Raw genomic sequence first — 144179 nt, 5'->3', positions numbered from 1 at the left:
ACACACGATCCCATAGCATTCTTACAATGTCTAACTTCAACTGCATAAAATGAAGAAACATGGCATGAAGCACTTACCTCCTTCCAACTATGGCTTTGAAATGGTAAACCAGAGCTCTTCCTATTTTCCTTGGCTTCTCAACTCCTCCATTACCATATGTGTCTCTTCAAATAGAGAGTGGGTAAGCCCCTACTAAGGTTAGCACAAGCTCCCTATAAAGGCCTTCACTTTACTCCTCACCTACCCCTCTTATCTTCTTGTATTTTCCACCAATCAGAACTGATCCAAGTGGTATAATGAGGTAAGTCATGTTACAATATGATTTTCGAATTGGCTTAGAAATGACTATTTTTGAGGGTCTCCAAGGTCCCCTAGACCAACTTATGTTTATATTTAAACTCCCAACCCATACTATTACCATGTGAGTAACTTATTTTCACAACATTAACACTTGGGGATCATTTTAGGCTCTCTAAAGTTCCTATATCAACTTATAACTTGAATTTTCATCACAAAGGTGACTCTTCCTAACACTCTCCAATGTGGGTTAATTGATTTCATAATGAGTGATAAGTGACTTCATGCCAAAGAATCCCATTGGACATGTCATTTACACATAAACATTACAAGTGTCAAATGACACACACACACACACACATTAAAACACTTTACACATCACGATTACATGTCTTTAATTAATCATACTTCCCAACTATAACACTCATGCGCAATCACATTACGAAAGAAACACAATACAACGAGGTTTTGAATCTTCCAAAGATTCACCTTGGCTTCACTGTGTTCACATAAGATTGAACCTTGTTTCCCCCATTTATCTCCATGGTTCAACTTTCCTGCACACTCAACTTAAACATTAGTAGCCCAATAGAATACTTTACAAATACATATAGATAAGTGCAGAATAAATTCAATGTCTCATAATTCACGTTAACATGTACAGTTAACTTCATCTAATCATTTCTGTTCTAAATAATATAAAAAGAAGCATTGAAATGTCATATTCATTTAACTTGCATCTAAGTCCATATATAATTGACTTTCATTTGATTCATATTCAAAACATTACAATATCAACATTTATCCTTCTTATCCTTACAAAATTAACGTTCTAAGTACTACCACCATTCTTATAATCATTAAACAATCAAACATATGAGTTGGGTTCGTTTGCATATCCAAATCTATCCTTTGGTGCTAATTTTCATTTGAACATTACAATTTGACATTCAAGTATTTATTTAAGCCACTAAATGAATTTAGAACATGAAAGAAACCGTTAAATATATCAAATAGATTCTAATAATCGCAAATCGCTAAAATGCTGATATTAAAATGACATAACCCTATAGTCTCGAAACTATATCAAAACATCAAATTAAAAGTACCACAATGCAATTGTCATCTATACTACAGTGGGTTGGGTGAGGCCTCACAGAAGACTTCTTCTAAGAATAGGTTCCTCATAACTTCCCTTGTTACATAAGGTTCTTCTCACCATCAGATTTTCTCCAGCCTCAGGTCCATGTGGTGAACTCTTAATGTCCTCTTGAATCACAACATTTCTATTACCTTGCCCACTTTTAGAAGATCTACATTCAAAAGATCTATGCCCTTCTTTACCACATCTGAAACAATTACCATGGAAACCATCTCTAGAATAAGAATTACCTCTTCCTCGGTATGAACCAATACCTCCTTGGTATGAACTACCACCTTTCCACTCGGTCTTGTCTTTGTCATCCATTTTCCATTTAGATTTTGCTTTATCCTGCACAAAACTGTCAAATATGCCACCTTCACCATAAGATCTACCTCTCCCTCTCTGGAATCTACCACCTCTACCTCTTTGTCTTTGTTCATGCTTCTTTGTTAAGATCTCCTCAGTTTTCAAGGCATATTGATATGCTTCTTCTACACTTTCCAATATCACAAAACTTATTTCATCTTGAATTCTAGATCTCAATCCGTTTATGTATCTTGCAATTTTCTCAACATCATCATCCACATGTCCAAATCTGATGTCCAATCTATAGAATTCCTTAGTATACTCTTTCACAGTCATGTCTTTTTGTCTCAAATTTTGCATCTTTCTCAACAAGCTAACTTGGTAATCAATAGGAAGGAATTTGTTCTTTACCTTGTTCACCATTTTGAGCCAAGTCTTGATCTTCTCTTTTCCTCTCCTTTGTCTATTAGTTTGCAAATGCTCCTAATATAGTGAAGCATGTCCTTCCAACCTAGTACTTGCAATCTTCACCTTCCTATTATCAAGAGTGTTTTCATACTCAAAGAACTCTATATCAGAGATCCAATCCAACACAACATTGGTGCCCAACTTTCTATCATAAGGAACAACTTCTATAACAGGCTTCGAATGTGCCCTAGACAATACTCTAAGTAATCTTTCCTCATCTTGATCTTCTTCTGATTTTGGATTTGGGTTTGGTGCTACCACTTCATCATCACTCACATCCTCAAGATGTGCTCCTCTCCTCTAGGCTATCTCCACAACATCTAATCTTCTTGTAATGTGTCTCAATGCATCTAACATGGTATTATCAACATTTCCTCTGCCACAAACCATCTTTACAAATTAGGTTCGTACAAGATCGTAACCCTCTACAAGTTATAGGTCAAATTCGTAGATCTACAACACTAGAACCAAATCCAAATCAGGGTTCTACACGATCCAATCTTCATGAAGACGAACCTCAAGCTCTGATACCACTTGACAAAAGGAGAGAAAGAATAACTAGGGCCGAAGGCACACCCATCAAACCAAACCAACCTTGCAAAGTTATCACAATGGAAGCAAACACACAAGGTGAACATCACCACAGAGAGAGAGAGAGAGAGAGAGAGAGAGAGAGAGAGAGAGAGAGAGAGAGAGATAACAATATACTTTTAGTAATTCAACAAATGACCAACATACATCCCCAGTTGTAAGGCTTTATGGGTTACGACCAAATACAAAATACATTCAAGATCTAAGATCCAACTTCAAATTCACACTTCCAGACACATATGCCACTAACTTTCCAAAATCTCTCATTGCTGCTTAACTCTAAGCCTAAACACACTATTTATACTTGCCAAAATGGTTTACAGAACATTCTAGATCATTACATAAGAGAAAGGATGACCCACCAATGGTCTAGACACATTCCAAGATAAAATCTTATCATAAATATCGTGACCAAAATTAATCCTGCAAGTCAGATCGCAACGAAAACTTAGAAAACATGTCCAAAATACTGACACTCGGCATCAATAGGATAACTCAGCACATGAAGGATAGCTCAACACACACTACAAAGTGAGATGGGATAACACGCAAACTTAAGTGTTAACATGACATGGGATAACCTCAACTCAACTTAAACTACAAAATTACTAGCACTCGACAATGACTAAAACTTGGCAACAACTGGCAGAATGAACACAAGTGAGAAGGATAACATGTCAACCTAGGATGCTCTCACATCAAACTTTCCTCTCAAGCTTTCTAATTTTGCTCTTAAAGCAGTTGTGTCGCCTCCATAGTATACAATGTATCCCACATTTACTTGATAGTAGTGCTCTCCTTTATGTCATCAAACTCAGTATAGCTTAGGGTTGATGAAATCTCTAATATTGCATGATTGTGTTCTTTCTTCACTTTCATCTTTTGAGTTATCAAAGGTCTTGGTATCTCTATGTATGCATGTTCCATAGACTGTATTGCTCCTCCAATTTTTTTAGTTGCAACTTCATTAGACTTTGTCATGTAGGGAAGTTCTCCTTATTTAGCCTCGACACTTCCTTTTTGTACATGTTGATCTTTGGCTTCAAGTACCTCCAAAAATTTATTTACAAGCAAAAAATCTCTAATACGAATATTTAGAAAGATTTAGAATAATTGAGAGGGGGGTGAATTAGCCATCCTCAAGTCCAGATATACCAATTCAACTTTTAATGACTTTAAGTATTTCAGATCTAATCGTTAAGTAGCTCAATCTCTTTAGCAAATAACCATTAACATAAAACTTGCAGTCCACTATCCTAATAGTAACAAATTTGTAGAATATAAAACATTGATAGTAAAACATCTCAAATAACATCCACACAAGTATGGCACTGAGATTTAACATGGGAACCCAATTTGGGAAAAACCACCAATAACATGCTACCAATTTTTACTCTTCTAAAGTGAGCTCTACAAGGAGCCAACCCTGTTAAATATTAAAATACACACTGTTAAATATGACCCTATTAAGGGATTTAATCACACTATTAAAAGTGTCCTAGTTAGAGGACTTTGGAATATTCCATTAGAATGTCACCTTGATTAAAGGATTTCAAATTGATACAATAGTTAGAAAGTAAAAGTAGGTTGATTTGAATAAATACAACCCACTTTACAAATATAGATCACAATTTAGCTCATGTGCTAATCTGTTGGCTAACCTCAATTGTCATCTTTGTCTCTGATATGCTTAGCAATCCTTCAAGCAATCACACTTCACCTCTTCAAAACTCTTCTCAACCTCCTGCTTAAGTTTTCCATTTAGTAGCATCAAAAACTAGCTATGCATTTCAGGTTACCCTTATGCCTCCTTAAATAGGTAGTTCTAATATTTTTCTGCTTAAACATCACCATAGATCTTAGGGTTAGGTCAGATTCATTGAATCCTTCCACCATTTTGTTTTTCTTCTCCCCTTCTAGATACTTCTCCAAACTTATCTTTGAATCCATGACTAGGAGCATACAAATACATTTTTTTATGCATGAAATTCTCCAAGTCATCCATCCTTATCTTCAAAATGCTTTCCATATTCCAAGAATTCAATTGTGTTAGCTAGAAATAAGAATTTCCTCATAAACTGTCAAACATTGACACTTGTTTATCGTTGTATTCTAACACTCAATCATCACTAAAGTACTCAATCAATACTAATTGTTCTTATCAACACACTTTCTAATACTTGATCAATACTAACGATCGGTCGACACTATATTCTGCTCGACTTATACTGTCACTTGGTCAATATTGTATTCTACTCAACTTATACTATCGCTCGGTCAACACTAGCATCACTCAACATATACTTCTAGTTCCTTAATATTCTTCTATTTTGTTCAGTCAAGCCTATTCATTTGGTCTTCTATTGATCATTCCTTGTAGGCTTCAATACAAATATTTTCTCTATTTAGATTATTATTAAATAATCACATAATCTTGTCAAGTTCTAACTAATCAAGTGGGCATTGTAGTTTCACATAACTCAACCTTTCCTCTAGGTCCTTTTGTTATATCTTCTTCTTGAATCCTCTTCATCAATCATCTTGATATGACACTCTACTAAGATAGAAACTATCTTACTACTAAAGTTTGACATCAATGAAAAATATAATAATTGTTCCAATTGAAGTTCCAATAAGTACATCAAAATACAAGATACTTGATAACATATCTACATCTATTGAATACAAATCTCTAAGATAGGAATAAGAATGATAATGATGTAATTGTGTCAATGAGAACCCAACATCTATTAATCTAAGGGGGTCCCAACTGGTAACAAGTTCACTATCTATCGACCATGTGATCACCTAGTTAGGCTCTCGCTCCCACAATGCAGGAAAGATAATGAATGATTTGCATACGAATAATCACCATAAAACAATCCTAGGCAAGGTATCTTGATGGCCAATTCTACCTCAAGGGTACAAAAACTACCGAAGAAGAAAGATAATCAAACTCAAAAGACACTCATTCCAAAACCAACACCATATACCAAAGTCAACATACAGATATAATGTATAAATCGAGTATCGAAATTAAGAGATAAAGATAATGAAATATGTCCACTTTAAGTCAAAATCCACATGAAAAAAGTACAACAACCAACAAAACACCAACCATCGTAAATGAAAGTAAATCACCAACAATAAGTATAAGCAACAATAAAACACCACCAAAGGAAAATATAAAATCTATGGAGGAGACTTAGGCTACATACTAGGGAGTGTCATCACATGGTCAAACTAGTTGAGTTACCCTAGACCGATCTCTCATTAGACCTGAGACCCTCAAGCATTGGGTTACCCTAGACTAGTCACCCTAGACCCAAGACCCTCAATGTGACACATGTAGAACCAGAATACCCTCTTATGAAGATGAGGAAAACTAGTCATACCTCTCACTAAGTACCATCCCATTCCCATCCTTAGCCTATACAAGCACTAAAGTCATGGGTGAAGCAATATCTCTAACTTCTCTTTTTAGTGCTTCTCAACGAAAGGGCTAGGCAAGATATTTTAATTACTATTTTATCATTTGTTACACAACTTACAATAGGTTACCTTGGTACTGACCACTTTGGGTTCCAAACCCCTACTGCAAGCCACTCCCAAAGACATGCACCTGGACAACCTCTCCTAAGTTCACATTAACACAGTTGTGTCCCATACCACAAAGCGATAAAGATCAAATTCAATTCTATAATAGGCAACCCATAAATATATTGGTTCTCAAAACCCAAGTCATCATAAGCGCTCAATATCATAAATATGAACTCAAACTTGAATGACAAGTACATCACTACATCTAATAAAATAAATAATCATAAAATTACATTGTACAAGCCTCTGGTGCCCATCCTAATTGGCCAACTAAGAATCCCCTAAAAAAATCATGAAATAAATATCACAAAACTCCAAGTGAACAATATAGAAAAATATAAAGTTCAATTAGATGATTAAATTTATTTGTTTTCCAGAAAGTTTAGCCCAACCAAAAGGACGTGATCATTCAATATAGTATTCTCATTTTTAAAGAAAAAAATATGGTTTTTATGATTAAATAAAATAAAAATATAATTGATTTAGTAATGTATTTGACATTTATTTAACATCAAACAAAACTATAATTTTTTATTCAAATATTAGTATATAATTATCCAATTAAATTAACTTTAAAATAAAATTCAAAAATAAATATATTTTTTAAATTTAATAAATTTAATACATAAATCACATCTCATAATTTCTAAATTATTAAAAATTCAAATTAATAAAATATTTATTATTATTTATTTTTGGATAGGTAATCGGTCGAAGCCTAGATTGTTTAATATTCTTAAGATTAATTGTTACTAGCACTTTCACCATAGAAGGTGCAAGGGAATAGCTTATAGGCAAATTTGTACATGTTTTACCTTAACTATCTATATGCTTACCTATGTAAAATTGAACAGATTATCCAGGTTATTCCTATTGTATGTGTAAGGTCCCATCCAAGTAAGGACTAGAACGATTGTTAATTTGTCTACAATATAATTTGATTAGTAGTAAATATTAATTTTCTCATTAGAAGAACATTATAAGACTTATGCAATAACATGATTAGGGAGAATCCTTATGTGACTTGCTATGATTAGTATTGTTTTAAAAAGATTGACTTATCATTCGTAACCATCTAAATATTAGGTGCAAATGTGTATGTGATACTTTGTATAGAAGAATTATACTTATTTAATTAATGTGCAAAGTTAGACTCAACTTATGATCAATTGTGGATTTTGTTCATACAATTGACAATAATTATAAATAGAAATGGTCGGACCTCTTTACATATGATACGATAGTTTAGATAGATTATGAGACTGGTAGCATTAGAACTAATTCACACTATGATGAATTGTGTAATTTATGTTAACATCTTGATTAGCTAATGTGAGTTACCTTATGGATAAATAATTTATAATATTCATCTTATCTCATCATGATAATTAGATAGTTTTAGTAATTGAAATTATGGCCAATTGAATTGAATAGATATTGTGTTGTGGTGAATACATTCTACATAAGGTGACTATGAAAATGGAAATCAAGTTTGTGTTATGTGATTATTGTTTTGAAGTAAATTATGTATCATTTTAATTCAAAATAAAGAAGTACAGAAATGAATAGAATATAGATAACACAATGAATACTAGTGATATTTGTTATGTTATTCTAAGAGATATTATGATTTGAATCCTATAATTAGTGAGAGTAAGTACTTATGCTTGATAAATTTGATTAATGTATGTGTAAGATGTAAGGTGTTTTGATACATATGCTATGAATTATTAATGTGGTTATTATTCTTGAAGAGTTTGTAATTAGAGCAATTAAAGTAAAAAGAATGATACTTATTTGTACATGAATTTCATATGCAAATGATTCTGAAGAAATGATGTTGGAATATGATATTGATCTAATGGGTTGATCTATGGTTAATTCAAGGATATGTATTAATGTTTACAGTCTTATATTTATATGTTTGAGTTACTGATGTTAAATTTGAATTTGTATAGCGGATGATTATGAAGGCCTAATTGAATGATTATGAAGACCTTTGAGAAAACTATGCCAACACTTATACAACAATCAAAGTCGACCTCAATGCAAACTTTTTGTAAAATCGGATATGAACTAAAGTTGGACTTTAGAGGGGTTAAACTGGATCCTAGAGTGCATTCTGGGTTAAAATAACGTAACCCACTTATACTACCTAAGGTTGGGGGTTAGTTGAGGGTCAAATCATGGTTAAAATTTACATTATGACACCTCAAAAGGGCCCCACTTCAAATGTGACGAAAATGAATAGTGGGAAACAGTGGGTTATGACACATTGATAAGAGAGCCATGTGCCTTCATTAAAGAGGGAGGAAGACTTTGGAGGAGGGACTTTTCACCATTGTTGGAGATGAAAAGGGGAAGATATATGCAGAAGAGGAGGGGAGAATGACAGAAATATGGAGAGGAAGAAGAAGATAGAGGAAGAGGAGGAATGGTTCTTGGTTGAAGATGAAGATCCATCTAAAGGGAGAGCTCTTGAAAAGATAAGTAACTTATATACATTTAGAGTAGTTCTTACTTATTGAGATGAAATATTGTTAGAAAATTTATTACATAGTGTTTAGAGAGAACTCTTAGGGTTGCATCCATGATCTCTTGGTTGAAATGAGTTCTCTTGCCCGGGGGTATGGCTAGGGCACAAGTAGCCTCATGATGCCATTATGGTAGGGTGGAAAAGGGCACTTGTGTGAATGGTTTTGATAATTATTGTTGTATCTTGCAAAGAAATGAAAATGAAACTTATAAAAGCTAAGCCTTGCTACTTGATTTAAGATTGTGTATATGATTCAATGCAAAAGAGAAGTTTGTGATCTTACATTTGTGATGTATGAAAGGTTTCCTATTTGAATACAAGAAAACAAAGAAAATAAAAGAAATAGTTCTATGTCTTATTAAGATGCATATTTGAAAGACTGTTAAATGGAAATCTAATGCTCTTTTGAGTTCAAATCAATTAGTTAATCAAAGTTTCATTTCCTTATAGTGTGGATCTGAAATTTGTAGTTGAAAATAGTTATCTTAATCATGTCTTCCTTTAAAGAAATTTATTTCTTATTTTGGGTAGGAAAATATGGGCATGACAGTATGCATCATTTGCCCTAATCAAAGAGCTCTCTTGGCTCCTGTAGTCAGGGCATGAAAAATAGAGTTTCTCAATAGATAGGTTTACCACAAATTCTTATCATGGTAGATGGATCCAATAACTCAAGAAACAAGAAAAGGAAATGTATGTCAACTTGCTTGACTGGCAAAAATGCTAGGGAAAACCACCATGCACTATCTTGCTTCTCAAATTTATAGGGACCATCAGTCCATTCTCCTTCATTATGACATTGAAGAATGTCTCTAAGACAAAGCCTTCTTATCTCCCTTGCCATTTGTCATGGTTGTTGAAGCAAGAGTGATTTTCCTTTTAAAGCTTCAACACTCTTTACTTTGTTTATAGGAAACCTGATGATTGGAAGTGACACACTATTGGGTTAAAAAAAATTGGTTTAGAGTTTAACCTCAATCATCCTTTCATGTTTTGTAGTTCCCTGCTTGATGGTTTAATATTTTGAGAATTGTCGAGTGAACCCTTCCCACATGTTGTAATCCAATCTTAGACATAGAATTCCCCTTCATCCCAAAGGAGGTATGAATTTTTTTTTTATGACCAATTGCCAGAATCTCTCTACATAATTGCAAACATGTATATGTAATAATAAGAGAAAATTAAAGTAACATTGCTTAAAGACTCTCATTTGCAAGAAAATAATTCTTATCGAAGTTAGCTCAAATAAACCAAGTGTCTGTCACAATCTACTTTTGATATCAATCATAGAGATGTTAATGAAACATTATGCATATAAAGCCATTAAATCTTGATCAAAAGGTCTGAAAATCAAGGAAAGTAAATGTTAGTACACCCAAAGAAACCAACCATCCATGCAATAATACTTACTAAAATTGAATTCATAACAATTGCAAGATTCTTTAGAGGACTAATTTGAACCTAAAATCATACCACACAATAAACCAAAAAAATATTATAGTCTAAAACACAAGTATATATTACAAGTGACAAGTTGTTTTGGACAAAATATCTTGGGTCTATTCAAAGGGCCTTGAAATACATACTCACAAATCCTGAATATTGGTGCATGTAGCATTTATTCCATTTGAGTAGTAACCAATATATTGAAAGGAAAATTGATACTTAACACTATACAAAATAGAGAACTACAAAAATATTGACAATTAAAAATCTATTTTGAACTTTATTCATACGAATATGTCAATTACCTTCTAGTATGCGAGTCTTCTCAAATTTGTGCTTATTTGAAATACTCTGACCCTATATTTATAGGCAAAAGTTTAGCATATGACAAGATTTATGCATAAGATTGATTATTATTATGTGTTAATGTTTAGTAGACTTGAACCCAAGACCTCCCCGGTGAGAGGCTCGCAATTTACCAATGCATTTTAGGCTCTTACTAATATAATATTAAAATATTACAATTTATATTAATCTCTAATTAAAAAATCAATTCAATTTTTTAAGACTTTAATAAATTAAATTATAAATAAGATAGTCTAACAATAAAATAAATTTTAACTTAAATAAATTATTTTAAAATAACCCAATTCATAAATTAAATAACTCCCTACAATTTTTTTTAACTATAATTATTATGAAAGAGCTTTTAAAACAAGAGCTCTGGTTGAGCTCGAGTCCCTGCCTTATGTGATGGTTAGAAAGTAGATAAAATAGATGGAGGTTCTTTGGTGCTTATGACCATTTTGTCAAATGTATAATGGGTGTAGTTGAATAGTTGTAGTGGCTTAGTATCAAGATGTTCAAATCTTTGGCAGGCATGGATTGCCTAAAAATTGTAAATCTTTACTTGTACTTAATAAAATATAAAAATTACTTAGAAAAAAATAGAAAAAAAAAGATGGAGGTTTTTTCTGTAAAATACATTATAAATTACAAACTAATCAACTAATCATTTTTAAATATTTGATCTTCTTTATGTTGTCTTATTGTATTAAAAAATATTATTAAAATATCCAATACTTTTAAAATATCATTACAAATCATATTTACATTATATATAATAAAATCATGTATTTATATATTACATGTGATATGATATAATAATCATTTTATATATAAAAATAAGTTATTAGCCATTAATATGTTATATTGCATATCTTAAGTTTTGTATTAATTAATTTATTATAAACTTCCAAAATATTAAAAAGAAAAAAATAAATTGAAAAATATAAATTGGTGACAAGTGCAATTGATTTGGAATTAATGTTGAAAATTAATATTGATTAGACATTTATTTGTCAAGTGGAAGGTAAAATGATTATCTTTTTAAAAGTTAATCCACTTGTCACAAATGTTTAAAAGATAAAGTTGTAATTAATGCATTCATTAATTAATGTTAGAAAAATATTTAAATTTTTGTTGGGGAAAATTGAATATTACCCCTACAAAAATAGAGATCAGCCAATCACAAATAAGGAATTAATGTTTAAAAATTTATTTAAAAATAAATCATTGTAAACTTTAGCAATATGTAGACTTTGCTCATAAAATTGAATTGGTGACCAAAACCAAAAACATTAGTACCCTACCTATAGATAGGCAGGGACTAACAAAAAGTTTAAAAGAGGGGGTTGTGTGGCCCTACTCTCTACCATCTTAGGTAAACTCAAACTTATATTATGGAGAGGGAGTTGGGGTCAACTCCCACTCCTCCCATTCCACTATGCATTTAAGGAGATAGGGGACGTACAACATGTGAACCACTTTTAAATTATTATTATTTTTTCTAAAATGTTTTTTTTTAATAAATAAAGTATGAAACTAATATCATTTTATTTTATTTTTTGGTAATATAAATTTGAAATATATAAATTATATTTATTTGCAAATATTTCATATATAATATTTGTATAATAAAATAAATAAAATCAAATTTGTATACAGCTATATATATAATTTTGCATATAACTATCTGGTAGCAAAAATTTTCCCAACCAGATTTAAGATTTGCTTGTAATAATTTCACACTTCTTTCTATCGTGATCTTGAGCAAATATTTTTATATAAATTGGATGTGTACGAATAATTTTCATTTGATAATATCAAACGAGGGTTTATGTTGGAGTTTTTTTCTCCAATTGATATTCATTTAAACCCTAGCTAGATTTAGAGCAATTTCTCCATCTACATTCTATGTTTATTTAATATCAAAATTTCTAAGATCCAAATAACTATTTAATTGAAACAAAAATTCAACTTCACAAACACCCAAGAAGACACGAAGAATATGTTGATCCCTATAGTTTGTTGTCTATTAGTGTCAAACACTTAGTCATTCATTTGGAAAAGTTGGGCAGTCATCATTGTGACCGAGCCATGCGTTGGAGGTTGATCAATGTATTTAGACTTGTTCATATTTCAGTTAAGGTCAAGAAATTGTTATTGTTAATCAATTCTATGGTCATCGAGTGCTCCTATACATACAGAGTAAGACAAAAGTTAGTTTTTGCCAAGCAACATAGAGTCAGTTCATGTCGAGTTATACAATGAGTGTCGAGCATTCAAAAGCTAAGAGACAACATGAATATTAGTCATGACTGAGCGTCAAATTGTTCATGTGTTGAGCAAGCCAGTAATGACATATTTGTTGCAGATTGTACAAACTCTAAGGTAAACCATTTTTGGCCGACTTAATGCATGTTTTAATGATCGAGGAGTAATTCAAGAAGATGATTAGACATTATCTCATGGATCATTAATCCCTATGTAAGGAGTTTAACCAAATAGCAAAATGGAAAGTTTAAGCAGCAAAAGGGAGAAGTATGGATCGTTGATCTTGATCTAAAGCCTTCTCCAGATGGTTATATAAGGAGGATCTAAATCCTATTTTCAATATGGTGAGTGTGTATGCACATGTGCAAGGTTTGGATGCCAAAGAAAAGTTTGAAGGTGAAACAAGGGAGAGTGACCGAGAAGGGCAGTGAAGTAAAGAATTTTTTTATATCAAATCAAAGAAGGATAAAATAGTAGAAAGAGGAGATCTGTAATTAAGCATTACAGTGGTAATTAGACGATTAGGTACTAATACATCTATTAGTAGAGTGAATTAGGGTAAATCTCTTAATGGAGTGGTCCTAATAGGCCTATGTAAATCTCTTAATAGAGTGCTTAATTTTTTGTAAGTTTTGAATCCTTTAATTGAGGTAGACTAAATAAGTCTTGTATCTCTTAATAGGGAAGACCCCTCATAGGGTAGATAATCAGAAGTGATCGAAACTATAGCCCTAAAAAGAAAACTTTGTTACTGCACTAGTGAAGATTTGTGGGTGTCATCCCCACCCCATTTTTACCTTCACCTTGGAGGTTTTTTGGGTTACCAAATCTTTGTGTTATGTGTTGATTATTTACTTTCATGTTTATGGTTGTGATCAATAGTTTAGATGTAATACATCATTGCAGTATACGTTTATGTGATTTATGATATTGTTGAGATAAGGGTTAGTGGTGAAAGATATTAGTTTGATAATTGACAAAAGTTTTATAGATCATGATTCACCCCCCCCCCCCCCCCCATCTCAATATCTTGCTTTCCCAAAAGACTTCTAATAGAATACAAAATTTTTGAAATGTATTTACATCCACGAGTTTCAAACCCTACCTTAATCTGATACTAATAGTATAGACGATATGGTATATGTTTGTAAATTCAACCCTTCCTAAACTTTCAATAAATCTTCTTCCTTCGACTGTCAAAATTCCTCCTCCAAAACCCGTGTGTGAAATAATGAACCAAAAACCTCTAATATAGATCCCTAAATTTTCTTTAGGGTTTTTGTCTCTAAAAGTCCTAAAATGTAATTAGTTTATTCTTTTTTAATTGCTTCATTGTCTCATGTACACTTAAAAATAACTTATTTAAGATATTCTTTTATTTAATTTTATCCACTTTATTATTTTTTATGACTACATAAAAGTAATATTTATTATTTTAATCAATAAAGATAATTAAAGTACCTTATTTAAATGCAACTCTAAATTTATTGAATATTAATTAAATATTCATAATAAAACAATATTTCATATTTTAATATTCAAATATTTTTAATTTAATTTTCTAAATTGGAACTTTAAATTAAATCAAATAAATTAGTCATATATTCATATAATTCCAAAGAATTAGATATCATCTTATTTTAACATTTTCCCTTTTAAATCAAATAATATTTAATAATTCAAATATCATTAATTAATCTAAAAATCATAAATAAGCATTCTACCAAGCAATCACAAAGTCAAAGCCACATAAAACACATAAGCAAGACTGACCAATGCAAGAATCAAACAACATACACAAAGAAAGACTCGCGGGTTTAAAAAGAGTAGACAGTCAAATGCAAATCCTCCTTTCAGGACAAGTATTTAGGATATGGTTGGGATTGGATGTGACTATTATCTTCCCATTCTTACCATTGAGATATTGTGATAAGTCACACTCATCTTGGCAATTTAGGGAAGTCGATGCCTGATACCTGCAACTTGCATAACAGGCGAGCATGTACATATACATATATTTAAGTTAAATAGGCAATCGTAGGGAGTGGTACGTTATGTAGATCCTGATGAGTAGGTGACAACAACTCCTTCCCTTAACCACATCGGACATGTCAAAAAAAAAAAAGAGACACGCACGCCATACACATGCAAGTATGGGGTAAGTACCATAATAAATCATGAGTACAAATCATTGCATATTCAAACATAAAATTGATCATTGTGAATATAAAATAATCATCATTTAGAGACCTATCATATGAAGTCATCATTAGAGAAACCTCATTTACTAACTAAGAATAATTAGATCATCATTAATACACAAGTGATCTTGATCATCAAATATAATCAAGTAAGTGATCGTCATTGATATATATGTAATTTGAGTCATGAAATAATGCCATATAACTGTAAATAAAATATCTCTAAAACTAACACATACATGCAATACGCCTAAAAGATTTTGGTAATCAGAATAGAAAAGAAAAATATAGGTGGAGCTAAGGTTGAGATGGTAGACATAACTAGTCATAAGGACTCTTCCTTAACATCTCTAAAGAAACAAGAAGTAGAATTGGTTCCTAACTTCACACCCATTTGATAAACTTTGAAACCTTTATAAGCATCATATGCAAGCAAAGTTCTTACACGTTCCAATCTTGCAACTGGAGCAAATGTCTCTCCACAGTCAATTTCTTCTTCTTGTGCATATCCCTTAAAAACTAGTATTTTTTAATTCCTTGTGACTTCTCCTTTTTCATTAAGCTTGTTTATGAATACCCACTTAGTTCCAATCACATTCTTGTTCTTTGGTCTAGGTACTAGTGTCCATGTCTTGTTCATTTAAATCTAATCAATTTCCTCATTTATGGCTCTTATCTAATCTTCATTTTGAAATGCATCATTAATTGTTCTAGGTTCAAACTCACAAAACAAACATGTATCATTCTTCAATCTATTTCTTTTCATAGCTCTTAATCTTTATCTCCAATGATTTGATTTAGTGTATGGAATCTTCTTACATACTTTTCTAGCATAGGTTCAAATCTTCTTACTTCTTCATGTCTCTCTTGTTGTATCTTTGGTTGTATTATAAGTTCATCCATCTAATGATCGACAATGTCTACCTATTGCTCGACATCAATGGTCTAATGCTCGACAGGTTGCTATTGCTTGATAACACCCCTTTGCTGAGACTCAACAATGACCTCAATATGCATCACTTCAGTTGGTCTCTTAGGTTTAGGAATAGTACTAGGTTCTCCTTCATAGACATATACAAAATTTCTATAATCTTTAGGTTCCTTCCTGCATTATGCTTCATTCTTTTCTGCAAATTCATCAACTCTAACATTTGCACTTTCTACAATCTTATTAATGTTATAATTCAAACACTTATATGCCTTACTCTTTGTGGAATATCCTAAGAATATGCCTTCGTCACTTTTTACATCAAGTTTATCTTTCCTACTATCTTTCAGAATACAACATTTGCTTCCAAAAACTTTGAAGTAATTCACATTAGGTGCATAACCATACCAAAGTTGAAAATGTGTTTTATTAGTACCTTTCTTGACTTGTACTCAATTCAAGGTATAAACAACAATACTTATAGATTCTCTCCAAAAAATTTGTGAGACCTTCTTTTCCATCATCTATGTTCTTGCACAATCCATGATAGATCTATTCTTTCTTTTAGCTATAGCATTATGTGGTGGAGTTCTAGGTGCAAAAATCTGCCCTATGATACCTCTATCATTGCAGAATATGTTGAATTCTTATATATGGATTCTTCTCCTCTATCAGATCTTGGAAATTTTTAACTCTTACCTGTTTCATTTTGAACCCTAGCCAAATACCACTTAAAAATTTGAAGAACATCATATTTTTCTTTAAGAAACATCACAGTGATTATCCTAGGGTAGTAATCAACAAATGAGATAAAGTACTTATCACCATAGTAGCTTTACACTCCAATAGGACCACATTAATCAGTATGAACTAATTTCAAAAAATATAAGAAAAGTACACTTTTCTCTTCAAACTAGACTTTGTCATTTTTCTCAATTGACAATTTTTGTACATCGCCTTATTAGGTTTACTCTGTTTTGGTAATCCTCTTACTCTCTTCTTCGTACTAATCTCAACAAGAATACCAAAGTTCACATGAGACAACCTCCTATGTCATAGCCAAACATCTTCAAATTGTGCAAACATGTTCCATCAGATAGGTCTAGATAGAATAAGTTACCTTTGGTTCGCTCTCCACTTCCCATTAGTTCATTGGTAGCATCATAGATCTTTTCTTTCCTATTTTGAAACTCAACTCTATAACCTGAATTGATCAACTTTGTCACATTGAACAAGTTATTTTTCAAACCTTCAACCTAATATGCATTGTCACATCTGATCTTATCATTCAGTATAATTGATCCTTTACCTTTCACATAACATGGTGCATCATTTCCAAACTTGACATTACTTCTACTATAATATACCATCTTATCAAAGTTACTTGTATTACCAATCATGTGATGTGAACATCCACTATCAATGATCCATCTATCATTCTTTCTTATATGTGAGATTAAAGTAGTTTTCTCGTACATTTCATCATTAGATAATCTTTCATAGCAACATAGACAACTTCATCATTTTCATCAGTATCACTATTAGTAGTTTCTTAAGCAATGTAACAAGATTTCTTACATTTTCCCTTGTAATTTCTAATTCCTTGGTTCTCTCTCATTCCTTGTTATTTACTATCCTTCCTCTCATCCTTTTCTTCTCTGTCAAGACACCTTGCTGCAATATGACCAACCTTGTTACATGTAAAACAAATAATAGGGAGTTCACCTTTGTATCTTCCATTTCCTCTTGGTATCCTTTTAGCCAATAATGCCTTGAGCTCATCAAGTTCATCTTTTGATTCATTGATTCACATGCTTATTTTTCTTCTTTCCTATAGATTCATCAAGAGTTAGTTTTGCTTTGAAGGCACGTTCAACATTAGTAGGTGTTTAATTATCAAAATTATCCAACTCAAAAGCTACGAGTCTACCAACTAGACTATCTAATGTCAGATCATTACTAGGTGTACATCTAAGTTTTTGTATTGCAGAGACTCTAGTTGCATAGATAAGAAGTAAAGTCCTCAAGAACTTGTTGATCATTGTTTCCTCAGTTATGATACCACCAACACGCCTGATTTAATTTACCACTTCTTTGATTCTCCCAACACATTGTGCCACATTCTCACCTTCCTTCATCTTCATGTCATCAAACTTTCATCTTAAGATTTTTGCCTTGGCTCTCAACACATTTGTGTCTCCTCCATGGATCAATGTCAAGTTGCCCCATACCTGCTTTTCATTTTCACAGTCCTTCACTTCGTCAAATTTAGAATAGCTCAAGGAGGATGTGAGTTCAATCATCATTTGGTTATGCTCCTGCTTCTCTTTCATTTTTTGAATTTTCATAGGTCTAGGAATTACAATGTACTCATTCTCTGGATAGTAAAGTGCATAATCTCCAATACCAAACAGATGCAACTTCATCAGCCATTTCAATTCTAAGAAGTTATCCTTGCTCAACTTGAGTACCTCTCTCTTATACATCTTGATCTGTATCTTTAAGTCCTTCAAACTTCCACACAAGCATCGATGCTGTGATACCAATTGTCAGAATATTTAGAATAACTTGAAGGGGGGAGAGGAGGTGAATAAGTTATCCTTGGGTCCTAATTTATAGAATCCACTTTTAACAACTCCAACAAGCTTAATCAAACTCATGAACAACATATCAAATAAAATTGTTCATCACCATTCAACTTATTCATTCTATTTTAGCTCTCTATTCAGTATGTGTTGACTAGCAGAATAATATCATAGTTAACAATAAACTTAAAACAGTAACATAAACACATAACAAACATCCACACAAATGCTTGACACTATAATTTAAAATGGAAACCCAATTTGGTAAAAATCACCAAGTAACATGCTACAACTTTTCACTCTTCTCAAGTGAGCTCTGTTAGGAGCCAACCCTATTAAAGGTTACAAAATATATTGTTAAGTGTAACCTTGTTAAAGGATTTAATCGCCCTATTAGAAGTGGCCTTGTTAGAGAACTTTACAACATTTCCTTAGAATGGCACCTTGTTAAAGGATTTACTAATGATTTTTAGGTCAACCTTAATCAAAATGATTATACTACTGCCACAATGATTAGAAAGTAATAGCTAGGTTTGATCTGATAACATACAACTCACTTTGCAAATTTTGATCTCCATTGAGCTCAATCCTGGTTCATTGACTGGACTCCATCTCTCTCAACAACTCAGATTTGCTTAACAACTCTTCAAACAATCTCCCACATCACAAACATTGCACTTCTCCTTTGCAAGTTTTTTCTTTACTTGTTTCCACAAATTCTAGTCCAACAAGCACACAAAACATCTCATATGCCTCCTTAAATAGTTAGCTTATATCTTTTGTCGCCTAAACATAACCGTAGATCTTAGGGTTATGATTAAATTCAATAGATTCAATGAATCTAGCTATCTTTTATTCTTTTCTTCTTTCTTGAAACTTCTATAAATATTTCCTCAAATCTTAGCCTTTGATCGCTCAAATAATCCTTTTCATGCAATGAACAATCTAGCTCATCAATCCTTTTTGTCAACACGTTTTGATTATTTTGAGAATTCAATTGTGTTGGCCACAAATATTTATTCTTTCTCAAATTGTTAGTTTGTTGACACTTGATCATTACTATGTTTTGTTGTTCGGTCATCACTGGATCACTAGGACATCACTAAATTGTCTTGCTCGGTTTACACTGTGCAACTTATTCATTACTATCACTCGGCATTCTCTATCACTCGACCAATATTGATACTTGATCGATGTTGTTCTACTCAGAAATGCTTAAGTTCCTTAGTCTTCTGCTTCAAATACTCATTCAAGTGTATCAATTTGGTTGCTTCAATTAACTCCTTTTACTTCTCAACTGATCTTTCTTCCTTTCTTATGTATTGAATAATCAACACATTATCTTTTCAAGTACTAACTTATCAAGTGCCCATTGTAATTCCATTACACTTTCACATCTCAACTCAACCTTTCACTAGATCATCTCATAATCTTTTCTTTTCAAATCCTCTTCATCAATCAAATGATATGGCACTCTACAATGTTAGAAAATGTCTTACTAGTAAGGTTTGATATCAATAACAACATAACAATTGTTCCATAGTTGTAATTCCAAGACAGACACCCAAAACATTATGTGACAAGTTGCCTTTTCTATCGCGATATTTTTCTTAGTTGTCCACATCAACAGTAACTGGCATATGGGTTCCATCAATTGCACCAATTTAATCCTATAAAAAGAAATATTATTATCAAATACATATTAATATTATTAAGTCTCTAGCAAAGAAATACATGCCACTACAATATTTACCTTGAAGAAAGGAGTAAAACGATCCTTCCCAATAATTTCTAGAGGAGTGGTTAGAGTAGGGGGTAAAAGATAATCTTTATGAAGTGCTAAGATAGCCTTCAAGACCTTGTGGAAGTGTCAACTTATTGTCTCTCCCAAGTGACCAAAGTTATGGCTAATCTTATGATTCCTTAGATTGTGGCCAAGGGTATACAACAACATCACAAATTGTTCTTCTAATGTTATGTTTACTATATCTTGAATGCTCCCTTTTTTCCTTAGGATTTCATCCAAGCTCACAAAAGCTACTCTACTCATGCATATTTGGTCATGGAAATCTATGTTATTGGAATTGATAATACACTTATAAAAAAGACATGCATCTCTTCTTCACTTACGCCAATGTCTTCTACCTTCTTCGAAAGATGTTGTTATGTATACTACAAGGGTGACAAGCAAAAAAACAAGTATGTGCATGAACTTCAACTTCCTAACAATGGCTCCTTGAACTTCTATATCATCAATAGGATCCATCAAATTACCTACAACCACAATATGGAGTAAATATTTCAACAAACATTTCATACAAAAGTGAGCATACATGGGTACCCACTATTAGCATTACATAAAGGGAGTATAGTTGGATATGATCCACTGCTCTCAAAACTCATCTCACAGAGATATACAATAGAAAGAGAGGCTTCATCTTCCACTATCTACACTCAACAATGCCAAGCGAAGGCTACTTAAGCTATTTTTAGTCCAAGATAACATGTTTGTAGTCCTAGATTTAAAAAGAATCCTCTGCACTAGGAAATAAATTGTCTGGCCTAAATCATTGTGGCTTTCACTTGTATAAATATATGTAGATTAATTTACATTTCATAGAGGTAAAAATGTTTTGCAAACAAGAGTATGGAAAGTGAGAGTACTAACACACATCTTACATGGGCAAAAAAAGACAATATCTACTATGGAAAATGCTAATATTTATTATAGCTCTTTTTCTTGTTATGACATGGAAATCTTGTCACTTTTCAATGCACCCTCAAAACAATTCAATATGCATACAACACAAGGGTAATGAATGATTTCCTTATGATACTAGTGATGGTGCTAGAAACTGTGATCCAAAAGTTAACTTGGTCTTCATCATTTTGCATGCTCGTGTTCAATCCCGATGGATGTGTAATATACTGTAAGGACTCGAGTATTCCTTGGAATTTGATGAAATCAAATGTGTTGATAAATTGATACGAGTACACAGGAACTCACACAAACAACTAGTTGTTATCATTTGATAGTTTACAATTTTTAGATTAAAGAATTAGTTATTTGTTGGACTACATATAAAATTTATGGAAAGAAAAGGTCATTCTTGTAGGTGAAAACCACCTATAAATCTAGGTGTCATTCTATATACGCTACAATCTTTCGTATTGATTTCATTTTCACCGTAGAAGGCATTAGTTATCTGAAATTGACCGTGGAAGGAAATGAATTGTGTACAGTATTTCAATAGTTATCAATCCAACTTAAATTCGAATGAATCAAAAAATAATGTGATTGATACTATTATTTTTCCATAAAAAATATCTTGTGTATTGCAAAGTGATATTGTTGGTGTTAATGACAAAGGTATTGATATCCTGTATGGCACTAATTTTGATGAAGCTATCAAATTTAAGCTTGCAAAGAAAAAATTAGTCAATGGCAATATTTTGAGAATGGATGAGATTCTAAATAACTTAGATGACAAGTTATACCCAATAGTGACACTATAATTTTGATAGGCATGCTTGTATGTGCTTATGATTTTAGTAAACCTATAATAGTAAACAAATTGACTATCACTAACAATCTAAGATGCAAAGCATGTTGAAATCAATTACAGTTGTTTGTGGCAAAAATGAAGTCATTTGAAGTGGAAAACCAAACCTGATTGAAAAGACCTCTAAACAGACGTTTCTAGAATAGAGTTGAACACTCTCATCGTCAAATTGTAGAAAATTTCAAACAAAACCCTAGAATTAATTAAAACAGAATTTGCATTGAGGACCAATCACCATATACCAATTTCAAGCAAGCATGAATACATATATATTTACAACCATAATAATTTTGCATATAAAAGCTCAGACAACAGATTGCATAAAACATACACTAAAACAACACAATGTCTAGCAAAAGGATTTGTAAATCAAATGGGCAAAAATTATCTTTTAGGTTAATATGGCATATAGGAGGCTTTAATTCGTGAATTCAATTATTATGAGTGAAAATTTGCACTCAAATCATGATTCATTTTGACTTACATAAACCAAATAATCACACTCACATAGAAAATTACTAGTTATATTTAATAACTTCTATAAACTAGAAAACATTATGCACTCAACTGACTTCCATTTCACCTACATAAACCGAAAAATTCACAGTCACCTAGCAAATTTCTAGATAAGTTTAGCAAACCCTGCATTCACAGAATTGATCATTATCAAGTTTACAAAATGAAAAAAAAACCTTGAGCAATCCTTATGAGAGCATTGATAAAATTGATCATAAAGAAAACAAACAATAGTAAACCTATGAATTATTGGTACCAATTACTGACAAAAACCGAGAATTCTTACTCGCCTTGCAAATTACTTGTAAAATTTATGGTCAGAAAACAAAACCTGCACTGGGATAGCATATCAATATTGCTTAGATTTTCTCTAAAGAAGTTAAAACTCACAAACAAAGCACATTCCAAGCGGTAAAATGTCACTAACCTTGCAAATCACCACCACAATTTATTGAAATTTTTTTTTAAAAATTATCACATCAAACTTATCAGTTAGATCTATTGAAAATAAACAATTATCATTCAATTTGTGCCAATGTAATTGAAGTTCATTAGATACAATTAGGGCACATTTTTTACATTTTACTATGGAAAAATAATAATAAAACACCCACTAACCTTGCCCATTACTAATGATATTTATTTTACAAGAACAAAAAATTTCCATGCGCTCTAAAATTAAGAAAAATATCACTTACCTTGGGATACCCTATTGCTGAGTTATCGTCTAACACTTCCCAGTTTCCTCTTTGCAATCTAGTATGGCTCCTCTTTTCTGATAGCATCCAAAGATTACCCAATAAGAACTAAAATTCTCCATCTATAAAATTTCAAGCAAAGCTCTAGAATTCCAGTTGTCCTTGAATAATTTGGACAAAACTTTGTCCAAACGGAAGGGATTGACGACAGTTTGAAACCCTTGAATTGTCGGTTGTGTGTGCCCAGAATGTTGTGGTAGTAGACATAGGAGATGTGAAAAAACTACATATTCAACCTTAAAAATTGTAGACTTGACATTAAAAATTGCAAACTTGACCCTTGCAAAATGTTTACAAAGAAAATGATGTTGTTGTAAAATGAGTGAGCACCAAAATTGTATAGCTCTTATGCGAGCCTAACAACAAACTCTAAAAAACTATATAATTTGGAAAAGTATTATTGAGAATGAGAAGAGTCTTTTCTAAAAACATCTTCTTTTTTTGGAATGGACATATGCTCATTTTAGGGGCAAAATGGTAATATGCATTCTTATTCCCTATTCTAATTTGGCGCATCAAATGAAAAATACAAAACATATTCGTAATTTCCTATTCCTATTCCAACAACCAAACGGGCCCTAAAATAAAATAAAACTTGATTTTTCCATAACATTGTATAATTGTCACCAATAATAAAGGAAGGTATTACCTTAGTTACTTCGCTTATTTTGACTAGCTTCATGAATAAATGAAGACTTCTTAAAAAGTAGATAGAAGAAAATTGTAACTATTATAAAAACATGTAATTTCTATTATAGCAACTATTATAAGCCAGTTATGAAGACTAATTAGACAATATTTTTGTTTGGGGAAGCTCCTTTGCCACCTCTTTCCTTTTCTTGCATTCTTTTGATTTTTTCGGTATATATATATATATATATATATATATATATATATATATATATATATATAATTTTCTTTGTCAATTTTTCAATTCTCCTTGTATATTTTTTTTTACTTGGTAAAAGGTCAAAGCCCTGTAGATTATATTAATGAATAAATAAAAAGTTACAAAGTCTTCATTCAAATGGGCACTAGCAGGAAAGAACGAAGGAAGAAAACCTCTAATCTTGCCTAGGACTAAGGTCCTCTGTAGATTACAAAATTAAAAGGGGCATACCCCAGTTAATTTTCTGGATATATCTTTAAAGAGTGAGTTTCCAAGTGCCCCTTATATAGTTGGGGTCTTAGGAAGGCATTCCTTCCTATACAACTATGAAATTATGAAGGAAGAATGAAAAGAATAGTGAATTCATGAGGAACCAAGATATGGAATTGTCTCTTTCAACCCAGGGTGCCAACTTTTAACTTCCTTAAATGTGATCTTGTACTTCTTAGCTATTACCTGCAACTTCAAACTCATTCAAAAACAATAGCCTTATAAGATTTATGATTATTTTCATACTTGCAATTATGAACTATTAGATTTGTTTGTAACTTCTATTTATGTTAGGTCTGATTGAGTGTATATTTTTTACTCTTAGAAATGTTTGCAATAAGTCCTTGCTCATATTAGGAGTATAATCTTAGGTCTATTTGAACTATAATTATTTTTGAATCATATTAGCATTCCTATCTAGTGAAAGCATTAAAACCTTTATTGCTTGCTAGTCTTGTCATAGAAAGACCTAGATTACAATCATTGTTCAGATATGTAATAGCATAAAGTTAATGCTAATTTCAAAAAAGGTAAGGATCATTCATACAAATAATTGCTAAAGTGAATGACAAAGAACGAGGGTATATTTCATAATCCATATTTTCAGTATGATCTTTACTAAACAGGGGAACAAAACCAGGAGAGAACCAAAGCCCAAACTTTTCATTAGATTAATAGCAATCTACTATATTTGTTCATATTAAAATTAGAAAATGTATGCCATCTCTAGATCACTCTTGCTTAGCATTTCTACTTACTTTCGATTATGAGATTGTATATTGATAAGAATTCAAATTCATTCTCCAAATTACTGATTAGGTTTATGTATTTGATGCTCTTCTTAGGTTATTATACTTCTACATTTATTTAGTCAGCTTTGAATGTTATTATGCTCTTAAGAATCTTGATCCCTATTACGTCTACTATCACCTTTTATGTTTTGAATTAATTCCTTCATATCTATTGCATTCATATCTCCATCGATTGTTTAAAATGCTCATAATCATGCTAGACAAAACCAATACAAAGTCAAACCGAACCAAGAGAGATAAGATAAGAGCATATTTCTATTTCTATATGGTGATAATATAAAAAACTTGATAGAGTTAAATATACTTGAGACAGAAGAAAAACCACAAACAACTAAAATGAAGAGACGAAAGAAAGGACCCAAGAAACCAACCCACCATTAATCAAAACCTCAAAATGAAATCAAGGGACCACCAAGCACCTAGAATGTCGGCCACTAAACTAGTATCCCTTAAAACCCTAAAAATGAAGAGCTAAGATAACATGGAAGGGAAAAAAGACTAGAGGCCCTAATCCAACAAACAAAAATATACAAACCAACAAGACAAAAGAGCCAAAATTGAGGAACCTTGAGGCTAAGAGAAAGACTTAAAAAGAAGGTAGAGAATTACATAGTTTCCTCAGTCTTCCAATAAACCATGATCAAGTCATCAACTTCCTCCAAATTTCCTACCATTGCCCTTGGAGCTAGGACCCGTGTTGTCTTTTCCTTGTTGGATTTGAATAGATTCAGTAGAGAGAAATCAAGCTTGCTCAGGTCATTGAAAACTACTTCAGGCTCGATGTATGAATCAAATATGTAAAGATAGTGAAGCAACCAACCTTTTTCCTAAACCTCTACTATACCCCTCCAATGCAACAGAAAGTGAAGATTAGCCTCCATGTTTGGCCAGATTAGGTTGAAGTAATTAACATCTCTAAGATGCAGTATCAGACGCCTAATAATATCTAAATGTTCCAAACTCCCAAGCAGGTTAGCCATATAAATTTCACCAAAGGAAATTTCCAAGTGCCTATTGACCCCCATGACAACTTCTTCTAGCCCTACTAACCAGGTAGGGTCAAAGATATTATAACAGAGACACAAGATCTCCCATTGACCAACATGAGCCCTAAATAGACGAGATATAAAGGACCCTAAAATGTCACTATTAGTATGCCAAGAAAAGCAATAATCAAAAGACCTTTCCCCAAGGGCCCTACTAATAGAAACCCTAGTCATACCATCAACATGATTAAGAATCTTGTTCCAGTGCTCGGGTTTTACAAAACCCATGAATGCCATAGTCCTAGCCTCAATCGTGTGAAACAGAGAATTGATAGACTCCATATTGCCAACTGAGAAACCAACAAATGAAAATGATAGATGAGTGAACAAGGATCCTTAGATAGACCAGTGAAAAAACTCATCCAGTGAAAAGGGCAACGATGATTCTAGAAAGAGATCATGGATACACCTCGTTCCCACAAACCATACTATATCATGATGGCGCTATAGTAAGGACAAAAAGGTTAGAAAAAAATACTAAAACAGACTCATCTTTATACACTAAAATCTTAAGTCAAAATATAATATTAAAGGGGGCACAAAGATTAGCAAAGATAAAAGGGAAGGTAGCAAGAATGTGGATTACTAAGCTTAATGTGGAGTGAAGAAACTAAGTGTTAGAAGCCAAAATAGTTTTATCTTCACCATTCACACCATTGTTAGCTAAGTGGTCTACTATTTTGTTTCCCTCTCAATAAATATGAAGAAATCTTGTTTCTTCAAACTTATCTATAATATTTAAAGCTATCTTTAATTTAGAGTTATTGATCTAATTCAGTGTCATCCTTTTTCTAAGTGCATTAATTATAATTTGAGAGCCCCTTTTATGATTAGTTTCCTAATTCCGAATTTTAGACTTTGAAGGAATCCTTCTTGAAGTGTGTCTAATGTTGTTGTATTATTTGTTGCTTTCCATATTGGTTTATCTCTCTTGAGTATCCAATCACTCATCTCCGAGCTAATGATACACCCTATCCCTGCTACTCCTGGATTTCCTCTTCATGCTCCATTGAAGTTTAATTTTCTCCATCTAATTGGTGGTGAAACCCATCTACAGTCCTTTTGGCTTGTAGGTTTTTTTTGGGATAAATAAAAGGCGGTTTAATTAAATTTGTCCAATTCTTTTTCATTTTAGTGTCTCATTCTGAAAAGGATCCTTCTTCTTTTACAACTTTTCTTAGGTGGTTATTCATAACTTGTGTTATGCAAGTTTCTATTTTATTGAGAAGGGAGTGGATGTTGAGCTCGAAATTTACAAAAATACACATGTTTCTTTCTTTCCTGTAATGGGCACCCCTGAATGTCCCAAAAACTAAACCAAATTGCTGAAAGGAATTATGTCAAACAGTTTGCATTCAACTTCTTAAAACCCCTTATAACTTAATTACTTCAGCAATATTGTCATAATACTCCAGCCCATGCTTACGAACTTGCTGCTACAATACTTTGTCCTCCAATCAGTCCACTACCTTCATAATACCATTCCCTCCAAGCGGCATAAGCGTCGGACAAGTAGTGAAGAAGATATGAGCAAAATATCAAATCTGCCTGTAGCCGAAAATGCAACTAAACTGCCTGATAATGAAGCCAATAAGAAAGAATTCCAAAGGCCAAACCCCAAGGGAATGACGTCTAGAATGTTACAAGAGAGGATAGACATCCTCAAATGCCAAGAACAAAGCTGCAACTCACACACCAATTTCTTCTCATATTCAACCTGTCTAATGAAGCTACAAATGCTTCCTTTTATTCTATTCCCACGGGTCCGTTCAACTCATCTGGGCAATGTGGGATAAAGATGTGTAATATAAAACATATATTAAAATACCCCTTATGTCTCCCTTGGGTACACATCACCATAAAATAAATATTAAAGTAACACTTTAATATTTTACAATTAAATTAGATGTTACTTTAATAAAACTTTAGGCATTAAAATGTATTAGCAATCGGACTCCGAATAGTGCGAGTGATAGCTCATCGGAAAGCTCTCACCGAGGAGTATCGAATCCAATCACCAAAATTGACCTGCACTGTGTCCTGCCGACTTACTAAAAATAGTAAGTATGCCTGAAACTGAGTAAATCAACTTTGTTTTGGCCCATACTGGAAATGACTAGGCCAAAACACTCCAAGATCCCATTAAACCCTTCGTTAGCCCTCGGGACCATGTAGAACAAGGCTAACGCACACACACTTGGTCAACTGCTAAAATGGGGACATTATAGTCCGCCCCCCTTGAAATTGCTTGTCCTCAAGCAATCTCAGTCCAGCCTGCTGAATAACCTGCTCACTCTCCCATGTAGAATCTTCCTCCGGCAGATCTTTCCATCTGACCAAATACTCCTTCACTATCCTATTTCTAAGCTTCCTCTCTCTGGTATCCAGAATAGCCTCAGGTACTAACACAAGCTTCCCCTCCTCATCCAAAGGGGGTAAAACTGCAGAAGGCACTACACTCTGACCAATGGCTTTCTTAAGCCTAGACACATGAAACACGTTGTGCACTCGATTGCCCTCTGGAAGCTCAAGCTCATAGGCGACTTTGCCCACTTTGCGAATCACCCTGTAGGGACCATAAAATCTAGGTTTCAACTTTTCAGCTCCGCTCTTCTTGAGCGATGACTGTCTATATGGTTGTAGCCTCAAGTAAACCATATCCCCTACCTCGAAACTGCGCTCTATTCGGTGCTGATCAGCATACAATTTCTGTTGATTCTGGGCCTGTTGTATATTCTCTTTGAGCACTTTCAAGATGTCCTGACTATCCTGCAATAAGTTTTTGGCTTTGGGCACTCTACTGTCCCCCAAAACTAAATCCATGAAGCTAGGTGCTTCATAACCATAGAGTGCCATGAAAGGAGTCATCTTGATGGACATATGATAAGTGGTGTTATAACAATACTCTCCCATATGCAACCATCTGATCCAAGCCTTTTGTTGTGTAGTTACATAGTTTCTCAAATATCCTTCCACCCATTTATTCACAATCTCTATTTGCCCATCTGTTTGCGGATGATAACTAGTGTTAGGTGTAAGATCTGTACCACACAACCTAAACAACTCTTGCCAAAAAACACTCATAAACTTACTATCCCGATCGCTGACAATGAATCTGGGCAACCCATGTAACCTGAATATCTCTTTAAAGAAAAGATCTGCCACCTGTGCTGCTGTGTAAGTGGACGGAATAGCAATGAAGTGAGCAAACTTCGTCAAGCGGTCCACCACCACATAGATGCAATCCCTTCCCTGCACTCGTGGTAAACTAGTGATGAAGTCCATCGAAATACTTTCCCATTTCCTATCAGGAATGGGCAAGGGCTGTAATAAACCTGCAGGAAATGTGTGTTCTCCCTTATTCTGTTGACAAACCACACACTCCCTGACATACCTCTGAACATCATCCTTGAGCCCTTTCCATGAAAACTGCTCTCGGATCTGCCTGTAGCTCTTGAAGACCCCCGGATGTCCAGCTGTGGGTGCATCATGAAATGCCTTCAGTATCGCCTCTCTCAAATGTGATGACGGAATCAAATAAACCCTGTCCTGAACTCTGATCAATCCATCTATCACCTCATATCGATCATCCTGTATGGTACCTGAAATCAATCCAGAAGCCCAAGCATCTCCGACATACTCTTCAATAATCTGATCTCTCCAATCTCCTGAAATCTCTGCCAAAGCACATAAGTGAGGTCTCCGAGATAAGGCATCAGCCACCACATTTTTCTTACCTTTGACAAACTCTATGTCAAAGTCATAAGCCTGCAATTTAGTCACCCATTTTTGTTGTCGGTCATTAAGATCACGCTGGCTCATGAAGTATTTAATACTGTTGTGATCAGTCTTGATCACAAAACGTCCACCTACCAAATATTATCGAAATTTGGCCAATGCATGCATTATGGCCAACATCTCCCGGTCGTAGACAGAATAACTTTTCTCAACTCCTCGGAGCTTCCTACTCTCGAATGCAATGGGATGCTTCTCCTGCATCAATATTGCTCCAATCCCATCACCTGATGCATCACAATGAAGCTCAAAAGGCTTCGTGAAATCCGGTAGAGCTAGAACTGGACATGAAGACATTACCTGCTTGAAATGCTCAAAACACCTCTGTGCTGCCCCTGTCCACACGAAGGCTCCTTTCCTGGTAAGATCTGTCAAGGGTGTAGCAATCTGTGAGAATCCCTTAACAAACCTCCTATAAAAACCACACAAACCAAAGAATCCCTTAAGCTGTGTAAGGTTTGTGGGAGTAGGCCATTCTACAATAGCTCTAATCTTTTCGGGATCAACCCGAACGCCATCTGCACTAATGATATGCCCCAGGTAAAGGAGCTCAGTCATGCCAAACTCACATTTAGATTCCTTGGCATACAATGACTCTCTCTCCAGAATAGATAACACCTCCTCTAGATGATGTAAGTGCTCCTCCCAGGTCTTACTGAAGACCAAGATGTCATCAAAGAAGATCAAGACAAATCTCCTCAGCTGCTTCCTGAATACCTGGTTCATACAACTTTGAAATGTAGCAGGTGCATTGGTTAGACCAAATGGCATAACCATGAACTCAAAGTGGCCATAGTGACATCGGAAGGCTGTTTTCTCAATGTCCTTTGCTCTCATCCTGATCTGATGGTATCCGGATCGCAAATCAATTTTGGTGAAGAAGCATGCCCCATGCAACTCATCAATCAACTCATCAATCCTAGTAATGGGATACCTGTTTTTAATTGTTTTCTTATTCAGTGCCCTGTAATCGATGCACATGCGCATCGTCCCATCCTTCTTCTTTACCAATACTACTGCTGAAGCAAAAGGGCTCTTACTAGGCCTGATATGCCCCATCTCCAACAAATCCTTAATCGCCTTCTCTATCTCATCCTTGTGTTTCTTAGGATGACGATAGGGAGTAATCATAACTGGTTTGGCTCCCTCCTCGAGCTCAATAACATGTTCCATCCCTCTGTCAGGAGGAACCCCATGAGGAATATCGCTAAATACTTTAGTGTGTCTATCAAGTATCTTCTGGACATCTAGTGGATGACTCTTTTCTTGTGGCTCTGGTGAAGTTGGCATAATGTGGCACTCTGCCGCCCACTCTATGTCATCATGACGAAAAAGTCTCTGCATTCTCCTCAAGGACACTACTCTGCAACCTCCATCTGAAAGCCCTCTAAGTACCACAGTTCTGCCCTCATGCTGGAATCTCATCTCCAATTTCGCTAGATTGAGTGTGAACTCAACTAGTGAAGCCATCCATGTCATGCCGAGGATGACATCATAATCTCCCATGTCCACAACATAGAACTCATCCTCCAACTCGTAGCCATCTCCAAACCTGATGCGAAGATTAGATATCTTCCGAGTGCATAATAACTTATCACCGTTAGCCACCATGACTCTAAACCCATCATGCTCCTCTGTCTGTAACCCTCTCCTGGCTACCAACTATGCATCTATGAAGTTATGTGTAGCCCCAGTGTCAATAAGAGATATCACTTTCTGCCCCTGGATAGTACCCCTGACCTTAAATGTGATTGCCTTTTGGGCCCCTGTCAAGCGTGCCAACGATCTATCATCCTTATGAATGTTGCTCTCCTCTATAGTGTTACCCTCATCTGAATCGGAGTGCTGATCCTCCCCTTCTGACTCTGACTCTTCTGCTGAAAAATACTCCATTTGATTTGCCTTAGCCTTGAGAGAACATTTATGAGATAAGTCCCAAGGCTCTCTACAATGGAAGCACAACTTTTTCTTTCGAAGTTCATTCAAGGTTTCATTGTCTAGTCCTTTTCATCCTTCTTTGGGTTTTCTATACTCTTTCTGAAATGATTTTTTGTCTTTGTCCTTGCAGTAGGAAGAATCTGTTGAATGGTTTTTTCCTTTGTATATCGAAGGGGCTAAATCTCATGCCTTTTTAGTTGCTTTAGCTAACGTGAGTGGATCATGTCCCTTCACCCAACCTCGTAATGGATCAGCAAGACCATCACAAAATAACACCACCAATCTCCTAGGAGAAATATCAGTAACAAGTACAGACAAGCGCTGAAACTCGGCAATGTAAGCATCCACAGAACTTGACTGTTTTAACTGTGCTAGCTCCTTGAAATGTAACTCGGGATCCTTAGTGTCAAATCTCCCAGTCAATGTTTCAGTGAATTCCTCATAGGATGTAATCTGATTATGCCCCAAAGTCACCATGCCATGATGCCACCATTCATGTGCAACGCCATCCAAGTGCATAGCCGCATACTTGATAGCCTCCTCCTCAGGAATAGGATTTAGCTGCAAGTATGTATCTATCTTCTGCACCCAAGCTCGTGCAGTCATCTTCCCTGAAGCATCATAATAAGGTAAAGAAAGTTTTCCAACTTTCTTCCTCAGCTCAAAGTTTTGATTCCTCCCTCCTGCTATAGGCATGTGTCTCATCCTCAAGTCCATATAATCTCTAAGAGAAATATCCGCCTGAAACTCTGGTCCACTAGCCTCCCAGTCCCTCCTGAACTGATCCTGTAACTCGGTAATCTGCGGTTCGTTTACTGGATGAACCGGATCTCTGGGTGGAAAAGTGGGTAGAAGAGGTCTCGAGCTCGCAGTCCGTGCTGGGCGTGCAACGTGTCTAAAGTTATCAGCCTCATTCCCATTGTTGCCGTGTCCATTATTACCATTAATGTTATTCTCAGGACCATTGTTGTTGCCTTGGCCTTCATGGTTATTGTTTCCCCCGTTGTTATTGTTTCTCTCATTGTTATTGTTTCTGTTGTTGGCATCACCTGGATTAATATTGACACCCATCTGTCTAGCCATGAGCTGCAACATCATGTCCATTCGCCTATTCTGCTCCTGCTGCATACGCTGCCCCTGCTCTAATGTATCCAGTAACTGTCGGAACAGTACCTCCCCCTGATCTGGACTAGCATTTTTGCCTCCGCCTAATCCTGTATTCCTGTCATCTCGATCACCCATATTATTGTCCCGATCACAGAATATCTCCTCTGTGTCTGTATGGTTGAATTCAATGTCCCCCTGCACGGATGTACTAGACTGTTTGCTTTGCAAGTCTGAAATCCTATTTTGTCTTTCTCTGGTATCGCGGAAATTATAAGACCCCTGTCGCATGCTCAAACATAAATGCTTAGCCTGTGTTTTTTACTTACTTTTTCCCTCTATCCGGCTGTTCCAAATTCCCTATAAGACCTCCACAGGATGGAAGGACTTATAGCTCTGATACCACTGTAATGGGCACCCCTGAATGTCCCAAAAACTAAACCAAATTGCTGAAAGGAATTATGTCAAACAATTTGCATTCAACTTCTTAAAACCCCTTATAACTTAATTACTTCAGCAATATTGTCATAATACTCCAACCCATGCTTACGAACTTGCTGCTACAATACTTTGTCCTCCAATCAGTCCACTACCTTCATAATACCATTCCCTCCAAGCGGCATAAGCGTCGGACAAGTAGTGAAGAAGATATGAGCAAAATATCAAATCTGCCTGTAGCCGGAAATGCAACTAAACTGCCTGATAATGAAGCCAATAAGAAAGAATTCCAAAGGCCAAACCCCAAGGGAATGACGTCTAGAATGTTACAAGAGAGGATAGACGTCCTCAAATGCCAAGAACAAAGCTGCAACTCACACACCAATTTCTTCTCATATTCAACCTGTCTAATGAAGCTACAAATGCTTCCTTTTATTCTATTCCCACGGGTCCGTTCAACTCATCTGGGCAATGTGGGATAAAGAAGTGTAATATAAAACATATATTAAAATACCCCTTATGTCTCCCTTGGGTACACATCACCATAAAATAAATATTAAAGTAACACTTTAATATTTTACAATTAAATTAGACGTTACTTTAATAAAACTTCAGGCATTAAAATGTATTAGCAATCAGACTCCGAATAATGCGAGTGATAGCTCATCGGAAAGCTCTCACCGAGGAGTATCGAATCCAATCACCAAAATTGACCTGCACTGTGTCCTGCCGACTTACTAAAAATAGTAAGTAGGCCTGAAACTGAGTAAATCAACTTTGTTTTGGCCCAAACTGGAAATGACTAGGCCAAAACACTCCAAGATCCCATTAAACCCTTCGTTAGCCCTCGGGACCATGTAGAACAAGGCTAACGCACACACACTTGGTCAACTACTAAAATGGGGACATTACAGAGAAATATCCGCCTGAAACTCTGGTCCACTAGCCTCCCAGTCCCTCCTGAACTGATCCTGTAACTCGGTAATCTGCGGTTCGTTTACTGGATGAACCAGATCTCTGGGTGGAAAAGTGGGTAGAAGAGGTCTCGAGCTCGCAGTCCGTGCTGGGCGTGCAACGTGTCTAAAGTTATCAGCCTCATTCCCATTGTTGCCGTGTCCATTATTACCATTAATGTTATTCTCAGGACCATTGTTGTTGCCTTGGCCTTCATGGTTATTGTTTCCCCCGTTGTTATTGTTTCCCTCATTGTTATTGTTTCTGTTGTTAGCATCACCTGGATTAATATTGACACCCATCTGTCTAGCCATGAGCTGCAACATCATGTCCATTCGCCTATTCTGCTCCTGCTGCATACGCTGCCCCTACTCTAATGTATCCAGTAACTATCGGAACAGTACCTCCCCCTGATCTGGACCAGCATTTCTGCCTCCGCCTAATCCTGTATTCCTATCATCTCGATCACCCATATTATTGTCCCGATCACAGAATATCTCCTCTATGTCTGTATGGTTGAATTCAATGTCCCCCTGCATGGATGTACTAGACTGTTTGCTTTGCAAGTCTGAAATCCTATTTTGTCTTGCTCTGGTATCGCGGAAATTATAAGACCCCTGTCGCATGCTCAAACATAAATGCTTAGCCTGTGTTTTTTACTTACTTTTTCCCTCTATCCGACTGTTCCAAATTCCCTCTAAGACCTCCACAGGATGGCAGGACTTATAGCTCTGATACCACTGTAATGGGCACCCCTGAATGTCCCAAAAACTAAACCAAATTGCTGAAAGGAATTATGTCAAACAATTTGCATTCAACTTCTTAAAACCCCTTATAACTTAATTACTTCAGCAATATTGTCATAATACTCCAGCCCATGCTTACGAACTTGCTGCTACAATACTTTGTCCTCCAATCAGTCCACTACCTTCATAATACCATTCCCTCCAAGCGGCATAAGCGTCGGACAAGTAGTGAAGAAGATATGAGCAAAATATCAAATCTGCCTGTAGCCGAAAATGCAACTAAACTGCCTGATAATGAAGCCAATAAGAAAGAATTCCAAAGGCCAAACCCCAAGGGAATGACGTCTAGAATGTTACAAGAGAGGATAGACGTCCTCAAATGCCAAGAACAAAGCTGCAACTCACACACCAATTTCTTCTCATATTCAACCTGTCTAATGAAGCTACAAATGCTTCCTTTTATTCTATTCCCACGGGTCCGTTCAACTCATCTGGGCAATGTGGGATAAAGATGTGTAATATAAAACATATATTAAAATACCCCTTATGTCTCCCTTGGGTACACATCACCATAAAATAAATATTAAAGTAACACTTTAATATTTTACAATTAAATTAGACGTTACTTTAATAAAACTTTAGGCATTAAAATGTATTAGCAATCGGACTCCGAATAATGCGAGTGATAGCTCATCGAAAAGCTCTCACCGAGGAGTATCGAATCCAATCACCAAAATTGACCTGCACTGTGTCCTGCCGACTTACTAAAAATAGTAAGTATGCCTGAAATTGAGTAAATTAACTTTATTTTGGCCCAAACTGGAAATGAATAGGCCAAAACACTCCAAGATCCCATTAAACCCTTCATTAGCCCTGGGGACCATGTAGAACAAGGCTAACGCACACACACTTGGTCAACTGCTAAAATTGGGACATTACATTTCCAAATTTCCCACAAAAGGATAGAAGGAGATAAATTCCATAATTTACCATATACCTTACTTTTTCTTTTAGTAGAGCAGCTCATTAAATGCTTTTCTAAATTCTTTGATAGTGCAGAAGACCAATTTAACATCTTACTGAGCCATCTCCAACAAACTTGTGTGAAAGGACATTGATATAATATATGATCTGTTGTTTCTAAGTTTTCTTTACATAGTGGACATCTATATGGCCCCTCGAAGCCCATCTTCCTAAACTTGTCTGTTGTAAGTATCCTCTTCTAAGATGCTAACCAAAGGAATAATCCTACTTTTGGCAAGCATGATGAATCCCAACATAGCTTAAGGGGGATGCATGCCTTCTCCCATAATTGTGCTGAGGTTATAATTTCATATCCTCTCTTTACACTATACTTCCCATCTTTAGATGCACCTCATATTAACCTATCCTCTCTATTTATGTGATTAATTTGTCTTTGATTGAGGGTATGTTCAAAGATTTCTTTTTCTTCATTTGTTCCATCTATTTCTTCCAAAGATCTCCATTTCCATAGATCCTCCCCATTTACCCTTTCTTGAATATTCTAGTTGGCTAACTGCTTACCCCATAGGTTTATTAGAGAGTTTTTGATATTAATAGGGAGGTTGAGAGTCTAGGGGGAAGCCCATCCCAGGAATCTTCCCAAAATCAAGCTTCGTTACCATTTCATGTATCCCAGGTTAAGAATTTGTTAATAAGCTTTCGATATTTCATCATAAAGTTTCATAACTCAATTCCTTTGGGTGGATTACAAACTCTGAACGAAGATGTAGTATCATTATAGTTTAAATATATATGATACACAATCTTAGCCCATTTACTATTTCTTTCTTGGTACATTTGCCAAACTTATTTTGTACCTAATGCTTCATTCCGCCATTTTAGGTTCTTGACGCCTCCCCCTCCCCTACCCCATATCTTTGGGTTTGCATATATTATCCAACTTTATGAGCATCATTTTCTTTTTCTCTTCCAATCCTTCCAAAAGAAATTCCTAAGTTTTCCTTCAAGTTTTTTATTCACACTCTTCGATAAGGGTAGACATGACATTTGGTATGTAGGAATGGTGGAAAGATCCACTTTGGTTTTCAAAGTTCCTGTCTTGGTCAGCCAACTCCCTATCCCATTTTCCATTTTCTTGTCTATTTTTTCTAATATGCTATTCCATGTTTTGGCAATTTTTGTATATCTTTCTAAATATATCCTTAGATACTTACATGGGAATACACCTTTTTTGAATCTCATTTCTCTACATATGTCTTCCTCCATTTTTTGTTCTGTATTGATGAAAAAAATCTATTATTTTTTTGCATTTTCCTTTTTCCCTAATGCTTCCGTGTATTTTAGTATAATTTGTTTGAAGTTATGAGCTTCTATTAATGTACTTTCCCCTAGTAGAATAGTGTTGTCTATGAATTGTTGATATGAGACATTCGAGGTATTTTCTGCTACCATCATTCCTTGAATGATCCCTTATGTTTGTGCTTTAATTATTGCTCTACCAAATGCTTCTGCCATAATGATAAACATAAAAGGTGAAATAGGATCACCTTGCCTAATACCTCTTGAAATGTTAAAAAAGCCTTCTAGAGAACCATTAATTAGTAATGAGATCTTTGGAGTTGATATACATTTAAAAATGATATTTACCCATTGTCATAAGAGCCCGAAGGCTTCTAATGTTTTACAAAGGAACCGCCAATCTACCATGTCATAAGCTTTTTGTATGTCTAGTTTCATGAGCATACATGCTTCTTTGCTAAGTTTTGTTAAGTGTATAGTTTCCTGAATGATTGTAATTCCATCTAGAATAGATCTACCTGGTACAAATCTAATTACATAATGCTATCAATCTGAAATCTTTGGGTCCTTCAGGGTTCTTTTTCTTAGGAATAAGTGTTAAGAAGGTATTAATCTTTGCTTGTATTGACCCAAAATTTCGTGATTGCTTTCCAAAGATCTACTCCTATGATATCCCAACATTTTTGAAAGAAACATGCTTGAAATCCATCGGGTCCTAGAAATTTGTCTAGATTCATACTAAATAAAGCTCATTTGATTTCCTCTAAAGTAAAAGGTTTGTTCAAAAACTGGTTGTTTGAAGCATTAACCAGTTGGGGGATATTTTCCAGCTTATATGCTTCTTGAGATTTCAGATTAGAGAAATTGAAGTTGTTAAGAATAGTCTTATAGTATTCTACAAAAATTTCAACTATCTTAGTGGGCTCCTCTTCTTCAATTCCTTCGTTATTTTTTATTTTTTGGACTCTATTTACTAATCTATTATTAATGGTATTATTGTGATTTTTTTTGGTATTTCGGTCCCTTGCTTGTAGCCAATTTTCTCTTGATTTTTGTTTTCAATATATTTCCTCTTTTGCTAATATAGACTCTTGTTTTGTTAACAATTCTTTTTCTTTATAATATTTCTCATTATTTGTACCTCTTTTGATGATCTCCTCATTTAGTTTTTTAATCTCTTCATTTTCTAGTTTTTCTTTGAAAATTATATTAAAATGGGTATTGTTCCATTTTAGAATTTTTTCTTTTAATAATTTAAGTCTAGAAACAAAGCAAAACATTCTTGATCCTTTAAAGCTTCCTTCTTGCCAACATATTCTAATGTTATCCATAAATTTGTCATCCATAAACCACATTTTTCTGGTCTTTTGTTATTATTACCTGATTAGAGTCCTTATGTTCTAAATGTGTCATCTCCCATACTTCTATTTGATCATTTATATCAATTTTTGTTAATAATAGGTTGTGTATCAATTTTTTGAATTCTCTTAGACTTGTCTCTGTTTATGCTGATTGTGTTTGACATAATTCACAATCCTGTAAACTTTTCATTTTTTGATAACACTTAGAGATGTTTGTGGCTAAGATCTGTTATGTTTTGTTATCTGCATTGTTTCCTATGCTCCCTTTTTCTGCTTTGTCTATAAATTCTTCCTCTTCTCTTCCTCTTGTCATGGTCTCTCCTCTAATTAGTTCTTCTTTGGATTCCTTTTTTTAAATTTCAATCATTTTTTCCAGATTTGAAGTTCGTTTTAACTTCTCTTGTTGATTTGTTGAGTCCATATTTTTTACTTTCTTAATTTCACCTTCATATTTTGCAAATGTCAGATTATATATAGCTCTGTTTGTTGTAATCTTTTTGTTTCTTTCCTTAGATCCTACTTCTAGATTCAGTAAAACTTTGATGTCACTTGATAGAGGATCTCCTACTTCCAATCCTATGATATTTCCCAGATCTCTTCCTATTTGTTCTATAATTTGAGATTGGTTTAATTATGGAGGCATGGATTCGCAGCAGAGCCATGTTGGAACTATATTTTGTTTTAATTTTTGTTCACTTAGGTTTGGTTCCCATGGAAAAAATTTAATGCATGTCCTCTAAAGAACCATTGAGAATTAGAATCATCTTGTTTCTAACATTAATATTTCTACAATAAAAGTAAATCAAATTACTCAAAATGATAGAGATACTTACCAGGTCATTGCACACTCCTTGTATCCAACTTGTTAATTTGTAAATTTTTCTACTTAAGCCACTCCAATATGCATATATCCCAACTCGTTGACATTCATTCCATCTTTGTTACGAATGTTGGTTGCTGATAATCTAGATTTGAGAGCGGCCTATATTTGTGTAAGTAGTTTGAATCTTTTTATTTTCTACAAATTTATTGATTCTGTTATAAAGGGGTTTCCAAAAAAGTTCGGCAATGGTAGTTTTATCCTCCTAAGATTTCTACTCTAAAGGATCCAAATTTAAATTGAGTTGACTTCTGAGATCAGGTTTTCCTATGCGACAGAATATATGGACCCAAGTTTAAGAGAGGATTCAAAAGAGGTAAATGAGAGAGAGGTAATTTGGATCCTAAAGCTACCTTATTGGCCACTGATATCTTGGACGGCTTCAAAATAGTGATCATTTGTGTGTTGTTAAGCTTTGCCCTAGTTAAGCTCTGAGATCCTGTTGTAGTTGTTGTGATCTCCTTTGGTGCCCAGTCCGCATATTATGTTTTTGCAAAGAAAGCATTTTGTTTATCCATCCATGTTTTTGCGTATATGGCTCTGTTTGCTAGTGGCTCTCTTGCCCTAAGATTGGTTGCTCCCATATTTCTGACTTCTAAAAGTTTTCATTTTCTATTTTTTCTAGGGTTTCTGACCGTTTGCCACCCATTGTCCTTAACCACTCCATTCGGATATGTTTTGTCTATCAATAATGTTTATGTAATCCTTTGAGTGGAGGTCTTCGGGATCAGATATTGATTTTTTATTTTTACATTGTGTTCTTCATAGAGTTTGATTAGGGCTTTGAAACTGTTTTTGCATATCACTTTGTCGTCATGTGGTCATTTCGACTTCCTGGCTTTGAATGAGATGCTTTTGTTATTTATGCGACATTTTTTTGTATGTCTAGCTATTTTTTCACATGTGAAGTTATTTTTCATCATTTTTAAAAATTATTTAATGATGATTGTTCTCCCTGTATATTATTGCATTTGTTTTTTTTATAGTAATAATAAATAAATTCTTCTATTTTCTTTGTCAATTTTCACTTCTCCCTATATGTTATTGCATTTTCTTTTTTCAGTAATAATAAATAAACTAGCAATCGCACCAATGGGTACGCCAAATTGATATGTAAGATCAAATTTGAGTTTTTTTTTTTTTTGCATACATGTGTGCAACTAATAAGATGAGTAGGCAAACTATTTATCATTGGTACAAAATATGTCTAAATAGAAAAGTGAAATGTTTCTATAATCCTTTGATTCGAAGTCTTCGAGATCAAATATTGATTTTTGATTTTTGCATTATGTTCTTCAGGGGGTTTGATTAGGGCTTTGAAACTATTTATGCATATCACTCTGTCGTCATGTGGTAATTTTGAATTCCTTGCTCTAAATGGGATGCTTTTGTTATTTATGCGACATGTTTTCCTAGCTTTGAATGAGATGCTTTTGTTATTTATGCAATATGTTTTTTCGTATGTCCCGTGAAGCTATTTTTCATCATTTTAAAAAATAAATAAATAAATTCTTTAATTTTCTTTGTCAATTTTCACTTCTCCCTATATGTTATTGCATTTGCTTTTTCTAATAATAAAAATAATAATAATAATTCTTTTATTTATTTTCATCAATTTTCAGTTCTCCTTGTATGTCATTGCATTTATTTTTTTACTTTTTTCAGTAATAATAAATAAATTCTTTTATTTTCTTTGTCAACTTTCAGTTCTCCCTGTACGTTATTGCATTTGTTTTGTTTGATATAGAGATCAAACAAATGTAAATGGACAAAGTGCATTGCAGAGGGCAATTTCCATCAAATAATTACAATCCCCTGCTGTGCACTTCATTATCCAAGCTTTAGAGGAAAAGATTAAAGCTTAGCCAAGGAAATAGGAAAGAGGACATGAATGGGAAGGATGCTGAATGATATGATATGATATGATAGATTTTAATGACGTCCACGAGACTAAAGTAGTCTATGGGACCCATGCAATCGCCCGCCCTCCCGAGTCAGGAACCAAACTAGTCAGTTGCAAAGTTTTGGTTAACTTGTCTCTTCTTCTCTGAATTTTGATAATCAAATCCGCTGTTCTCTTCACTTGATCTTCCTCAAATAAATAGTTGAAGTCCTTGTTCTGCAGAATTTTTGTATAATCAGATCTGATGTCGTTACGATAAATCCTTACGCTGTTTGCTCCTACTGTCTGCTGTTGCTGCGATACTTACAACACACGTAATGACGGCGATAGATTAGTGTTAGCGACCGTTCGTTAGGGCTTTCAGGTCGAGTAAAACAACGAACACGGCGAATTTTACCCACTAAATGCCTGACTTAACCCTGTCTGATTTCACAGACGACACGGATCCGTACCCAGACATGGTACGACACGTTCTTGGAAGCGCTATTAATTGCAGCTAATATGGTAACCATGGCTTGTTTTTTATACTGATAAATGCCCGATTCTAAATAAAAATTAAGTTTTCCAACACCAAGCTCTTGAACTGCATATTAAATTGCTGAACAGCGACTACTTAGAAGCAAATGGTATAATATGGTAACTAAAAGTGGAAACTTGTATGTTCTGGGTATTCAACAATACAATTACATACCCCAAATTTTTGGGGACTCGTCACTGATCTGTCAGTGAAAATTCTCTTAGTAAAAGTTCACATAGGTGAATCAGAGAGAGTTTATTAACAAGAATTATTTTCCAATGACCCAACCGTGAAGAGACTCTAGATTTGGAACAAAGTACATATTGCTGCAAGGTTGAAAGCAATGGCTGATTATTCAACATAAGACAAGACTTGTAATTCCTTTATACTATCCAATGAAGACAAAAAATTATAGCATTGATGCAAGCTTCTGTTTTCTGTAATGAATCCCAAAGCATGGTTCTGGGGTAAGGATGTTGATGATCTGTCAAACTAATGTCAGTTGATCTGCTTCCTCTGCAGCTTTTACCTGGCTTTGAACATCATGATCTTTAAGTATGTTTCTAAGCTCAGCCAGCATGGTCCCCGCATCACAAATATACGCTGAAGTCTGCCTTCCCGATAAGGTTGCCCCTTCCATACTGTCGATATAGTCCTGTAGAATCATTTTTTACTTTTAGTTATAAGGAACGTATATATACATCTCCATGTTGCAAGTTGAACAAAGATCTCAAGAGGACTCGTTAATAGATAGTACAACGTATCTTGTTTGGTAAATATTGATTTATATTTAATAAAAAGTGGGAGCAAAACTTTCCCAATTAAAGAACATGAAGTTGATTGGGACATTACCTATAATTTTATGAAGGCCCGCAACTAGCAATTGAGAACGACATATGAAAACAGGCCAAAAGTACTTAGGTGAAGCAGAGACAATTCCTACACTCTTCTAACATAATACTAAGATATTAGATAGCCATCGTAAGTTAAGAGGTCAAAAGTACTGAAGTAGCTAGTTGATTGGACAATTCCTTGATTTAAGATGACATTTTTCATAGTAGCAAGCCAGCATAATAAAATATGGCATGAAAGATTAGAAGCTAAGTTGACAGGTTCTTTGCATGAGGGTCTCGGTTTTATACCCAACCAATCCAGGTACCAGTCTTGCAACGAAGCATGCTTTAGTAACTATATTCCCAATAAATAAATAAACTTCCTAATGTTTTACAGACTCATTTGATATATGTACTGACTGATTTGCATATTAAAAAATTAAGTAGTTCTTCAATTTGCCTAGTTTATATAATTTATGAAACCTCAAAAACTGCGGTTAGATGTCATTAAACAATGTAATAAAAGTTGATGCTAGGTTAATGTTGTACAGATAGTCATTCAAATTTGAGATCAATTCAATTATTAAATGTCTTCAAGTAAACAATGTGAAGTTTAAGTTTTCTTACACTGCTGATTTTCATTTGAGTCAGAAGTCTATCTGTTTATGTTGTTGCCATTCAAGTTGAACACCAAGTAATAAAGAAACTTCCATGTTTAAGTTTCTGTAGCTATGATTTTTTTAACTCTCGGAGTACCTTTGAATCCTCGACAGTAATCACTTGATTTCATCTCTTTTCAGTAACTGCTGTTATAGGTGTGTTTTCTTATTCAATAAAAAATTATTGTTAATATCTAATTGTTGATCTCTATTTTAATCATCAATTAACATCATTGTTCAATGCATGCTATAGTTTAGTTGTTAAAACTTAAATGTGAAAATTCATCCATGAGAATAGTAGTGTTTTTAATTTTTATTGTTTATATATTTCTTGTTCATATTTTTTGCCTCACAAGGACAGCCTAGACTTAGCTGTGACTTGTCAGGTACCCAAGTCTCCAGAGTCTGGGGCTTGATTCACCCTGCCCACCATAGAACTCGCCAAGTTTGACTGACTCTTGTTAAGTCCTATATCTATGGTTCAGAAGCCTATGATACCAACCAAGACAGCTGAAAATGCAGTCACCAGATTTATTGAATGCATGAAAAAAAATATACATATAGTTTGATAGTTTAATCCATAGACAATAGGAAGAACCAAAGGTTTATAAATAATGCGACAAAAGCTTTACATACTGCCACATGATAGAGGTGGCAAATAATAAAATTGATAATTTTGTGAAGATGATGGATAGCAATATACCTGCTTTGTATAAGAACCTGCCAGAAAGAAATTTTTCAGAGGAGTCTTTTGATCTGGTCTAAAAGGGTCAACTCCAGGAGCTTCGCGATAAAGGGATTGTCCAATTTTAACAACGTTAGACCAGGTTACCTCTAACCCTTCTGCTGATGGAAAGAGGGCCAATGTCTGTGTCAACAATGATAACTTGTTAAACTCCCATGCATATCAAGACAAGATTTCAAATTGAGAAATTCAGAAAAAATGCTGCACTAAACGGGGTACCATAAGTGCAGATGTTGAATTGAAGAAATCAGTAATGCATAAACAAAGCATTTTCTAATCAAAATACGATCAAGTGTGATAGCTGTGAACATAATCTTTTTCATTCCATAATTATACAAATAGTAGTCATTTAGTATCTTCTATTGGAAGTTGAATTTATTCACGCAAGTGAGAATTCAATTTTTTCTATAACTGAAGTTGAAAATCAGAAGCCTGTTTGTGTTTTGACACACAAAATCAGCAGAAACTGCAAGGATAATTCAATATACAAGCATGTGAATATGTGAAAAGTTATAAGAGGATAGAAATTGTTAATATAAATATGGTTATGAAAATAAAGAATTTAAGAAAAATACAAAATGCTGTATATTATAAACACTCAGCCAGAGGCATCAGGAAATGCCAGGTACATGGATAGCATTAAGTTGGAGAACAAAGACAACAATAGCTTTAATATACTATTTAAGATGATGCAAGAATAAATTTTAAATCATTATAGAACCACCAAACCTCATCATTATCAGCTATGTAAATGACATATGAGGTACAAGTTATGAGCTGTATATAAAGAATCATAAATACTTGTTCATTTATAGTGTTTAACTCTAATTCATTTAGGATTATCATCATCACAAGAAGCAACGTCGGATGCAATAAAGGTCAGAGCTCACATAAGTCTTGTGACCTAGTTAGCCAGTTTGAGTTTGAGTGTTCAGTCAAAAATTTGTTGGGGTTGAGTTTATCCATACAATATATATATATAGTAATTAATTAATAATTCATTATTTATTATTAATACATAATATAAATTATGAAACATATTAATATTAATATTAAACATATGATGTTAAGTAAAGATCCATAATCAATCAATACAATACACAAGCATCACCTTCTAGCCAATCAATGTTGAAGAATCCAGGCCTCAAGCTCAGTGAGGAAATGACAAGAATTAATGTGAGAAGTGTCATACTCATTCAGAGACATGCAAGATGTAGCTTGGAGTCCATGACAGAACACTTACGATTTGCATTGAAGAATATGCAGGCAGCCTTACATGGTCTGCCAAGACATTTCATAGATTTACAAAGACGGCGTTCTGATACAATCCAAGGATTTGAAGTCCAAACTTATGAATGGAAGCTCATCAACACAACAAATGAAGAAACAGTTATGGATCAGCGATCTTGGAGGAGGGCAACACGAAGAATCTTCATATGAGAATATGTGCAAGATGGAGGAAAGAGCCTTGTCTGTACCCATGCAGGACTGTACCCGAACCTAGAACTTGGATCAGAACAGGACTTGGGTCCTCTAGGGGGCGGACTGAATAACAAAGGTAGAATGTCCATGGACAGGCATCAAGTAGGAATGTTATGGAGAATGAACTCAAAGAGCTGTGCTCTCAAAAAGAAGATTCTTAAGATATTTTGTTACAATATACTTGGCACCTACTTGTGGCACTTGATGGATTAAGATGGCTTTCCAAAACTCAAAAGTACTTTTCTTTTTGTTTGATATCATCAAACTTCAAGGTGGCCACGCCTTTAGGATCCAAGTCTTAGCCAATATTAGTTGAACTGTACTGGATGATAAGGTCCCTCACTCCTAGTGGGATCTGGATGTTTCCCCAATATGTAATTTCTCCTCTTCTCATGTGAAATGGGATGCTTCTATACTTTGGCAGCAAAACAATTGGACCAAAGAGGACTTTACTCTTGCGAGGAATTCTGGAATCAAGGCTGCACCATTTCGTTGGATTCAAGGGTTGTAAACTGCACTTAGCATCTTCTTGCTAATTAGAAAGCAACCTGCTTTGAGCTTCATGACATGATCTATTACACCGGTTTGTCTATGTTGTAATTACATGCATAGGGCTCCGTTCAAAATTTACTGTAATGTCCCCTTAGTGACAAAGGAAGGAATTCAATTTATCAATTACTGAGGGTCCATTGAATTTAATAATAAATCATTATTTGGGGCCACTTTCACTTATTTCCCTCAAAGTGAGCCCGATTAGTACTGCAAATATTTTGGAGGGAAAGGTTGTGAAAGTACTATAAAAGGAGCTCTTGGAGAAACAATTGAGTATTGATTTTTGGGCTTCTTATTTACTTTCCAGATTTAGAGTTGAAGATCACTTGCAGTCTCAGTGGTGCAGTATCATCCTAGTTTGCTCATACTATTCCAATTTTGTTAAGTCTCCAAATGGAGATCAAATTGCAACGGTTGGTGCAAATCTCAGATCAGCAGAAGGATCACCATTGTGACAAAGATCCTAAAGGCCTCGTGGCTCAAAAAACCAGCAAATAAGGATTGTGGAGCTTAAAGCAAGATCCATCACTTCCAGTCAAGACTGCAATCCTCTTAAAGGAGAATTCATCATCAATATAAGAGTCAAGTTGCTCTACTATTACCTGTGAAACAAACATCTTCCATCTTGATATCTCCATTTGGTATCAATTAAGGCATGGATTGGAGATTAAACCGAACATGAATTCATAACATACTGCCTTGCTAAGTCCAAGCAATCTACAACACAAACATCATCAAAATGATTGCCAATTTGATGTGCAAAAGCACAACAAAAAGGAGATTGAGTGGCAAAGGCATCAGAATGCTAGATCAATAGGCTCAGTGACATCAGAGTATCACAGTTGACTGAGAATCGGATCAGACCTAAGACAAATGTGAAATTTAGTCTTGGCAGTGATGCATTTCTGTGGAACAACTGGTACAGTTGCAACCAACCTGTGAGGGTGTGCATGACATCCATGGTATCACTGTGATATATGTCTTGTGGTTGCAAGGCTCAAAGATCAAAGTGTTCCCCAATTGACTGAAGACAGATATCATTAGACAGCAATCCAAGGCCATTCGTAATCAAAGTGTTCCATGTAAGGGCAGTTTCATATGAGGTAGAATTGAGCGTTGTTGATTTAACTGAAGCCATCACCTTCACACTTGAAGGAAATATCATTAGCATTGAAACTGCAGATCGGAGTCAAGCTTCCTTCAATCCAAGCAAATCAAAATTGTCTTTTTCCACAACTTCAAGCACGAACATTGTTCGTAGAGAGACATGCATATATTTTCAGAATACAAACTGCTTGTGCTTAGTTTTGGTTTCAAATAAAATTCAACTGGTGCATACTGCTTGTCCAAAAACTTGTACAGTTGCTGTCTATTTGCCATGGTATTTCAGTGGTATTAGAACCTTGACCCTGCTAGCCTGTTAGGTTAAGGATTTATGAGTGGTGAAGAAGCAGCATAAATCAACTACCAAAAAAGCAGGCAACAAGTCCAACCAGCCAACCTCAATTCCGAAGGTACAATAGGAGACAAAAAACCAGATCCAAATCTTTTGGCAATACTGATAGGACAGCAACGACTAGTCAAAGCAATATATCCCCTTTATCAAAATCAAGGAACAATAACAATCGCGGCACCAATAATGGGGCTAAAAATGGGCATGGCGACAACTCAGTCAATGGAAGGACTCACAACTAGCATACACCTGCATCCAGTTCGAGACCCATGATGCCCTCCTTTACACCTCGAGTTGAGCATAAGAAAAGTCATGCTCCCACATTGATCAAATCACAGGAATAGTTCAAACAGGTTGGATGGTAGGTTAAAGCCAGATATGCCCCTCAAGGAATACATGGATCTTAGGACGAGGCATTTGCCCAACAAGGGTAATAGAGACTACAATAACAGTTTGAGGAGGAAAATCGAGAAGCTTAGTCTACCATTCTTTGATGGCTTTGGGAGGAAAACAGCTCGTGCTTGGCTATAGAAGGTGACCACCTACTTTAACTTAACCCCATGCCCAAGGACAAAGCTATCAAATTTGCATTGATGCATCTTGATGCAACTACTCATGAGAGGTGGCATCAAGAATGATCACTTTGGGACATAATCAAGTCATTTCCCATGCTGATTTCATGAAGAAACTTATTGAGAGGTTCAATGGGAAGGATCCTGAATTCCACTTCAAGGAGTAAGCCTAACTGAAGCAAGGGGGATCGATTGAGAACTACACTGCCGAATTTCTGACTCTTGGTGTTAGTGACAAACATATAAGAGAGGAGATTGATTGCACTATTCATGGGTGGATTGATGGACCCAGCGAGAGGTTGGGTAAATGATTTTAATCCAAGCTCATTCTAGGAGATGATTAAGAAAGCTAGAGACCACAACCTCTACTTTTCAAAGAGTCAACCCTATCTAAGGCACTCATTCCATAGAGAAAAAATGAAAAGAAACCTTCCAAGAAGGAATGGCCTCAAAAGAACCAATCAGATGACGTGACTAGACAAGACTTGTGAAGGAGGAACTTGTGGTTTAGCTGCAAAGAGTTGTGGGTCCTAGACATTTATGCCTTGGCAAACAAAAGATTCACTACATCAAGGTCATATCAGACAATGAGGAGGACCACACCAACAACGAATATGATGAGGAACCACCTCTTGTGAAGATGTTGATAACCCTTGACAAAAGATTGTAACTATTGCTACCCTTTTCAATACTTCACAATGTAGCAATTTTCGGGTACAAGATGTATTACAAGGATATTGACTTATCGTTATGCTAGACAGTGGGGCCACTCACAATTTCATTGGTGCTATCTTAGTTGCTAAGAGAGGATTGCAGACACTAGAACATGAAAGGTTTGATGTCAATTTAGCCAGTGGTCATCAGTTGCATTGCACACAAATGATTCCTCAGGTAAGCATCACACTAGGTAAGCTATTCAACCCAGGCAAGCGACCCAGGCTAGGTCGACCCATGCAGGTGACCTAGGCTGGCAACCCAGGCTGGTCAACCCAAGCTAAGCTGACCCAGGTGGGTGACCAAGCTAGTGACCCACTCGGGCGACGCAGGGTAGTTAACCCAAGCTGGGCCGACCCAATCAGATGATCTAGGCTAGGCCAACCTAGGCGAGCGACCCAAGCTGGGCCGACCTAAGTTAGTGACGCTATTGGGCGACCCTGTTTGGGGCAACGTAGGCTGGTCGACCCAGTCAGGCAACCCAAGCTGGGCCAACCTAGGTTGGTGACCCAGGTTGTGGCAACCCAGTCAGGTGACACAGGTTTATGTTGTTGATAATTGATAAGTACGACTTTCCACAACAAGTCAAATTACAATATTGCTCTCAAGATTCAACTGTATACTTTCCAGGTCAAACACATCAACTCATGTTCCATGAGTGGTGGTTCACAAGAACCTATTTCTCAGGAGAATAAATGGAACACTTAGTGATGATATTTTTTTGGTGGCATTAGATGAGACAAATGTAATTTTCAGCATTCAACGGAAGGAGACTCTTAAAAAATATTCCCAAACGTCAAGAGATTGGAGTTCATATTCAAGGTCAATGTGGTGAAGGTGGACCTAAAAGGGATGCCTAATGGAGTATCTAGAGACATTTCAGCTAGGCACATGGAGGAGATTTTTGATCATGATAAAGGGTCTAGCTAATATGTGGTGGATTCAAGCCAAAGATTCTGATTTTGTACATCATACCGGAGAGGAGATTCAGCAGACACATGACGTGTGATGGATAGATACAAAGAGGCTAGGAAAGCAAAACTGCAAGCAGCCATAGCAAAGAAATGTCTGCAAGAAATCAATGAGCATTGTGATCACATAAGTCAGACAAGACAACAAAGAGAAGCCAATCCCTGATCACTGTTCCTTCTAATAGAAGAAGACAGGGAGATGGAGCATACAGAGAATGCATCTATGGTGATAAAGGGTCAAGAAGATTGTGCTGAGTTATGGGATAAAGGGCATAATTCTGAGCATTCTAGCGTGGTCTAGTGTACATCATAAGGATCATGATTTCCTTCTTTTAAAAAGAACAATGAAGACTTAAAACATAGATGGAACAGTTGAGCACATACTTAGTGGGCCAGTCACTATTGCTATACTTACACATGTAAAGGCAGTTATAAGTGACTCAGATTAGGTTGAGCCTTACGTCATTCATGGAGGGTTTGAGGTGTAGTCTCGTCTAGGGGCACACATGGTAGTGCTTGCATCTTTTGGACCAGCCTATGAGGAGGTGCACATTGGTGGTGGTATTGCTGATTCATTTTTAATTAATCATACATCCCTTCCTCATAATGCATATGGACTTGTTTCACTTTTTAGGGTATGAGGTATGCGTGATTAATGTATTTCATGTTAAATGACACAAGTTTCAGGTGAATCTTGGTACATGTCATGATGAATTACACCTTAATGGAAACATGCAATCCAAATTCATCAGGATGTGACTCACACATTGTTGTTAGTCAGCTATGCAATAATTGCAGAGATTTCAGCTTGCCCTTTGGCAACAGCAGCCGATGGGAAGACTTGGAAATGTTTGTATCATCTTCCACCTGTTAGAGAGTGGCATATTAATGAGCTCCTATCATCCTTCGCCAGTGGAGGTTTGTTGCCTCACTGAGTGTGAAGATTCAGTAGGATAAATAATAAACTGATTGATAGCAGCAGCATATGGAGGACTGTTCTAATTGATTATGCGCTCAAGATGAGTTCCTTCAGATAGATGTTTGGCATGTTTGACACATTATTTCAGTGGAAAAATGTCATAGTTCTATGCATCGTGGTGCTTGCATTAGAGTGGAACAGTGGAAGTTTGATAGAGTATAGCATGAATACACACCTAGGTTCTAGATTAATTTGGGATCCAGGTATTGATGGGAGTGTAGTTGGTGTACTCTGCTGATTGTTATGTTTAACAATATTGGTCATCCGTCATTGTATTAATTGTTGTCAGTGTAGTAATTCACTGGTTGTTACTCTCGAGTAGTTGTGTTGGTTGGTTGATAGTCATGTCTGTCTTGGCAACCATTATGTCCTTTAAATATGTTGTGTACCGCCAAGAAAGGTAGTAGGGTATAGTCAGATGAACTGTAATCCTTGGCCGATCATCACAGGTTTGCTCTCTGTAGTGAATTCATGAGCTAATAATCACTGGTTGTTACTCTCGAGTAGTTGTGTCGGTTGGTTGATAGTCATGTCTGTCTTGGCAACCATTATGTCCTTTAAATATGTTGTGTACCGCCAAGAAAGGTAGTAGGGTATAGTCAGATGAACTGTAATCCTTGGCCGATCATCACAGGTTTGCTCTCTGTAGTGAATTCATGAGCTAATAAATATATATTTTACTCCTATTTTTGGTATGCACTGCCATCTGTATTATTATTTCATGTATGTGAATTACCAGGTATAGCAGCAAATTGGAGGATTCGACAGATGATCACTTGAGGGCAAGCAATCTTTAGGAAAGGAGAACTATAATGTCCCTTTTGGTGACAAATGAAATAAATTTATTAATTATTGAGGGCCCATTGAATTTAATATTTAAACGTTATTTTCGGCCACTTTTGCTTATTTTCTCTCTAAGAGGGCTCAATTTGTAATGCAAATATTTTGGAGGGAAATGTTGTGAAGGCACTATAAAAGGAGCTTTATAGGAGCAATTGAGTACTAATATTTTGGTGTCTTATTTCCAAGATTACACAGGTACGCATACCCACACCCTGGGTACATGTACCAGGATACTGGTATGTGTATCCCGTACCTGGAACTTGCCTAGGTACATACTCTCCAGCCAAAAACACCACATCAACTCACAATTTTTTCTCCCCTTGAAAAACATTAAAAAAACTGCCATGTAGATTAAGATGTCTGGTTTTTGTTTCAGTTTTTCATTTGCATATCAGCTTGTTGTTTATCAAGCTTAATTCGATATGTAATCAGTTTGAAACTTTGTTACAATATTGATTAACAGTAAACTACTAAACTAAACTGTTAAACTTTTTTCTGATTTTCATCGTTCAAGTTAGAAGTAGATGTTTTTTTTTCATTTGCAAAAAGTTAATATGATTTATGATTTTCTTGTTCATATTTAAAGTTTTCCTTCTTTCTTATGCATCTAAAGTTTAATCATTCAGCATATATATTATTCCTCGTGACTCATATTTTCAGAATTTCTATAAAATATCAAAATTATATTAAAAAAATTTAGGCAATACCCACGTACCCCCATCCCCTGTTTTGAAAAACAGCCATACCCAGACCCATACCCAAAGCACCCAAGTACCCCCGTACCCTTGCAACCTTGCTTATTCGATTTCCAAGTTTGGAGCTGAAGCTTGCTTTCAGTTTTAGGCTCAGTATCACCCCAGTCCACTCAATTTTCTCCAATTTTGTGAAATCTCCAAAAGGAGATGAAATTGAAATAGCCTTTGTCTGTGACCTCCAATTTAGAACTAGATGTTTATCATTTGCTATATGTCGTTATATGATTTACGATTTTCTTGTTCACATATAACATTTGCCTTCTTTGTTATGTATCTAATGTTTAAACATTCAGCATATATATTATGACTCGTGACCTATTTGATCATAAAATTCGGATGAAATTCGGAAAGGGTAAAAATTCTGAAAAAGTTTGACATTAAATTTAACTTATATAAATTTATTATTTTTAAATATAAGTAATATATCCACAAAATTGTCAAAAATAGTTTGACATTGCTAAATAATTAAACTAAATAACTCAATATTATATCAAAATAAAATAATATTACTGTTATTTATTGAATATCATAAAATTTGGATGAAGTTCGGAAAGGGTAAAAATTTGCTGAAATTTGAACTTCATGGAAGAAATTTGGCGAATCCTGTGACCTAGCTTGTGACTCATGTTTTCAGATTTTCCATAAAATATCAAAATTATATTAAAAAACAAACATAGGCAATACCCACATAACCCCGTCCACTATTTTGAAAAATAGCCGTACCCATACCTGTAACCCCCTGTACCCCCGTACCCTTGCAACCTTGCTTATTTCATTTCCAGGTTGAAACAATAAGCTATTGATCCCCTTGATGCTTATCAACTTCAGATTTTTAATATTAACTGGTTGTTGGAACTCAATAAGCTCCTTTGAGGCTACACGAAGAAAAGATTAAAGATTATTACAGAAAAAGGATATGGAAGGGATAGCACTGATCCAATGCCTATAAAATTTAACAGGAAATTGGAACATAGTAAGCTGTTATATAGTTCAAATGTATCTCGTTCAGCACTATTTTCAGTGGATTTCACATATTACATTGTTACAAATACTGTAACTAATACTCAAGGATCTTCTGTTTAAACCCAGTTCAGGCTTGAGACAAGAAAACTTTGATGTCCTTTCTGCCAAAATGGTCCGTAAGAGTTATCCTAGATGTTTACTTGTTTAGAATATTGCATCTTTGTAGCTAATTTCAAATAAGGGCACACACCAGAACTCCTCCAGACTGTCACCCACAGTAATATACTCCAACCCAAGTGTAGTTGACTGCAGATTTCTGACCAGATTGGAAGCACTACTTCTGACATAATTGTATTTATCAGGATATATACACCTTCATCATATGTCATTCCAAAATGCTTCACTAGTTAAATCTTTTTCTATGTCAGCTTTTTGAATATTAATAATAAAGGACATTTCTATAACAACATATTTGCTTAGGCACTAGAATACTGACTACATTTGCCCTTAGACAGTACATACAACTTTTGACTCTTCCTTGACAATCATTATTCAGACACAAGATTGAAATGCATTATATATTCAACAGGCTAATACATGCCCTAAAACTTACTCCCATGTTTTGATGACATACTAGGAGAAAGATGATTCTTTTTTGCTCTGGTTAGTATGAAACATATTCAAACACCCTCTAAACATAAAGCATTTGGGAACTGAATTTCTATCAGTGGTTGGCTTGGCATTTCTCCATTTCACAAGCTGATATAAGCAAGATATTATGCAAATCTTTATTATAAAAGAATTAGCACTTACAGGACTCTTACCTGTTTATGAACACGATCCACAATTTCTTCATTTGGCAATGGCATGTATGGATCACCAGGAGTTAACACAACCCTGCAAAACATCAAACATATTATAAAATCACATATAAAAAACATAAGGAAATATATTTGAAGATACAAGAGAGTAGAATAATGTAATTCCAAATGAAAGAAAATTGAAAGCTAAGTGAAACTGAATTCACACAAAGTAGTCCACATTAGCATAAATCGTGAAAAAAATATAACTGACCATCCCTTGGGAATGTTGCAAATGAAGATCACTTGATTGTTCACTCTGAACCTGTAATGTCCCCACTTTAACATATAACTTAAATAATAAATAAGTATTATATATTAATATTAATATTAAAATAATAATATTTTACAAGTAATATTATATTATAATCATGTAATAATATCATATTATATCATATTATAATGGTAATATGAAAATACAAATTAAATAATAACCTAATACAAAAATAATGATATTATCATTATGATATATTTTAATATAGTAATACTATATTAATACAATATAATATAAATATAGTTGATATTATAATAATCAAGATATGATTTAATATAGAAACAATATTAATACAAAGTATTATAATATAATAATATATATAATTGATATATTATTAAAATAATATATGTTATAATATAGTAATTACAATAGTATACATAATGATATTAATTAATTTAACTAAGTAAATATATAATTAATTATATTATCATTAATATGATTAATATTAATGAAAGGACATAACTATTTGAAATATACATATATATATAGAATATCAAATATCGAGAGGGGTATCATATATCAAATATTATAAAATTTTATTCAGATTGGAAAAAAGAAACATTCACCACCAAAGGGCATTGAGGAATGATAAGGAAGAACCAACGACAAAGAACATACAGGGAACGAACAACCAGGAATTGGGTTACAAATACTAAGCATGGAAAGAGCAGATAAAAGGAAAGTCGTAGATAAATGATGGATCCTCAAAAAGGTTCATTACAGAACCTCATTTATAGACTACTCGCTTGGATTTTGATGAAGTAGCTAAACACTGGACCAAATTAGGTGACACATGATTGTCATTGGACTGATCAGGTGACACTTGATGGCCTCTTTCTTCAGTGAATATCTGTTCCATTACTCATTCAGTTATGACCTCATTACTACCTTATGGCCTTGAAACCTGCCTTTTTGAAAGATCGATGCTTGGTTAAAAGCAGTAATATTATGAATATGAACAGTAGCATGCACCACGAAAGCCCATCTTGACTCAAAGGCCTTAGTTTGAGATCTGATTTTTAATTACAAACATATAAAAAATGTTTCCAGCTGTGTCAGATGGAAAAGAAGCACTTTTTTTGCTTGATTTGGCTTGAAATAACAAAAACAACATTTTTCCCCCATATATTGTCTTTTGATGTTTAGCCAGTTCTGAACCTGAGTGAATGCTACCATGTCATGTACAACTTCCATCATAAATAGAACACAATTGACAAAACTGGCAAGATAGATTACAAATTGCTATTTTGGCAACCTTTTGAAGATGCATTTTACAACCATAAGTGAATATTTAGTAATTTGGGGACAATAGAATGTCAATTTGAAAGGTATAAGGTGTAATGTCCCGTTATATTGAGTAATTGGAGGTGTCTCTTTTAGCTATTTAATTCCCCACGCAATCTTTTGGGCATTGTTAGGAAATTATTTAATTAAGTAATAAAGTTGTGTAATAAAGTTTAGTTTCAGATGAGTTAATTGCAAATAATTTGATAGAGTGGCTTAATTGATGTAGATGGCAAATAATATAATGTCACTTTATAAAAGTGTTTCATAATATATTTTGAGTGGTTAAAAAGAACCTTTGGGAAAGTCCTATTGAGATTTAAGAAATCTGGAAGCTCATTTGCAGATGCTAATTTATTCTCTGATGTGACATTTTGAAGTTTTATGTGAGAGAGAACCCTAGAATGAAAAGCCTTTGGTTCTTTCTTAATTGATTGGACGAAAAGCCATTTCAGCCAACTTTGCTCGATTCACACATAATTTGTAGGTGCATCTATTGTATTGGATTTCTAAGTTTTGGTTCTAAGAAAGTTATACCTTCCTTGTAGTTGAAGTTTTGATGGTTTTTCAAAGGTTTGAAGGGAAACAAATTTTTTCTTGGGTTTAGTCCAAAGGTTTAGCACTTTGTTTGTATCAAGGTGAATGACATAATCTTCCTAGGTGATTTCACTAGGGTGCCATGAGTTGCATTATAGTTGATTGCAGTTATGCTAGGAGAGCTTCTTGCTGGGTGTAATACTCCCTCCTTTGTTGGCATGAAAATGAGTTTTATGGGGCATGGAAAATATACTTATTGGACATATCTTCTCTGAGAAGCTTGAGGCAAATTGACATTCATTTTATGGTCTTACTTGGTCCTTGGAGTGACGAATATATGTCGGGCGGTCACCTTCAAAGTTTGATATAAGGAGTTGACAGTATTACAAGGGAATGTAAGGGTTGTGGCCTATCCATGTACCTAGCCCAATCATTTGTGAACGAACAAGCAATCAATAAGAAAAACACTGACTTTAAGGCAGACTTTCAATCACTTCTTTCGGGACAGCACTACAAGGTTAGAGCATTGTGTTAACTATTGTCCTATGTTAGGGCACTGTTGATAAATCGTGGGTTGTACATGTACAATCCTCATATGGTTATGAACCTGCATACAACTAGGGTATTGTCTGGACACTAGAGTTTACTCACAACGAACCGAGGCTCCTAGGTAGTACCAAGGGCAATAGCTGGGCATAGTTCGATACATTAAGACCTCAGGTTTATTCTTCATTTTGGGTATGTCATCTCGTAATACATCATGTTGGTATAATTAAATATTCTTAATTACAATTTACTTAAGCTTAGGATTTACATAGTATTTTGCATATGAGACACTTAGGTGTTTGCACCTTTATTTGCACATGGTGTAGGAGAAATTTATTTTTAAGTGTTGATAGTTGTTATCATGTTCCACTTCATGTGTTGTCTCCACTCTAGTGCATTTATCTCACTATCATCCTCCACATATTGCACAGACTTCATTGCACAATGAAGGATAATTCACCTTTAGTGGACATGAGATTCCAACTTGTGTGGGTGATAGCTTACCTTCTCCTTATCATAGTCTCCTATTGCCTTGCCTATATAAGCAAGCACTTCTTCATTGTATTTGTAAGACCCGCACGAGTACCCTGTTTTAGATTTCACAAACTGAATGTGATTAGGAGTTAATTAGAGTATGACGAACATTTGTGTTACTAGAAATTATTTATGAGATCCTATTGGAGCCTAAGCGGACTCTAGTAATGCTAAGTGTAATAACCATTAAATAACTTTAGAAGGAATAACTAAGATCACTTGAAAATGAAACTCTCTAGGTTCAATCTAGGGACTTGATCAAAGATTTCTAGAACAGCTCCCTAGCCAAATTAGGAAGGATGCATTAACATTTCCTTTTCAAGGGGGATAACATAATAAGACATATGATTACTTTTGAAACTTGTGTTTAAAGCACGATGACACACTTTTGAAAACATGCTAATAGATTGAGGAAATTAACCCTAGAAACTTACTCACAAACCCCTCGTAGGGTGATAAAGAGATATTGCTAGGAATGTCAATATGTCTAACTTGATGGACAATAGAAGTTCATAAGGCTGCATATTAGTGATTTTCACCTAAGAGGTGTACTGCAGTCCATTTTATCTGTTTTGATTGTTTAATGGATTATAGGAATGGTGATAGTATTTAGAACAGTAATTCATTATGCTGATATCCATATGATGGAATTATGATGTTTTGAATATGTATCAAATGAAAGTTGATTCTATGTGTATTTAGATGACAGTTAAATGAATATGACAGTGCAATGCTTCTTTTAGAGAAGTTAGAATGGAAATGCTTAGATGAAGTTAAATGTATATGTTGATGTGTATTATATGACATTGGATTTATTCTACACTTATTTGTATGTCCTTGTATATTATTTTATCGAGCTACTAATGTTAAAGTTGAGTGTGCAGGAAAGTTGAACCATGGAGATAAATGGGGAAAACAAGGTTCAATCTTATGTGAACATAGTGAAGCCAAGGTGAATCTTTGGAAGATTCAAAACCTCGTTGTATCGTGTTTATTTCGTAATGTGATTGTGCATCAGTGTAATAGTCAAGAAGTGTGATTAATTAGAGACATGTCATCGTGAAGTGTAAAGTGTTTTAATGTGTGTGTGGGTGTCATTTGACACTTGTAATGTTTATGTGTAAATGACATGTCCAATAGGATTCTTTGGCATGATGTCACTTAACCTGAGTCTAATCCTCATGACAAAATCAATTAACCCACCTTGGAGAGTGTTAGGAAGAGTCACCTTCGTGATGGAAATTCAAGTTACAAGTTGATAGGAACTTTAGAGAGCCTAAAATGATTCCCAAGTGTTAATTTTGTGAAAATAAGTTACTCACATGGTAATAGTATGGGTTGGGGGTTTAAATATAAACATAAGTTGGTCTAGGGAACCTAGGAGACCCTCAAAAATAGTCATTTCTAAGCCAATTCGAAAATCATATTGTAACATGACTTCTTACCTCATCACACCACTTGGATCAGTTCTTATTGGTGGAAAATAAAAGAAGGTAAGAGGGGTAGGTGAGGAGGAAAGTGAAGGCCTTTATAGGGAGCTTGTGCTAACCTTGATAGTTGCTTATCCACTCTCTAATTGGGGAGACACATATGGTTATGGAGGAGTAGTTTAGAAGACAAGGAAAACAGGAAGAGCTCTAGTTAAGAATTTTCAAAGCCATAGTTTGATGGAGGTAAGTGCTTCATGCCATGGTTCTCCCTTTTATGAAGTTGAAGTTAGATATTGTATGAATGCTTCTCGTCGGATCTATAAGTGTAGTATGGAATCATGTGTTGTCATTAGAGTTTTGTATTGTGTTGTGTTGTGCAGGTGTATGTTGTTTCATGTAATTTCTTGAGGTTTTTCTTGGATTTCTTTGCATTGTTGAGTGTTGAAATTGTACATGGGTGTGAAGGCTTCACTCACCCTTGGGAGGGAAGAGCAAGCCTTGGGTGAAGGGGTTAGTTGGGCTTGAGATATAGTTGAGAACCTTGGAGAATGGTCTTCATTGTATACCATATGCCTTCATAATTTGTTATGGACAGTATGGAGAGTGATGGTGTGGAAGAAGGTTGATGAAGTATGGAAATTCAGTGATGCTTTGGTTGATGGTAGTGGGATTGGAGGATGCTTGAGAAAGCCCCAAAAGGGCATGAAAACTTGATGTTTGTGAATAGCCCCGAAAGGGCATGGAAATTGTTGTTACAAATGTTATAGGATATGGCAAATCTCCTAATTGACAGCCCACCTTCACCCAATGTTTATGATTCCATGTGTGAATCATTGTGCAAGTCTTGGTTGGGAGTTGTAAATGTGATGTTAAACTGAGATGTTCCTGTTGTTTTTTTGTTATTGTGATGATGTTTGTGTGCAACTTGGTTGAACCTTGTTTCCCCTAGCGCGGGGGTGGTCTCCTTGAGGCCTAGGTTGGGAGGTGAGCCTCCATGGTTCCATATTTTTTTGTATTTACAGGTTATTTGATGTCTTGGATGCTTGGAGATTAAGAGGATGTCACTGCCTAAAAGAAAGGAATGTTGTTGTAATTGGTTTAATAAGGGAGATGCAATCTCCAACTTGATATGTGTTTTCTTTTGTGATCAAGGTGTTTGGTGTTGTTTATATCCAATTGGCAATAGAGGAATTGAGGAAACATCTGAGTATGTTAGCAAGGTTTTTCCATTTGTGTAATACTGTTATAGTGACTCCACCACCTTTTTGTGTATCTCGGAACTTATTGGAGAAAGTTTTCTATATTGTGTTTGAGGATAAATTATCTTGTTCCTTCAATTATTGTATTCCTGCATCTCTCTGTGGATAGTAAGAATGGATTTTAACATCAAGATTTGAATTGTGGAATGTTATTATTAATTCAGTCTTATTGTACATTAATTGTATATACAAGTTCTTTTGTAAAATGCATTCATAATGTAAAGAGTGGATGAGCAAAGGTTAAAAGAATTCTTTTAGACCATATATAATGTGTTTTATCACCTACAAGATCATAGCAAGAATATATAAAAGACACCTTAGAAGTAAGGATAGAAATTCAAAAGGTTGGCATAAATGCATAAGTGCATACTATTAACCTTGCTGTAGGAGCTCATTTACATTCTGGAAAATATATGGTAAAGAGAATAATCTTTTTCTCTTGATTACAGATCAATAAAATATTAGTGGGAGAATATGCCTGACATCCTATCTAGAACCCTAGGTGTCTTAGGGTTAACAGTAAACTCTCTAAACTTACCCTAGTCCTATTATTCAATATTTGGAGAAAGACATATACTCTTAGTCAAATCAGAGTAAAAGTACTCATGTAGAGAAAAGACATAAAATAAATACTAAAATAAAAGTGAACTTCATATAAGTCGCCACCTCAAGAAGAAAGGAAACTAAGTCAATCATATAATGAATGTAAAGCAAGGAAAAAAAAAAAAAAAAACATGGTCCCCACATGGTGTCATCTTTCCTTGATGTCAAAAAGGGTGTGCTCTGACCTATGTCAGACATAGACTTCCCTTGGGCGCCACTTTTTGTTAAATAAGGAAGAAAGGGATTAAGTTGTAACTTGGCCAAATCAATCTTTAGAAAAGGACCCCATCCTCTTAAATGCTGCCTATCCCAAAAGGAGCGCTTATTCCTTTGACAAGATGTGAGATGTGAAGGACACAAATCTGACCATTCCCATCTACCCACGCCTAGGAAGGAGATAAAGGTTTGTGGGAAAAAAGTCTAAACTAGCCATTTGGCTGAAATACATAGAATAGCGCAGCCTTGTTTGACATATGCAAAGTGCAAAGGAAGTAAGAAAAGACTTTAATAAATTTATGACTTGGCAACAATCACTTTTCCCCTAGGCGCCTACCTTGAACTTAGAGTATGGGAGCATATTTTAATTATTCTTCCCACTTACGCCTAGGGAATAGCATGGTTACCAGGAGACCCGTCTCCCCCCTAAAAGTGGCGTCTCGGAGACCGAGACGCGTCTCGGAAACTTTTCGCGTCTCCGGAGACCTCAAAAAAGGTTGGAGACTTCATGACGAAGTCTCCTGAAGTCTCCCCGTCTCCTAATCCAAAAAGTGAAGTCTCCCCGAAGTCTCCTGATAAAATATAAATGTAAAATATAATATTAAATAATTTTATATATTTTAGCCTTCATTTAAATGTTTTTAATGCAAAAATCTAAGGTACTATATGAATTTCGTAACAACTGCTTGGTGATGTACGTCACAGGAACACGATACAAGTCTAAGACAACATATTGGAAGCTGTACAGGATTGCAGTAAAGATCCCAAATCACATAAATTTGTGCGGCTGAGGAATTAGGGTGCAAAAACTGTTGTTAGTGCATTAGAAGATAGTATTACGTATGTTACAGAAATCTGATATGCAACTGCTTGATAATAGTATTATTCCTCATGAAAACCAAGCATCTATTTGCTGATAAAGACTCAGCGATAACAGTGATAGACTAGAGGTTTTATGTATGTTAACATGAATGTATTTGGTCCCATATTTCTGTTTTTTCAAGAGGATATCATGTTTCAGTTTGATGTATAAGTTGTATTTGTTATTCGTACCTGTTTATCTGCTGTTGGCAATATCCTAGTACCAATATAGGAATCTTTGTTAGTTGAATCTGTGTAACTGGAAAAAAAACACTATTACAAAATGATTTACTCCCTTTTAAACTAAGCAATCCTAACTCTTAGTTAGAAAATAGAAATCCTAAGTGTGTCTCTATGCATGCATCGATGTTGAATAATTCAATAATTTTCACAAATTTTTTGTAGCAATGCCAATTTGTCAGGTTTTAAAATCTATTTCAGTAATGTACTTCTGTATCTGACCGCTTATTATTATTATAATCTTTGACAGTTTGACTCTATGAATCTATTTTAATTTTTAATGTGACAACACTAGTATTATTAATTTATTATTTACTTTAGTCTTTTAGTCTTACAGTATTACTATTTTGAAATTTTGAAATTTTGTATTTACTTTTAGTATTAGACTCTTTAAGTTTAAACTATTAAAAAATTATTTTAAAAAATAAAAAATAAAAAAAATTGCCGTCTCCAAGTACCCCCGTCTCCTATTTGAAAAATTGCCGTACCGGTACCAGTACCAGTACCGGAGACCTCAAAGTCTCCCCGTCTCCCGGTGACCTTGGGGAATAGCTTAGAGACTAGTACAGGGTTTTCGGGCAGTCATGATTGTGTTGTAAGATGTGGGGTTAGGACCTAAAAAGCCTAGGGTGATAATATTAACATTATTATTATGGTTATGTGTCATAGTTGTAGTATAGGTAAAAAAGAATTCTTTTAGACCATATATAATGTGTTTTATCACCTACAAGATCATAGCAAGAATATATAAAAGACACCTTAGAAGTAAGGATAGAAATTCAAAAGGTTGGCATAAATGCATAAGTGCATACTATTAACCTTGCTGTAGGAGCTCATTTACATTCTGGAAAATATATGGGAAAGAGAATAATCTTTTTCTCTTGATTACAGATCAATAAAATATTAGTGGGAGAATATACCTGGCATCCTATCTAGAACTCTAGGTGTCTTAGGGTTAACACTAAACTCTCTAAACTTACCCTAGTCCCATTATTCAATATTTGGAGAAAGACATATACTCTTAGTCGAATCAGAGTAAAAGTACTCATGTAGAGAAAAGACATAAAATAAATACTAAAATAAAAGTGAATGTCATATAAGTCGCCACCTCAAGAAGAAAGGAAACTAAGTCAATAATATAATGAATGTAAAGCAAGGAAAAAAAAACAAAAAAAACATGGTCCCCACATGGCGTCATCTTTCCTTGATGTCAAAAAGGGTGTGCTCTGACCTATGTCAGACTTAGACTTCCCTTGGGCGCCACTTTTTGTTAAATAAGGAAGAAAGGGATTAAGTTGTAACTTGGCCAAATCAATCTTTAGAAAAGGACCCCATCCTCTTAAATGCTGCCTATCCCAAAAGGAGCGCTTATTCCTTTGACAAGATGTGAGATGTGAAGGACACAAATCTGACCATTCCCATCTACCCACGCCTAGGAAGGAGATAAAGGTTTGTGGGAAAAAAGTCTAAACTAGCCATTTGGCTGAAATACATAGAATAGCGCAGCCTTGTTTGACATATGCAAAGTGCAAAGGAAGTAAGAAAAGACTTTAATAAATTTATGACTTGGCAACAATCACTTTTCTCCTAGGCGCCTACCTTGAACTTAGAGTATGGGAGCATATTTTAATGATTCTTCCCACTTACGCCTAGGGAATAGCTTAGAGACTAGTACAGGGTTTTCGGGCAGTCATGATTGTGTTGTAAGATGTGGGGTTAGGACCTAAAAAGCCTAGGGTGATAATATTAACATTATTATTATGGTTATGTGCCATAGTTGTAGTATAGGTAATTTAATGAAATTAAATTAGTAGATATGTTATTATTATATTTTGGTAAATAATAACAATACATATATGGTAAGAATTACCTTTGGCTTTAGTTATGAAAGAAGAATTAGGATAATTGGGGTATAGTTTAATGGATAAAATGTCATTGTTGTTTTTAGTATAGTAAAGATCTTAAAGAGATTAATAGAAGTCGTTAATATAAGATTTATGGGAATAATGTAGAGTTATTAATTGGAATTTTAATTCATTAGAGGAAAGAAATAGGAATGTTACCTTTGTTTGTGGGAATTGAGTTAAAACAAATAATAATAAGTTTGAAATAAAATTTACATAGAATGTTCATGTCAACAATATTCATGAAGCTTGGCTACGACTAATATCCACATAGATATATCAATCAATGTTATAAATCACTTTGCAAAATATCAAAGTATAGTGAATTTACTAAAGAACGACATCCATCAAATGCAGCCTCCAATTAAGTTAGCCAATGTTAGTGAACAAAGTAGAATGGTACACATGATAACATCTATATATCTAAAATGTAGAGTGAGGAAGAACCAATATTATGAAGGCGAAATCTATGACTCAGTATAACAATGTCATGAATTAAAGAATAAGGATGAGTTAATTCAAGGTGTCCTCTTGATCAAGGAAGTGAGGAGCAGTTGAATTGATGTTATGTGTTAGGTTTAAAGCTAAGTAAGTAAAGGTTAACCTTAACAATAAGATTAATATAAAACAAATTTTTAAAAAAAATTGTTGTGCTTGTGTTGGTTTCCTTGTCAGGTTCCGGGCATGACAGTATTCATCTGTTGGGTTAAGTTACTAATCAAATATTTTGATGTGATCCCATTGATTCAATATTTTTCTATCTATTGCAGTTCAACAGAATATTCTCTCTTGTGCTATTTGTTAGCTTCTAGATCTCGGTGGTTGTTTTCAATGCTATATGCCAATTCTTACATGGTATCAAAGCCATTGGAGTGCCATTGCATATAGCCTATTTGGAGAGATCTTGTTTCATTCGAAGAAGGGTGTATTTTTAAGTCTGGGAGCAGCACTTGTGGGAGAATCCTACATCAAATCTGACCTCACCATTGCATCTGGGTGGCTGTTTCAGTGTAAATTTTGACTATAAATTCAGGCATATTTGGTGAAAGTTGTTTTTGTGGTGAATGTTTTTAGCAGGCAGCTACTGACCTACTTGCACATATGATATGATTTTTGTTTTTAATAAAAAACTTCTGCAAATATATTTTTGTAAGTTTCTTTAAAAAACAGATCGCAGATTTTTTGGAAAAGATCATTGTATAAAGCTTTTTATCTCATCAAATATTTGAGTGAGGAGTCTGTAGAACGGACATCCCTCACCTTATACCCCCTGTAAGCTTTTTGCAGGGTCATTCATATTTTTGTTCAGTTGGCTTGGTATCCTGGCTAACAAGATCCACAACCAAGTCTTTTCATTTCCTGCCAGTGGCTTGCATTTCATCAGCAATATTTTCTGTGGCTTCCACTACACCTCCTGTACACTCCCAGCACCACAATTCACAGTGGCAAACATCAATGATCTCTTTCAAGAACTGCGAAAGTTGTCTCATCGGCTACCATTCGTGGACATTTCTCTTTGGCTACCTCTTTTGAGAACCTCAAGGTGATGTGCTCATCTTTCAAGACAACCAAACTCCATCTGTATTTCCTTGCACCGAGATCCTCGGTAACTAGCTCACTACGTTGACACCTACGAAATTTCCAACGATGACTCTGAACAAGCAATTTTCAGCGTGATCTCAATGTGTGGAAGCTTCAATGTGGTCACTGCCGACTTCTTAGTTAAAGAGGTGTGAAGTTTCCAATATAAAATTGCACCAGTACTTTTATAGTAATGCATTTGGGATAAACTCAAAGGGGTTTGCATTTAACTTTTTGATTATATTTTGTCCCACATTTGCGTGGACATCAACATTTTCTTCTTTATATTGACATGTGCATACAGCATTAATCGAAGTCAGTAATTAAATTATCTTTGGTGAAAAACACTCGTCAGTTACTGTTCAATTGTTATCATGGGTTCGAGGACAGTTTTTTTTCCTTGCTGTGGCATGTGATGGACTTCTAGACTCCACACCTCAACCCACTAGACCCTCTGCACGTTTGCCTACTTGGTGGCCATGTCACCATCTGCGATGCAGACAAAACCTGCACACATCAGCACTTTCCATTTCAGGAATATAGTCAGCACACAAGTTTGGTTCCACACCAACATACAAACATGTTACTGTCCATCTACTATTACCATAGTGTAATAGTCAGCATACATGTCAACAGCACTTTCCTAGTAGAGTTGCACAAATTCAAGATGATGAGATGAAGACAAGGTTCTTAACGTGCATTGATATGATGTATGATCCTAATACTGTCGGCATGATATGCACTAAGGGGACAAGATTTTCCACTCTTAGGGGCTATTTGCATGTGGCGAAGATGGATATAGGAACCATGGCAGAGGAGGACCCGGTATTTTGAGGGAACTGTCACGGACAGAAATCAAAGACTATTTCACTGACCATTTGTTTGGTAACTCAAGTTTCTAGTTATTTAGCTGCAGAGAGGAACAAGTTGCTTATAGCTTCATCCACTCTCTTAACGAGGACAGACTTACCTCTATTAGAGCAAAGAAGCCAGTGTTTGTACATAGTGTCTTGCATCTCATTGGCTGCAAGACACGAGGACAAGGAGAGTCCAACAACACGATGGGATGTAGAGCTCGAGGAGCCACTGCAGATTGATGAGGATTAGGAAATTGTTGCTTCAGATGTAGGGTTGGTTGGTGTTTGCTTGGCGTATCTTGATCGTGCAGAGTCCAGCAGTGATGAGGAGTTCTCCTTGGCAGATCATTAGAGGCCTCCCTTCACTACATTTTGACATTTTGTACTTGTTTTAATATCATGCTACTTATTGTAAGCATTTTTAAGATATATTTTATATAGTAGAAATCTTCAATTCGTTGATTCGACAATTTAGTTTGTCGAATTGAAATTTTGTTTAGTATTCAATGTTTATTGTTTAAGTATTTGGTATTTGCAATTTTGTTATTTTATTGATTTACCAAAGTTTCATTTGAAACATAATTGTTATACATCTTTTCAAAACTAACATTTCAAGTGCTCTATGTTAGTATATGCAGAACCCCCACCCCCCTCCTCCTTGGCATTCCCAAACCTAGGCCCTTAGTCCCCGTCCCCAAAACCCGTCCCAACATCCCCTTGTCCCCAAAATGTGGGGGAACACTAGATAAAGGCTAAAGCCAATAGCAATATCAATATGCAAATGCAACAGCCAACATAATTATTTTTTTCACATTCAAATTTATGGAATAATGTAATATTCCAGGCAAATATAACTGATATTCAAAAGCCACTTTTTTCACTTACTGAAGCAAAGAGCCTTGATTAGGGCGATAATAATCTTCTGGTGAAGTGATAGCAAGGTCTGCAAAGCAGGAGTAATCAGCATCGGGTGTATAGAGAAGATTATCCAGTCCAGCAGCTTGGCTTAGTTGCCTGAAAAATGTGAAGATATTCTTTATTTTTGTTGAAATTATGGAGAAACAAGTAGAAAGATGCACACTAATTTTTCTGAGCTTCCCATTACCTGTGTTCTAATTAGTGCAAGGGAATAAAAAAATTAAGAGTTTTGATGATTTATTCAATAATTTTGTTGTTTTACAATATATCGATCCTTCCTTCAGATTATTACCTGGACCGCTCAATATCTTTGAGTTCTGTCACCCAACCATTGAATCTGAGTTGGACAGTAACAACTGGCACACCAACAAGTTTATAGATATTATCAAAAAATTCCCATTTTCGCCAATCTGATGGTATCAACCTTTTAATCCCCGGTACATCACAAGCTGTGGAAGAGAAACAAAAAATTAAAGCCATTCATAAATAATCACATCCTGAAAATGTAAAGCTGGTGCTAATAAAAAATAGCATACCTGCCACATAAGCATCAGCTTTTACAATTTGCTTCTGAGTAGCCTGCAATTCCAAATGTTAATGATTAGAAGTTAAGCCTCCCAATTTTGTAACTTCCCCGTACTAGTAGATTGATGTTAAATCAAGTTAAAAGTTTTCATCATAGAACTCTGGAATAAATGTTCAGAACAATGAACACAAATATACAGATGACCATCTGTTCGATTTATGAAAAATTAACTTGGTCTTATTGTTCACAAAATTCAAACTGCTATAACATAAAATACATAACTTGTATATGGGTAATGCTGGCAAAGTGTTAACCTATTTAACTCCCACTCATATGAAGCAAAGGCACTGAAAAAACTCACACATCTTCCCTCGTACTCCACACAGAGAACAAGTCCTAAAAAATTATTATATTAATTCCTCTGTGTCATCAGTCACATGTATTGGGAGTGATACACCGATACATGATACTCGTATAATAAATATGAAATACACCGATACATGATACTTGTATAATAAATATGACAGAATCAAGATAATGCCACAGTATAACACCCATATTGTAAACACAGAACTACAAAATTCCATGTACTGATCTATGAAATGTGTAAAGAGCCCTGCTGGCTCTCACACAAACTAAGCTGAAGAATTTATTTATTTTTATTTTGAAAGTTTTTTATTTTTTTGTATTCTTCAAATATATCCCTTTTTTGGCTTTTTCCAGATTTTTAAAGAAACAACAATGCATAGAAAATAAATTGCAATCCACTTTATTTATTTATTATGCAGAGATATACAATGATATGCAGATATACATAATGCACACCTTTGAAATCAAAATGCAAGAACCTGATAAGCCATTATGCAACGCTAGACTTTAATGGCGGAGGAAATGATCATGGATTGGTCCCAAAAGTGGCATGGACCCTCCAGCAACAAAACACAGACCTGGGAATGTCAAATGCAGGTCCATTGATTATGAACAGACAATGCCACTATAATACTGATAGTAGCCCTGTAATTTTTAACGCTTCAGTTCAATGGATGAACGCATCCCTTCTCCCATTGCATAGATGTGAGTATCGCCGATTAATTGGCGATACGAGATAAAATCGCGATTTTTTGGGGCCGGCGATTTAGTCGCCCCAAAAATCGCGATTTTTTTTTGCAGATTTTTTCCAAAAAATCGCAGATTAATCGCCTAAAAAATCGCCTAAAAATCGCGATTTTTTTGCAAAAAATCGCTCGCGCCCGGCAGTCACATAAAGTGACGAAAAAACACGTTTTTTTCATTATGTTTTTACATTGCTTAGGGTGTTTTGGAGAGGAGAGGATAGAGAAGGAGTTCTTGGCAAGAAATAGGCAGAATCAAGTGCATTTGGAGGCCTTTTGATTCGATTTCTTCGTTACTAGGTAAGTGATTTGAATCTTTGTTTTTTGTTTTTGCAAGAGATTGTATTTTTTTTTCTTGCATGTAAATGGATAAAAATACATTCCTAATTAGTTAGGAATGCATTTGATGAATGTAAGCAAGATTAAATGCATTCATTTGCATTTTTTTCCATTCTAGATCGAATTTATGCTAAAAATTTGCCCTTTCTAAAAAAATTTGAAACCCTAGCAGCTAGTTTGTTTGAATGTTATTTGGATTTCAATTTATTGGTGCTGTTATTGGAATGTTGCTTGAATTCTTTGTTTAACTGTTAATTTTGATCTTGTTATAATTTATTTATAGTTTTTTAAAAAAATTTGTATGTGTAGGCAGCCCGCAGCAGTTTTAAATGGCAGACAAATGGCCATTGACTCCATGCCCCTCAGGCTACATTGGCACCAGGCCAAAGAATGCGAGAGATCAAGCATGGAAATATGCCTATGAAGCACCTGATGAACCAACCAAAGTGATTTGCATTCGATGTGAAAAAGTAAAATCCGGGGGCATTTACCGGTTCAAATATCACATCGCAGGGATCTCAAAACATGATACAAATCCTTGTGAGAATACAACAGAAGAAATAAAAAGGTTTGCAAATGCCTTGCTCGCAGCTGGAGAGCAAAAAAAATTGCAAAGAGAGCGGAATAAATTGCATGTCAGGGCAGCCATAGCAGAGACCCAGGGCAGTTTCGTTGATGTTCAGGAGGAGGAGGCAGCCATTGACAGCATGGCTGGCTCTTATCGTGGGCCGCGTGTCCGCAAACAGGGTGTTTTTTCTTTCACGAGTTCCACTCCCACTCCCACTCCTACACCTCCTAGCACTTCCGCACCATCAGGATCAGCAGGTGCTTCTGGGATAGGGAGCTATTTTGTGACGAGGCACACACCTGGTGCACAACCTTCATTAGAGGCCACTAGATGGAATAAGGAGGTCCATGACCAGTTGGACAATGCACTAGCAGATTTCTGGGTTTTCAACAACCTTCCTATTAGTGTTGTTGACAGTCCCTATTGGGAGGCTTTGGCCACAGGGTTGACAGTTGCAGGAAAGGGGTACAAGTCCCCTTCTCGTTTTGTGTTGGGTGGCAGGTAAGCGAATAATTTTATTACACTCGATTTCCTTTTAATTTTTAACTTTTTACTTAGTTCTAAATTTTAATTAATTTATCTAGAAATTAGAATGTTGATTACTAAAGTCTAAATCAATTTTAAATTACTAAGAATCTAAGACATAACTAAATTTTGTTTTTGTAGGCTTATTGGAAATGCTGTTGAGAGGGCCAAAGCATTTGTTGAGGAACAGAAACAAGAATGGACAAAATTTGGTTGCACCATTCTTTCTGACGGGTGGACGGATGGGAAGAGCAGGACCATAATTAATTTTTTGGCCTGCTGTAATGATAATGTGGTGTTCTTGAAATCAATCGATGCCTCCAACAAGGTAAAAAATGCTCAGACATTAGCATTGATGTTGGAGAATATGGTCTTAGAGATTGGCATTGAAAATGTGGTGCAAATCATCACAGACAATGCTGCTGCATATGTATCAGCAAGTAAACCGTAATTTTATGTTGCATGTGCATTGTGAATTTCACAACAAGAATTTTTAATAGTTTGATATATTTGAAAAGTTGGAAACTAATTAGTATTTTCTTTTACAATTGGCAGGAAAACTCCTACAGCAGAGGCACCCCACTCTCTCTTGGACCCCGTGTGCAGCACATGTCCTTGACCTTCTTTTGGAGGACATGGGCAAACTTGAGTGGGTCACTCCAATTGTGGAGGATGCAAGGCGGGTGACAAAATACATATACAATCACCCATGGGTCCTTAGCCTGATGAGAGAGCACACTGATGGCAAAGAAATTGTCAGGCCTGCCGTCACAAGGTTTGCAACGATTTTTTTGACATTGCAAAGCATTCTCGATAATTTGGCTTCTTTGAAGCAAATGTTTGTTTCCAAAAAATGGCTTGCTTCCACATTTTCAAAGAAGAGTGAAGGAGAGAATGTTGTGCGGATTGTGTTTGATAAATATTTTGAAGATAAGGCTGATGAAATAGTAAAGGTAACTACAAAACTTTAAGTTTTAGTTTGCACTTTACAACTTTATAACATACTAAGTTTGTAACTCAAGTAAATAATAATTTTGTAACTTGTCAACTAATTTCAAATTTATATTGCAGGTGTCTGAGCCTTTAGTCGGAGTTTTGCGTTTGGTTGATGGAGACCAAACGCCAATGGGTGAACTATATGAGGCCATGGACAAGGCCAAAGAATCTGTCAAAAATTACTACAAGGGGGAAAGCATCAAATATGAACCCATTTGGCAGATCATTGATAGAAGGTGGAATAATCAGCTTCACCAACCCATTCATGCAGCAGGATATTTCCTCAACCCACGTTTTAGGTATACTGTAAGCTCATTCTTACTCAAATTTAAGTTAACAAAGACTTGAGTTCATTTTGCTTTCGTAGGGTGTTGGGTGTGTACTAAAATTGGAAGACTTATTTGTTTTTGGTTTTTGGTTTTAGGGCTGATGGTACATATGCAGATCCTGATGGAGAGGTCATCAGAGGCCTAAGTGAGTGCGTCGAAAAGATGGTAACCAGCGAGGAAACAAGAGATAAAATCATCGCTGAGCAGGAGATCTTCACTTCAGCAGGAGGCAAGGTGTTCTCCACTTCTCTCTGCAAGAGAGCAAGGCTTACACAAACCCCAGGTAATACATTTGCAAACTTCTGAATCTCAAATGCTAAATTAATATTTATGTTTCATTTTTTGTTGTCTATTAGTATTTTCTAACTTGTACAATTTTTGTGATGCAGTGGCTTGGTGGACCACTTGGGGTGCAAGCACTCCAAATCTTGCAAAATTTGCTCTCAGAATCCTATCACAGCCTTGTAGCGCATCACATTGTGAGCGCAACTGGAGTTTGTTTGAGGCCATCCACACAAAAAAGAGAAACAGGTTGTCCCAAAAGAGGATGAATGACATGGTCTATGTGCAATATAATCTTAAATTGCGCATGAAAAAGGCGCAACAAGATCCGCCTGGGCCAATCGATTTGGATGAGATAGATCCTTATTATGATTGGACGGCACAAGAGCAGGCTCCCTTATTTACACAGGAGGACATCTCCAATTTGGAGAGGGAGGCCGCGGAGGAGGCTGCGAAGGAGGAAGGGGGTGGAACTGGATATGACATCGATTTGGATGACATCGAGGAGGGCGATGATGAGGATGATGACATTGAGCTTACTGCAGAGGACCTTGACATCTTGCGCGCAGCGAATGTGGAGATACCGACATCTAGTTCTATAGCTACACCATCTCCTGCATTGGCACAGACACAGACACGGGCACAAACCCTGCGGGGTTCTAGTTCTAGAGCTTTACCCTCTCCCGCACTCGCTAGTAAAGTGACTGGGAAGAGGAAGATGTAGTCCTGTATTTGACATTTGTACTTATTTGTAGTCATGTTGATGTGCTTATTTGAACTCTTTACATTTGACACTTTATTTATGAGAATACTTCTCATGTGTTGTGAACTTGTTAGTTGTTAGTAATTTACAACTTGTCACTACTTACTTGTTAGTAATTTACCAATTAATAACTCTTTTTGCATTGATATATATCTAAACATGATTGTTTCTTATGTATTGTTAGTAATTAAGTCATTAGATGCAAAAAAACATTGAATTCTATAAAAAAATCGCATTTTTTTATTAAAATTTAGTGGTTTTTTAGTTCCCGATTTTTTCCCCGATTTTTTCCCGATTTTTCCCGATTTTTCCCGATTAAACTTTTTCAGGCCTAGGCGATTAATCTCCTCAGGCGATTTTTACATCTATGTCCCATTGGTTCTATGCAATATAGATGCCAATACTCAACGCTAATTGCTGTGAATTCCCAGAGTTTCTAGCTGTCCCTTCACTTGACAGTTCTCAGTAAAAAAAATATCTCCAGCCAACACAATTTATCCACAGCAGCAAAATTCAGTTTCACACCCTAATGCCAGCAAACCACAACTCTTCAGCTTGTAATCTCAATTGAACCCTTTCATAGGAACTTCATTTTCTCGTGAATTTATAGCAGTAAAAAAGACCACAATTCATTGGCAAGACACCAACTCAAAGTGCTGCAAAAAGTCTTAAGGAAATTTGCAATTTCTTCAGCTCAAACCATCAAATTCCAAATTCACCAAAATATTAAATGCATAGGATGCTTTTTTCATCTCCAAGAGCTTGCATTTATAACATCTTAATTGAAATGGCTTCTTCACACGAAACAGCTAGTGGCTTCATGTTTACACCTTTCACTTCAAAGGCTTCATGTTTACACTTTTCACTTAAGACATATTTTGCTTTTTGGTTGCACAATGATGTTCTTTTAATTTAATAATTACAGCAAGTATTACAATAATTACTTAACTCATAAAGTTATTTAATTAATTAAAACTTAATAAATAACTTTCATTATGCTCTTAGCCCAAGATATTTTCAAGGCTCCATCACAATATTGAACTAGCTTGACCAAAGGCATCACTGCAGTGCACTGCTAAAAGTGGAAACCAGCCCTCCTCACTTACTATAAATAGTAAGTTGATCACCAGAGATCCTTGAATCCAGTTGTTAGCTTATGAGGGTCACAATGATGCGCTAACATAATCAAGCTCTTGAAGCCCGCTAAAAAGGGGATATTACAGTCCTCCCTCCCTAAGATTGTTTGTCCTCAAGCAATCAGAATCCAATAGCTCATCGAACCCCAGCCTCCATCGGGATTCTACAGAAAAATGCATGTAATGTCCCTGTCATCACCAAATAATCTCTGTAAATCCAACACTATCTATGTGACCAAAATTGTCTGCCGAACTAAACTTGGTGTCAGTACTAGTGATGCAAAAGTTGGAACATTACATGGAAGCAACTCAATAGGGAGTCTAGATTTGCCCCCTTTCTCTATGCCAACTAAGCTATTATATAAACATTAGACTCAAGCACATACAAAAACTACACCCGGTAAATATCTTGTACATGAGGATCAAAGGTGAAACTATATGCACTCCTCATTGTATAAACCTCTATGAACTCCTCAATAAACATCTTGGTGGACTGGTGGAATCCCAAACATCATCCTCACTCATCACTTGAGGGAGACCAACATCAACCTCAAATACTGGATTATCATGTGACAAAGTACCATTGATATCAAACAAGGGATTGTTCATATGTTGATCTAAACTAGGTAATAGTAAACCATGGGAGACATCATGTGTAACCTGCTCCGCTTGAACTAAACTGTGCCTCTATAACTCCCCACTAACTATTGTACAAAGAGACGTAGTATGTAAACTCCCCTCTATGATACCCTACAACATATACCTCAAACTTCAGCTCTATGGAGCACACACTAAGGAAAAACTCCTCAATATCTTGTATCCATTGCATCGCTAGTACAACATCCATCCCTTCCAAGTTGTTCATATAAAAATCTGATTGCATCTCATAATCACCAAGGAATAAAGAGAGATGTTGCATGGGCTTGGTATAGGTGAGGGTGTAGGCATCTACCACCCTGATTTAAAACCCAGGAAACTCCTCCACTTGAAGGTCACATCGGCTAACAAAACCCTCATGTATGAAATTATGTGTGGCCTCGGTGTCTAACATGGAAATGCAATGATGTCCATCAACCAATCCTCGCATTCTAAAAGTGGAGGGAAGCGGTACGATAGACAACACTGTAGGTGACAACCTGGCATCAGGACCAAACTCGGCAGGGATTCTCTGAGCATCTTCAACATCTGAACCAACTGGCTGTTGTAAAGATTTACCCTCAACCTCATCATGGTACACCCACATAGAATGCTTTTCTCTTCCCTTAGGCCTCAAAGGACTGGAGTGCTCTCTGTCATTAGGTTCTTTGCACCAATAGAAAATTAATATCCACAAATCCTCAAGAGTTGCCTAATCATGTTTCACAGCTGATTTTTTTTTCATCGGTAACTATGGGTGTTCCTCATTTGGAGGTGAAGTGGTAAGTTTAGGTTGTGCTTGCCTCTTAGGAGTTGAAAGCTCTATGTTCCTAGCCTTCTTGATGGACCCTTGCAGGAAAGGTGGATCAAATGCCTTAAGCCACCCTCTGAGTGGCTCCTGTAACCCCTGTTAAGTTGTAGTTACTGTCAGGCTAATATGATCATAAGATTCATTATTGATGGTAAATTATCATTAGATAAATATTCTTATATATATAATTATTTATATATTATACATATGGTTATACTAACTAATGATGATTAACTATAGAGACATGTCTCTTCCTCTCATATTTATGAGTCCTCAAATCTGCATTTGGAAAATATCTATAACAATGACAATATAATTACATTTGCAAAAACGATCCATGTCACTTAACATGGTATCAGAGCTAGACTGCACATGTAAGAAAATCATGAAGCAAAAGGTTGATGATTCTTTTCTATTTGAAATGTCTTTGGAGAGCAGTATGTTAAAAAAAAGGCTCAACATAAGAGAAGGCGCATCCGTTGAAGAAATTATAAGGGCCTAAAATTCCATTCTTGATAGTGATAGGGAAATTAGAAGCTTGTTGTTTGGTCTACGGTCTGAGGCATCAAGAGGGAAAGTTTGGCAATCATACTGAAGCACCCAAGCGGCAAATAGAAGAGATCCCTAGAACAAAATTGTAAATCAATCCAATGGATTAAGTCAACTATATGCAGGAAGAAATTAGTACATAGACTAGATCAAAAAGAGGGATTATCGAGAGCATGGAAGAAGGCATAACTGATATCAAGGAAGTCTCATCTTGATAAAACAAGGGCATACGGAGTTAGCCCTAGAGTTGAGGGAAATTATCACAGTAAATACCTTAAAAACAATATATCACTTTTTGTTGTGTATGAGGCATTAGTGGAAAACTTTGAGATCCTTTTGATCTTGACAGCAAGGGAAAAATATCATTACGGTAGTCAAGATGATGGAACATCAACCGTGTCCGATTTTAGGCAATCAATTATATGGAAAAATGGAACATTAAGAATACCATCATCAATTGATGACCCAATGATTAAGGAAAATATGGTACAAAAGGGTAGTCATGTGTCGATCCCACATTATGACAATGCTTGAATTTGGAAATGATGATTTACTTCATCTTACTTTGCAAAATATATTCCATGTAGGATTCTACCAAATCAGCAGTACAAACAGTGAGACCATTACAAACTGTTGACCAAAATAACACTGCTAGCAAAGGTGCTATAGGTGGCAACTTAGTAGGGCATTGATACAAACAGACAGGTCATCATACATATACTCCCATACAGTTGACCTTACATAACCCAATGGTACATAAATTGTGCAAGTTGTCTAAGTGACGCAACAATGCACAAACAACACCGATACAATAGTGAAAGGAAAAATATTATAACATAAATATGGCAGTCAAAGTCTCACCCACGAAAGTGGAGTTATATTCAAAAGAACCAATAAAACAATCGAAATAACATCTGCAATGAGTATACAAGTGACTTATCTGAAATACACCACGGTGTCCATACACATATGAAGACATTCGTGAACATAGACTTAAAACATCTTCAAGGAAATTGGTCTTGTACAATATCGAATGAACTTTGATAAAACAGTCTTCCATGCTTTCTTATTTGTAGATGACAACATCTAACATTGAGTCTTTTATTGATATCATCACAAGTTGATCGAGCTATTGTTCTCATCACAGATCATCCAACATATCAAGGCATCCAACATAAATTAAATCCATCATTAGCCCAGAAATAACGTGAAGTAAGTCAGGTAAAAGGCAACATGGACCAAGCTCCACGAAAGGAGTTATACGAAGTAAAATAGGTGGATGGTCTACATGTCCAAGTCATTGTTGTGAGAAAGACTATTTACAAAGGCATCGTATGCACTTCGAATGCATTTAATATCGAATACACTTAGGTCACTCTGCTGAAGCAAGCATCGAACTAGTAATACACCTACAATATAATGGAGACAGGGCATTATGAAAGTCAAGCATAATATCCCCACACAATCACCTCCTAATTATATTGAAGACATTTTTGTCGGTAAATGTATAATGTAGCCGATGGGTAGAATAGTATCCGAACGGGCGCATGACGCTTTAGTCATCCCTTCGGAAAGGTATATGTATATGTCCGAGATGGACTTTGGAATCATCGATGGATCATTGTAGTCATTGTAATCGGATTGTAATCAGCAAGTGCATGCATGAATAAATTACCTATTCTGCATTAAGTCGTGTTATACATGCGTTAAACTTCTTACCCTGTACGGTAAACATTTGGCGCCGTTGCCAGACATACTTGGAATGAAGGAATGATATGAAGATTAATGTTGAATTCGCCAAACAAGGATCGGAACAAGGTAAAAGATAAAAATGAACTAAGTATAGCAAAAGAAATTTTAATTTTAACACAGCAAGCAGAGCGCAGACAAAGACTTTAGCCAATTGTCGAGGGGCATCGAAGGGGTGAAGAGGCACAAATGGAGGGAGTGCACTCACCTAGTAGACTGAGGAGTGTCGAGGAATTGCTGAAAGAAACTCGAGAACGCTTGAATTTGGTGGAGGAAACAAGGGAAGAGTTCCTTAACCTATTTACGCTGAGGGGAGAGTGTCCGAACGAAAGGGAAACAATTTGCACGGCTCGAAGTGCCGAGGGAGCATGAGCGTGGAGTGATCTCTTCATTCTTGATACACTGGACGAACAGATACAGGCAGAGAATAGAACGTCACTTGAAGATTTCTCACCAGACAACGCGATTGTTGGAAACAAGGCTATTATACAGAACAACGCGGAAGTCCAGAACAGCACGGGAACACAGAATAGCACGGGAGTCCAAAACAGTGTGGGAACACAAAACAACGCGGGAGTCCAGAACAGCGCGGGTACACAAGTACCTCAAAATCAAAGGAAAGTAACGATGGCATGCCCTAAAGAAAAGTTACCCAAGTTTCACGGTGATGGTTCAGCAGACCCTATCAGATATTGTAAAACGTGTGAAACCATATGGACGGCAAATGGTGTGTCAGATGAGGATGATTAGGTAAGACAATTTCTAGCGACCCTACGGGGTGTGGCGATAGATTGGTTTTCTGATACTAGTCCTCAGAAACTTAATACATGGGAGAATGTTAAAAAAGAATTTATAGCAGAATTCAGATTGCTCCGAGATGATAATGAAATAGTGGCAGAGATATACAGCACCAAACAAGGAAAGAATGAGACGGTCCGAACCTATGCTAGGCGACTGAAAGAATTGATCGGAAAGATGGAGAGTCAACCAACGGATGGGCTGAAAAAACTGTGGTTCGTGGATGGGCTACGGCCGACTCTTAAAAAGAAAATGAAGATTGTACCACTGGCGTCATACACCGATGCGTATACTCGTGCCATGGATTTCAAAAGCGAACAGAAGATGAGTAAGAAGAAGAAGCATAAATCCTCTGATTCGGACGATTCATCCTCGGAAAGTAGTAGTAGTGATGAAGAATCGAACAAGAAGGTGAAAGCACTACAGAAAGACATGCTTCGGATGATGAAAGAATTCAAAAATTTGAAAAAAAAACCAGATACAGTAAAAGGAGAACTGTGGTGCATAGATTGCAAGGAGGACGGCCATACGAAGGGTTCATGCCCGAAGAAGCAGTTTTGTGACATCTGCCAGGTGGCGGGGCATTCCCTGAAAGAGTGCCCGTTTAACTTGAAAGCAAAAGAACACCAGCAGGTGTTACTAATGCAGGAAGCGTCGAACAATAGCAATAACACGCGCAATGACGCAACTTCAGGTGGCTATCAAAATAATAATAGACGCGGAAGGGGTGAAAACAATAACAATAACAATGGAGGTCGGAGTAGAATACAATATGATGCAAGTGGACGGCCGATGATATAGTGTCGGGCATGTAATCTTTGGAGTCACTTCGTGAGGGACTGTACTACGAAGGAGACACCGCAGCTACTGTGCAGATGGTGTGGTCCAAGGGACCGTGAAGATTCAAAATGTCCAAAGCAAGGTGTAAATTTATTAAGTATTGAAACATGTGATGAGAACGTGTTGGTGATCACGCAAGAGCAGGTGAGGAAAGAAAAATATTCGAATGCGGAAGAAGAAAAGGAGAGGTTACAAAAAGCCCGAACAAAGATAGAGAAGCAGATGAAAGCGGAGAAGTTACAAGTAAAAGACACTACTGAAACTCCGAAAAGAAACTTGGTGGAACAAAACATGGTGAAACAGATAATGCAAACGGAAATGCCAATTAAATTAAATGATCTTCTTCTCACCATGCCACAGTTGCGTACGACTATTATAAATATGACACCGTCCCCGAGAGTGACGGAGGAAGCAAAGGATAGTAAGGAAACAACCACGACAGCAACAACAGGCCCGATGTTATTAGCACTTACGACAGGTAGACACCCAGCAATGGTGGAGATGGGCATTCTCGGTACGGTGCTAACAGATACAATAGTAGATGGAGGATCGAGAGTGAACGTGCTGCCGAAAGATATCTAGAAAAAACTTGGACAACCAACACTATGGCCACCCACCTTTCAGTTACTTACAATAGATCAACATGGGATAAAACCCTTGGGAACATTGATGGCACAGCCGGTAACAATTGGGACACAACCATTTTTACTGGATTTCGTGGTCATTCCACTAAAGAGAAGAGGGTACGACGCCATCCTAAGACGGGGGTGGCTGGTGCAAGCTAAGGTAAAGCATGACTGGAAAAGGAACACCCTGTCCATGGAGAAAGGAGGTAGGAGATTTATAATCGATTTGCATACACAAATGGTAGGAGAAGAAGCAACGTCCTCGGACTTTGAAGGCGAAGGTGAGAGTGACGACGAAGGGAAAAAGATGATGGAACCAAATGAAGAAGGGGTGTTGAGATTAGGAGGGTCAACTGATGACGACCTAGATTCAGTAAACGGATTGCCACACTAGCAAATGGAAGACTATGAGGTCTTTCCGAGCTGTAATATGTTAAGGGTCGATGAAGATAAGAAAGAAGAAGGAAATGAATGTCCGAATGAATATACAGTATGAACCCCAAAGAACGAAAGATTCCACCATATGACTGCGCAGAAAGAAAGTGTTACGTCAAACCACAGATATAGCAGAAAGGTGCCGACAGCAAGGAAGACATCATTCGGTATGCACAGGAAACAAAGAGGAAGGGTTCAATAAAAATTGCAGCAATACGGAGTGGAGGTGTCATTGATAGCCAGAAGGGGCAACCGACAGAGTTCATGGTACCAAGTTTAAGGATAGCAATCGAGAATAAACTAGGCAACATGGAGAGCTTACGGGAGAGACTGTACAATCTGAACAAACTTGATGAGCAGCGGTTACAAGCGCAGTGGGCCATCAAAGTTACACAAGCAATGAGAAAGGCGTACCACAACAAGCACCTGAAATTGAACAACTTTCAACCCAGTCAGTTGGTACTGAAGTATAATGGACAAAATGAAATAAGGCCTGGAAAATTTAAAGTTAATTGGGTTGGACAATACAAGATACGGGAAGTTGGATATAACGGTGCAATTAAATTGTGGACACTAGACGAAAAAGAAATACCAGATGCCGTAAATGTATCAAAGTTGGAAATATACAGGGAGAGGAAGGATCCTCCGTGGGCAAATAGTTGAACGAAGAAAAGATGTCTGTAAATAATTTATATATGTATAATATTAAAGTTGAATATAGTTTTAAAATGTCAAGTGATAAACTGTAGTTGTAAGAGTATGAAGTAATAAAAAGAAGCATAAAGTAAATGTATTAAGAGGCAAATTTTTAAAGTAATCGGGAGTATAAGTCTGCCATACGGCCTTAGCAGAGACTATATAGAAGAGAAGCAAAATTAATAAAGCGAGTCATAAAATAAGAGAAGTCTGGAGGAAAAGGCCGTACGGCCTTGAAAAGAAAAATGGATGCAGTTAGATGATTGTACGGCTTAGTTAGATAGTCGTACGACCCCAAAAGAACTTATGTTGAAATTAAATAAAATATTAAATATGAAGAAAAGCGGAGTAAAGTTTTACATAACCGTACAGCCCAGATGACCGTACGGCCTCAAGGCTTCGGTGAAGGAATAAGACGTATGCCGTACAGAATAAGCAAGACTGTACCGTACAATAGAAAGGAGGACCGTACGGCAAATAGAAGGAATAAGCAAGACCATACAAAATAAGCAGAAAGAAGGAATAAGCCGTAAGGAGGCCCTTAAGGTCCTAAGGAAGGAAGTTCGAAATACAGGGGAATCATTGATGACCGTATGGCGTTTCGCATAATGAAAATAAAAAGAACATAAGTAAGGAATACCGTACAGTAAAGTAAGGAATAACAAAGTAGAAACAAAAAAGACCGTATGGCCTGTCCGTACGGAATGGGTGACCAAAGGAAAGGGAAGAAGAAGGTCGTACGATGTACGACAAGGGAGAAGCTGGGACAACCGTATGAATGGTATCAGGAAAGGAAGAGGAATTGTTGTAGCCGATTCACAAAGCAAGTCTATAGGAAAGAGGAAGTGGAAGAGAAACAAAAAAAAAACGACAGATTGAAACAGTTCGGATTGAGTAATGCATGATGCCAAAGGGAAGGGTAGACATAAGCAATTGCCAAAAAGAGTGTGGAATTGGAAGAAAATAACAGAAATAGTGTGTTCCATGCAATTTTGTGTGGGTTTCAGAGTGCTAATTTGGTGCTGCCCGTCGACCCCGTTGGGGGCATTGCCCCCTAGACCCCCAGCCGTTGCGGATTATTAGTCGTGGGAAGTATGACCAGTTAATGAGACTTGGAGCTGCGACTGTAGGCATGAGTGCTTGTGTGTCAAAGGTGGCACTCGGAGTAGGTGTTTGGGCATGAGGCCGTCTTGGTGGATGCATAGAGAGCTCGGGAGGAGCTAATCATCTAGTTGAAGGCAGTACGGCGACACTTGGCTTAGTGTACCCAGGAGTTGGAAACAAAGAAAGCGGCACGGGTGGCTATCAAGGTCAGCTAAGGAGACAGTACTATGTTAGCAGAGGCTACAGATGCAACGTGGTTGGGAGAACAGTTTGGTGCAGGCACGAGATGAATGTGAAAGTGATGTGACAGAAACAGATCTATCTTGTTGTAGTTAGTTAGTTAATGTATTTTGTTGTTAATTTGTCTCAGACATTTTGTAATTATCGTCCGGAGACAACCTTTTCTTTTGGGGGGGATGATGTTGTCGGTAAATGTATAATGTAGCCGACGGGTAGAATAGTATCCGAACGGGCACGTGACGCTTTAGTCACCCCTTCAAAAAGGTATATGTACACGTTTGAGATGGACTTTGAAATCATCAATGGATCATTGTAGTCATTGTAATTGGATTGTAATTAGCAAGTGCATACATGAATAAAGTACCTGTTCTGCATTAAGTCGTGTTATACATGCGTTAAACTTCTTACCCTGTACGGTAAACAGACATGACTAATAGAGCGCCAAATCATGAAAAGATAGAGTGACGTGGAGTAGCCCCTTCATTAAGGTTTATGAAACCAATATACAAATTGACATTGAAGGAATGAAGGGAAATTACAAAAGTCATGTGTCAAAGGTGGCCTTGAAAGAAGGGTCAAGTCTGGCAAAGTGCAAGGTCATAACCTAGGAGCATGTCAAGATTCAAAGAGACCACCTAAGCTTATGGAGGTATGTCAAAGGACACCATATAAAGTACACCTAACTCTCCTTGTTATTTCTTTTAGCTATATCAAAATAGATATTATGAGTTTGAAATATGTGTGTTATAATTCATACAATTTCATATATCTACATAATGGTTAATAGTATTGAAAAGATACTGTGCTCATAATTTATGTGGACCAATATTTCTCCAGAGGGAAATAACTATTTTCAAATATTATGATATTTTATAATATCCTAACGACATAGTTTTGAGTCTAATCATATCTTACTATGATTATCTTCTAACATGATTAAAGGTTGTTCTCTCTCGAGGAGTCTAATAATGGGAGTAAATGATGGATAAAACTATAAGAATCTTTGTATCAATTATGTAGTGGATAGGGAGTGTACACAGGGGTAGGAGTAAATCACTCATGTTGGGAGTAAGAGAACTCCACATAGATCATGTCCAAACTCGAGCAGCTGTAATTATACCATCCACTACATGATTTGATACTTAGGGATTATGGACGTGATCTAGAATTATTAATAGAATTTAGAGATGATAATTACAAGTTGGTTTAAATATGGTTCATCATGTCAAGATTTGACTTCTAAATTCTTTTTGAGCCGAATTAAAGGGGGGGGAGTCTTTGTATCAATTATGTAGTGGATAGGGAGTGTACATAGGGGTAGGAGTAAATCACTCATGTTGGGTGTAAGAGAACTCCACATAGATCGTGTCCAAACTCGAGCAGCTGTAATTATACCATCCACTACGTGATTTGATACTTAGGGATTATGGACGTGATCTAGAATTATTAATAGAATTTCGAGATGATAATTACAAGTTGGTTTGAATATGGTTCATTATGTCGAGATTTGACTTCTAAATTCTTTTTGAGCCGAATTAGGGGGGGGGGGGGGGGCATCTTTGAGATTGCAATACTCAATTATTTGGGATTCCCATAAGGATGACGTGGTGTGAATTTCATATAATTTTAAATGTCAACTATAATTTGCATTAAGATGATAGAAGAAACTACAAATCACACTTCTCACATACATCGAAAAGGATACCATTAGGATGAAGCTTGCCATCTTTAATGTGATGGAAAAAATGTTTGTTGATAAAAGATCAGGAACTTCACATTGTGGGGGGGGAATGATAAACAATGTTCCATTCCCACTTTAAAGGGGAGATGTTCCATTCATGTGTAGATAAGTATTTCTTATCTTTGAGTATTACATTCATCTACTCTCCATATTTTTTTTGTAATTTTATACATACTATAAGTGTTATTTGCCTTAATCTTTTCCTTTATGTATGAGGATGTTCTTGCAGGAAAAAAAATTGGTATTTTACACATGCTACTAGATTTTGTGCAGAATGATAGTAGCTCCAAAGACCCTGATGATCAAGATTGATAAAATGAGGCTCTTGAAGCAAACATCTTTGATGATTAAGATTATGAGATTCTTCTACATTAAGAGGGAGTATGAGACTTCTTTGAAGGCAATGTAGGAGCTTATAAGATTGATACTCAGATGGAGTCTAAAAAACATGTATGTGACTGCATAATTTTGATGGGCCTACTCCTATATATGTCATGAGGAAATAACGACTTATCATTGAAGGTTGAAATATTAATATCAGATTTAGAGATAGTCCGAGAGGCATCCTTGGGTGAAGAGAGTCTCAAAGGGAGTAACTACAAGACCTAACTTCCAAGATCATTGTTCAGAGGGAGAAATTTTGAGATGCAATCCTTTGTGGATGATATCTTCTCTATCAAAAGAAGTTCTAGAGTGAAATTCTTTGTAATGTGCTCTCCTCTATGAGAGAGAATCTGTGGTGAAAACCTTGTTTGTTCCACCCTCTAGTAGCAGCTATGGTGGTTCCTCCCTCTGACTTGGTTCATGGTGGATATAATGTGAGTTACTAAATGATGTTGTTGTGATTATGTCATGAAAGGTGACGATCTTTCATTGATGTATATATTTAGAGGGGAGCTATTGAAAGGTGACGATCTTATCAATAACTGGACCTGCTATCATAATAGACTACATTAAGTTGTCTCAAAGTTCCAAAAGTTATGATAACAAATAGAAGGTAACTATTGTAAGGTGACGATCTTATCAATAGTTAACCTATCTCCTAACACCAAAATGTGTTGGAGCAAGTGTTATCTTAGTTCTTCGGGCCGAATTTTGCCGAACACCTTGATAACCAACTTAACATGGTTATTCGAGCTGGATTTTGCCGGACACCATGAAAATTGTTATGGTTCTTTGGGCCAAATCTTGCCAGACACCATAACTTAAATCTATTATAGACCACACTTAAGGTGGTATTTAAACTTATATTAAAGTTATAGAAATTACTTAATTTCCCTCTTTGCTAAAAGAAAAAGTGTTGAGAAATTTAGCCTCATTGTAAATTGTAACCAATTCCATATATATAATATATGTGTGTGTTGATGGATTTATGTTGATATCCTTAAATATGCCATTCTAGGAATATCATATTGAGATGATATCTCTTTATATACTCAAGAACATAATATGTTCTATATTAATCCTTTTTGACTAAGAGGGAGTGTTAAATTGTAGTTACTGTCAGATTGATATGATCATAAGATTCATTATTGATGGTAAATTATCATCAGATAAATATTCTTATATATATACATATATATATATATATATATATATGGTTATACTAACTAATGATGATTAACTATAGAGATATGTCTCTTCCTCTCATATTTATGAGTCCTCAAATCTACATTTGGAAAATATCTATAACAATGACAATATAATTCCATTTGCAGAAACGATCCATGTCACTTAACAACCCCTTTATAAATAGCATAGCCAAGTGTTTCTATGTCACATTAGGAACCATGACAAAGAATCTCAGAAACTCACTAATGAAAGACTCTAGGCGACCTATCTACCTAAGTTGAGCAAGATCCTGGAAGCAAGTTTCTAGATCCTTACAAACTCTTGGTAGGATATAGTTTGGTCATGATCTAAAGTGACCAACCCATGGTACCACTAGTCATGAGCCATACCATCCAAATGCAACATAGCAAATTGGATAGCTTCCTCCTCAGACATAGAATGCAATGAAAGATATGTTTCAAGCTTGTAAACCCAAGCTCTAGTTGTTACCTTACCACTTACATCAAAATGAGTCAAAGTCAACTTGTCGGTCACCTATTTCAAATCATTGTGTCTACCTTTGTATCCCATCAAGTCTATCTCCGTAATGCTCTCTCTTCTGGGTCATAAACCTATCAAAGTTCAAGTTTTGTTTCACCCCCTGTGGTAAAGCATCCCACTTTGCATATAGAGCCACCACAGCATCAACAAAAGGTGTTGCCTTTGTCTCAGCAGTAGCCTCATCTAACTCAGGCCTCAAGAAAGTAGGCTGCCAAGGCCTGTCATGTGTATCTGTGAGATCAACTTTATAATCCGGTCTATAATCAGCTTCAGACCTGTGTGTACTCACTAAAACACTCATATTGCTCCTGTCTCTACTACAATCTCTAGGTAATGAAATGGATTGTAGTGAATTAGAAAGCTGCTGCAATACATTAGCAACCTGATGTTGACCAGCTGCCAATTCACGCTGACCATCTGCAATATTCCTGAACAAATCCCTAGCCTCTCCATCTTCATCATTACTTGTATTACCATCATCCCTATCACCCATAGCGCCAAACTGATGTCGATATCACCTTCACCTAGGGATGGGGCTCTACCTCTGCAAGTGTAGTGAACACTTGGAATGAATCATAGCGACTGCATATCTGAACCCAGTTTCCCCAAGGATGAGAGGAAACCGCTCCGATGCCACTGTAAAGAGCCCTATTGGCTCTCACTCAAACTATGCTGATGAACGGTTTTTTTCGTGTTTTTGAAAATTTATGATTTTTTGTGTTTTTCAAATTTATTTTTTTTGCTTTTTCCAGATTTTTGAAGAAACAACATTGCATAGAAAATAAATTGCGACTTTGATATGCAGATATATATAATGCAGAGCTTTGAAATCAAAACGCAAGAACCTGATAAGCCATTATGCAACGGTGGAATTTAATTGTGGAGTAACCGATCATAGATTGGTCCTAATAGTGACATGGACTCTCCAGCAGCAAAACGCAGACCTGCGAATGGGAAATGTGGGTCTATATGAACAGACAATGTCACTATAATACTGATCACAGCCCTATGATTGTTGACGCTGCTTCTCAATATATGAACGCAGCCCTTCTCCCATTGATTCTATGCAATATAGATGCCAATACGCTAAATGCCTCTGAATTCCCAGAATTTTTAGGCATCCCTTCACTTGACTATTCTCAGCTGAGAAAATTAATTTCCAGCCAATACAATCAATCCACAACAGCAAAATTCAGTCTCAGACCCTAATGCCAGCAAACCACAACTCTTCAGCTTGTGATCTGAATAGAACCCTTTCCTAGAAACTTCATTTGCTCGTGAATTTCCAGGAGTAAAAAATGAACACAATTCATTGGCAACACGCCAACTCAAAGTGCTGCAAAAAGTCTGAAAGATATTTGCAATTTCTTCAACTCACACCCTCAAAACTCCAAATTCACCAAAATAATAAATGCATAGGATTCTTTTTCTATCTCCAAGAGCTTGCTTTTATAACATTTTAATTTAAATGGCCTCTTCTTCACACCAATCGGCTAGTGGCTTCATATTTACACCTTTCACTTAAAAGGTTTCATGTTTACACTTTTCACTTAAAACATAGTTTGCTTTTTGGTTGCACAATGAGGTTCTTTTAATTATATAATTGCACCAAATATTATTATAATAATTACTTGACTCAAAAAATTATTTAATTAAGTAAAACTTAATAAATAACTTTGGCCAAGAAATTGTCAATACTCCATTAGAATATTGAAATAGCCAAACCCAAGGCATCATCATGGTGCAATGCTAAAAGTGAAAACTAGCCCTCTAACTTACTATAAATAAAAAGTCAATCACTAGACACCCTCAAATCCAATTGTTAGCTCACGAGGGTCACAATGATGAGCTCACATAACCAAGCTGCTGAAGCCCGCTAGAAAGGGGACATCACAAAATGTTTCAAAAATAATTATTGCCAAGATTCAAACACCATACACTGCTACATATATCATCAGAATAACATGATGGTAATTAAAAATATCTTTCGCAGTTTTATTCAGATTGAACCCAAAACTATGCACCACTGAAGTCTGAAATATTAAAAACCTTTAATTGTTCTCCATGAATCAATCTCCAAGAGAAAAATTAATCCAAATCTCCAATAATTCACCTAGATTTTGACTTAAATGTCCCCAATAAGGCTCATGGATAACATATACCATAGTTCATATTCTCGCCAATATATCGGTAAAAAATTATTTTCTCACGAGAAGTTCCAGCTGGCGAGAAATTTTTTTGTGATTTTATCGCCATTTTTTGTGGACGAGATTTTGAACTTCTAATGGCAAGAAGTTGGTGATAACTTGGCGATATATCACCATTTCTCGCGATAACTTACTGACTTCTCGCGGGCAGCATGCCAGTAAATACCTGTGCACGAGAACATCATTTTATTATTTATTTGCTGCATTCAACTTCTTGTGTGGAGAAGGTTTTTGGAGCAGCACATAAGTGTTTGGCATTGATTTGAAGTGATTTCCAGTGGATTAGGAGCGAATTCAAAGCTCTTTCAAGCAAATCTGGATTCACAAGTTTCTCACTTTTTTGTTCTTTTGAATTAAAATTCTTTTTGTCTTCACATACTTGCATATCTTGCATCTAACTTAATTAAGACTCTAGGAATACCATTTGTAATGTTCTCTAATACGTTTTAGAGTGTAATGAAAAAGATCTAACACCATCTTTTTGCAATTTTTCCAAAAACAATCAAGTTTTTCTGAATAATTTCAAAACCTAAAGGCTAATAAATTTTTTGTTTTATTCTTTGATTTTCCAGCAAATATGGCTTCCTCTACATCTGGGTCAGCTGCAGCATCTCCCAATGGTTCCCATAGCACGTCCATCTGGAATCATAGGCACACACCCTAAAGGGCTAGAGACTTTGCATGGAAATATACCTTTGAAGAAACAGAGTATAATAGTGTCATATGTATAAAATGTGAAAAACAAATTCCTGGAGGCATATCTCGTTTGAAGTACCACCTTGCTGGTATAGAAATGCGTGACAGAAGGGTTTGTGATGCAACTACAGAGGAAATAAAAGGGAGATGATTGCTTTGCTTAGTGCCCAAGAAGAGAATAAGTTGAAAAGGGAAAGGGCAAAATTGGCCATGAGGGCATCCATTTACGAATCACAAGATATGTTTCCTTTTAAGAATCATTTATTATTTTCTAATCACAACTAACGATTGTGCTAAAACAATTATCATGATTCATAATGAAATGATGTGGGTTGTAACCAGGTATCCTAATCACCCTTGATGAAGAAAAAGAAGCACTTGAGGGGATAGTGGGCTCTTTTTGTGGCTCACGGATCCGCGCACAGAACACACCTACCTGTGGCAAGTCCTTAAGCTCAGGTTCCACATCCGCTGGTTCTAGTAGACCACAAAACTCTTCTATTGATGGTTATTTTGTGCATAGACACACACCTAGAGCACAACCATCATTGGAGGGTATTGGATGGAACCGTGATGTGCATGAGCAACTTGACATTCAATGTGCTGATTTTTAGTTTTTTAACAAGCTCTCCTTCAATGTTGCAGCAAGTCCATATTTTCTGAATTTTGTGACTGGTTGTATGGTAGCGGGAAAGGGCTACAAGACACCTACTCTTGTAGCCTTGAGTGGGAGGTTAGTTCACTTGTTTCAAACTTTAATACTTTTACAGTTTTACAATTTACTTATTTTTGTTGAAAGTAATTTTTATTAATCAAAGTTGTGTACTTAAAGTTAATCTCATTTTTATTTTGTGCTTGTAGATTGTTGAAAGATGTTTTCTAGGGGTAAAGATGTGGTTGACAAGCAAAAGTTACAATGGAAACAGTATGGCTGCACCATACTTTTAGATGGATGGATGGATGGAAGAAACTATACCATCATCAACTTTTTAGTTTCTTGCAAGGATCAAGTAGTCTTTCTTAAATCCTTAGATACCTTAGACAAAATAAAGACAACTGAGACTTTGGCTCTAATGCTAGAGAATGTTGTGATGGAGGTTGGCGCTGAAATGTGGTGCAAATCATAACCGACAATGTAGCGGCATACATGGCAGCGGGTAGGATCTTACAAGAAAAGCATAACACACTCTTTTGGTCTCCTTGTGTAGTGCATATTATTGACCTTGTTTTGGAGGATATAGGGAAATTGGATTGGGTGAAACTGGTTCTAGAGGAAGCAAGGAAGATAACAAAATATATCTACAATCACCCTTGGGTCCTTCGCTTGATGAGAGACTACACTGAAGATAAGGAGCTGGTTACACCCACAGTCACAAGATTTGCAACAATTTGTTTAACATTGCAAAGTGTTCTTCATCATATGAATCCTTTGAGGTAGATGTTTGTGTCCAAAATGGCTGCAGTCAAGTTATTCAAAGAAGGTCGATGGACATAGTGTTGCACGCATTGTGTTTGACATCCAGTTTTTTGATCAAGCTTAAAAAATTGTGGAGGTAACTTGGAAACTTCAAAATTTGATTTTTTTTTTTGGTACTTATTAATCAAGTCTTTCATTATTAATTTATAACCCTACTCTCTGATTAATAATTGTTTTCTACTTTTCAATTGTAGGTGGTGAAGCCCTTGGTTAGAGTTCTCCACTTGGTAGATGGGGAACAAACCCTAATGGGGTCCCTTTATGAGGCCATGGATAGGGCAAAAGAGGCTATAAGAAATAAGTACAGGGGAGAGAGCCAAAAATTCCATCCCATATGGGATATGATTGATAAGAGATGGAGCAATCAGCTCCACCAACCCATTCATGCAGTGAGGTATTTCCTCAACCCTTGTTACCGCTTCTCTATCATATGCGGATCCCAATGGAGAGGTCATGGAGGGCTTTAGTGAATGCATGCAGAGGATGGTACTTGACATTGCGGTGAGAGACCTCATTGTGGCTGACATGGAAGTGTATCAAAATGCAACAAGCAAACTACTCTCCTCAGCCTTGGCAAAGAGAGACAGACACACTCAGACCCCAAGTACAATATTTGGAATTTGGAGTCTCTCACATGCATGATAAGTAGATAAATACTAAGCTACAAAAACTTGTCCTCGTCTTGCTTTCTAACTTTTTAATATTTATCTTGCAAATGCTTGGTGGCGAAATTGGGGTGGTAATGTCCCAAATCTGCAAAAGCTTGCTCTTCACATCTTATGTCAGCCTTGTAGCTCATCCAGTTGTTAGCGTAATTAGAGCTTGTTCGAATCCATTTACACAAAGAAGAGGAACAAGTTGGCACAAAAACACCTAAATGACCTTGTCTTTGTGCATTATAACCTCAAGTTGCGCATAAGAAAGGTAATGTCAGCAACAACTAAGCCACTTGATCTGGATGACATGTATGAGTTGGAAAGGGAGGCTATAGAGGAGGGTGGCTTTGCAGTGGGGCTAGATGACATTCAAGAGGAGGGTAGTGAGAGTGAGGACAATGACAATGAGCACAATGATAATGAGGATGAGGAGTCATTGCCAAGGCCAACACCAGCACTACCACAGACGACTGCTATGGCTAGAGCTGCTAGACCCCCCTCCGCACCCCCCCACCCTCTCCCATAGTTTTTACTAGAACTACTGGGAAGGGGAAGAGGAAACTGTAGACTAGTTTCATATTGAACTTGACATTTGTATTTACTTCAAAGTTTAGAGTCTTTGACTACATTGGCATTCCACATGAGGATGCAATTTTGTTACTTATTGCTTATATATATATATATATCAGCTTGTTTGGTTTGTTTACTCATTTACTGACTCAATACATGCATCTACTTATTGAATTTTGTGAAAAAAATGCATTTTTAATCAAATTAAAGTCTTTTTAAAAATTCTCAAGAAGTTGCCGATTTCTCTCCAATATTTGTTGAAAAAGAAAATTTGGCCTCGTCGAGAAGTGGCAGAGAACGAGAATTTGAACTATGACATATACTAACTTGCATAGTTAATGAGAATAACAATGAAAAATAATATACCAATAGGAAGAAAATAGCCCAAATTACATTGAACGGACTTCTCATTTCCTTGAGAACAAGTAATATGGATTTTTATAACACATGTAACAAAAACGCCCCACCGAAATTTCCCAGATAACATAGATTCTGGCAATTTGCAATAAAAAGGGTATAGAACTACATCTATGATGTTTGACACCAAATGGGTTCCAATCTACATTTATGATTTATGGCTACTGATAGAGATACTTAACTTGATTCTGAATTTAATACATTTAGGTTTAGATGTTTATTTGATGTTGCACAACTATTGGAATGATTGTAAACAACTTTTGAATCTTGTGCCCTGTCAATATGCATGTATATAATGCATATTATATGTCTGCATGCACATGCACAAAATATTACACATACCATAGTTATAAACCACACAATCCATTGTTGGAATAATGCCCTAGGAATTTGTGATATGAGACGACTAGAGATAATATTAGAAAATTACATGTATTACATATGTGACATAGTATAGGATGATTGTGCATGGCATTATATGATGTTCTTATGTAGTAAGTATGGTTAGCTGGTAAGAGGTTCTTTTGAAGACACATTTTGGTTATACAAGTATTGACTTAGTAGGCGATGTGAGCTTCCTACCTTTGGAAATGGAAGCGAATGCCAATCCGCAGGTGGAAGCCATGTGGGTACTACCCAAATACGACCCCCATGCATTCGGATGGCACCTTGTGGCTTCTAGGTGCTTCTAAAAGCCTCTTTGAGCCCAAAAGGAAAAAAATGGCCCAAAAAAATCACTTTTAGCCACTTAAATTGAATTAGACATGCAAATATGATTTTTTAATTCTTTCTTTTTTTGCTGCTAAACTCTAAAACGGCCCTAAAAGAGGTCATTCAATCATTGTTCATGTCATTTTGTTAGCCGCTAGTCTCTCTTCTCATTTGGTCTCCATTTTGGAATTTTGAAGGCAAGGTGATTATTTTCGAAGTAGCATACTATCAAGTACTTTAATTTTTGATATTTCTTTAATTTCTTTGTACATACATATACATATACATACATAAATACATACACACACACACACACACATACCCAAGCGCATGCACATACATATGTATATATGCATCCAAACACATCTGCGTCCCCCAAAAAAAAAAATCACGCATCCATGAACCCGATTCTTGCATCTACATCCGAACCGATTCCACATATACCCACATGCATGCACACCCATATGTATTTACGCATCCAAACGCATCTGCGTCCCCCCCAAAAAAAATCACACACCCGATTCTCGTATCTACATCCGAACCTGAATCGGTAACTAAGGGTATCCATAATCGCTGGTCTTGATGTATCATTTCAGGCTTCCATTCTCTCTTATGACCACTATGTTATTGTTGTGTTTGTAACTTTGTATGATGGAATATTATAAGAGGACTAAGGGTGTTTTCTCTAAAACTGATGCACTTGTATATTCTTGAGTGATCTCTATAGTGTTAATGGTATTTGTGTTTATTTATTTTGAAAGATGGCCTACTTTGTTGCATCATGGGTGCCATGCATGTGAGAGCCATAATATGCTTCAATATCAGAGAAACTAGAAATAGGGGCTAGAAGTAAGGTGAAAAGTGTTGAGCATTAAATGGAAGTCTACCCCTATTCAAGATGTTGGGGTGTAAATTATAATATAGGCCGTCCCTTACACAAATGGAAGGGTTATGGAGGTATAAAGTGAGTATTTCCTAATGAAGCACCATTATTCATCAAAAAATGCAAAGCTTTGTGGGATCTAACGTGTAAAAAGCTATTCTCATAGACCCCTTCACTGCTTAGTTTTAGATATTTCATCCCAGTATTCCTCACCATTGTTCTAAAGGACCCTTATCACAAATAACTTAGCAATTCCGTACTTATAGGTCTTGTGGAAGAATGCATTGCATTACGAGGAATAAATTTACATTACTGAAAACATTGTATTGGTCGATCTCTACTTTGTTTTCCTTGTGCGTCTAAATGGGTTTCTGTAATCTTAATTCAATACTAGATTAAATATTAAGCCTACAACATGTATTAGTGATGTTTCTCTTTTTCTCTTTACAAATCTTGGTAAAACAAATTTCAGATAAAAGTTGATATGGTAAAGTACGTAAATTACTATGTTCTGAAAGGTAGCTTAAAAATTTCATATATCTACCATATTTTCCACGTGTAACTTCCTTCCTTCTTTCTAGCCTGTCTATAATTTATAAGTAGCCAGCAAGAAAGTTGACCCTATTGTCTGGTTATGTTTCCCCACTTATGTTCAAAGGAGCGGATGTTTCCAACACAAGGACTGCTCAACATGGCAAGGATCTACAAAATTATATTTAGCTAACCAGTATCCATTACAGTTTGAGATGCAGGTACAAAGCAAAACTTTACGAAGATGGCTATAGCATTCATATTGGGGCAACTTGTTGTGTATAAAATAGACAGAGCTGCTCATATTATTTTGGGGTAGAGATTCACTATAACTGTTATATTGTATCTATTGTACTTCAAAAACTTCCTTTTTTATTGAATGCTACAACATGCATGCTTCAAAAAAATGCCATACAGTGTAGGATACTTGTAGTTGTGAATACAGGTTATGGAAAAAGAACAAATGAAATTTTTACCACTGTATGAAAAGCAAACAAGTCATCAGATAATGCCAACTCGCATCGATTTGCATAAACAAATTCAAATGATGTACAAATTAAGTCAACAAAATGTTGCAGAAGTGAGTATTGGCATTAGTATAGAGCAGAATTTAACATGAACATACAGTGAAAACCAGAGAAGATAAAAATATATTAATATTAAATTATTTTCTAAAATCTCAAGAATTATTTTGTAAGGAAATGATTACTAACCTTTGACAAACGAAGACCAGTCACAAAAGTATCACCCTCAGAATTTTTATCATATAATATCTCCCTGCAACCCCATCTAAAGTGAAACCTGAGAAGCAAATACAACAAGGAAAATGGATGGAATAAAAATCAAGTACAGTGAAAATGAAGCTTCCTCGAGATAGTATAGGTTAAAACATCCTTGGCATAACTGAACTAGAGCGATTTTATCTGCAATTGGTACTTACCTACCACCTCTTTCTGTTATGTACTTCTTAATAGGAGCACTTAAATACAAGTCAGGAGATCCCTTAAGCATGCGCAATAATGATGCTTCTGTCTTAATAGCAAATAGAACAAATATTGTAAGCATACAACGGGCACTGATATTATCACAATCAATAAACCCTAGTGCATAAGCAACAGGGTCCCACATTCTCTGAATGCTCTTACGGGTGCCTCCATGCGACATAAACCATTCAGAGAAACTCACCTGAAAGCTCAAACAACAATAAAGTGTTATTATGTCAAACAAAAGTGACAAGTTCTTGATGGGGTGATAAAATGAACAAATTAATATTCTGAAACAATGCATATGTGATGACTATAGATTAAATGTATAAGGCTCAAAACATATCAAAATAGATACAAAGGTAGCAGCAGATATAACCAGATTCATGAATCCTAGACAAATACAACCAAATAAAGCTTTCAGATTATATTTCAAATCTTAAAAATCACAGAAGCAATTGTATAAATAAGTAAACTCTCGATCTTGCTATTACTTATTATAATCTATCATTCAATAATTGCTTTGTGATTTGTTACTTTCCATCCAAGGCACTTCATTACCAAACATGAGTGAAGAATTGGAAGATAGTGAAGGTTAGAACTTGGATGGAATAAGGACAACTAGAATTTATTTTGCACCAAGGTTAGGAAAAAAACACGTTGTCCAAATATTTTGATGGGTCCTACAAACCAATTTTGTTTAAAGGACACATTAAACTCATCACATTATTCTTACTCACAGGTGATATTAAATAGATTGTTGTAAATTCAAGAGACTAAATGGAATCTATCTAAAATTAAGAAAGAATTAAATTAAAATAATGTACTCAAATAACTTAAGTACATATAAGAGTCAAAAGACAATGAGTTAAAATAGTGAAGTACTAGAGTAAGAAAAAGGCCAAAGAGATTCTAGAACTATAATTAAAACAATGTAAACATAACCAAAATAGGATGTCAACACCATCATGTTTGGATCAAAGCTCTAAGTGGAAGGAGAACCAAAAACATCATTCTCCACTACAACAAAAGGTCCAAGTCAAGGCGCAAATAAGAGAATGTCCATGTCTAGGGAGTTGAATGGGGCAATCCATTAGAGCTCACTAGTGTTGATGCGAGTTTTGTATCACTTACATAACATATTAGGATTTGAATATTCGATATGGGATATCAAACAGACAATTCCTTTCTTGAAAAGTTATTGCTCCTGGGATACGAGAATAACTCCAATGTTCATTACACATGTGGATACTCGCTCAGTTTATCGATGTGATTTGCTGGTAATCACGTAGGCGGCCTTATGTTGTTCATTCAAGGATGACTTGGGCTTTGGTAGGATGAAGGTGATGGCGGTTTGGTTTGTGAAATATGTGGGGGTAGATAATGTTGATGGTGGTGATGATGGAGGATGTGTCTGCCAATGATGATGTTGATGGGAAAGCGGTGGTGGTGGAAGGTGAATGGATGTGTTCTGATACTTGACTTCTCTAACTTCCTTCTCTAAGCTTCGACTACCCAGCTACTCACTATTCTACTCCTACTCCTATGAATGGAAGGTTAGCAAATGGACGGGGATCGAATCTAATGAAGGCTAACCAGCGGCCCCACCTCCATAGATGCAATGATTCTAAGGAAAATGAACTAGTTTACCACACAAGGCTTCCCAACCAGCCGCTAGGATGCTAGTGGTCTAGTATTGATCCCTATCAAACATCTACCAATGCTACCATACAACTATCCATCTACTTTAACCTCACTTAAACAACTTCAAATGCAACCAACTTTAACAACTTGAAAGGAAATCTAACTATGTGGAAGTAGAAAACATGCAATAACACCCAATGTTCTTAATCACCATGCAAGTCACAACAATGAAGAAGAGAACGATTTTGGTATTATTTTAGCAACAATTTCTCCAACACTTTACAAATGAGGGCAAATGGCCTTTTATAGGGGTCAAAAATACAATGGACGGTGGAGATCAAAATAAGATCAATGGTCCAAATTGGATCCTAAAAACCCTAATTAGGGTTGCCACCCCATCGGCCAATGAGAAGTTGCCACCTCGTCAATGGACCAATGAAAAAAGTTTAAAAGTGGCAACCAATGAGAAAGCACCAAAATGGTGGCCAATCAGAAATAGACACTTGCCCTATTCTAGAAGAAAGAGAAATTTGCCACTTGGGCTTACATCAAATGACCTTCTAATATAACTCTTCCCTTTTCTTTCATTTTCTTAGCTAAGGCAATGAACTTAGCTAGCCTTTCATTAACTTCTTCTATAGGAGGACAAGGTGTGTGCTTCACCTTGAATTCCACTAACTTCACCACGCTGCTTGTTGCTTGTAGTATCCTTTCATGGTCCTTCTCATATTCTTTCGCAAATCCAATAAAAACATTGAGAGAGGAAGGGGTGCCCAAATGCTTTTTCTTGATAGCAACCTTTCCTAACTCATCCAACCTCAATCCAAAATCTGTCTCATTGACATCCTCTTCTCTAATATCCTCAAAATCAAGCGCCATCCCAACGTCGCTCATCATGGTTGAAATGGAAGTGTCGACGCTTGGGCTGTGATGTGCAACTGCCCTCTGTATATTCTTTGCCAAGGGGAAATGTCCTTCCTTTAGTCTGTCCTTCATCCGTATCATGTCCACTGCACCAATATTGGTGTTGATTATTCACTTCATTTTTGAGAAGGGTGTTTTGGGCATCATATCCTCTTTGTCTTTCTTAGTGTTTTTCCGCTTGGGATTCTTACTTGCACTAACATGCTCCATACTCGTCACCCTATTATGAGATCGTAGAGTGGTGGACCAGAAGGCAAGTAGAACCAAGGGAAGCAATCCTTAGATTAGAATGAAAGAAGGATATCAGCTTAAGGTCCCCTTTCAACTCTAAATGATTAAAATTCACCTTAACCAATAATCGTATAGCAACTTTTCAAAATTAGGACTAGACCTCAAGAACTTCAAATCCACTTGCAAATCAGAATTTTAAACGCTTGAAACTGTCCACCATTTGTCTACAAAATTCAGACCTTGATCTCAATATTTGCCAAATAAAATCGCCCAATTTTAGGGCAGAAATCGCAGCCTTTCAAAAAAATCAGAATTTTGTCTTCCACAAATTTCGGCTCCCACAAAATTCGCCAAGCAAGAAGAGTGCAGATCTGCTCTTGCAAAATCGCCAACACCTTGAGAAGGAGAAGTGAGAAGTGAGGAGGAAATGGGAGAGAGGCCTCCTCTTATACCCAACTTTCTTAATCCCTCCAAGCTGGCCGACTTGGACCCTGGAAGCAAGAAAAACAATAATTAATGCAAAATTATGGCCCACAATTAAATACTTAACCAAAATTTAATTTTGCCAAAAGGAAAATTGCCAATTAGTTATAAATTGCAAAAGGAAATTAAATGGTGCCTTGGAGATGTTAAATATTTCCATTTAATGAGGATTTAGTAATTAATACGTCATTAAAATTGGATTTTGGCTAACCAAAAGCCATTTTCCAATATTAAATTACCAATTTCATTAAAGGAAAAAGTTTTCAAGGCAATTTTAATCTATTAAAGCCAATTGTTTTTGCAATTTTCTCCAAATTGATTTTGCTAGGCTATTTAGACTTTTTTTTTACCAAAATAAAATAAAATTGCCTCTAGGGTCAAAAATCGATTTTTGCAATTTAGCCTCATTTCTACAAAATTAAAATTTTCACGAAAGAAAAATTTAAGATTTTCCAAAACTCAAGTCTAACAAAATTTCTTCTTTTGAAAGATTATTTAAATTTACACAATTATATCTAGATTTTTAAAAGAAAATGTCTAAGTACAAATCTACAACTTTATCCTGCCAAATGTTGCTTGTTGAATTTTGCCTGGCCTAAGGATGAAATTGGTTGCTCTGGAAAATCAAGCGAAACCAGGTGAAAATAAGCTAAGTCTCTCCCATTGGCCTAATGGTGCCAAGGCTCAAAAATTCTCAAAAAATCAAAATTGTTGGGCAATCCAAAAATTTGCCGAGGCGATTAAAAAAAGGGCGTCCCCAAAGTTTTGGGGCAATGGTGTGAGAACCTCACAACAACTAGTACTGATATAGATTGAATTCAACCCACCCATATAAAACTACCATCTAATCTACAAGTAGATTTCTCAAGATATAAGGCAATATGAATTTGAAATATTGCTTGACCTATTTTTCTAGAATAAAGTCAGCCAAACATGAGAGTGGCTACCTTATTATCTAACAAAGAATGTATATATCTCAAGTTAAATTTATAAAATAATGTCATATTGAAGAGACCACAATTGTTCTCTATAATATTTTTCATTGAAATGAATAAATATTAAAACCATTAGTTAAAATGTACAATCATAATTCTCAAAAAATATAGACAGCATAGAACCATGCCCCAAAATCATTTTGGGAAAACTGGGAAATAGAGAGAAGTAAATAGCCCCAAAATTGGAAACAACTGACATGGCCTCACAATAGAAACACCCATCACATCATGAGTTCACAACCAACATATAAGAAACAATGCAACTAAGGAGCAAAATCAAGTCCGATTTCACATAGGATTCTTGCCTAGTGACATTATTCCACTTTCCACCTAGCAAATCTTTACAATCATCCACATGCTCCTAGCTAGTGAGAGAAACTTCCCCTTTCTCATGATTTGCTTATAATTGGCTCTACATGATCCTCAACTATGATTTACTATGAGAAAAATGCAATAATTTACCTAATCCAAAGGGCCCGAAAACCATGCCATTGAAAGGATACAAGATATTGATAAGGAGTTAGTGACCGCCAACATTAACTACCAAGAAGTCGAGCCCGACCAAAAGGCTACATAATCAATGGTGGAAGAAAAGGAGGGGTGCCTCTATAACGTCTATGAGAATCACTGCAAGCCTACACCACTTGACTCAACAAAGGGATAAGGCAATGACTTGGTCAACAAAGTGGTGCTTGAGGTGCAACATCTCTAGACATTTCTTGATTATTGAGGGAGCACCCCTTGCACTACGGCTATGAAACTGACCCAAAAATGCAAAGTTTCTATTTTCTAAGTACAAGAAAAAAAGAATATAATATTAATGCATGCCATAGCTGGGCGAACTCTCTGGAAAAATTTGGCCCCGTCAACTAGAAGGACATTGTGCAAAGTAAAAAGCTCAAGATTGTAAAGTCCAAAAAAGTCATGGTTGCCACGTATTTTGCATACAAACACAAAACCAAAAGAAATGCAGAAGGGTTTCTAGTTGCCCAAAAAAAAAAAATCTTGGTTTAGAGACATCAAGATGTATCAAATGGATGCCAATAGGAAGGCCCTATTGTATCATACACCAAGAAAAACGAGCAACTTTGGACTCCGCAACTACTTTCCACACAATTTGAATAGGCTTGGCCCAAATTAAATTAATAGAATCAAAATACCACATGTTATTTTATTTTTGAATCATGAAAAGATGTGGAGAATGCCATTCATATCTATTCTAAAGGGTGTACTTGAGAAAAGGAGTATCAACACACCATTCTTAGTCCTTCCATCAAGGCTTAATGGAATATGTTTCTGTTTTAATATGTCACTTTTCATGACAACACAAAATAGAATAATGGATGACGAAATTCTCTCATCAAATTTGCAGAGAAAACTATCTTATTTAATTTACTCTAAAATCTAAAGGAAAAACAAGCTTGCTAATATGAACATTGTACAATCTGTTCTTTGGGGTTTTGCATAAAGATAAAATTAGTAAGTTGACTTGACTTGTATGTTTCGATCTTAGAGGTTAGAGGCTTAGAGCACAAGAATTTGAAGAACTCATATCTCACTAATGAAATTTCTGAATTGCCAACAGCTCAAAGAGTCAAATGTGAACAAGAATAATATCCAAGAACTGAAAAAAAGATCCTTTGGAATCATATCAACAATTTGATTTGGAAAATATAACATCCACACAGAATAACAACATAGAGAATAAAGATGAAACAATTAATTGTTCTCTAGACATTCAAAGCTACTTAATAACCATAAACATTGTAGTCACACAAAGTTAACATAGATCTTCCTTATTGATTGACTTCTTTGAATGATTGCAACAAGGAATTTTCTAACTTTGAATCGAAATATTAACAGCCTAAGAAAAATTCAATTTGTCATTCACTGCACACAAACTCTTAAATAATTTAATCTGACCTCAAACTTAAAAGACAATTTTTGTAACATAATTATAAATCCACTCTCATTTACTCTGTTAAACTAGATCATGAAGCTCTAACTTACGACAGGGAAGCACTTCATGAAAGGGTATTTTCTTTTGCTGGTGTGACGCAATCCTCCCCAAAGCAGGTTCATTTTCATGGTTAGTCCTCAAAAAAAAATAACAAGTGACAGGCTAACAAAATTGGGGAATGGCTGAACCAAAGTTCCATGACTCGCCACGAATTGTGCAGGCAGTCTGGGCCGAGTTTTTACAACTCGACACAGGTCATGGAATATGATATATAATTTCACGTGTATGTAATCATATTAATCTAAGTTGCCGGTTTGGATTCGAGTTCATAGTCGGGTTCATGATTCGTTCAATTTTTGGGGAGATGGGTTCAGGTTTGTTTTGGTTCGTACATACAAAAACATATGTTTTTTTTTTAAATAAAAAAAAATTATGCATGTGTATGTTTCGCAACAACAAATAAGTCCATACACCATTATGCTAATAGTAAAGCAACATAGCAAAATACAACACCATATCTATGTTTCTGTTCAATAGAATGTCAATTGCATCATTTAGCCATGCATACAACATGATACACTTTGCTTGGTCACATGCATAGAACATATTACCAGAGCAAGGTGACAGTTTGACAATGAAAAGAATCATCAGAAGATAGGTGCAATTATCTGGACTTTTATTTTGTATTTGTTAAAAGATCTCTAGCCAAGTTAGATCAAAAGTTAAGCTTCAAATATTAAAGCCCTGGATTCAAAGATATCATAGCTTTTTGAAAGAGATTCCTCTATAGTTGTCAATTTGGATTTCCAAAGTAAGCAAGTTTTCTTTTCCATTCACAAAAGACATATAAACTATCCTTTTTGGCCTTTTTAGTGTTCACTTTTAGGGTTGGAGGGTTGAATAGACCAAATCAGGCAACAAAACACTTTTTAGTCAAAAAAAATTGTTTTGGGACCAAGTTTGGCCTGGGTTAGGCTGCAGGGCAATAAATTCTTCCAAATTCTGCCCAGGTTCCTCTGAAATAAATTGTGGCAAATTTGTGGCTTTGCAGACAAATTTGGGGCAAATTTGACAAGGACCAGACTTTGTACAGAGTTGAACCAGATTTTGACGGTTGCTGGAGAGAATCTCAAAACTTAGATAATAATATATAATTTTAAGGGGTTTTTCATTTTGCTGAGGCGTTGTCAAGTTGTAGCCAAATCACAAGTTGAGTCGGCCTTGCCAAGCCTGAGTTTGGGAACTCTGGGCTGAACCATTCGATAATGCAATGTGTGCAAAGATGCTAGAAGCAATAGGCCACTTGCTTCTCCAATGCGACTTGCAAATGATGGAGTCATAACAAATAAGAATGGCAAGTTCCAGTTCCAAATTCAATAAATGAATTTTTGCAGGCTGGTCATGTTTATATCTGAATTCTTTTTTTTGTTCAATATGGAAAATATCCACATTTCTGTAAAGTTGGCATATTTGGTGGGAGAGACATCAAAACTTTTAGAAAGGAGAAAAACTCATTTGAATTAGGTTTTTGGAAAATTGAGAAGGAAATATCAGAAACAGTCAATTCTTATGAGGCAAGAACAAAAAATTCCTCTAATTTCTCCTCTTGGGATTCCAAAATAATCTCTTCTTGGCCTCAGATCTGCCCTTCGCAGGTAGTTTCATGAATGGTAAAACAAATAAAATAGATAGAAAACCACAACAAAATAATGCTTAGATTAATCTTCTTTTTACAAATTCTGAAGGCCCCAAGCTACTAGAGGCATCAACCCTTAATTCAATTTAAGAGCACCAAACCATAGAATGCACCAACTCCCACTCCTGGATTTGTGGGCACTGACCTGCTAGTATGAAGCACTCTTCTAGAATCTGGTATGAATTCGATCAACAATCTGCAATAATTCTGATTATAAATCTGCCGCAAATTGATTGCAGATCTTGGCAAAAATCTGATGACAAATCTACTATGAGATTTGTATTGTTTAGTTTTCTTTAAACTTTAAGTTTTTAACTTTAAGTGAGTTGCAATAAAGCCACCTTAGTGGCAAGTGTTTCCTTTTTATTGTTTAGTTTTCTTTTTAGTTTTTAGCTTGAGGTGAGTTGTAATTTTTATCCATCTGGTTAGTTCTACGATCTCTATATAAGGAGATGAACCTCTTTGTAATCATATCTAGTTAATTGACAGAATAATATTTAGATTTTTCAAAAAGTGAAATTTTATCCTTATTATTTGGTTTATTATTTTTAAAATCTTATCTTATTCTTTAATCCTAACTACCCCAAATAAAATCCTTTAAAATTATTCGATATTTTATCTCAAATAAAATCCTGTTTTAACATTTTATCATCTTATCATCTAAAGTCCATCTTCTTGCTTTTAGAATCTAAAATAATACTTGAATTTTTTTAAAAGAAGAAAAAAAATTATTATCTGACTTTTTTGAGGCAAAAGATCAAAGACCCATACTTTAAACTAATAAGCAAAAAGGTTTAAAACAGTTCAGATTTTACCAAGTGAATAATTCTTCCAAAATAAAGCCTAAAAAATCTTCCAACTTCTACTTCCAGAAACATATACCCCAATTCCCCTTACTGTTAAATACAGTACCTATAGTTAAAACAGGAACCCACAATCTATGCTATATATATCCCATAATGGCTGAGACATCTATAATTCTATCCAAGACCCACAAAAATGAGCCATATTAATCTCATAATGGCTGAGACAAATTTATACTGCTGTAAAAGAAAAACACTGGAATGCAAGATTCGTCACCAAGAGATTGTCAATGGTCTCTCTACCAGTAGCCTCATAACCTGACACCCTCTAAAATTCAGCACCAGCAACCACCACTTATGTTTTCCTTTGACATTCTGCATTGAGGCTGAGTCCAGATCCATTGATTGATCCTGGACAAAGTGGAACATAGTATTGCCTGATAGGAGGACCCTCTGATGAGAAACAAACTTCTTGAAAGCCGATGTTGTTTGTTGGCAAGACTTCCGATAGCTCCTTTCTGAAGTATTAATTTTCTGGGTTTTTATCCCTGAGGGTGATAAAGGCTTCTGAGAGAACATGATATCAGAGCCTGAGAAATGCACCTTAAAATCCTTTCACACATGCCTCGAATCACCTCATTGAGTTGTAATCCACTGCACCAAATGCCACTTCAATTTCCAAATACCTTCTTCGTAATGCTTACTATCACACATGGACTCCATCCTCATCCCTTAAGCTTGGTAATCACAGGAAACTCAGCATACAATGCTCATGTACTCAATAGTCATCTCCCTCCATACCCTACATCTGAAACCTGCTATATTCAAATTTCAAATTTGATTGCCACTAGCATTGCATATTCCACCCAATTTCAATGCCCTTTTGGCCCATTCTATCTACTCTCTAAGTCTATTAGCAAACACCAAGGGATTCTCTTCTTTAATTATATTCAGTACTTCAAAAAGCTTCATATTCATGAGACCCTTCATCAAGCTGTACTGCCTGGTTAGAAAGCCAATCTGCCAATTGATTTGCTTCTCTATAACAATGACCAGTAGAAGGAATAGGATTCAAATCTTGGGACGAGTTTCCATGTGTCCCCAAGGATGTATTGTAGTTCCCAATTCACTACCTTTCAAGAAATAGATCCTACCATATAATCTGTGAATCACCCTCAATATACGAGTTCTTTACACCCAATTGAATGGCCATTTTTATTATCCGATTTTAATACGATTACTACATTTATTTATTTATTTTTAATTTTCCATGTAATACCCATCAATGCAAGCTATTGATATCTACAGCAATTGCTGATTTTGTGAACACATTTGCATGATCCATTTTAAGCAAGTGGTACACACCTTGGGCATGATAATTATGCTTTATTTATTTTGGCTTTGATTTGCGTTTGAATCTTGTAATTAATTTTGGTCTCGCTGTCTTATTTCAGCTTTGTGGACTCTAATAAGATTCCGATTTGATTATGATGTCAACTCATTTAATATGTTAATTCTTCAACGTACTTGTTTAATTTGTTTCTGATAGCTTATACAATGTGTTTGAAACTTTGATGTGACTGTTGTAATTTCAATCATCAAAAACCATGTGTTTTCATGTATTCATGCTATGCATTATTACATAACAGGGAAAAATAACTGGTTTTTTTTTCCTTAGTAGACTATCTATACCATCGAGGTGGAAATTTTCCAAAAATGTAATAAATTGCAAAATCTTCTTACTCTCAGAGCCAAGTATTTCCCTGAAATATCAAATTGAGAAAAATGGTTAAATAATATTTTGAGTGGAAAGTTGCTAGATTTTCCAAGATTTTTGGTCTAAAAAATTAGGGTTTCTGGATTTTTCAAGTATTTGCGGCAACTATATCCTGATTCTGACATAACCCTGACCCAAAAATATTTCCAAAATTGAAAAAATCTTTTAGTTTTCTGTGTTGTTGCTGAAAAGGATTTTTGCTGTTATGACTGCTTTCCTTTGGTCAACTTTCTTTGCCACTGAACGACAGGCACTTCAACTGTAATCATAGTAATAATTTAATTTTATCTTTTTCTTTTTAATTTGTTGCTTATACACAATCTTTTCTAATGGAAAACTTTTTTGCAAGAATTAATGTAGCTTTTAATAATGAAGAAAACATTGATTTTCAGAATGCCTGGAATTTTCTTTTCTTTTGCTTGATTTCAATCTCCCAAACAAAGATAAGATATATACAAATAAATTATTAGGGTCAATCTTTACTTACACTATCTAGCCTGCGTATATCATCCATGGCGCCATCTGGATCAATAAGTGCACGAACCACAGGACTTGTAGCAAGTGCAAGTGCATTTGCTGCTTTATCAAAATTCTGCAGTTATGCAATAAAATGTTTTACTGATAAGTCAACAAATAAGGTTTACTAAAAGAAAAACATTTAGATACCAAGTGATGCTAATCGATAGATATCCAAATAAACAGATACATTAAATTTAGTATCATCTAAACACAAGATGATGCACCGACTAAACCTTGATTCTTGTGTCCACTTCAAAAATTATGCAATAGAGAACTCAATAAAGCACTAACTCAAGCCCTAAGTCTCTCTCACATTTGATCATCGGTATTGTTCAATATAAGTCTTCAATAACCTCAGAACTCAATAGAGTCATAGACAGTATCATTAAAATTAATAAACCAATAGAAATAATAAAGTATGACTATAAGATCCAATGAAAAAAAATCTCCTTGTTATACTAAAAAATAAGAAACTATTCACCATATCTGGAAGGCTAACAAGCTAGCCTACAAACAACTAGCACCAAGAGTCAGAATGAATTTGTTTATCTATGAAAATCACATGCAAGGTTCAGCAACAATCTTCCCAGATAAATCAATCTAAACAATTAATAAGCATGTAGCTCCTTGAAATTTCTCAATGACGGAATAAGATGACTAAAAATAAAATAAAATCTACTGTACGATCAAATTATTTATTAAAAAATGACAAGGCGAGACGAGAATATACATATCAAAAAGAACAATTTGTCAAGGACAACCAGCCCTGGGAAGGAGTCATGTCATGGCTTAGAACATTGACCATAGTAACCCACTTGAAGGAGAGATGGAGTCCAGATTAGACTTCTGAAATTGACATTGTACAATAAAATGGCACATCTCATGACTAATGAGCTTTGCAACAATATATGCTATGGACATAAGACGCCTAGAAGTAGAAACCCTAGAGTCCCCTCATAACTGACACTCAACTTAGAGATGTTACTGCTCACTCTCTAATATAAATGTCTTCCTTCTCAGTTCAACCCAGATCTGAAATATCAGAAAAGAAGATGTTTATTTAAGCCAACAAAAAAGTGATCCCTTCACTAACCACTTCCAAAAAAATACAATAATGCATCTGAGTGATATATGCCAAACCAGCATTCAACATTTTTTGTGCGTTGACATTCTCTAGATCTTGAAGTTTGATCTTTGTTACCTTGTTTAATGAACTCTTTTTTTCTAGGCAAACAATCTAAAGTGGATATATTAGGCACTCCCCTAATTATTGTACTTTGGCATGCTGATAGCCTTGTATTTCCATTTACCGTTTACAGTCAATTGAATACGTAAATATATTTTCATTCCAATTTTCTATTCCATTGGAAAGCTTAAGCTTTATCTCTACTAACAATAAAGACTATAACTCTAATGAAGGTACTTACTAGAAGCTGATTAGTTGTTAGGAATGCCTTAATACCATGTAGAGGTGCTCCTGTAAGAAATCGAAAATCGAGCTCTGCAAAAACACATATTGTTTCATGGAAAACAATGTAATAATGTTAAAAAACCAAGCGCAAACTGCAATGATCAGTTGCCATAGCTATTTAAATGTTTTGAGCATATTCTAACTTAAACCGAAGTAGGGATATTTAATGCATAAATTAATCACAATATCTTGAATTCACCCTAGTTTGAACTACTTAGGGTTCTGCAATAAATCTAAAGAATTTGAGCATAGTACCCCCAATATTTCCACCCTTATTGATAAAAGTATGAGTATGCTCCTTCACTAGTAAGTTCTCATCAGCACCTACCTACAGTAAGAGCAGAAAAGCCAACAAAATAAGGAAAATTAAATACTCAAACCTTATCTGCAGAATCAAATCTCTCTAAATTTGCTTCACCTGCACCTTAGATAAACAAGGATCCAAAAGAGATGCATGTTCAGTGGAGAGACATTTATGATTTTAGGGAAATGCAGGGTATGAAGGAGAGATGTGTATATTAAAATCTGAGATGACAAATACAGTAATTCTCACACTAAGTTATCTGAATATGAAGATCAAAGCTCAAAGAAATCCTATTAAAGTCCACAAAAGCCCAAACTTGGTGAATGGAACTGCAAAGTTCAGATTAAGAAATAATCGGCAAGGGAGTATCAACAAAAAGATAAAACTTGTGAAAAACGAAGAGACAATAAGAAAGCTAAACAAACAGTGTTTTAATATTAAAAAAACAAGTAGAATCGAAATTACTAAAAGGTAAACCTAAAATCTAAGAGCTAAGAATCAATAACAGAGTATATCTCTATCAATAAACCCCACACCAGAAGATAAAATCATAAAACTAGCTAAGAATATAAAAGAAAATTATTTCTTTCTCTTTCTTCAACACTCAAGTCAATGTTCCTATCCAAACTAAGAATTGCCATCAAAAAAGCTTATCTAGCATGCAAGTTTCTTATAAAAAAACATGATCTTTCATCATTCTTAAACATTCAAATCAATATTCCTATTAATAAAGGGCCAAAGACCATAAATATGAGGGGCATAACAAAATTCATTACAATTTTCTCACTGTCACTGGGAAAACTATTAGTATGAGCATTTTCCAAAATCATCATTGAATTTATCCTTCCAAAACCAAGGAGTGATCTTCAAGAGAAAATGTGACTTCTCAATCTTACAAAAATTTTGAACAGTGTTTGTATACTTGACATATCATGCAAAGTATTTCAGAAGGTCTAGATTTAAACTAAGCAAGTACTATTAGCCATGCTTTAGAAATTTTATATAAAATATCATAGCCTTGTTGTGAAACCATTAGCAGCACTGTAGTGACTCGAAAACATATATAAAAAGATGTTTTGAACATTTTACATAATGTAACATGAAGAAAGTTACCAACCTTTTTCATTAAACGGAAGAGGTTATTATAGCAACCAAAAAACACATGAAGACCCATCTCGACATGATTTCCATTTTTATCCACATATGATCCTACTTTTCCACCGATGAAAGGCCGTGATTCATAAATATCTACCTGTATAATTTGATTGACAATGCATACAGTTAATTTCATTAAGCTTAACAATTAAACTTACCAATATAACAGTGCCACTATATAAAGATAACAGCAATGGCCTGCTCTCACATATATAATATCCTTAAAGTTACACTAAACCACATGCTAGTTTGGCTAATCCAAGCAACTATCCTTGGACCACCTAGTGCTATAATAGTATGCCTTTTCCAGGATTTTTACTAGAATTCTCTAGACTTTTGACATGTGAAAGAAGAAATGCATCCATCTATTGATTCAAGATCAGCAAAGATAATAAATGATCAACCTTGATTATTACATAAAAGAAATAAAGGCCTAGCCTTTGTCATAATAGTGGCATTTTCTAGATTCAATAACATAACCTATTCCTTTTATTCTACTTGTATAGAGTTATCTATTTAATGAAATTTTGATCAAATCCTGGTTTGTTGTTCCTCGAACTGATAGGTAAAAAGCTGTGGTCCAGAAACCATTTAACAACATAGCTTCATTTCAATCCAATATATGCTGAAAATATGTACCATGTTCCTACATACAAAAAACATTAAGAAAATTTCAGGTACAAACCTCATGTCCCTGGTCCAAAAGCTCGACTGCAGTTGACATTCCTGCAAGCCCCGAACCAATTATTGCCACTTTCAATTTAGGACCTTCATACTTCTGTGGCTCAGAAGGAAACAATCCTTTAGGAGCTGCGACACAAGACCAAATCTTAGAGCAAAAACAATTTCAAACTTGGTCAAATGGGATAAGCTCAAGTGGTAAAACGTGGAGAGCTTTTTAGAAAAACCCTGGGTGAAATAATTAAGAGAATAAGTATTGCAATGATATGAATGAATTTTAATCAAGTTCACAAGGCACGTGTATCACAAATCTTATACCTATCTGTTGAAAGGGTTTTGACTTTGAGTCTATTCTTAAGGTCTCCATATACCTGGCCTGGAATGCCATTGCAGGCCAGGCACTCCTTTATGAACTGTTTCAGTGTTTCACTGCTTATGTAATACAGAAAACACATATCTAGGCACTTTTTGATGAAATGTTTTTCTGTGTTTACTGCCTTTGAATAAACACATCCTCTCTCCCCATTCCTTCTCGAGTGTCACCCTACTACCCATCTTACACTTAAATTTCTGTGAACTAGTGTTTGTGTCTGGAATTAGATAACATAATCGACCCGAATGTGAAATTGAATAACATAATTCACCCAACTCATTCGGTGTGAATTAGTGTGGTTCTATGTGAAACTAGGTGAAATATTACATCCAGCAGGCTCCTGAAACATGGTGAAAGTGTCAGGTTCAAAACCCTGTCAACATGGATCATGCCATCTGGACCAGAAAATATACAAGGAGCATTTACCAAATTTAAAAATAGTAACAATAAGCACACTAAATGGGTATCGCTTACCCCTTAGCATAGTCTAGTAGAGGTTTTCCGTAGTGGATGAATGTTACTGAATCCATGCCCGTGGATCAGCACTGTTTTCGATCAATACTTTAACACCCCTTCAGAATTATAAATTCTTAACATGGTAATTTATATTCACTACTGGAAAACCTTACCCGGAGAAACGCAAATACAAATTTAAAGCTCAATTGGGTAAACACAAGCTGATGCAAAATATATTTAGCATGTGCAACCAGGGAAAAGCCTAAGAACTTCGACAAATCATTGGGTATAGTAAAGAGGAAGAGCTTACCTTTCCTGCTCATATCTGAGACATTGGATTTCAAACTGCACCTTACATTAACACTTCTGCATCTACTTCTCGGCAAGTCCCTCAAACGCTGGCAAAATGAAGTCCCCAGCATTTGCTTGGAAGGGTGAACATGAACTGTAGCCATGATGATATCACCTTGACTGTTGTTGCCTTCAATGCAAATGCTACTGGAAATGCCCACAAACGAATGTATTAATGGTGAGTAGGGGAATATTCAGTCTGGTGTCTGAAATTTGTATTCGGCGGAAGCAAGGGAAGATGCCTTTTTGGCTTGTGCCACCACTAAACTCTAATGGGCCGGTCGGGTCTATCCTTCCTATCATATATATGTCTTATGCAAATTAAATTGAGACACGTCAAACCCATATAATATTTTCTCATTCTTATTCCCCTGGTTCAACGTACTCCACTTATAAAAGCGAGTGATAATTCACTTCTGATTTTATCCCTGAAGTTGACTCGTTGCAGACCATTTTATAGCTACCTAAAAGTTTATGTGCAGGAAAAATTGTCCGAGCCGGCCTGTCAAAAGGATTTTTTTTGTTCTGGCTGTTATTTACTTAAATAAGGTAAAATTTATGTAAAATTTATGTAAAATTTGATAGTGAGTCCGAAATCGTACCTTTAGACTAATATAATGTTTTTTTATTTTAATTATATATTATATAGCAAAAAAATTTAAGTTGAGTCTATTGTCAATAAAATTAAATTGATTCTAATATTTAGAGTGATATATATCATATTTTTTCTATTAAATATAAAAGAGGTCAATTAGAAAATATGACAATTAGTCATTCCAAAATTTATATAGTCATTTACTTCCATCTAGCATCTAATAATCATGTCAAATTATAGGACCATATGCAGTTTTATAAATATTTACAATATGATTGTATAGTCCTAAACATTTATCACTCATTAATTTGGAAGCTCTAGGACCTATTAGGCCCCCTATTAGTGCTCTTCTTGATTTTCCATGCTCATCTTCTCCTTTTCCTCTAAAATTTGAAATGCTTTTCAAACCCTACAAAATTTACCTCGAAATTAACCCTTTCAAGTATAGATCAGACCTCATTAAACCTATATCTCGAGGATTTAATTTTGGTGAGTTTTAGGGCCATGAAAAGTATTTTCTTTTTTCCACCTAGTGGAGTCAACCTTCATGAAAATTAAACCTGAAATCAATTTAAAACAAGGCTTCCTCTTTTTATTTTCACATCCACTCTCTAATAATCCATCTACAAGCAAGCTATTGTGTATTCAAGGAGTTCAAGGAAGCAAGAGAGCATTAATTGAAAGCATTCCATCCATCCATCCATAAAGCATTTTCATCCATAGATCTAGCTTCTTTCTTCATCTGAGAGAAATGAGTTGGTCAAGGGAGGAGATCTACATCCAATCTTCATTATGTATTCCCCTTTATTCAAGCATATTAAACATACATACATCTACGATCTATGATTTGTGAAAGTGTTAGTCTATTACATTAGTGAAAATATCATATATTCTGCATTCCAACCATTCAACATACAAGTAAGTGCACATCCTTGTAGGTATAATGAACATAGATCCATCCACAAGGGTTTGATAAGCAAGGTAATATTTATATTTTATTTGGTTTTACATGCTTTACTTATCTCATTATAAGGTTGATTCTCATAAAGGGGCTTGACCAAGGCAAGCCCCTTTCCCCTAACAATCTCCCTTTTTCTTGTCCATAGGTGCAAATTCATAGAGTTTCAAGTTGGAAATGCAATTACAGTCACAGTCCTGAGAACTTTAGATTTTGCCCTCTCTTCGGTCTCTATTGTTATAGATTGAGCCATATTTGAGCTATATTGGTATAGGTCGAACCAAGTTTGACCAATTCCTACAATAGCTATATTTTTACAGCAAAAAGGTTCAGCTCTCAAGTTTCCAAATCCTACTTTATTTCCAATTTCAGTACAATCTAACAGGGTTCCTATGCCTCTAAAGTTGTTTCCTCTACTAACCCTTAAGGTGAGTACATCTCTCTCTTTCTTTCTTGGAAATTGATTTGATACAATAGATATATGATATCTTGTGGTCTATCAATTCATGAGTGTTTGTTTTGGCTTACTTTACTTCTATCCATTTACACCTTTCTTTCTATACATTAAATGGAAACAAACACAAAGGGATCCTAAAATTGAAACTTTCTATTAGGTGTGGGTCTTGCATTAGCATCCCTACATCCACTTGGGTTATGTCAATCTGACTTTCACCTAAAAGGGGGGCTACATTTTAGGACCCTCCATGTTTTTCCAAATGTATTAGGTATAGAGTGGGAGTCTATCATTGATAACCATTTTACACCATATATTTTTGATGAACTCAACTCATAACATTTCCATTCTAATTTCGTGTTATATTTTCTTCTCTCTATATCTCTTTTATTGTATTATATGCATCTAGTTAGATCATAGTTTATACCTTTTGATTGGGTAGTTAGATCTTCTTTATGTGAGTTTACTTTGTTTTGGTTATATCATTTGCATTCAAATATAAGTTCTACTTTGTATTCATTGTGATACCTTCTATTTACACATTGTATTGCATCTTCCTTTCCTTTCATTCATTTGTGTATAACCTTTGTCACTTTGAGTTCAACCTATAGTATTCTAGTTAGAAGAAGTCATAGACTCATGGGTTCTTTTGATGTTGAACCCTCCTTTCTTAGGAATCTTAATGAAACCAACATCCACCTAATGATATCAGTCCTCTCATAGAGAGTAGATCTTCTCATTCTTATCATGACAAAGATGGGTCATTAACTATCCTCCCTCTTGAGTCCAAAATCTTACCTATGAATTTGAAAAGTTAGAGCACTGGCTAACTCAAGAAAATCACAATCTTAACACTCTTTTCATTGTAGAAGGCTAAGGAAACTCACACATAGTGATGAACATGGTCTTAACCTCTTAGCATTTCCCATATTACTTATTCAAATGTTAAGTCCATGATAAAATGTGCTCAAGAATTAGGTTATGTCCCACCTTCTACAAGTGTTGATATTTATTTGCCTATTTCTACTTATATTCCTAGTATCTCAACCTATGCTCAACCTCTCATCACCATTTCAAATCAAGATTCCAACCCTCCACATGTGAGTCTCCTTAATCTTTTTTTGTCTTCTCTTCCTACAAATGTTCCATGTGTTTCATTTCCTTCATTTATGTCTTCTTACCATAGTGTACCTTTTCATATTCAATTCTTCCTTTTAACAATATTCCTAACATGATTCATGCTTCTTCAAACATTATTTTTGCTTCAAATAACTTTCCAAACATTTATAATGTTTTTCCTCCTATCATTTATTTGGTTGCTTATACTATTATCTTTTCTCAAACTGTGTCCTCTTTGCAACAACAATATGCTTAATTGACTCAATCCATGTCCAATATTCCTACTTGTCATATTGCTAGTCATTTGTCCTTGGATATTATCTCATTTGTTAACCACAAAGTATTAAGATTCCAAACTTATATTGGCAAAGGAAATCCTACGGCTTATGTCAAAACTTTTCAAACCTTGTGTGGTGATTTCTCTCACAACTGTAGATTCATGACAAAGTTGATCACTAGGAGGTTTTGAGACAAGGTTTTGTAACAATTTTATTTTCCTCCTCATTCTATTGGTTTCCTTAACAAGCTTGCTAATTCTTTCATTCAAAAGTTTCAAAATAACATTGGTCCTCAAATTTATTTAATTGATTTGATGCATTGTAAACAAGGTGTTTTAGAAAAGGTTAGTGACTTCATTAAATAGATTTAAGCATTCAAAAAGCTTAGATTTCTTATTTTGTCCTAATTTTGAGCACATTTTTATTTTTAGTTTACAAGAATAATTTAGAGATAGATTCTCCTTATTGAGTTCTCTTTATTTTCACAATTTTTTGTAGTACTTCATCATTATCAACTTCAAGTGATTCAATTTCTTATCAACACTCCAATAGCTCTTGTTACATTGATAAGGGTCATGCCACATCCAATTTCAACAAGTTTCATAAACCTAACAATCATATCAAATTAACTAATCATACAACACTATAGATGAACAAGTGGCAGTAGTGTCTAGAAGTGCAACTCCTGTTATCTCTATTTTTAGACCTTCTTTCTCTCTTACCCAACTTTATGAATATTTTCATAATTTTATGTTGAATTTAATGAGTGCAAACATGATTAAACTTCCTTCTATCAAACTAATTGACCCATCTAAACCACCTTCTTGATTATTTGATCCAAAATTATGTCATTTCTATCGTCAACTTGGTCGTGATACTGAAAGGTGTCTTTTCTTGAAAATTTTAGTGCAAAACTTTATTAATTCTAATTATATATCTTTATATGTTGATATTAATCATGGAAAAAAATAGTAGTAGCTCCTAATACAAAAAATCAAATCTACGCTAATCCTTTGTCATCTTATTCAACCAACACTATTAAGCAACCCTCTTCTCTGACAAACATTGATTATGATGAGAAAGTTGAAGAAACCAATCATATTGTTAATCAAGTTGAGTATGTTCAATGTAATACCTAAACCTCAAAGTCAACCTTCCAATACCTTTGACCTTGATGAAAAAATTAAGGAACTTGATGGTCCTCTTTGCATTGTCACTAGGGTTGTTGGTATTCCTTCTCATGGCACTTTGTTAACCCCACTTGCACAACAAATGTGATAATTGAGGAACATATTTTTAATAAAGACTTACAAAGATATTTCTATGATAAATCTGATGTTTTGATTCAAACTTTAAATGGCTTCCTTCATCTTTCCCATGGTTCCATCTCTTTTCTTGTGGAAGCTTATGGTAAAATTTGGATACTACTTTCACTGTCATTCTTTCTTATGATCAATTTCAAGTTAAATTTGGTCTTCCTTGGTTTGCCTCCATGGAAGACGTAGCTTCTCCTATTCACAAATATCTTAAATTTCTTTATAATGTAGAGGTCATAATTCTTAACCATGTAGTCTATATTATCCTTTTGTGCATCGATACTCTATTGACCTTGATTTCTTTTGGCCTTGTATGCCTCTACTAGATAAAAACTATCTTGATTATCTTTTTCAATCATATCAAGCCAATGAGATTCAAAAGATTTATGAACTTCAAAAACCCAATGAAGATCCTTGATGAGGACTTCTTCCTATACCACCTATTACTCCTTTATATGCTTTCATTACACCTCCTATTTCTTATACATGTCCTCTTCCTCTCATCTCTCAACCTAGTGTGGTTTCTTTAGTTCTTCCTTCTATAGAAGAAAAGGACCCAATATTTATTGATCCTATCCCACTTCAATATCTAGTAAGAGAAAACATAATTGCATGCTCATGATCATCATCACTAGAGATGATGAATGTGCTTCTCAAAAAATCTCTTCACCTCATACACATCCTCAAACTTCACTTTGTTGTGACCATCCCATGATTGATCCTATGGAGGAAGTTAATTCAAACAAAGTTAAAATGAAAAAATATGATAATTCTATGCATATCTTAGGTTCTATTACACTTAACCTAGATGAAGAAGATAATCTTGATTATTATGTTCATGATACTAATACTAATACACATGTTAGTGATTCCAATAATATTTATGAGACTATTTATTTTGATCATGATTTACCAACTATGTTGTCACAAAATTATCTATTACTCCTAGTAATGAAAATAATAACCTATCTTCACATCATGATCCTTGTTTGGAACTGGCTATTGTCCCTTTTGTTGTGCTTTTTGTTTCTCCTCTTGTGATTTTCCCACCTTCCCTAAACAATATGGATCAAGATAGGGGGATAAGGGATACACTTTATTAGCTGCTCTTGTGTGGTGTATTTTATGTATTTTCCTATTGTAATGTGCTTCCCTTATGATGTGCTACATGTTATATGTTATTTTTAGATTTGATCAAATGACTTGTGTTGCTCCATTGGTGCAAGGTTATAAAGGAAACTAATGCCATAACCATTTGTTTATTTTATTTCTCACTTCTTATCTATATTGTTACATGTTATGTTATACACATGTCATTGTTCATAAATGTGACTTTGTGATGTCCTCTTAGGATGATTCAAAATGATAGAATCTATTATTTTTGGTATCTACATTATTGGCACAAAAAGACTCTTCTTCATAACTCTTATGATTATTTATTCCATTGTGTTGTAGGTGTACTTCCTTTGGGGAATGATGATTTTTATTTATACATAATATTTCACTATTGTGATATGATTATACTAAACCTTGAGTTGGTACATCCCTCTTGTGATCTCTTTTTTCATGGGTTCATTTCTTTTGTTTTGTCCTTTCTTGGGAGCATTTCACCATGAAAACTCTAGTGGATGAATGTGCACCCTATTTAATCCATTACTAACACTAAGGAATTCACAAAGCTTTAATTTATGGGCATACAATTTTCTCACATTTTGTACATATACACTATTTTTAATGCTACTTTACATTTAGATCCCTTATCCAGACATGCAATCCTTAAGGATTGGTCCCTCTTTTCTTTTGGTCCCTTATGGACATATAATCATAAGGAAATGTTTCTCTTTCCATATCCCTTATTGACTTACTTTAAAGATAGATCCAAGATAGATTGACTCTAATGACACACAAACCCTTCTACACTTTCAAAGCCATCTTGTGTGGTGCACTTTTCTTTATCTAATTCATTGTAAAAAAGATCCTATTGTGAATAATTAATCAAAAATCTCTCTCTCCCCCTCTCTCCTTTTAATTATGTCTCTCTTATCTTAGTCTTGTATCTAATAAGGACTTAAGTCACTTGGGGGCTTGATGTTTCCTTGTCTCCTTGGCTCTAAGAATAAAATCTACTTTATCATGAGCATGTTTTTTCCTCATACTCCTGCTAAAATAGGGGCTAAATGTGTATCCTTAGAACTTAGAACCCATTAATTTGGAATTGTTGGGACCTATTAGACCCCATTTTAGTCTTCTTCTTGATTTTAAATGCATTTGAGATTGATTTTCATGTCCATCTTCCCATTTTCATCTAAAACTTTAAATGCTCCTTGAACTCCACAAAATTTTCCTTGAAATTAACACTTTTTTGTATAGGTCAAACCTAATTTTACTTAACCCTTACTTTACTTATGTCCATTTTTAATATTTCTTTTTGTACATTTGAATACATTAAATGAAAAATAACATAAAGGGATCCTAGGATCAACACTTTCTATTAGTTGTGGATCTTTCATTAGCATCCATGCATCAATCACGACAAGTTTTAGTAGTTTTTGCTTTTTTCGTCATTGTTCCATATTGTAATCCATACCAGATTTTAGTATTTGAAAAGTTGGTGTAAAGTTTTGTTTTAGCTTTCTATAGGAGTTAGTTTGAAATCTTTAAGTGCTCTAGTTAAGGAGAGTCATGGTTTTGAAGTGCAACAACCTATAAACCCTCACAAACTAGGTTTTTATAGAAGAAATGGATTTTTCCTAGTATTACACAATCTTAAATTCAAATGGCTTAGTGAAATGTTAGGTATCCTTGTGTATTTGTCTTATGTTTCAATTTTGAGATTGCCTTGGATGATTTTTTATTTTTTATTTGTGAGGAGTAGGAAATGAAAATCAAAGACACAAATCCTAAGTTCATCGCATAACCTACACACATATATGCATGTATATAATACAGAAGGATATAATATAAGGAAAAGAATCCTTTCAATCCTAATTCTAGAGAACTAGGTCTAGAGAGAGTGCTAATTGGAAGAGCAAGGGGCACTAATGCAAACTAGATCTAGGAAGAACAAAGGAAAGATATCCAATTCCTTTAAAAACCTTGATGTGTGTGTAATGAAAGCTAGATATATGTAGATATGTAGAAAAGATAAATGAGGAAAAGGAATGCACCTTTGAGATATGTTTGTACTTGTTCTTGATCAAAATGAGTGGTAGTTGTCAGATTCAGGCTTTAAACTGTGCAATAGATGAAACCCATAAATCTTTTGGCAAAATATGAGGGACAAATTGGAGCATCAAGAGTGTAGTATGAACTGGCTATGTGTGATGTTGATTCTAATTTTGTAGTTTCAAAGAAAGAAAGAAAAGGGTACTCGATCTACAACCTATTCGTCAATTCAATATATGTAAGTTGTAATATAAAAAAAGTATTTTTGTTTTTTATGAGGGTTTTTCCTTGGTCAAACCCCACTTTAGGAATTAACCTTGTATTAAAATAGCATGAATGTTAAGTAAAAGAAAAAATTCACCTTACAAGAGCCAGATCTCTCAAATTGAATGGAATGTGCTTACTTCACCAATAGATTTGGACCAAGAAGATGAAGATGAATAGATGTAGAAGATGTTAAAAAGGATCTTGAATGGATTGAATAAGATCTTGAAAGATAAAATCCTTCAATTACTCCAACACTTGAATCCTTTATCTTCAATGGAGGAATGCTTGAAGACTTAAAGACTTGAAATTTGAACGCTTTTTCAAGCTAGAGCTTGTAGATTCTTGGATATTTGAGAGTGAGATGTTGTGATATGAAAATGGAGAAAATGGAAGTTAATACTAAGAACATGGAAGCCAAAGAGAGAGGTCAAAATAGGACATCATCAAGGGTGTATTATGCCCTCGATTGACGCATCAGAGGAGAAATGCACCCCTGATAGATCAGGGACACATTGCCTCCCTAATAATGAAGTGTACAAAGCCCCGAGGTTGTCTCAAGGCTCCAAAATAAGTCTTAGGATCTAGAAATCAGGTTTGAATTATGAGGAAATCTCATTTCAGTGTGAGGAGTAGATTCCATTTGGATAGATGAATGAAAAGGAGGGACCTAGGGGAAATAAATCCTACCTCGATCTTAACACCATAAAATAAGAGCTTTAAAGAGGATCTATTAGGTTTTACCCCAACTCCACTTAGGAGAAAGGATGAAAAAGGGAAGAAGAGATGAAAGAGAGGAAGATATTGGTGATCTCACATTAAATGGGTGCAAAATTTTCATTAAATTAGGGTGCTTCTAATTCAAGATGGTACATTTATCCCTCACTTTAGTGAGAGTATGGACTCTGTCCAAACTCTTAGTAAAGTAGAGCACAAGGCATAATATACTCTTATTAAAATATAGGAGAGAAAGAATCAAGCCCCCAATGGATTTGAACTTTTCTAACTCCCAAACCATAATGTGTGTGTGTGTGTGTGTGTGTGTGTGTGTGAGAGAGAGAGAGAGAGAGAGAGAGAGAGAGAGAGAGAGAGAGAGAGAGATCATTGAATGAAAGAAAGAGTGATTATCTCACCTAGTAGAGTGTCCACCGTACTATGAATCACCAAAATATCTACTACAAAAGGTGGCATTGAAATAATCTAATGGGATGGTAACCTTCTACTCAACCCATTAGAAGACCCACCCATAGATCAACATTATATATATCACCAAGGGAAGGTTTAGCGAGGATGCATTACCCATGTATAGGACTTAGCAAATTTTTGTGTGTTATCCATAGATGAGATTAAGCATATGTACATGTAAATGAAAGAGAAACCCAATGTCAAGGATTCTCACTTCCTAGATTGAATGTGTGCATAGAAAGAATCCATTCTTTAGGATTGTGCATAATTTATAAAGGGATGCATAAGAAATGTGCATTGAAAGAGGAGGATGGAGTGGTAATTCATAGATTTGATGTTAACTTAGGAAGCATACTAAGAAACCAAGGATAAAGTACCCCAAGCTAGCCTCAAAATCTGTATTTTCTACCCCATGATTGGAATGGAAAAATGAGCCAAACATATGCCCCCACTTTAAAGTCATTCCTAACATTTAAACAAGAGCAATGACTTTAATGAAGTATACATGCAATCATCAAAGGATGTTTCCACTATGAGATGTCCCCAGAAGAAGACAAATTTAGGGAATCAAAGTATAACATGGAAGAGCACAAAGGGATCTACTAATTGTGGGTTTAGTATGATCATATGATAATATGTAAGTATTATAACAAGTATGACATGTTGTCACCCCTCAAAAGAAGTAGAACTACAATACAATGGAAGAAAGATACATAAGAGTTACAAAGAAGTGTCTTTTTGGATCACCACCATGGAGACCCAAAAGAATCGGTGCTACCATGTCACAAATCCAAGTAGACAACACAGGGATACAAGTACAAACAATAATACATGTACAAAATAACATAGAATGTTAGATAGAAGAAGTAAGATACAAATAAAGGAATGTTACAACATGACTATTTCTATATCACCTTGTGCCAATGGAGCAAAAAGGATCATTTAAATAAATCTAAATATACATTTAGCAAACACTATATGGGGGAAGAACATAACAACAAGAAAACACACAAAAAGCTACTATGCTTGAGAACTCACTTCAAGCATGTTTCCCTCCTCTCCTATATTGGTTAGTAGTAATAAGAGAAGGTGGATAACTTGCAAGAGGAGTTATGTCCAACATAGTAGGAATAATAGCTAAATCCAAAGAATCACTCTCAAAAGAGTCACTATGCTCAGGAGTAGATGTAAGCATAAGTTGTGTAGAAAGAATGTTAGGTAAGTCCACATCAATATCAATAATATCATACTCATCATCATCTAAAGTATCATCTTCATCTAAATTAATAGAAATAGTATCTAAAATAGGAATATGCATATCATTAACTTCTTCAACAGAGATGGGTTGGTGATAAGCATTCATAAGAGCTTTAGCATGAGCTTGATGGTTCTTTTGACATTCACAAGCTTGTTGATTACACTTAGTTTTATTAGAATTTTTTTGAGAAGATGAAGGAGGATCAACAACCATTGGTTCCTTACCTTTTGATAAAAAAAGAGGCGGAACAACTAAAGGCTGAGATGTAGGAGGAACCACACTAGGAGGATCCATAGTAGGAGAACCTGGTCCATGACAGTGGAGGGCACCACACTAGGAGGATCAGGAGATGCAAGAGGTGGTTAACCATTAGAAATAGAAGAGTCAGAAGAAACAGGCATTAAAGTTGTAGGGAAAAGACCATGAGGCATACTTGACAATCTTTCAACATTTATATTCTTGATACGAGTGGAACATACAATCCAGATGAGTAGGAGGAGTAGTAGGAAGAGAAGGCCAAAAAAAATCAAGAGTAGTAAAATGTCGAGGTCTAGAAGGATGATAAAGACTTATTTTTATCTTCTTAATCTCACCATCATAAGGAAATTCAATGCATTTTTTAATAAGAATCAATAGCTTGAATGGCGTTAAGCCAAGGGAAACCAAGCTTCACTTGGAACTGATCGAAAGTAAGAATGATGACAAAAGTACTATTCACCACTTTACCACTGAGATCAATAGGAAAAGAAATGGAACCTTTCAGAGGATATAAGAAACCATTACAAGTTTGAATCCAAGTATCAGTTGAGTCATAGAAATCACATTGTTTCCCTTTATTATAAAGATGTTCCTTAGTGATCATATTAATCATAGAAGTAGGATCAATGAGGCACCCATAAGAAGGATATTTAACAATCCAAGTAGCAATATGGAGAGGACTATCTAAAGCCTTCAACTTATTAGTATTAGTGAATGAGATAGTAAGGGCTCTAGTACGCTTATGAATTAGTTTAGGTTTAGGTTAAGTATTAGTTGTAGAGGGGGTGTCTTCCTGAAGTGGAGGTGGAGGTTGAACTACATGTTCTACAACATTAATAGTATTATCATTCTCTCGTTGTAAGGCATTATAAGAAACATTCACTTTAGAAGGAGCAGAAGAAGAAGGTTGTTAAACAATAGTATTAGTATGGTGTTTAGGTAAATTATTAGTGTATATTTAAAGATTTTGATTAGGAGGTTCCACAAATTTGTTCCCATTATATTGACCCTCAATAGATAAGGTGTTAGAATCCTGTATCTTATGTTTCAAAGAATAATAGGCCTCATTTTCATGTCTAGATTGGTGATGGAATTGACCAACGCTTGATGATTAAATGTGGACTTGGTGCCATAGAAGGAAACGAGGTTTAAAAGAAGAAATGGTAATCATATTAGCACTAACCAACCTAATCATAATAAAATGTAAGGACTTAGAGAGAGGAATAAACTTATGGTTCATCTAAAAATTAGAGGAAGAAGTATTGACACTCTAAGATGTAATGTCTACTTGATTATCTATTGTAGTCGTGGTTTTATTGATCTTGACGTGATTGTTAGGTTTGTGGAATTTATTAGGATTAGTTGCAACATCACTCTTATCAACATGTACATGAGCCATTGGAGTGACTCTCTCAAACTGGCTCACTTATAATTGATAATGATGAAGCATTGCACAAATTTGTGAATAAGAGGTAAACTCAGTAAGAAGAATCTTATCTTTGATGTCTTTTTATAAATTTAGAATAAACACATATTGAATACCAATATCAAGCACATGATAAGAAATCTAAGCATGCAAATGCTTAAATCTACCAATAAAATCAATCACTTTCATTTTAGGACCTTGTTTGCAATGCATCAACTCAGTCAAAGAAACAAAAGGACTAATATTATTCTAAAAAATTTGTATGAAAGAATTAGAAAGTTTATGAAAAGAATCAATAGAATAAAGTAAGAAAGAGCAATACCATTACAAAGCTTTATCATAGAAAGTGTGAGCAAACAACTTAGCTAAAATCCTATGGTCATAAGCATAGTCACTACATAGAACTTGGAAAGTTATAAGATATGTCGCAAGACCACCTTTACCATTCTAAGTATCAAGGTGAAGCATATCAATGTGTAAAGGAGTAGTACAAATAATGTCAAAAGACAAAGGACTACCCATGTCACATGCAAGAACATTAAACTTAGATTGAGTGAAGGAAGCAAGTTGTTATTGCAAAAAAGACACCATCTAAGCAAGGCTAAGAATAGTGGAATCATTAGAAGAAACAAATGAAACAATCACATTCGGTGCACTAGGAAAAGTGTATGAATTAGTTGGAATCGAAGGAACTACTGATGGAATGCTAAGAACCATAATTGAAGCATTGGGGTAAATTAAAGGAACCCTATTATATGAAAGGGTTCACTATAGTGGCGAATATTCACAAAATGGTGATTATTTCCTAGCAACCAACATCAATTTGGCAAAGTTTTTACACATATGTGGCTTGGCACGTCACCCCAAGTTTACCAAATATAAGTCAAACCCTTGGGCTCATCGCTAAAGGATTTATGTCATCGGATCACGTTTCAAAATGAAATAGCCAATCAAAAACATTTTTAGCACGTGACAAATTAAACACATTCGCCTATGATTTCCCAAGTGGATACTTTTGGACGACCTAAATTTGCCCTTGGTTTTAAAAAATGTTTTAGGAGAGGGACACGATTCACCCCCAAATATGCGAATGCATGTCCACAAAAATTTAATTTTGTCATCTATATTATGCATGGTCGTATAATGGTAAACCATATTCACCTTGAAAATTCTAGAATACAGGTTTTTATTATGCGGGCTTCACCAAATATTTAGTACATGCTATAATATTCCCATAGATTTTGCCATAAAAGAATGGTATAAATACATTCATAGATCAATTGGTTGTCTAAATTCCAACCAGTATTCAGTAGAGAAGTCTCAATTTCTCATACTATTGAGATCATTGCTAGTTGAGCCGTGAGTGTGATGACTGCATTTTAGCCAAAGGTAAGTAACTCAAACTCCTATCTATCTGTTCTTTATAATTTTAGTTCATTCTTATATATAGTAGATACAAGTTAGACTGTTAGTGGTCAGTTATTAGCAAGGACCAATACAGTAACCAAGGAGACTTAGGGTATCTATATTTTAAAGTGTAGGTCATGTAACCAATGAAGTACTATCAGGTGCAAAGCCAAAGTGTTATAGTGTCAGTAGTGCAGGTGCCTTGTCAGGTGTTGCTGATCAAACTAATCTACTCATTGTGGTGGATCATATGCCGCTACCTCTATCAGGGTGGTGCGTGCATGTAGAGGGCCCCTACTATTCTATGGTAGGGTACGAGAAAATAATCTGTTTAGGGGGAATATTAGGGGTGCATCTATCTCCCAAGGGTGGGTGCCTACAACGTATAAGGGTCGACATGTTACCCCCTACTATTCTAAAGGGAATCTGGTGATGGAAACTCAACTTTTCTTGAGCTTTTGGCCTATAGAATGGTAGGGTCATCCATCTAGATTCCCTATATAATGTGGGGCCCATAAAATTCTAGGGCTCATTACCTTCATGATAATTGTAGTAAGGGCTAACCAGGTTCAATGGCAATAATACTATTTAGATAAATATATGTAATAGACTATAGTCAATTGTCAATTTTTGAATAACTTGAATTTTATGGCAGCCTATTTTTCTTTGGAGATGTCGAACATGAATGAGGGTAAGAGTCCTACATGTGGTGGAAGTCAAGAAAGACTAGCCAAGCACACTCACACCTTGACATCATATTTTGGTGGCAAAAATCAGGAAGCAACATCATCACAAGTGCATTTACAAGATTCCTAACCACTGCCACTACTAGTTCCACTAGCACATATTGAAGAAGTTGGCAAACCTAATATATCTGATCACGATGAACTTGAAGAAGATATTTAGGTAAATAGCCTGAGTTGCCAAGATATGCAAGTCAATACCTAGAGTAGCTAGAATAATATAATAAACTGTTGAGATAATGGGTGTTGCACACATTGCATAATATTGTTATTTTATTATTTTATTTTTATTATGTAATGTTGTGCCTAGATGGACGTGCAGCATGTAAAGATTCCCATGGAATATTTTTTGATGAGTTGTATTGTAACATTGTGATAATATTTTATGTAATTATTTAATATTGGGAAAAAGGAATTAAATGCCCAATATTAAATGTGGGGTCAATGGGTTAGGTAGCACATGGTTTTAGCACATGATTTATGTAATACCACTTAGTGGTTTTTTGTGGGACTTGCTACTATATAAGCAGCCACAAGGGTAGTTGTTGTAGAGAGAAAAAAGAGAGAGAGTGACAAGGAGAAGACAAAAGGCAAGAGTCGAGCGGGACAAGGCTTGACAGGTTAGCCAAGGGAGCATTTGTGAAGGTTGAAAGCATGGCATGGGATGTGTGGATTCATGCTTGTTCACATAGTTTGCTCAGTTGTGGCTATGGCCATGAAGGCTTCCATGGTTGTATGGCAATGGTATTTTTGCTGAATAATACATGATGATGGATGCTTTTGGAGGCTGGGTTTTTTCCCTCAATGAGGGTTTCCCAGGGTATATCTTGTGTCACAATTTTGTGGGTATGTTGTCTATTCTCTTGCATGTGAATTTTAATTCCGTGTTTATTTCAGATCTATTATGGGTTATGTGGAAACAGTTATATTCTTTATTGCCAAGTTTCCTTACAAGTGGTATCAGAGCTATGGTTTTATCATTGTAACCCTAGATTGAATCCATGGGAATGCATGAGAGGATAAAAGAAAGGGCAAGATATATGAATGATTTGTTGCAGATCTGAGGGTTTTGGATTTGCTGTTATGATGGGATGTTAAAAGATTTGGGCATGGGAAATTGTTGGATAAAAAGATTTTTTCGGATGTTTCATTTAAATGAGGGTTTTTGGGGGGTAGCTTGCAGAAATGACCTCCTGGGTAAAAACAGACCTCACCATTGGATCCGGGTTGACATTTCCATAAAATTTGATATATATTATGCCCTAGTTTGGCCATGTTCAAAGGAAATGAAAGAGTTTTTTGGTTTCAGCCCATGATGGCCGTCAAATTTAATCCCGTCGGAATTTTCGTCACTGAAAAAAATTAAAAATGAAAAATCGTACTGAAAATGGTAAAAAGACTATCTTAGTAAAATGGCCATAACGTTCTCTCAGAATATCGGATTTCAGAGTTCTTATAGGCGTTGGAAAGCTAATTCAGAGCACTACAACATGGTGTAGGTTTGGTTCCATGATTTTGAATTTTTTTTAGGTTTTCAGAGCCCTAAAGTCAGATGTTATTTATTTTGAGCACGCATTAGGGCATAACTTGGGCATACGGAGTCGGATTTTGGACTTCGAGTAGTCAACGGAAAGCTCTTGGAGAGCTCTACACATTGGTTTAGATTTGGTGCAGGTTTGGCATGATTTATTTGTTGATATATTGATCTGAACAGTTTATAGGTATATTTTGACTATGGTAACATTGTGAGTTTATGGCATTGGAGATTTAAGTTTTGATGTCATTGTATACTCAAGTTTGGTCTCATGATGATATGGTTATCAGTGTTTGGATTTGGATATGCATGATGACTTGTTGGATCTACAAGTTGTGCAGTGTTGTAAGCGGTCTATACTTACAGGTTGCATTTATAGCTTGGTTATGGGTTGTCTTTGCCCATTGATCTTTCATTATTGATGCATATTCAGATTGGTGGCTTGGATTTGGGTTGTCTATGCCCTAAGTCACATGATTTACTATTTTCTTCATGTAGAAGGGATGCAATGTTGTTACCAGGTACAGTCATGGTGGAGGATTGTGGTTGACTATGCTGACAGGTTGGACACTTTGAGAGCCAGATGCTCAGTTCATGGATGTGATCATGGTGCCATGGATTTTGGCATGACATGATTGGATATAAAGGTACATCCTTGATGTTTATTAGCTTGGATTTTCTGATTTAGTTATGGTGGTATATCTTCTTGGTTGAGGATCATGGTTATTTGGTTTTCTTTTGAGGAGCTCATGATGTGCACTTTGAGTTCTTTGATAGTTTGATGCCTTGGTTGATTCTCATGGTTAGAGGATGGTTTTTCATCATTATGTCATGGATAGCTTGGATACACAGTTTAGTGGGAGCTTGTGACAGTGATGGGGTGACAGTGCAGGATTAGTTCCTAGTTTGGTTTATATCTTCTTGGTTTGGAGAGGATGGATTTTATGATGCCATAGGTGACTTGGTACCACGGTTGAGTGGGAGTTTTGTTGGCATTGATATATTTATTGAGTGTTTGCAGATGTTGGAGGTTTGTCTTAGATCCTGTTGCTGCAGAAGCGTCTTTGACATTTGCATGGTGCACTTGTTATCTTCATGGTGTTTGAAGATGGTTAGATCTTGAGGACTCATGGAGTTCTTGGTTATCTTCATGGTGTGTGGAGATGGTTCTTCATGGTATGTGGAGATGGTTTTCTTCATGGTGTGTGGAGATGGTTGCATCTTGAGGACTCACAGGGTTCTTGGCAAAGGTGTGGTTTATGCTTTTATTTGGCATGTTATCCTTGTTATGAGGATGGTTTCATTATTATGTCATGGTATACTCTTGATACGCGTTTAGAGTTTTGACATGTTATGGTATGTTCATATGGAGCATGTTATCTCTTTAGTTGAGATGGTTAGATCATGTTGTCATGTTTATGTTCCTGAGGCCATGGTTGGAACTTTGACATTGATCTTGGTTTAGTTTCTTGGTATTGAGTACACTGATCATAAGCTGGATACTTCATGATATTGCTATGTTGCATTTGGAGTTGGCATGAATTGATTGGTTACAGGTGCTCATGGATACTTAGAGACGGTGGTGACGCTGATTTCTCTTGGATTAGAGAAGTATTTGTTGAGACGGTTGATCGTTTCAGCAGGAAGTCCGAGGGGCAGTCACCTGATATGGACTTGAGAGGAGATTGTTCTTAGATGAGTCTTGGTTGGAGACTTGGGTATCTTGATGAGCATTCTCATTCCCCACTCTTGGTCTACTCGACAGTTTGCTACTTGAGAGGTATAGCCCATTGTTTTTTTCTCAAGTACATTATATTTATGCTTGTCTTTCATGGATATGGATCTTGAGCTATGGTACATGAGTTAGTTCTGGAGGGTTCATTTGAGAGATGGTTTAGCATTGGTTATCTCCATGTGCATATTTTGTTATGCTGGTTGAGTTTTGGAGATGGTTTTATATTGGGCATATTCCTTGGTTTAGGAATGGTTTTATTGAGTTTGATCTTCTTGTGAGAGGCTTACATCCATGATGAGTTATATGGTATGGTTTGGGTGTTGTTGAGACTTCTTGTTGGGGTTTTATGGAGGAGATCATACTTGCACAGTTTACATCTAGAGGTGTGTGTAGAAGGACATGATACAGGTTATGATTTGCATGGTTTCTCTGGTCTTGGTTAATCCTCGGATGTTCAATTTTGCCTACATTGGATTTGAGATTGGTTGGAGATTGTGATCACTGGTTTGTGCTCATGTATGTCATGTGAGAGATGACATGGTTATTACTTTATCTCTTTCCTCTATTGGTTGTGGTGAACTTGGGAGAGCATTGGAGACTTGTTATGAGAGTTGTTCTTGCAGGATATAAGTTGATGTATTGTGGATGTCCTTGATACTACATGGATTCACTTCTTTGAGATGTGTTGAGTGGATTGGTTATAGATTTGACATTATCTTTTTGCAGTGGGAGCTTCTTGGTATATATGTGGCAGGTATTGCTCTTGAGGCTTGTGATTGCAGGTTATAGATTGGATATGTTGGTGATATAAGATTCACTTGTTATACCTTTGAGGTATGGATAGTTGGATGGGTTTGGCACTTGCTGTGGGTGCTATTTCAGCTATGGATATTTTGACAACTACGGATACATGTGATTACCTTTGGATCAGGTTTTTGTGCTTGGAATTTTCAGTTGGTACAGGATTTTATGATCTTCTAATGCGACAGGTTGGGTGGATTTCTCTTTGGATGGCTTCTATGTATGTCCAGTGGGAGTGGCATAATAGGAGGTGAGATCATTCATGTTTGAGATGCTGGATACTTTGATTTTGTTGCGGGTACCAGGATGGAGCACTTGGTGTATTTTGATCCATGATGGTGGATGTGCTAGGAGGGATTGTTCCTTTGTTCATTTATGTGGCTACGGATTGACCCTATGCAATGTATACAACAAGTGGGAGATTGTTGAGATAATGGGTGTTGCACACATTGCATAATATTGTTATTTTATTATTTTATTTTTATTATGTAATGTTGTGCCTAGATGGACGTGCAGCATGTAAAGATTCCCATGGAATATTTTTTGATGAGTTGTATTGTAACATTGTGATAATATTTTATGTAATTATTTAATATTGGGAAAAAGGAATTAAATGCCCAATATTAAATGTGGGGTCAATGGGTTAGGTAGCACATGGTTTTAGCACATGGTTTATGTAATACCACTTAGTGGTTTTTTGTGGGACTTGCTACTATATAAGCAGCCACAAGGGTAGTTGTTGTAGAGAGAAAAAAGAGAGAGAGTGACAAGGAGAAGACAAAAGGCAAGAGTCGAGCGGGACAAGGCTTGACAGGTTAGCCAAGGGAGCATTTGTGAAGGTTGAAAGCATGGCATGGGATGTGTGGATTCATGCTTGTTCACATAGTTTGCTCAGTTGTGGCTATGGCCATGAAGGCTTCCATGGTTGTATGGCAATGGTATTTTTGCTGAATAATACATGATGATGGATGCTTTTGGAGGCTGGGTTTTTTCCCTCAATGAGGGTTTCCCAGGGTATATCTTGTGTCACAATTTTGTGGGTATGTTGTCTATTCTCTTGCATGTGAATTTTAATTCCGTGTTTATTTCAGATCTATTATGGGTTATGTGGAAACAGTTATATTCTTTATTGCCAAGTTTCCTTACATAAACTTGGATGATAATTCCAAAGATGGTGATGGTGTATGACCAGGGAAGGGAAAAAGGAAATACAATGCAAAAACTAGTGCAAAATCCAACAAAAATCAGCATTGGGATATATCAATAAGGAATTTTCAAATAGAATGGGCCTCAAAGTATCTATTTGTTGAACCTTTATGCAATACAAAAGAAGGTGAACCTTCGATAGAATGCAGATGTACGATATGCTCAAGGATAAATAAAAAGGAAAAGATGCGACTAAAAATTAACACCATAGAAAAGCATATGGGTAAATTTTAAGAGAAGAAAATCATAGATGTAGTGGAAAAATTAGTTACGAGATGGAAAAACAAGGAATGTCAACATATTAAGAATGCATAAATCTTAGAATTTCAGGAGAAAATACAAACAAAGCCTACTGAAGTAAAGGGCTCCATGAAATCTTTTATTGGGAAAGCAATAAAAGTTCAAGAAATGGGTAAAGTTCTTTATTTAAGTCTTGTCTTCTATATTTTAAGAAAAGGGTGTGCCATGACAGACTACCCATTATTGAGTAGTTTATTACACTTTGCAAAAGTTTGTTGTTATGTGAGGAGTCATTGGTCAAAAAACATCAAATGGGAATGGTCAAGTTGTCTTGTTTAGGTTGAAAAGGAAGATATCAAAGCAAAAATTAAAGAGTCAAATTTCATTGCATTATCTTTAGATGAGGTGACAACAATAGACAATACTTCTCGGGTATGCATGCATGTCTATACTATACACAATTTTTTCTGCCAACCCAATCTACTAACTGTTGTTAAAATAAAGGATAATTCAATGGCGAAAAACATATTTGTACTAGTAAAGAATTCCCTACTTGAATATGGAGGTATAGATGAAATGACAATTGCCCAAAAGTTGGTTTGTGTTGGAGCAGATGGAGCTTCAGTAATGCAAGGCCATAAGAATGATCTTGTCACAAAGTTAAAAGAATTTGTTGCACATTATGTTGTTGGCATTCACTGCATGGCCCACAGAATGAATCTAGCTTTTGGAATTGTCAGCAACTCTCCACAAATAGACATAGTTGAAGTTTTAATCAAAGAGATCTATGGGCACTTTTGTCGAAGTCCTAAATGATTATGGGAATTTCAACAGTTTGTTGAGGGCTTAACTAATGGGAGAAAGTTGCTTAAGGATAATGATACCAAATGGATCTCTTTGGATGGACTAGCTCATTGAGTTTTTTTTGAATACCCATCGTTGCTTGGTACAATGGAATCAACTCATGATGATCAAGGTAGTCAATGGAAATATGGTGATCTGCTTGAAAGGTTAAGTAATGTAGAGACACTCTTAACAGTAGTAACCATTCTCCCCATGCTAGAGGAAATGAGAAATATAGTGAAGAAGAGCCAACAAAGATATATGTATATTGTAGAATATAATACACTGCGTAAAATGACATGCGCGACCCTTGATAATCTATATAGAAATTTAGATTCATTTTCTATAGATGAAAAACTTTCATGGTGGATGAGAATCATAGATCTGGATAATCCCAATAACTTTTTAAAGATTGATGCAAGGGGGAATTATGTGCCAACATACAGGGTGTTGAGACACCAATGCACTACTATAGAAGGCTTGTGTCCATGAGAAAAGGAAAGAAACCCATGCAGTGAAAATGAACTATTACAAAGGAAGTGTTTGAACAGATTGTTGAGTCTATAATGAATTTTGTGAAGGATATTTCTTATAATCTTTCCTCAGAAATTAGAGAAAGATTACCTTGACATGAATTGCTTGAATCAATGTGTGTTGTGTTTCGCCATTACTGGAGTTTAAGAAGTGCTAAAGATTTTTGAGATAAGTTAATGGTTTTGATATATCAATTTTGCAAAAGTAAAGAAATCAATGGGCTGACTATAAATGGAGTTTTAGATGAATCTTGTTTGAGAGAGCAGTCGCATTGTTCTGCCTATACAATGATGGAATAATATGATCTTATGCAGAACCCAAGAGAAGAAGGATTAGTAACCGAACTTTGGACAAATCTAGCTTAGAGAAAAGTGTTACAAGATTCAATATCATAATTTTTCAAGCTTGCTAAATTATGTTTGACCATGATATTGGGGTTGTGGAGGATGAGAGAGTTTTCAGTGCTTTGGGGTTCCTAATATCAAAGGTAAGAAATTAACTAGACAAGAATTTGGAAAATTGTCTGAGGCTGTATACATCCAAATATGAAATCAATACTTTTCCTTACAAAAGGGCACTGAAATTATGGACAAAGAAATGCTAAGGTTTGGGCAACATTTCAAACAATGAGATCAGTAACTCAAGTAGTGTTGCTAGTAGTGGTAGCATCGATGTTGAAGTTGAGGATTACTATCAGGATGATGAAGGTATGCCTATTGGAGAATGTTAGGATTAAACCTCAGATAGAAATAACAATTACATGCAAATATAACTAATATCAGAAAATAAAAGATCATACAGAAAAAGAACACAAGATACAAGATTTAGCGTGGTTCACCCAATCCCTAGGCTATATCCACCAAACAAAAAGTCCAATATTATTATGATCCAATGATTACAACCTAATTATAATTTGTAATCCCTTACAACTCAATACCACCGCAAGAACCAATTTTCACATCACAACATGATGAATCAAACCCTAACCCTAAGCCCTTTTATACAAGTATTTTTATGCCGCTTTAGGGTTACAACATGTTAGCCATATGTCGGCCATACATTGGCCATGGCCCAAAATTTTTTTTGAGGCACTGCCCCAAACTCGAAATAATTTATAAATTATGTATAGTAATTCCCTGATCAATCACCACAAACTAACAGAGAAAACATAGAGCATGATGGATTGTTTGAACTTGATGCCAAGGAATCGAAAGATTCAGATGATGAGATGATGTGGCAAGTTTAACAGTTATGGTAAGATGTGTCAATTCTGAATTATTATCTAAATCTAATCACGATTCATCTATCATGCATAATAAGTTATATCATTTTTTAAATGTCTAATGTCAAACAAACAAGTATATTTTAAGTTAGATGATGTCATGATTCATGAATCAAGATTCATTCAAATTATAACATTACTATTGATTTTTATTTGCATTATTATGCTCATATAATACGTTGTTATGGTACAATGGCAATCCTTGATGATTTTTGTGAAAACATAGCAATTCAAATGATAAAATTTAATGAATTTAATTTGCAAAAGTTAAATTTGAATGCCCAATTTCATAATCATGAATTAAAAGTACTAAATTTATAACTATAACATTTAGCAAATGACCCTAAATTCCCTTCTACACAAATATAGAAATAACGGAGCAACAACAACTTCAGGTCATTTTACCTCATGGGAAGAGTCTTAGACTAGCATTAAATTCAGTATCAAAAACATTTTTTGTCTTTGCATTTGATAGGCCTAGTAAGCAAAATAATATTTTAATTTTGCTACGTTTATCTTGTTCAAGAAATAAAGTTCAAACTTTAAAATCATATCAAACAATTACAAATAGAAATAAAGTTAACAAAGATGATTAAAATCACTTTTCAAGTGTCACATACTGTAATGCCTAATGGATGTCTTATGATATGATTGAAGATTCGGTAATCTTTTTTAGGATTTTGAAGTCTATTTTGTTTGGTATTTTAACATTTGTTATCTTATAGTAGATGACCTTTAACTTTGTCAGACTTCCATATTTGGAAGATTTTCTTGAAAGCAATGCTACATCCAATAGTGCATTCAGATTCACCAATGGTTTGATGCAATTCAAAATTCCTTCAAGAGTTGAATCTTGAGGAAACTTGACTACTTTAGACATCATTTTGGCCTCCAACTCTTTTTGGTAAACTTCCTTTCCAATAAATGCCATTGATGAATTACCAGAGCAAGGAGAAGGCAAACCAATACTTATCATTAATTTTTCTCTTTCATCCATCTTGGTGATTTTTCTCCCAATTGAGTTCAAATATTCCTCTCCTTCCCTTGTACTCTGGCACTAATACGGTCATGAACTCCTTGGTTGGTCAAATAACTGTCACTATGTTTTTGATTATGTGTATAATCTATCTTTCAGTCTTCTCAAGCTTTAAAAAGTCATTATTCTTCTCAATCTGCTCTTTGGTACTCCCAAAAATAGTTTGAAAACTTTGATGCAATTCAAACCAATCACACACCCTATTAGTATTTGCCATAATTTTCTCTCACATTTTTTTCTTTAATTAGCTTGACTGAATTTTTTCATTTTTTCATTTGAGTCAAACAAGTTGTTCTTGAAGGTTTCAATTGTTTTATTAGCCTTTTGTACTTCTTGCCCCATTTGTGACAACTGATTTTCACTTTGTTTCTTTATTTCCTTTACTTTCTCTTCCTACTATTTTTCTTTTTCCTTCTCATTGTCCAATTCCTTATTTATGTTACTAATTGTATGTCCACCAGACTCCATTTTTTTGAAAATATCTACTACAGACGCTCTTTCATCCTCAAGTTTTTAATTTGTTTCTTGCAATTTGTCCCTGAGTTCTTTGAATTTTTCATTGGCTTCCATATTAACATGGTTCAGATTATCATTGAGTTTTTTATCGCTTTATTCCGATTGTTCCTTCAACATCTCAAGTTCTGCTTCTTTCTCTACATTTACATCAGACAATTTTTTATTGCTTTGTTCCAATTGCTCCTTCAAATTTTTCATTTCAGCCTCCATATTTTTTGGCTGAGGTTGTGCACTTGGTCCTTGAGAAGAAGCACTTGTAATCCTTTTCTCTATTTCTTTGCACCTATTATCTATTGCTTTCTCCTTTGCTTTTACATTTGCCAAGTCTGCTTTTAACTTTTCAATTGCCTTCTCCAACCCTTTTTTCTATCTCTCCACCTTGAACTGTGAACTGTAGACCACAGAGTTGGTCTTTTTTGCCACACTCACTATATCACATTTTGTACTTTGGAGAAATCCATAGATAATGTGCTAACATGAAAATCAGATGGAATTATCTCACTCTTTAGTGGATTATTATCTAGTTGTAGGGGATAAACAATCATAAACTCCATCAATTCTTTATTTGTGTTGCATGTTGGAAATATCCTACTCAATGCAGGTTCTTGAGAACGAACCACCTCAAATACATGCTACTTGAATGCCTTATTATTTTTTCTATTCATCTTTGTGGTTTCTTGAAAATTTGATACAAAATTATTGAATTCAAATTTGGGTCTACTAATACAATACAATGTTTGAAAGGAGAAAGAGCACTTGCAACATTGTACTTGTCTCTACCAATGCTTGAGGTTGTAATAATTCCATTTTGAGGAATATCGATACCAACAACATCACCCCTTCCTACTCCTACCCCACTGCTACTAACAAGTGGATTTTTTGGATTGTTCTCAAGGTTTTGTGCTAAGGGAGTTGAGAGTGGCATTGTATCAGTATCAATATCTGAAAACTTTTGCTTATTCAGACAATGACCTTCGACTCCAAGGGGAAGGATCTTGTCAAATTTCAGTTGCATCAGACTTTTTCCAAAGGAAACAACTTGGGAGGTTATATATCCACCTTGGATAAAAAAATTCTTCGGTTCACCTTATTTTGAACATGATAGGTCATTTGACTCATCTCCAATGTTTGGTTTATGACCACATTTTGGTACACCTGATACTAGGAGTCGATACCAATTTCCTTGACCTATTATGCCCAGACCACCATCACCTGGATAACCCATTTTTCTATCAAATTTGCCCCTATGCCATATTTTTCCCTTGTCTAATGATTAAGTACAACATATTGTCTAGTTGAATCAAATGTACTACTACTTGGAGTAGTGGGTTTAGTGGAATCAGTGGCAATGCATGTAGTTATAAATGAAGGATCCTTACAAATCTCATACTCATTGCCTGCATCAGCTGCATCATAATGTTCTATTGCTACATTTGGATGCTCATTATCCCATAATTTGCTAAATGTTTCATCCTTAGGCAAGTCTTCAAAATCTGTAGAGGTGTTTGGTTTGTTGAGATTCTTCCTCATCTCCCAAAATGCATTAATTTTTTATTGACACTACTTTGCAATTGCACAATCATGATTTACGACATCTGGAAGATGTTTTTCACTTGGATGATCCATTGTCTAGTAGAAATTGTAGGATGTCACGGCCTGCACTTTTTCTTTCTGTCTATGCATTTCTTTAATTTGTGCTGATAATTCTTCTATTGAAATATTATTTTCATTGGAGCATTTTGCCATCTCTATTTTAACCTCTTCCCATGAGTCCATATTTTAAAATATTTTAATTAATGATACACTCTCATGTTGACATTTTATTACGGTGTTCTCATTCTATACAAGCTTTGTACCAATTATGTTTAGTGGGTCATACTACCAGTGCCTAGCAACATCAAATTAAAAAACTGCAAACAATTCTTGTAACACATTGAATTCTCTTCAATATGTGAACCCTCCACATTTGACAAGCAAGGAAGGAAAAATGGTTTTATTTTGTTGACCATGAAACAATACATCTGTGCTTTCCATCTACCTTACATATTCCAATGCAAATACCCTCTCTATCACATGTATAGAAAGTTTGTAGGGTTCTACAACTAAACCATAAAATCTTAATACAATGTACTCCTCCATAAAGTACTAGTTGGCCAGTTGAATTTGGCTTCCCACTTGAATTAATCATTTACAAGACACATGCAATCTAGACATTGAAGTGTCTATAATTTTATGATAAAGTGGTGCCAAAAAGAAGTCTACAAAGTGGTTGTAGTTCCCTTGGGGATCACCCATCCTAATCACAGATGTCCATTCAAATATTGGTTTACCAAAATTAAGCCGAAGCTTATTTATTTAAAAAAATTGATGATGCTTTGATAACAAAAGATATCATAAGTAGGTCATGTATCTAAATGTCTTATGTGACAGTGGGTCTGCCCCCCTTTTAATCATTAACAATTGTTCATTCATGTGATGTAAAATGTGCCCAATATAATTATATATTTCGTGCTATTTTAGATAATAAATATTGAAAATCATTTCCAAAATATTGGCACCCACTTTTTCATTACTTTCAAAACCTAAACACATTGATAGTAGAGATACAATATCCTAAACCCATTGCCAAAAAATATGCAATTCGTAAGGAAGTTTATGATCACGAGGTAGATTGAATGTGTCTACTAACCCTCTAATATAATAATGTTTTTTATTTGAACCTAACTTGTCATATGTTTCTGCCAATTTTTCTAGGTCAATGTGGGTTGGATTTTGTTCTTCAAACTCTAGGTCCAATAGTCTACCAAATTCACTCTGCGTGATAGAAAAAATTACCTCCTATACATTTTGATTCACAATTGCCTTTCTATTTTCATCATATTTTTCAGCACAAACTATTACAAATTCTACACATGGGAATACTTGAGGGAACCCCAAGTGGTCAATTCCACCAATCCATGTTGCAACTTTGTTTACAATGCACCCTATCATGGTGTTTGATTTAATATATTTTGATTCTTTTTGTGCATCATTCCACTTATCTTCAATTGCATATCTGATTGCCTCAATACTCCTTCCATAGATAACAGGATCCAAAAGATCATGGAATTTATCAATAAAACCTAGCATTCAAACAAGTTTGTGCATGTCAAAAACTAGTTTCTAGGTCCCCTATATTTTCTTTTTGGTTGCAATTCCACTGCCAGTGCCACTCCTTTTGTATGTTTTCATCATTGTTGAAAAATTTACAGAACTATACACAAACACAAATTACAATTTACAAACACGTATAAAATTTAAACCCTAAATTGTACTTGTAATTTTTAACTTTTCAAGTTACCTAGCCACTAAAAAGTAAACAATTTAGGCTTACAATGCATGATAAATTGGAAATTAAACCCTAAATTTTACAACTGGTACTAGTTATTGAACTATCAATAAAAATGTGCCCAAGAATCAGGACCTTACTCGAAAAGTTGAAACTCTAATTGGTAACTATTTTTTGTGACATTGTGAGTTGTCTAAGAAGATTAGGTTTCTAATGCTTGCAACTTCATTGCTTTTACTGAATCTTGGCCCTTGGATTGGTAATTTGTGCACACTACAAAAATCCAAGTTTGAATAATGAAAACTAAACCTTATGGTATCCACAAAAGAAAATTACTCAAGCATGTGTTTCATATTAATTCTAATGTACATTGTACAATGGACAACTGGTAATATAATTATTCATGAAACCATAAACATGCGACATAACAATATAATTCAGAATTAACTCCAATAGTTATCACTAATTTATTAAGACTTCTTTTTGAAGGCTTCTTTTCCAAGGAAATTTTGAAAAATAATGAAGGTAGCCAAATTCGGCCTGAAATAAATCTCGAGTCGTCAATCTTTGATGCTCCAATGGTGTTAGTCATCGATCTTTACATGTCTCCTTACCGCACCATGATCTACATCAATGCATGTGTCTTCTTTCTAACCCAAATCATGTATGACATGTGTCTTCTTTCCACAACATTTGAGAAAGCAAGACTACTCTAGCCGAAATTGACTTGAAATATGACTAGGGTCATTCGATATTTGTTGATAAAATAGTGTGTAATGTTGTAAAGGATGTGGATGCTACAATAGATGTTATGTCAAGTATGCCACATGTTTCTTCCTACGAAATATGTGAGTACAAGTCAATTTTTGCCGAAATCATCCCAAAATTCATTTGGAGTCATTGATCTAAGTTGATCGAATAGTGGTTAGCTTGATTCCTTGTCTTGCATTTTAGTATGATATCCATCGTCCATGTCAAAATGATTATCGACTAGTCACTAGTATTACATGTATGGCACATGTCTTCTCTCCAGAGTGATTTGGGAAAACGAGTTGAGTGTTGCCCAAATCGGCCCAAAATACATCTCGAGCCATTGATCCTTGCTCATCCAATGGTAGTGGTGGCATCCCCTTTATTATATTAACACCTGCATAATCATATTAAATTATAATTATAATATTCATTATTATTATATTATAATAATAACAAGATTCTATTAACTCTTGTGCATTTGTGCAATGTGCATTGAATATCAAACTAAACTATTTACATTAACAAAATATTTATCTTATTTTATGCTTTTGACAATGTTTAAAATATAATTAAGGACCTAATACAATATAGTTAAATTATTCTAATTCATATATCATACTTAAAGTTTTAATTAAAAAATCATTACAATATGAATAGTTGAGCATTCTTATATAGCATATTTATTAGTTATTAGAGACTAGAGATGACACGTGTCTTTTTTCTGGTTGCATTTATAAAATTGGTTGAGCATGCCCCACATTTTCCTGAAAAGAATCTTTGGTCATTGATCTAACTTGATAAAATGGTGCTACTATGAGCATAATGATTCCGCACTTGATCATGTTTGCCATATGTCTTCTTTCTAGGACTTTTCGAAAAGCTAGTCAATTGTTGTTGATTAGACCAAAAAATCATCTTAAGTCGTTGATCTTTGTTCATCCAATGGTCATTGCGGCATGACCTTTTAACTTTATAATGTTACTAACATAGTTCTTAAATATATTAGAATATTTCTAATTTTAAAAATGAAATAGTTTTTTAATGATACTTTAAATTTGATTGTAAAATAAGTCTATCCAATGGAGAGTTAAATCTAATTGTAAAAGTAACTATCGATTATGTTCCACATATTCTATTATTCTGTATTGTTAGTGTTGAAACCAAATACTAAAATATGTGTCAAGTGATTTATTAATTAAATTAATTGTTAAATATGAAACCTCAATAAGTTAATTTTAATTCAATGTTAAATGTTATATTTTGTTTCTTAACAATTTAACAGAAAAATTGTAAAATGACAAAATATTACACAAGTAAGCATAACAATGAAATACAATTTTATATGGGACTCTAGAAATTTCACTGATATTCATTGTCACTTGAAAATTACAATCTAAGGTAGAGACTAGAGACTCTAGAGACATGTACAGTGATTGTAATTTGATTAAACAAAATAGAAAGTGAAACCAAACTTCATGGAAAACCCTAGTACTACTATACTAGTCATTGTAGAAAGCACAAGATCGAACTAAGGTTGTGAATTCCTCTAGCCATAGGTTGTCCTACGCCACTTCATCTAGGTTATACCATTTTTAGAGAAAATCCAAGCCAATTCATGCCCATTTCTTATGGTGCTTCAACTGCCTAGCAGTCAAGCCCAACAAAAATGGTTGCAGGGCCACATTCTGGCCCAAGTTCTAGAAGTTTGTGAATTTCACCCACCCAAGGGATCCCCACCCCTAATTCTACATGAGAAACAATATCAATGTCATCACCCAAGTATTTTGCTTTAAAAGTCTTCCTTAGGAGCAAAAAAAATGTCGATCCTTGCTTCTTCGAGGTCAAGCAAAGAGGCTAGAAAATGGGACATAATGGTACCTATTCTCATTCTCCAAAAATTGACACCCCAAAACCATTTTCACAACATTAATAATGAAGTTCACAATAGTAGTTGTAGTAGGAACAACCTCATTGCAGATTGACAAGAGGTTTTCATCAGGGACTTCACCAAAAAAGGCCTTATGTTCCTCTTCCAATTTTCATGTCAAGCAAATTGGAGTGGCCATCTTGACTAAAGAGCAAGGCCTACTACTCTACCAGACTACCACCAAGTAAACTAGACTATAATTGAACAAGGACTAAAAGTATATACCTATTACCACGCTATTAACTACCAAAAATGAGATGAGCAATGATGAAAGAAGCAACTCAATTGCCTATAAATAAGCTGAGTGGTTGAGAAATGGTCTTGACTCCCTACATATTTGTCTATCAGGCTTCCATTTCATTTGTTTTAAATTACTAAATCTTCACAAATATTCAACATATATGCAAGTTCATGCCAAAAAAACTATTATGCGTGTGAAGCTAATGGAAGAGGGAATGCCACTAACAATGACAAGACATGTATGTACTATCCACTGCAAATGGTATAGGTTGGAAGGAAACGTGTCACCATTCTGAAGACTTGAACAAGGTTGAGGCTTCATTCCAGATGTTTGGCCTAAAATAAACCTTCAACTATTGATATATTATCATCTGATGGACAATAGTTAGTAAATGGATGTTACTTGTTAAACATGTATGTTGGAGATATGAAATGTTATTAGAAACATTTCCCAAAAAGTCATTACTGCATACATCAATTCTTGGTTGCATGCGGCATGTGTAGTATGTATTGTGTACTATGACTAATTGGTAAGTACTTACTAGAAAGTGAAATTACGATTCACACAAATTTAGAAAGTAAATTTATGATTACTATAAAATAACTAGAGCACCAAAAAAAATACCATGCCCACTAAAATATCAAATGTCAACAAAAAGGGTTTTACTTTGCATTATATTCTTTGCATATGCTTTACATTTCATCTTTGTGTGTGTGTATAGTATACCAATAATGATTGTGGTTTCCCTCAAAAAGGGAAGCAACAAGGATTTGAACCATTACATTTCAAATTCATACACTTTCAATAATATAGTTTTCAAAAAACCCTAAGTAAACTGATGATTCTTCATGTAACACTTATTTTGTCCTTCAAAATATCCCAAAAGTATTGAAGTTTGAGTGTTGTTGTTCCACCACATTTGCAATTTGATCTTCAAAATTAGTAGGGTCCATACCCATTTCAACAAACATCGCTCGGAGGTCTACCTTTTTCCTGCTCCTTTTCGAGCTCTTTGATGGCATCCCCGGGATTAACAGAGAGAACTTGTAAAGTTGCAATAAGCCTAGTAGTAAGATCACTTTGTTCCTCATACTCCTCCATAGACAAATTTAGGTTGACAACAAGGCTTGGATTTTTGTTTGACGATCCCTCTTCCATAGGCAGTCCCATTTTTGGCAACCAACTACTTCATTAATAATGGCAACCACTGAGCAGGATGTTTGTAATTTAAAGATTTTTTTTCAAATAGATTCCACCATGCCATAAATGCAATAGGAAATTCCACATACGTGTTATCCAGCTACACTCGCCAACACAATATATATATATTTTCAATAGAGAGAAAAAATTGCATAATTAAATATATATTTTTTCCAATAAACGAGATAAATCGCTTAATCAAATATATATTTTTTCCAACAAACAAGAAAAATTGCCTAAATAACTCTTGTATCAAAAGGGATGAAATCACCTCGATTTTATGAAATTTTGTACTGGTCAAAGAAAATTTGCATCTAACATTACACTTTACATGACATTGAAAAAAAAAATTTCCAATAGAAATTAATTTTTTTCCCCACAATTAATGTTGGATTCACCACGAATTCATATTATTTTCGAGGAGGGGGTTTCTTAAAGTTATCCTTGTATATGAAGGTTGTGAAGTTGACAATGAAGCAAGCATATCACTCACAAGAAAAGAAGAGACAAGAAGACTACTAAGAGGATTAGATACTTGGACAGAAGTAGTCATAATAGGAGGTACATTAGTGGAAATCATAGAGAGAGGCACAAAAATAGGTAGAACATGCTTAAGGGTAGAAATAGGTAGAGCCATCCCTAGTTTAGAAGCAACTTGATTCAAAGGCTTGATATGAGTATGAACAAGGTGAGTGAGACCACATAAAATATCAACATTGTGTTCATCATTATGGATCACTTTTTAAGAGCATCAAATGCAGCAATAGTCTTAGTATTGCGATTTTCTTGTAAAA

At 35.3% G+C, this 144179-nt stretch overlaps 3 protein-coding genes across 4 annotated transcripts; 2 read left to right on the top strand and 1 right to left on the bottom strand.

Annotated features, from left to right (window-relative positions):
- Positions 1–24522: 24522 nt before the first annotated feature.
- ZDS (zeta-carotene desaturase) lies at positions 24523–112057 on the bottom strand. Of its 2 annotated transcripts, none has more exons than XM_089826439.1 (14): positions 111743–112057; positions 110608–110732; positions 109885–110019; positions 108719–108791; positions 108420–108493; positions 106961–107065; positions 95918–96162; positions 95691–95778; positions 68453–68495; positions 68209–68365; positions 67884–68012; positions 54837–54909; positions 44687–44851; positions 24523–24906 (listed from the first exon to the last, which is right to left on the bottom strand). In XM_089826439.1, the coding sequence occupies exons 1-14, from the start codon at positions 111885–111887 to the stop codon at positions 24808–24810; spliced, it is 1656 nt and encodes a 551-aa protein (XP_089682565.1). In that variant the 5' UTR covers positions 111888–112057; the 3' UTR covers positions 24523–24807. The 2 variants fall into 2 exon arrangements, with proteins under 2 accessions (XP_089682565.1, XP_089682564.1); XM_089826438.1 differs by lacking the exon at positions 24523–24906 and adding an exon at positions 42585–43146.
- Positions 70223–71526, top strand: LOC149563000 (uncharacterized). The gene is made up of 3 exons (XM_089824196.1): positions 70223–70461; positions 70534–70962; positions 71128–71526. Exons 1-3 carry the CDS (start codon positions 70223–70225, stop codon positions 71435–71437), a joined length of 978 nt encoding a protein of 325 aa, XP_089680322.1. The 3' UTR covers positions 71438–71526.
- LOC149562999 (uncharacterized) lies at positions 71501–73424 on the top strand. Its single transcript, XM_089826436.1, has 4 exons — positions 71501–71939; positions 72058–72281; positions 72407–72594; positions 72701–73424. Exons 1-4 carry the CDS (start codon positions 71622–71624, stop codon positions 73315–73317), a joined length of 1347 nt encoding a protein of 448 aa, XP_089682562.1. The 5' UTR covers positions 71501–71621; the 3' UTR covers positions 73318–73424.
- Positions 112058–144179: the final 32122 nt, after the last annotated feature.

Source organism: Cupressus sempervirens, chromosome 4 (assembly GCF_028749045.1).
Source record: "Cupressus sempervirens isolate cs-2001-9-10 chromosome 4, ASM2874904v1, whole genome shotgun sequence".
Taxonomy (NCBI): domain Eukaryota; kingdom Viridiplantae; phylum Streptophyta; class Pinopsida; order Cupressales; family Cupressaceae; genus Cupressus; species Cupressus sempervirens.
The sequence above is the reverse complement of the archived record's forward strand: the minus strand, read 5'-3'. Positions and strand labels throughout refer to the sequence as shown.

Coding starts and splice junctions, on each gene's coding strand:
- LOC149563000 (XM_089824196.1), top strand. CDS start 70,223: ATGGCAGACAAATGGCCATTGACTCCATGCCCCTCAGGCTACATTGGC. Junction 70,462..70,533: donor ACAACAGAAGAAATAAAAAG/GTTTGCAAATGC, acceptor ATTGCATGTCAG/GGCAGCCATAGCAGAGACCC. Junction 70,963..71,127: donor CGTTTTGTGTTGGGTGGCAG/GTAAGCGAATAA, acceptor TTGTTTTTGTAG/GCTTATTGGAAATGCTGTTG.
- LOC149562999 (XM_089826436.1), top strand. CDS start 71,622: ATGGGCAAACTTGAGTGGGTCACTCCAATTGTGGAGGATGCAAGGCGG. Junction 72,282..72,406: donor TTCCTCAACCCACGTTTTAG/GTATACTGTAAG, acceptor TTTTGGTTTTAG/GGCTGATGGTACATATGCAG. Junction 72,595..72,700: donor AAGGCTTACACAAACCCCAG/GTAATACATTTG, acceptor TTTGTGATGCAG/TGGCTTGGTGGACCACTTGG.
- ZDS (XM_089826438.1), bottom strand. CDS start 111,887: ATGGCTACAGTTCATGTTCACCCTTCCAAGCAAATGCTGGGGACTTCA. Junction 108,494..108,718: donor TAAGGGTGGAAATATTGGGG/GTACTATGCTCA, acceptor GTGTTTTTGCAG/AGCTCGATTTTCGATTTCTT. Junction 43,147..44,686: donor CAGGTTCTTATACAAAGCAG/GTATATTGCTAT, acceptor ATGATTCTACAG/GACTATATCGACAGTATGGA.